Below are 127481 nucleotides of genomic sequence, written 5' to 3'. Positions count from 1 at the left end.
CTGAAGTAGTTTTTGGGTGTATCTGTACTTTATTTTACTATTTATATTTTTGACAACTTTTACTTTTACTTCACTACATTCTAAAAGAAAATGTACTTTTTACTTCATACATTTTCCCTGACACCCAAATGTACTCGTTACATTTTGAATGCATAGCAGGACAGGAAAATTGTCTAATTCACACACTTATCAAGAGAACATCCCTGGTCATCCCTACTGCCTCTGATCTGGCGAACTCACTAAGCACATGCTTCATTTGTAAATGATATCTTAGTGTTGGAGCGTGCCCCTGGCTATCCGTACATTTAAAAAAATAATAATAATAATGCCGTTTGGTTTGCATTATATAAGAAATTTTAGCAATTACATTTACTTTTGATACTTCACTATTTTTAAAGCAAATACTTTTAGACTTTTACTCAAGTAGTATTTTCCTGGGTGACATTTTCCATTAAGGTATCTTTACTTTTACCTAAGTATGAAAATTGGGTACTTTTTCCACCACTGTCTGTCAGAGAACTGGCAATCACAAGAGGTCCAACTCATTGCCCAGAGATTTCTCTCTCCCACATGGTGTTTGGGGGCCTTTTAAAGTAATCTGTAGCTGAACACATGCAGCTTGTTTTAGGCTGATTATGCCTGCCTGCCCAACAGTGTGCATCATAACATACTGTACTGGTGGAAGCTGGGGGTGAGTATTTCATGTGAGAGAAGGCCACGCAGCTGCAAATCAGGTTGCCAGTCTCTATATTTACCCATAAGCAGAGACACACAGGGGTGTTGTCAGTCAAAATGGAAGTAACTTAATGTATGTTCCTCTGAATGACTCTGTCAATCCGACAGTTATTGTCAGCAGTAATCATGCGCCTACGAACCTGAGTTACACTGTTAGCACTGAGACGGTTTTCCCTAGCAGGAACCCCACTGTGAACAGTTCACCCTGGACTATCAGATCAAACACAAACATCACTGTCATGTATACCTCCGATAAGCCTCCCAGTTAAGCAATTAAAAACAATCAAGCAACCAGAAAATTGTAAAAATAGGTCGCATTAACATACAGTGCCTTCAGAAAGTACTCTGACCCCTTGATTTTTCCCACATTTTGTTAAGTTACTGCCTTATTCAACAATGGTTAAAGAAAAGAAATCCTCAGCAATCTACATAACAGAATACGTGGACAACTACAAATACCTGGGTGTCTGGTTAGACTGTAAACTCTCCTTCCAGACTCACATTAAGCATTTCCAATCCAAAATTAAATCTAGAATCGGCTTCCTATATCGCGACAAAGCCTCCTTCACCCATGCTGCCAAACATACCCTCTTAAAACTGACCAGCCTACCGATCCTCGACTTCGGTGATGTCATCTATAAAATAGCCTCCAACACTTTACTCAACATACTGGATGCAGTCTATCACAGTGCCATCTGTTTTGTCACCAAAGCCCCATACACTACCCACCATTGCAACCTGTACGCTCTCGTTGGTTGGCCCTCGCTTCATTCTCGTCGCCAAACCCACTGGCTACAGGTTATCTACAAGTCTCTGCTAGGTAAAGCCCCGCCTTATCTCAGCTCACTGGTCACCATAGCAGCACCCACTCGTAGCACGCGCTCCAGCAGGTATATCTCACTGGTCACCCCCAAAGCCAATTCCTCCTTTGGTCGTCTTTCCTTCCAGTTCTCTGCTGCCCATGACTGGAACAAATTGCAAAATTCTCTGAAGCTGGAGACTCACATCTCCCTCACTAGCTTTAAGCACCAGCTGTCAGAGCAGTTTACAGATCACTGCACCTTTACATAGCCCATCTGTAAACAGCCCATCTATTTTGTTCTACTGTATTATTGACTGTATGTTTTGTTTATTCCATGTGTAACTCTGTGTTGTTGTATGTGTGGAATTGCTATGCTTTATCTTGGCTAGGTCGCAGTTGCAAATGAGAACTTGTTCTCAGCTAGCCTACCTGGTTAAATAAAGGTGTTCTCAACTAGCCTACCTGGTTAAATAAAGGTGTTCTCAACTAGCCTACCTGGTTAAATAAAGGTGTTCTCAACTAGCCTACCTGGTTAAATAAAGGTGTTCTCAACTAGCCTACCTGGTTAAATAAAGGTGTTCTCAACTAGCCTACCTGGTTAAATAAAGGTGTTCTCAACTAGCCTACCTGGTTAAATAAAGGTGAAATAAAAATATAGAAAAATAAAAATACATACAACACCCCAAATAAAATATAAATATAATATCTTATTTACATGAGTATTCAGACCCTTCCCTAAGAGAATTGAGCTCAGATGCATTCTGTTTCCATTTTCCATCCTTGAGATGTTTCTACGACTTGATTGGAGTCCACCTGTGGTGAATTCAATTGGACATGATTTGGAAAGGCACACACCTGTCTATATAAGGTCCCAAAGTTGACAGTGCATGTCAGATCACAAACCAAGCCACAAGGTCCAAGGAGTTGTCTGTAGACCTCTGAGACAGGATTGTGTCGAGGCACAGATCTAGGGAAGAGTTCCAAAAAATGGATGCAGTACTGAAGGTCCCCAAGAGCACCCTGGCCTTCATCATTCTTACATGGAAGAAGTTTGGAACCACCAAGACTCTTCCTAGAGCTGGCTGTCCAGCCAAACTGAGCAATCAGGGTAGAAGAGCCTTGATCAGGAAGGTGACCAAGAACCCTAGAGTTCCTCTGTGGAGATGGGAGAATCATCTCTGCAGCACTACACCACTCAGGCCTTTATGATAGAGTGGCCAGACAGAAGCCACTCCTCAGTAATAGGCATATGACAGCCCACTTGGAGTTTTCCTAAATCAAATCAAATTTAGTTATATAGCTCTTCTTACATCAGCTGATATAGTGCTGTACAGAAACCCAGCCTAAAACCCCAAACAGCAAACAATGCAGGTGTAGAAGCACGGTGGCTAGGAAAAACTCCCTAGAAAGGCCTAAACCTAGGAAGAAACCTAGAGAGGAACCAGGCTATGAGGGGTGGCCAGTCCTCTTCTGGCTGTGTCGGGTGGAGATTATAACAGAACATGGCCAAGATGTTCAAATGTTCATAAATGACCAGCCTGGTCAAATAATAATAATCACAGTAGTTGTCAAGGGTGCAAATGTCTGTTGGCTTTTTATAGCCGATCATTGAGAGTATCTCTACCGCTCCTGCTGTCTCTAGAGAGTTGAAAACAGCAGGTCTGGGACAGGTAGCACGGTCAGGTCAGGGTTCCATAGCCGCAGGCAGAACAGTTGAAACTGGAGCAGCAGCACGGCTAGGTGGACTGGAGCAGCAGCCTCTAAGGTGCAGGGTGCAGTATCCAGGTGGTAGCCGGGTGCAGTAACCAGGTGGTAGCCGGCTAGTGACAGTGACGAAATTCAGGGCAGGGTACTGAGTGGATGGCTATTTAACAGTCTGATGGCCTTGAAATAAAAGCTGTTTTCAGTCTCTCTGTCTAGCTTTGTTGCACCTGTACTGACCTTGCCTTCTGGATGATAGCGAGGAGAACAGGCCTTGATGATCTTATCTTTTTGGCCTTCCTGTGACATCAGGTGCTTAAGATGGCCTGGAGGGTAGGCAGCGTGCCCCCAGTGACGCGTTGGGCAGAGTGCACCACCCTCTGGAGAGTCCTGCGGTTGCGGACGGTGCAGTTGCCGTACCAGGCGGTGATACAGCCCAACAGGATGCTCTCAGTGGTGTACCTGTAAAGGTTTGTGAGGGTCTTAGGGGCCAAGCCAAATTTCTTCAGTATACTCTCTCTGTGGGTGGACCATTTTAGATTGTCAGTGCTGTGGACCCCTAGGAACTAGAAGCTTTTCACCTTCTCCACTACATTCTTGTCAATGTGGATTCGGGTATGCTCCCTCTGCTGTCTCCTGAAGTCCATGATCATCTCCTTTGTTTTGTTGAGTTTATTTTGCTGGCACCACTCTGCCTGGGCCCTCACCTCCTCCCTGTAGGCTGTCTCGTCGTTGATGGAAATCAGGCCTACCACTGTTGTGTCATCTGCAAATTTGCTGATCATAGTAAAACGAGTCCTATATCGACATAACCTGAAAGGCCACTCAGTAAGGAAGAAGCCACTGCTCCAAAACCACCATAAAAAAGCCAGACTACGGTTTGCAACTTCACATGAGTTTCAGACTCAAGCTGCACTTCAATTGCAAAGAAAACGACTTATGACTTGACTTGGACTCGTGATCAATTGACTTGAGTAGTACTGTACTGGGATATGTTTTTGATGTGCATTCTGTCAGATAACATGGAAGAGGCAGAATTGTAACACGGAGAACGTAATTTAATACAGAGGGCTGAAAAGCGTTCTAGAACATCTGTGTTCTGCAAAAAATATGCAGACAAGGACGTATCTATTTCAATGGAGGGATAATGGTTACTCATATTTACACTTTGTCCTTATTTGATTGAGCGGACATTGTGTATGCTATTGCTATAGATCGGAACATTAAAACACAAGCAAAAGCTATCGTTTATCTTAAGTTAAGCTTGTTAAGATAAGCAAACGTTAGCTATTGTTTATCATAGTATGTGAAATCGTGCCATAAATAATATGCTGTAAATTATATAATTATGACAGTGTTTGGCAACTAACTTTAAATTTATGAAATTGCTCCAAAAAAGAACAGACATTTCTGTTAAGTTTTTTAAGCAGACATGGTTTCACATTGACTGTTGACCTAATGAACAGTCTTAGTAAACTTAAAGAGCATAAAGAACTATTAAGTGTTAATTTTAAAAATAGGTTATTGGACTGGTCTAGGTGGCATTATTAAAAAGGAAAGAATATTTATCAAATGTTTCTGCCCACTATGCTGTGCCTGCCACCAGTGCCCCAGTGGAGAGTAGTCATGGAGGCCTCATGCGCCCTCATCGTGCCAGGCTCAGTGCAAGAACACTGACAAACTTGATCTTTCTGAAAAGTAACCTGTCTGCAATAGACATGTTCTCCATCTTAGGGTACAGGACATAAATTGTTTCTTGTTACAGGAAATGTATTTCTGTTAAGTGTCCAGGTCAGTAAGTATATTTTAGGTATTCGGTTTGATTCAGATGCATCTCTGATGAGAGCCAATAAGGTTGGAATAAAACACATCCATCCAGCCATCGTCCAAGTGTCAGGGGTCTGGTTGCTTTCACCATGCCTACTGGATGATAACTAAGTTTGATATATAGGACACTTTAGTAGTGCAGTTATTGAACAGTTGTTTTCAGTCATTTTGGTTTAGATTCATACTAGTCATATATCTTCCCTCACCTACAGATTTTCAGTTTGTGTGACAGAATGAAGTGAAATATAGACAATGTCTTCCACAAAATACCATACACTTTAAAATGTTGTTTTTCATTTTTCATATTACTTTTAATGTAAACTGTCTACATTTGAAAAGGAAATGTATTTTGATTTAAATAGCGCCTGATGTGCTTCCTTTCATACAAGTATGGACTAATGAACAAGGGAGTCTCTTCAAATAATTTACAAGGTTTACAAGACCTAACCCACACCAGGCAGAAAGCCATTGCCAAAAGGGACTTGAGAATTGACTTGGACTCTACCTCAAAGACTAGTGACCATCTTTGATGTACAGAGAGCCAACATCAATAACATGCATGTCAATATCTCAAGCTCGAAGCTGGAGAGGTTGACAGTATCACTACTTATCTTTGTGAGAAGTATTGACAAGAAGCAGCAGCAAATGGGGATCCTTAATAAATTCATATACAGACTTAAAAAAGCAGCACCTCCACAGTTGTCATAGCAGGAGGGTTTTGCCCCTCTGCATAGTAAAATACCATGGGCCGTGTAGCAAGCCATTGCAATTACGTACTGGTACTTGCAAAGACATTGGAGTCTTAAGAGACATTAGTAAATGCATCACCTTCACTGTTGCGACATGTTAAAAGCTTCAACGTGAAAACAGACTAAATTAGCTGATAGCATCAACGTTAAATAAAATGGCCACGGGTTACATGATTCCATATCTCTGTACATCATTTTATTTACATGATACCATTTTGCAGTAATGTTGTGTAACAAGATTAAATGCTCAGTACATAAATAATGGGTTTGTACAAACTTGCATAACTAAAAAAAGAGGGTTAAAAATATTAAACCAGATATTAAAGTGAAATCTCACAGCCCTACAGCGTGAACAGCAGGACCAAATAAAACTGAAAAACTAAAAGAATCTAAATCAAGAGTGAGTCCACTGGACCAGTTCTGACTACTGAGGAACACAAGCACTTACTTGCATACATACAAACATACACAATACTCATCCACCATCCATCCAAGTCTACTGCACTACACTTGTGTTTAATACATAGCATGTGACACGCACTCCACAATATATCAAACATATCAGCACACATACATTAAAAAGAATAATAAAATTAACAAAACAGAAGTGAAACATTCATCAAAAGATTAGTGGACCTAACCCTTCCAACCTCAGCAATCTGATTCGTTTAGGCTTTTTGTCATTGATACAACAACCCATGCAAAACACTCCATATCCTCATAAAAACATGGACACGAGAAGGGAGAAAACAAGAACACAGAATGGGCATCAACACTGTCACATGACCCGAGTGGCTGGATGAGTGAGGTCAAATGACCTGACCTTGACCTCATTGCAGGAAGTCTTCCTCCAATTTCCCATCCACCCGGTCAGAGGCAGCGCCAAGTATCCCCTGCAAATGAGCATCACAGCATCGAACCTAAATACTTCTTTAGGAAATTATCTTTAACAGATACAAGTAAACTTAAGCAATGTTTTTTTTTAGTGCAGCACACATTGCCAGAAGAATGAACCAGTGGAGCAGGCTTGTATGACACAATGATATTCGGTTTGATTCAGATGAATCTCTGATGAGAGCCAATAAGGTTGGAATAAAACACATCCATCCAGCCATCGTCCAAGTGTCAGGGGTCTGGTTGCTTTCACCATGCCTACTGGATGATAACTTCATAAGATCCTCCAAGATGTTCTTTAGTTGACTTAATAAATCAAGCTTTTTTTTAATGTCACTACTTCACATCTTATCTCACAATAGGGAAATGTGCTTGAGGACCTCCCCTGAACTGAGGCCCCATGCAGCACAGAAACAAACATGTCTGGTAGTACATATAAAACAGACTCCATGGAGGACACCATGACACATTATGAGAAGTTGAGCAAAAACAGCCATTCCCAACATAAGCCAGCTGTGACCTGCCACTGCGGGGGGAGTGATCCGGTCAGGGCTGTAACAGTCTCATAGGCTAGTGTCCCCCAATATCCTCAGAAAAATCTCAACAACACACAGATAGCCAGTCACAAAAGTAGTTAACACATCAGCTCGCCTACTTGACAACAATCAGACTCCCCATAAACAGTGAGAATTAAGCCAGGTCCAGGCATCACCGGAAAAGCAACATTTCTAGTCTGTAGTATTCTAAAAAAAACATTTTTGATCTTTCTCTTTTTTCTTTAAATCATAAGCACAGACACCAACAGAAAACAAAATAAAAAATGTGATCGTTCATGCATTGCAGGAAACTGGACCCCCCCATACTGTAATTTAAAAAACTAGTCCTTTAGAACGCAGGTCAGCACGAGTCCTTTTTTAAATCCAATCACTCAGTGTTCAAGGTCAAAAGTGAGAAAAGGTCTTATATTCTCTGGATCTTATCGGCCACCACGACAGGGTTCTCCTTGCGGATCTTGGCGGCGGCCTCTGCTTTGTAGTCGTATGGGCAGTTGTGCTTGTCTGAGTAACGGTGGAGTCCACAGAACAGGTTCCCACAGCGGCAGTCAAAACCTGGCAGATTAAAAAGGGTACAGTGAGTCACACTAATAGACCTGGCTCATACCAACTCTGTACAGTGTATCACACTCAAATCATAGAAGCACATAAGCCACAGCCTTCTTGAGGTGTAACTGACTGAATAAGCAGTAATGGAATGTTTGTCCTCACCTGTAAGGCCAACCTTCTTGCGGCACATGAAGCACCTGTTCTTCTTCGGTTTGGCGGGTTCAGGTAATTTGGATTCGTCACTCCCGGCAGCACTGGGAGGGGAAGCGGAGGCGATGGGCTGAGTGACCACTGGAAAAATAGGGGAACGCAAAATAAGACCTCAAAACAGCACCAGAGAATATTCACAACCACCACCCATCACAGGCGTGTAACCACTCACAAGTGTGCCCCCTCCCCCCCCCATGAGGCTCTGAACACCCATAAGAGTCAGACACCCACCAGGTTCTGCAAGCTCTGCTTTAGGCGATGCTCCTTCCTCCTCACAGGAAATGCTCATCTCAGTCATCTGTTGGGTAACAGGAAGAGCAGCTGCTGCCCCACTACAGTGAGAGAAAGAGAAGCTACAAAGTTTTACTCCAAATCGTCCACTGCACACTAGCCATCTCATTCAGATGTAATGATAACAAACGTGGTGCAAGATAAGCGACAGTCATTTGGTGTGGATTGGTCTTAAAGAATTGTTTCCATGGTCATTTCTAAGTAGCAACTGACACTCACCTGGCAGCTTCCGCATCAGCTTCAGCAGCAGCCGCCGCCGCAGCATTATTCAATGTGGCCTCAATTCTCTGGATGGCAGAGGCCTCCATTGTGGGGCTACTGGAGACACTGCCACCTAAATGATACAAATTATTGGATTTACTAGGAGAAAAGGTCACGACCGCAAACCTGAGTCTTAAGGCATCTACTTCTCGGATAAAAATGAACAAAAACAATTAACAGCTTATTGAGGAATGGCAGATCTTACCCATTGCACTCAGGGGGCTCACTCCTCCATTGTTCTGTCTGGTCAGGTGGTCCTTATAGCAGACAGAGCACATGCCACTGGTCCTGGGGTTTCCAAAGAAACCACAGCCGGTAGCACAAAGCATGGGCGCTTGACTCTGATTGGTCTCCTGTGCCATCTCTGCTGGGTAAATTGCCCTGGACAGAATTAAACAGGCATGCTCATTAGAGAGTGAGACGTGTGGGCTACAAACAGTCAGGCAGAATTTCATGTGTCAAAAACAGGCAGACAATGGTTCTCTTATGGGGGGGGGGGGGGGGGGGGGGGGGCTTATGACATATGGCGAGCCCCTTCTAATATGATTCTAGTACAGTTATTAGCCTATCATTTGCCAAATGTCTAAACATAATCAATTGTTAGTGAGACAAAGCTGTTTACAGTATTGGTCCAGCCACGCATCAGACAACATTCAGTACCAATAGAAGAAAATGAACCCTTAACAAAGAAGCAATATTATATTCCAGCATTTTAATCTCGTTGGGCTGTCCTGGCATCTGTGGCCTTGAACTGCTTGCCACCATTCTAAAAGCAGTGCCACTTCAACAGTTGAACCTGAATGAGGTCACTCACCCTGTATATCAAGGTCAGAGTGGGTCATCAGGAGGAATCAGACAATTATACTTGTGCGCAAACATTCAATAAGTGTAGGAGGCAGTAAATCGGCATCATTGGCTTCATACCAGTTTAAACAACACACTAGGATGACAGTATGCACCCTTTCAGTTTGTTTACTTCAAAATTGATATGTTTTCAACGGTGCTGCTGGTGTGTTCAGACGCAATAATGGAACACAATATCTATGTTTACCACATACGACTGGGAAAAATCTACTTGAACGGCCCCCCAACTGGTAATTATTAGGGCTGTGAAGGAATTCTTTGACACGAAAAAAACAAAAAGGTTTGGTTCTGGTCCAATGCTCTAACCACTAGGCTACCTGGCAAGTAAAGCCATGTGTGTGTGTGGCCATGTTCGCGGTATTCCTGCCAAATCGGGCTCCTTTGAATAGGATGCCGTGGACAAAAATCTATTGGTCATGGGTTGTAGGTTTTTGGGCTATTTAAGTATTTCTCTTAAAATATATAAATTTCACTGTGACCTGCTCCAGACTGTCAGGTAGTTCCTGAGTGAGTGGTGGGGAGGGCCAGAGGGGTGCATGTGGGTTGAAAGACCACTACAGTTATTGGCTGAATCACATGAGCGAGAGGAGAAGAGAGCAGCAGCACACACACACATTGTGACATCTTTTTACCAGTTGTGGTTAGGCTATTTAGATTGTCATTACGGAGACACCTATTTCCAACCCTTTTTTACAGAAAACATTAAAACTCTAGAACTGATGCACATCAAGAAATAATGGAGACAAAGCACTGGAAAATGATTTTGGGCACATGACATAAATCCACTCAGAGGTTTAAAATGCATTCTAATGTTGACTGCTGTCAAGCGCAGTGATTTATGCATGCTCAATTCTTGGAGGTTGCCAAGTGGAGTGGAAATCTGAAATGGAAGTTGTGGAACTCCCTCGCGTGGTTCTTTTTTATTGGGGGGGGGAATTTGAAATTGAATACCACTGGAGTCAAAATCAATTTCTGCCACCTGTATAGCCTACCTGGAGCTGGCAAAACAATTTAATAAACTGGTCTATAAATTCAGTTTATTGTTGTTGTAGCCTGGTGATCTTATGAACGCATTAGGTTGATGGTAACAGTAGTCAGACTAGGCTACAGAACCTTGGCTGTTGACAAGCATATTGAGTTAGTCTGTTCATTTTAACTAAGTAAGCTGCTAAATCGTTCAGTTTACATCTAGTCTAGGCTACTGTAGACTGAAATGAGATGTGGGCCTATAGGCTACCTGACTTTATCTAAGCAAACTATGGCATTGAATTAGAATCATAAACCCAGATTTTAGTCTGTGTCCTACGCCTATTGAAATAAGTAAATCTCGCAAATGGAGCCATTTATAACATTTTAGTCTTAACACCTAACGCATAAGAGAACAATTGCCAGAAAATAGCCTAACATTAGTTTATGTTCATTCAAATGTTTCTTGCTCAGAGATTGAGATTCTCTGTCCAACTTTCATATCTCAAACTCCTGACAGATTTACCTATAGTTATGCACATGCTCAAGGGGGATTTATATACAAATAAACCTGGTTTGAGCCCTGAATGCAGATTGGCTGAAAAATGTGGCATATCAGACCATATACCACAAGTATATCAAAAACAGCACTTATTACTGTTGGTAACCAGTTCATAATAGCAATAAGGCACCCTGGGGGTTTGTGGTATATGGCCAGTATAACAAAGCTAAATGGCTGTATCCAGGCACTCTGTGTTGCGCTTAAGAACAGTCCTTAAAAACTTCTTGCGACTAGGGGGCGAAATTTAAATTTTTGGATGAAAACGTTCCCGTTTTAAACTAGATATTTTGTCACGAAAAGATGCTCGACTGCGCATATAATTGACAGCTTTGGATAGAAAACACGGACGTTTCCAAAACTGCAAAGATAGTTCTGTTGCACACAGACTGATGTTACAGGCGAAACCCAGATAAAAATCCAACCAGGAAGTGCCGCATTTTTTAAAAGCGCCTCATGCCAATGACTCCTTATATGGCTGTGAATGAGCTACGAATGAGCTTACGTTTTCTACGTATTCCCCAAGGTGTCGACAGCATTGTGACATCTTTTTACGCATTTCCGTTGAAGAATAGACGTAAGGGACCATATTTAGCAAGTGGTCACATGAGGTCTCTGCAGAAAATCTTGCGTAAAATACTGAGGTAGCCATTTTTCCAATCGCTTCTTATGAGAAACCAATTGCCTCGACGGATATATTATCGAATATATATGTTAAAAACACCTTCTGAGGATGGATCCTAAACAACGTTTGCCGTGTTTGTCGATATTATGGAGCTAATTTGGAAAAAAGTTTGGCGTTGTAGTGGTAGCATTTTCCGGTCGATTTCTCAGCCAAGCATGATGAACAAACGGGAGCTATTTCATTTTGGAAAAAAGGAACATTTGCTATCTATCATTTACCTATCTAAAAGGTAAATGATTTAATTTGGTTGCTTTTCTTATTTTCGTGAAAATGTTGCCTGCTGCCAGCAGAGCCTAGCATAGCATTATGCCATGATAACAGTACACAAATGCTTGTCTAGCGTTGGCTGTAACGGATATTTTGAAAATCTGAGATGACAGTGTGATTAACAAAAGGCTAAGCTTGTGTTTGAATATATTTATTTAATTTCATTTGCGATGTTCATGAATAGGAAAAGTTTAGGGGTATTTATGTCTGCTGCGTTATGCTAATTTGTTTGAGGCTATGATTACGCTCCCGGATCCGGGATTGCTAGTCGCAAAAGGATAACCGAGGTATATTGGCAATATACCATACCTCCTTGTGCCTTATTGATTAATCACAACAATCAAGCGAGTTAGTAAATCGACATCCATTAATGGAAAATGATCTGGCAAGTTTAATAAGGGCAAATTCTTTGCTTGTCACATTCAAATTCCTTTATTACGTCATGTCACAGCTTGCACTAATTATTTTGAGAAACCCTGAATTTTGCTTCTAATTTCTTTAAAAGTTAATATTCCTTCTTAATTACCTTGATAACGGTATGAAAAAATTGCTCATTGTATAGATATGGCAACTTGCTGTAAAAACAAATAAAATAGGCTTAGTTCTCAGGTCATTTGGGCAGGTTTTGATTGGTCATTGGACAAAAAACATTTGCTTGAACTGGCAACCCTGGATGTGACGAAGGGCGTCTCTTCGCTATCAGTTGAAGCAGCAGACTCAAACTAAAAAAACTGAGTTGTTACCTACTGGAAAGTTCAACGTTTAGTTTTGATTTAAGTGAAATTACGATAAAATTCCCGTACATTGATGCAAATCCAATAATATTCCCATCATAGATTTTTGTTGTAGTAGAATGACGTGGAAACGAAGTTGATTCAAACAGTTAGTGTAACAGTGGTGTTACTCGTCTACACGTTCAACGAAAATATAGTACAAAAATAAAGTATTACCTACACCAATTAAAAGTGTTGCAGGGTGGGCCCCATTGAAACTATGCATCAACAAATTCCATGACAGGTTTTTAAATATCTTAATTGGTATCGGTATTGGGCACAATCTGTCATTGGCATCAAACCAACACTAAGATGATAGGTGTCTGTTAACGTTACACATGGTAGCTCTTTAGAATACTTTGGTTTAAGCAATTATTTGCGCTCGTCCTCTTACAATAATGCTGTTACACAAGTTCTCTGAACATTTAAATGAGGCATATCACCACCTCTGTGACAGATCTTTCAACATCTCATAAATGTCTGTCTTTTCAGTCCAGCGCTCACAAACACAGCCTGATTAAACACATACACACTCAATGAATTAGTCATTGTGATTACTAAGCTGTAGTTTCTTGTGTTGTACCTCACCAGACTGATCAAACAACTCTAAAGTGCCTGCTTGTCATCTGTGTAACCCTTTCAAAATACAGTACCAGTCAAAGGGTGACACCTACTTATTCAACGTGTTCTAAAACACGTTGACGAACTGTACTTTGAAAACAGCCACCGCAGCATTTTTCTAATAGAAATCGCAACTCGCACTTACTCATACTCAGTACCACTCATAGAAAAAGTCAAGGGGTGTGAGTACATGTCCCATTGTGGCATCTGAGCACACAGGCAGTGACATTGAGGCCATCTCCAGATTGAAGAAGTCAATTTTCTTTCTACTACTTCTTAGTTGGCAAACAAACTGAAAGGGTGCACACTGCCAGTTAGAGTGTTTGAACAGGTATAAAGCAAAGGTTGGCAATTGACTGCCACCTATAGTAATGGAATGTTTGCTCACAAGTATAATTCCTTGACTGCACTCCTGATGACCCATGTGGAATCCTGTAATCCCTCTTCACCCATAGGAAGGCCCACCCAGTTGGCTACTTTAAAATTGTGTGGAAGCCCTCAATGGCAATGCCAAAACAGGTTTTATCCATCTAGAGTCCTCTAGCTCCCACCACACTGACTCACATGGACAGGGGTATTCACGTACGCCTGTTACAAGCAAGGTTGACACACTGATCTCAAACAACCTCGCTAGCTAACAGCACGGCTGACTATATTTAGGCAACCCTGGAAGCCCCACCAAGGTTTGGTTACATCACAAAAAGCCGGTTGGCACAGCAAGACTGTGCATTGGTTGTTTATTTATACAGGAACGAATGTAGGGCGCTTAAAGTTTGACTGAGCAATAGATTACAATCTTCAGCTACATTACCAGCCGATTAAACTCAACTATTTTTTTAAAACCTTTATTTTACTAGGCAAGTCAGTTAAGAACAATTTCTTATTTTCAATTACGGCCTAGGAACAGTGGGTTAACTGCCTGTTCAGGGGCAGAACGACAGACGTGTACCTTGTCAGCTCGGGGATTCGAACGTGCAACCTTTCGGTTACTAGTCCAACGCTCTAACCACTAGGCTACCCTGCCGCCCCAACATACTGTATAATGCCGCGTTCAAAAGAAAACTTTTGAACGGTCATCCAACTCCAGACCTGAAGCTCATCGGCGTCATGAACACGGAATAATTGGGTGTTATTCCGTGCGCTGAAAATCAGTCGTTTGATAGAATGTCGCTCAACTCCATTGTAAATCTTGGAGTTGGTTAGCTGCAAAGCCACATGCATATGTCTTGCATTGATAGGAAATGTGTGTTGCTAGCTAACTGATAAACCAACAGTCATATGATGTTTAGCTATAAATAATATATTACATGAAAATCAACATGTAGGAATATGTACTGCCTACCTACTGCCACGACCACCATCCCCCCACGTTAGGGTCCAAGGACAAGTTTACTTTATATCGAAATAACGTTAGCCAACTGACAACGTTATATAGACAATAAAACTATAATGCATCTCAACATAAATCCACCCAAGCAGACTGGCGAACAAGCTGGAACGAAAGCTCAGGCCAACGAGTCAGACATTGCAGCCAGTGGAGGCCTCGACTGCTCTGTAAATCCACTGAGTCATGCTAGCTAACGTTAGCTAGATGTCGGAATGGCAAACGTTAGGTAGCTAACGTTCTGTACTAGATATAGCAATAAAGCTACGGTGTTGCTTCCTACCTATACATGACATGATCATATTGCAGTAGCTAACTACTCAATGATCAATAATATATGATTCAACAATATATCCAACGTTAGCTAGCGAAATGTGGTTATTCGCAAATCCCCACTATATCTTACTAGCTAGCTAACGTTAGCACTTTGTCATGTCTTTGTTCCTAACACTCTTCCTGTTTTGGCAGTTCAAGATGAACAAATACTTTCGGTACACCAATAACTAGTTACCTACATCTAACGTAGGTTAAATAAAAATGGATGCCCATTTTGACAGACGTTGTTTGCTAGCTACGTTACCATATAAGATATTCGAGGTTGCCTCGAGATGATCCGCACATCCCTCTCGTCAACCATCATCGACCACGCTGATCGAACTCCGATGGTTGCCGGGTCAGGTAGTAACGTTAGTTAGCCGGTTCTGTCGTGGTTACAGTAACTCCAATGTTCCCTAACGGTTGTTTTCCGCGGTGAAACTGTTCTGACCCCCCCGTGGAAAAAACTAGATATACGGGACGCTAACTAGCCATTTTCACTTCCTGAACAAAAATAGTAAGTTATCTAGCTAACGACGTTAGGTAGCCAGCAGTTTGCCCTTAATAATTCACCATACGTTAAACTGGATAACAATTGCTTAGACCTGTATAGTTAAGACATTTTACCTTAACTAGTAAAAGTAAAAACTAGCTGGTTGTAACGTTCGCTAGCTAATACATTTTCGATATCCTTTCACACTCACAGTAAACAACTGTCAGCTAAATGACAGTAACTAACATAGGCTGGCAAATATTTTTTTTAAAGTAATTTCACTTACCTTATTATCGGTGTAGTTTTATAGTAGCTTAATTGAATAAACGGGTTCTTGCTCCGTGGGTCGTTCGGTGTTAGAAAAGCCCTGGCAGACTCTCCGTTCCCCCTTTCTGCGATACTAAGGACTCCGTCGGAGTTGAATCCCTCCAGCTGGTTAGCCTCGCTACTGTTGTCCACCGGTTTTGCGTTTGTTGCCTTAGGAGGAGTGGCAATACACGTCATGGAAGATAGCGACCCGATGGTTGGAGGAGAGGAAAGTAGGGGCATGCACCCCTTTTGGTCGTCGCTAATAGTTTAACACATACAGAACAAGTGTTAGCTACAATGTAACCATTGTGAAGACCGTCAGTGGATGTTTTGGAAATCAGTGAATTTGAGCAGTCAACGCCCCCAAAAAGCATCTGTAATCATTCGTCATCGTTTTTACATCATTCGTGGCTTGGACACGGTGTAACAACAAAACAACGGAGTAAACAATGACTGTATATTAGGTAAGTAAATCATGTCGAACTTGAGTAATACCTTGTTTGCGTTACACAATATCATACTAACGTTAGCACTGACTCTAGTAAACAAAATAATATTGGGTAGAGTTTAATTTCGGTAATGGCATTGAACAATCATTTTAAACTACACGTGGAACAATATAAGAACACAAGAAAATAAAATGCACAGAACAAGACAATATAAAATATGAGGGTTATCAGGGCCCTAGCCTTTGAGGACTTAAGCGAGAGAACATTTTTGCAGTATTACAGCTCATCCTGTAATTCTACCCATTCTGCCACAGGTGGAAATAAGTTAAGCAAATTTCCTGCAAATCTACACATTTTGACTGGTAAATTAGTGTGCAGCTCTCCACACTGCCAAAACGGACACTCTCCTCTGTTCTCATCCTGCTAGATCTATCCGCTACCGTGAACCATCAGATTCTCCACCCTTTTAGGACTGGGTGTCTCAGGCTCTGCTAACTCTTGGACTGCATCCTACCTGGTGATGTGGAGAGGATCTGTGTCTGCATCAAGTACTCGCACTACTGGTGTCCCCGAGGGCTCGGTTCTAGGCCCCCTCCCTCTGTCAATACACCAAGTCACTCAGGCTCTGTCATATCCTCACATCAGGGATGGGCAACTTTGATGGGGGTGGGGGCCACAAACAAATCTGAACTCATCACGAGGGGCTGCAATTGCGCACGGGTGTCTGCGTACCCAGATCCATACTCCCAACATTGCAAGCAAAACATGTGGCCCCACTCTTGACAGCAAATAAATAAATACATTTTTTGCAATCTACACATTTTGACATGGGGTGGAGACAATGTTACAGTTTTAAAGCAAGTTTGCTGCCATTCTACATAGTTTGCCATAGGGTGGAGAGAAATGTTTTCAATATATATCTGAGTGAGACAGACTAACAGAATCAATGGGGGCCCCCCGGCAGGCAATTTGACCATAAGTTTAGATAGTTGAGCGGCCAGCTAATTGAACAATAAAAAAAATGCAAAGAACCTTGACGTGACCTTGGACAACACCTTGTCATTCTCTGCAAAGATCAAAGCAGTGGCTCCTGCAGGGTCATGCTCTACAACATCCATAGAGTATGACCCTAACTCTCACAGGTCCTAATCCAGGCACTTGTCATCTCCCGTCTGGACTACTGCAACTCGCTGCTGGCTGGGCTCCCTGCTTGTGCCATCAAAGCCCTGCAACTTATCCAGAATGCTGCAGCACGCCTGGTGTTCAACCTTAAGTTCTCCCATGTCACCCCGCTCTTCCGAAAAGCGTGTTGTGTGTTATACACTTTTCGGTTTAATGCATCGTTGTGCAACTGACTAGGTATCCCCTTCCCCACTTGCATCTAAACAATTGACAATTAACTTTTCTTAGTCCTACAAATCTGAAAGAAAACATTTATTTGAACAGTGTTTCGAACAGTATATACAAAATATTTAATTATTTTGACGAGAGTATATAAAAACAAACAAATAAGTTGAGCAAATGTGTAAGGGGAGCAATGCCAAAATAAACTGTGCACACTTTTTTTCTGTCAAACCCCAAATTAGGGCACGAGATGGCAGAGAGCATTAACTGGTAATCTGCTCTACCAGTTGCTTAAGAGGGTTCAGCCAGCACTTAAGAGGGTTCAGCCAGCATGTCAACAGAGAGGGCGAAGGCCTCAGGAAGGAAACATTACTCTCTGTAAGACAACACACTTGAACATGCACTTTGAGGCAAGTATACTAGCACACACAGATTTTCTAGATTGTGTATTTTCAGAGACCAATTTTGCACCTGCTTTTTTATGACGCATTGAAATAACAAAACATATGAAGGAAAAAGATAACGCAGGTTCAAATCAGGTATGGAACTATTTAAAGGCAATTTCACATTTAAGCTTTGTTTTTGTAATCCTCACAACAACAAAAAAACAGGTCAATCTTGCACAGGTGCAAAAGCCTAGTAAATCTGACCAATCCAAACACTGAAGTACCTCTGATATGTTCTGTCTGTAGGTGCAAGGGCATTGCTCTTGTCATCCAGCTCTTTCTCTAGGTTCTTGATCTCCTGCTCTCTTCTGTTGTACTCATCCACCATCTGGGGAAGAGGGGGGGGGGGGGGGGGGTAAATAGTGAGGTAGAATCTATGATCTCAGACACACACACACACCAGTGGGGCATACTGCAAAAAAAAATACTTCCTACAATTCCACACATTGCCATGGGGCAGAGAGGAAAAAGTGCAGTTTTATAGCTAATCTCATGATATTTTACACATTTTCCATGAGGCTGAGGGAAAATGTTGCTGTTTTAAAGCTAATTTCCTGCTATTCTACACATTTTGCCCTGAGGCTGAGAACATTTTTGCGGTTTTACCCCCCTGCGGGGGTGTGTGGTATGCTTGACGCGCGAGCACACTGCATGCTTTGAGGAGCCTTCCAACTTACATTTTCACGGAGGCCAGTGAAGCACTCTGCCCTGGACCTCTCCTCATTCAACATGGCATCCATCTCATCCAGAGTGTTTGGCATCTGACTGAAGGCCTACACAACACACAAAGAAATACACAAATGAATGAATAGAGGAATGAATTTAACCTGGTAGAATGAACGGACGACTCCGTTTTGAGTTGTGCCAAGGTTACTGTACTGACCGTGTGTAGGTCTCGGGGTACAACACTCTTCCCAGGATCCATGTTACAGATCTCCCTGGCCCTCCTCAGCATGCCCTTACATTTCTCCAATAGACAGGCCTTACGCTGCTCCAGCATGGCACACGCTTGCTGCGAGGGGGAGAAGAGGAAACACACACGGTTAGCACTCAGCAAAATATACATTAAATATTGTGTTGTGTAATAGTTTAGTGTGTGTGCGTGTGTGACCTCTAGGACCCTGAGCTCAGCCGAGCCCTCCTTGCAGTCAGTCTCCAGCTTGGTCTTCTCTGCTGTCATGCCCACGGTCTCTAGAGCCATGTACACCTTCTCCATACTCAACCTAGCCCTCAGCTGGAGAAGGGAAAAGAGAAGGAGAGAGTTGAATAAAAATAAAGGGTTTTAGTATACAAATCTCATGTAACATAGAATCTGTGTATATAGAGCCTTCAGTATTAACCAGTGACAGTACCTTCATGTGGGCCATGAACTCAGCCACAATGGACACCTTCTGGGAGTTGACTGCAGAGATCTGGGCCTTAGTCTCTTCCTCAGCCCCCTGCGCCATCTGCCAAAGACTACACACAGAAGAGTAAATGGTATGTGAGAACAAATACGAAGCTGATTGTCTAAACGTATACACTGTGTGTGTCTGCCACCCACCTGTCCTGCTTGGTGCTGATCTTCTGTTCCAGCTGTCACTTTTTGCCCTTCAGCTCAGAGAGCGCCTTCTTCTGGGCCCGCAGCTCGATCCTGTTTGGCAGCACGTTCCTGCATGTCTATCATCTGTGCATCGATGGCCTGCATGCTCTTCTCAGCTGCCTGGGCATGGCCAAAGGTTACACTTCACTTTCAAGGTGTAATGCTATGCTAAGCATCTGGTTATTACTACATTACTGCAAGTTATCTATGCCAACTAGCATCAGTGTGTCTATGATATAAATGTATTACTATGGCAGGTGTCAAGTCAATCTTTAGAAAGTTCCTTTCCTATGCGAAATGACAAAAGTATACGGACTGCTAATGGACAGTTTACAGCATGTGTTATTTCAAATTCATATTTTTCATGTCCTCACACTGATCTGCTCCTCCAGATGGCGTTTGTCCTCGGCGTCCACGGCCATGGTGAGGTACTGGGAGGGCCGCACAGCAGAGTTACTGGTGCTGGTCTTGCCTGAGTAGAAGGACTTCTTTAGGGAGTACTTCTCCTCAGCCGTGTAGAGCACCTTCAGATAAGGCTCCTCAATCACCTGACAAACCTATATGGTCGAATGATTGAGGTGAAAGTAGGGATGTGACAAACTGACCAACATTTTTTTATTAAATCGGTTTTCCGTTATAAAACGATAACCAAAACCCCCCCCCCCCAAAAAAAAATCATACAATTCCACGTCAATTAACAATGCAGAATAATTTCCCTATTATGCATGCATGACTGCTAGGGCTATATTATATCTACCAGATATAGGACGCAGCTACAGTAACGTGTCAATAGCAACAATTGATAACTTTTCAGACAAAAATACATAAAAAAAGCTGCATTCAAAAATCAGAAGCGTCTAACTTCTCAGAATTTTGCTCCGGCATAGAATGTTCTGTATTGTTTCCCTGACGACAAACATTGGGGATTGATGTGCTGCTGTGTTTTTTAATGGTAGGGTAGCTAGATGTGGTTTTTTCTACTAAATGTCTTTGTATGTCACAGTATTTAAATGTCTGCGTGCAGGCAGTTTGAGATTATTTGATTGACAGTTCTGGTCGCCTAGTGATGAATGTTAGTCCCGCTTCGTGGCATTCCTTTACAGGCACGTAAAATGCTGGTTCATATGTCTAGAGGTTTCGTGCCGATATTTAAAAAGCCTACCCTAAACAGACAAACATGCCAGTAGCCTAATGTAATTTCATATGAGACAAAAGCACCCCCACCCACTCAGTAACGAAGAGTAGGCTATCCTATGCTTGTTAGACTGGCCTGAAGATACCTCTGTATCCCGGCAACATCGGTGTCATGAAAAGGCTAGGATATTCTACACGCAACAGACCAAAGAACACACACACTTGCATCATTAGTGAAGAGAAAAAGCAGGCAGGCCAACACGAGGGAGAAAGAATGGAGCAGGGAGAACCATGAGCATACAGTGGGGCAAAAAAGTATTTAGTCAGCCAGCATTTGTGCAAGTTCTCCCACTTAAAAAGATGAGGCCTGTAATTTATCATAGGTACACTTCAACTATGACAGACAAAATGAGAAGGAAAAAAAATCCTGAAAATCACATTGTAGGATTTTTAATTAATATATTTGTAAATTATGGTGGAAAATAAGTATTTGGTCACCTACAAACAAGATTTCTGGCTCTCACAGACCTGTAACTTCTTCTTTAAGAGGCTCCTCTGTCCTCCACTCGTTACCTGTATTAATGGCACCTGTTTGAACTTGTTATCAGTATAAAAGACACCTGTCCACAACCTCAAACAGTCACACTCCAAACTCCACTATGGCCAAGACCAAAGAGCTGTCAAAGGACACCAGAAACAAAATTGTAGACCTGCACCAGGCTGGGAAGACTGAATCTGCAATAGGTAAGCAGCTTGGTTTGAAGAAATCAACTGTGGGAGCAATTATTAGGAAATGGAAGACATACAAGACCACTGATAATCTCCCTCGATCTGGGGCACCACGCAAGATCTCACCCCGTGGGGTCAAAATGATCACAAGTACGGTGAGCAAAAATCCCAGAACCACACGGGGGTACATAGTGAATGACCTGCAGAGAGCTGGGACCAAAGTAACAAAGCCCACCATCAGTAACACACTACGCCGCCAGGGACTCAAATCCTGCATTGCCAGACGTCGTGTTTGGAGGACAAAGAATGCTGAGTTGCATCCAAAGAAACCCATACCTACTGTGAAGCATGGGGGTGGAAACATCATGCTTTGGGGCTGTTTTTCTGCAAAGGGACCAGGACGACTGATCCGTGTAAAGGAAATAATTAATGGGGCCATGTAGGGTTAGGGTGAAAACCTCCTTCCATCAGCAAGGGCATTGAAGATGAAACGTGGCTGGGTCTTTCAGTATGACATTGATCTCAAACACACCGCGAAGGAGTGGCTTCGTAAGAAGCATTTCAAGGTCCCGGAGTGGCCTAGCCAGTCTCCAGATCTCAACCCCATAGAAAATCTTTGGAGGGAGTTGAAAGTCCGTGTTGCCCAGCAACAGCCCCAAAACATCCCTGCTCTAGAGAGCTGCATGGAGGAATGGGCCAAAATACCAGCAACAGTGTGTGAAAACCTTGTGTAGACTTACAGAAAATGTGTAGTGGCTTCCTTTCGTCTTTACCATAGCCACTGCCCAAGCCTGAAGCGGGGTTGTTTGGTACGCATACAGTCCACACTCAAGGTTTCCAAACGGCCAAACATTCAATGACATCCAGGGATATGGTGCAACAAAAATGTTTATTCTTCTTATATCTAACAAATAAATGATTCTCCAATCAACTTAAAGCATAGAATACTTGATATGGAAAATACATATTATGACCTGTCTGTATGTCTGTATGGTCAAAAAACTATACTGCTCCCGCATCTAGCAAGGACTCCCTCTCCCGAAGGCCCAACTTCCTGCCTTTATCCTCACACACTTCCCACAATACAATGAATAGGCAAGAGGGGAGGCCAAAAACTGAGTTACACTAACAACAAATGAATATATCTCAATCAGATAAATAAATCATAAGGTACGTACCTAATATTTCATCATATACATTAATATATTTACACAAATATACATGGAGCTCCGTATGTTCAGTCTTTTATACAAATATGTCCAAATCGGCTCTAACATACCGGCCCCTAATTGTTGACTGCACTGAATGCCCAACAATGACTTAATATTCAAACGTAGAGCAAATACACAAAACATTCTATACCAGAGCACTATTACAGTCCATAGCTATATACAGATATACAAGGTGCCATATAGGAAAAAGTCCATAGATCTCAGACTGAGTTGAAGTGTAAAGGTGTTCAACTTCCAAAAATGTATGACTATGACATCAAAGAATGTAAGAGTACGACATCAACGAATCAGAGGTGCACATGATTCTAAGATGGAGCACTGTGTGTGTGTGTGTGTGTGTTTCACTCTGTCGCCTCAAGGAGCAGACAGAGTTTATTGATAGGTCTCTGTAAAATATTGGTCTTAGTCTTAACCATGACGCTCCGAACAAGACCTTTGGCCCCTGGCAAAGCCTCCACCACACGCCCCATTAGCCAAGAGTTCCTTGGGGCGGTGTCATCGACGATGACCACAAGGTCACCAGGACTGAAGTTTCTCTTAGTTTTGTTCAACTTGTTCTGCTCCTGCATAAGTGGAAGATACTCCCTGATCCATCTCTTCCAGAAGAGGTCAGTGATATATTGTACTTGCTTCCATCTCCTTCGTGAGTATAGGTCGCTTCTCTGGAATAGTCCCGGTGGCAGGACTGGCTTAGCTTTCAGATGAAGCAGATGGTTCGGAGTCAGGGGTTCTAGGTCATTAGGGTCATTTGTTACAGTAGTGATTGGTCTGTCGTTCATAATCGCCTCAACTTCACACAAGGCTGTCTGCAAAGCCTCATCATCCAGTACTTGCTTTTTATAGACTGAATAGAGGATCTTTTTCACCAGTCGGATCAACCTCTCCCATACCCCCCCATGGTGGGCTCCAGAGGGAGGGTTGAATGACCGAGTCACTCCTTCCTTCAGTAATTCATTTTGAATCTTGTTGTGATCCAGCTCTTTCATAGCTCTGTCATTGCCAACAAAGGGTATATAACAAAGTATTGAGATAAACTTTTGTTATTGACCAAATACTTATTTTCCACCATAATTTGCAAATAAATTCATAAAAAAATCCTACAATGTCATTTTCTGGATTTATTTCTCTCATTTTGTCTGTCATAGTTGAAGTGTACCTATGATTAAAATGACAGGCCTCATCTTTTTAAGTGGGAGAACTTGCAATTGGTGGCTGACTGTTACTTCCGGCGTCGGCAGAGATGGCCTAGGAGTTCCTAGGAAACTTTGCAGTTTTTTGTTTTTTTACGTGTTATTTCTTACATTAGTACCCCAGGTCATCTTAGGTTTCATTACATACAGTCGAGAAGAACTACTGAACATAAGAGCAGCGTCAACTCACCATCAGTACGACCAAGAATATGACTTTCGCAAAGCGGATCCTGTGTTCTGCCTGTCACCCAGGACAACGGAATGGATCCCAGCCGGCGACCCAAAAAACGACTTCGTAAAAGAGGGAAACGTAGCGGTCTTCTGGTCAGACTCCGGAGACGGGCACATCGTGCACCACTCCCCAGTATACTTCTCGCCAATGTCCAGTCTCTTGACAGCAAGGTTGATGAAATCCGAGCATTGGTAGCATTCCAGAGGGACATCAGAGACTGTAACGTTCTTTGCTTCACGGAAACATGGCTCACTGGAGAGACACTATCGGAGTCGGTGCAGCCAGCTGGTTTCTCCACGCATCGCGCCGACAGAAACAAACATCTTTCTGGTAAGAAGAGGGGTGGGGGCGTATGCCTTATGGCTAACGAGACGTGGTGTGGTCACAAAAGCATACAGGAACTCAAGTCCTTCTGTTCACCTGATTTAGAATTCCTCACAATCAAATGTCAACTGCATTATCTACCAAGGGAATTCTCTTCGATTATAATCACAGCCGTATATATTCCCCCCCAAGCAGACACATCGATGGCTCTGAACGAACTTTATTTGACTCTTTGCAAACTGGAATCAATACATCCTGAGGCTGCATTCATTGTAGCTGGGGATTTTAACAAGGCTAATCTGAAAACAAGACTCCCTAAATTGTATCAGCATATCGATTGCGCAACCAGGGCTGGCAAAACCTTGGATCACTGCTATTCTAACTTCCGCGACGCATATAAGGCCCTGCCCCGCCCTCCTTTCGGAGAAGCTGACCACGACTCCATTTTGTTGATCCCTGCCTACAGACAGAAACTAAAACAAGAAGCTCCCACGCTGAGGTCTGTCCAACGCTGGTCCGACCAATCTGATTCCACACTCCAAGACTGCTTCCATCACGTGGACTGGGATATGTTTCGTATTGCGTCAGACAACAACATTGACGAATACGCTGATTCGGTGTGCGAGTTCAGTAGAACGTGCGTTGACGATGTCGTTCCCATAGCAACGATTAAAACATTCCCAAACCAGAAACCGTGGATGGCAGCATTCGCGTGAAACTGAAAGCGCGAACCACTGCTTTTAATCAGGGCAAGGTGACAGGAAACATGACCGAATACAAACAGGATCAGCGGGGTGGAGATGTTGTTGCCTACCCTCACAACCTGGGGGCGGCCCGTCAGGAAGTCCAGTACCCAGTTGCACAGGGCAAGTACCAGGGTCCAGTACCCCTCCGCAAGGCAATCAAACAAGCTAAGCGTCAGTATAGAGACAAAGTAGAATCTCAATTCAACGGCTCAGACACAAGAGGTATGTGGCAGGGTCTACAGTCAATCACGAATTACAAAAAGGAAACCAGCCCCGTCACGGACCAGGATGTCTTGCTCCCAGGCAGACTAAATAACTTTTTTTGTCCGCTTTGAGGACAACACAGTGCCACTGACACGGCCTGCTACCAAAACATGCGGCCTCTCCTTCACTGCAGCCGAGGTGAGTAAAACATTTAAACGTGTTAACCCTCGCAAGGCTGCAGGCCCAGACGGCATCCCCAGCCGCACCCTCAGAGCATGCGCAGACCAGCTGGCTGGTGTGTTTACGGGCATATTCAATCAATCCCTATCCCAGTCTGCTGTTCCCACATGCTTCAAGAGGGCCACCATTGTTCCTGTTCCCAAGAAAGCTAAGGTAACTGAGCTAAACGACTACCGCCCCGTAGCACTCACTTCCGTCATCATGAAGTGCTTTGAGAGACTAGTCAAGGACCATATCACCTCCACCCTACCTGACACCCTAGACCCACTCCAATTTGCTTACCGCCCAAATAGGTCCACAGACGATGCAATCTCAACCACACTGCACACTGCCCTAACCCATCTGGACAAGAGGAATACCTATGTGAGAATGCTGTTCATCGACTACAGCTCGGCATTTAACACCATAGTACCCTCCAAGCTCGTCATCAAGCTCGAGACCCTGGGTCTCGACCCCGCCCTGTGCAACTGGGTACTGGACTTCCTGACGGGCCGCCCCCAGGTTGTGAGGGTAGGCAACATCATCTCCACCCCGCTGATCCTCAACACTGGGGCCCCACAAGGGTGCATTCTGAGCCCTCTCCTGTACTCCCTGTTCACCCACGACTGCGTGGCCACGCACGCCTCCAACTCAATCATCAAGTTTGCGGACGACACAACAGTGGTAGGCTTGATTACCAACAACGACGAGACGGCCTACAGGGAGGAGGTGAGGGCCCTCGGAGTGTGGTGTCAGGAAAATAACCTCACACTCAATGTCAACAAAACTAAGGAGATGATTGTGGACTTCAGGAAACAGCAGAGGGAACACCCCCCTATCCACATCGATGGAACAGTAGTGGAGAGGGTAGCAAGTTTTAAGTTCCTCGGCATACACATCACAGACAAACTGAATTGGTCCACCCACACAGACAGCATCGTGAAGAAGGCGCAGCAGCACCTCTTCAACCTCAGGAGGCTGAAGAAATTTGGCTTGTCACCAAAAGCACTCAAACTTCTACAGATGCACAATCGAGAGCATCCTGGCGGGCTGTATCACCGCCTGGTACGGCAACTGCTCCGCCCACAACCGTAAGGCTCTCCAGAGGGTAGTGAGGTCTGCACAACGCATCACCGGGGGCAAACTACCTACCCTCCAGGACACCTACACCACCCGATGTTACAGGAAGGCCATAAAGATCATCAAGGACAACAAGCACCCGAGCCACTGCCTGTTCACCCCGCTATCATCCAGAAGGCGAGGTCAGTACAGGTGCATCAAAGCTGGGACCGAGAGACTGAAAAACAGCTTCTATCTTAAGGCCATCAGACTGTTAAACAGCCACCACTAACATTGAGTGGCTGCTGCCAACACACTGACTCAACTCCAGCCACTTTAATAATGGGAATTGATGGGAAATGTAAAATATATCACTAGCCACTTTAAACAATGCTACCTAATATGTTTACATACCCTACATTATTCATATCATATGTATACGTATATACTGTACTCTATATCATCGACTGCATCCTTATGTAATACATGTATCACTAGCCACTTTAACTATGCCACTTTGTTTACATACTCATCTCATATGTATATACTGTACTCGATACCATCTACTGTATCTTGCCTATGCCACTCTGTACCATCACTCATTCATATATCTTTATGTACATATTCTTTATCCCCTTACACTTGTGTCTATAAGGTAGTAGTTTTGGAATTGTTAGCTAGATTACTTGTTGGTTATTACTGTATTGTCGGAACTAGAAGCACAAGCATTTCGCTACACTCGCATTAACATCTGCTAACCATGTGTATGTGACAAATAAAATTTGATTTGATTTGACTAAGTACTTTTTTGCCCCACTGTACATCTTGGTAATCTGCGTCTCACAATGTCTTAGCTCTCATGCTTTGCAGTAGCCTAAAGTTCACCTCTTCCTCTCTGGTTTTACTTACATTACACAACTTTCCCCAGGCCTTTATAGCCTAAAAAATATATTTTGTTAGGGATTTTCTTATCCCAATTTAACAGTCACACTCCTAGTTTGGAGCATCTTATATTCCAGTCTGTTCAGAAATAAAATAAAATATGAAAGTGACATTTGTTGAAATTCAAAATAACTCTCCATCCTCCCAGCCACTCTGGGGTATGGAACGTACCGTCTTGATCATGGCTTTGGTTTGGTCCGTTCCCACGGGAACATTGTGCACTTTGTACTGGTTGCAGAGGTAGCTCATAACCTCTTCTGGAGCATCGAAGAGGTACGCAAAGAACCCGAAACGCCTACAGACAGGAAAAATAAAAAATGCATCTTTATTATTATTTCTTAAATTCACCTTTATTTAACCAGGTAGGCTAGTTGAGAACACCTTTATTTAACCAGGTAGGCTAGTTGAGAACACCTTTATTTAACCAGGTAGGCTAGTTGAGAACACCTTTATTTAACCAGGTAGGCTAGTTGAGAACACCTTTATTTAACCAGGTAGGCTAGTTGAGAACACCTTTATTTAACCAGGTAGGCTAGTTGAGAACACCTTTATTTAACCAGGTAGGCTAGTTGAGAACACCTTTATTTAACCAGGTAGGCTAGTTGAGAACACCTTTATTTAACCAGGTAGGCTAGTTGAGAACACCTTTATTTAACCAGGTAGGCTAGTTGAGAACACCTTTATTTAACCAGGTAGGCTAGTTGAGAACACCTTTATTTAACCAGGTAGGCTAGTTGAGAACACCTTTATTTAACCAGGTAGGCTAGTTGAGAACACCTTTATTTAACCAGGTAGGCTAGTTGAGAACACCTTTATTTAACCAGGTAGGCTAGTTGAGAACACCTTTATTTAACCAGGTAGGCTAGTTGAGAACACCTTTATTTAACCAGGTAGGCTAGTTGAGAACACCTTTATTTAACCAGGTAGGCTAGTTGAGAACACCTTTATTTAACCAGGTAGGCTAGTTGAGAACACCTTTATTTAACCAGGTAGGCTAGTTGAGAACACCTTTATTTAACCAGGTATGAGAACCTCGTAGTTGAGAACACCTTTATTTAACCAGGTAGGCTAGTTGAGAACACCTTTATTTAACCAGGTAGGCTAGTTGAGAACACCTTTATTTAACCAGGTAGGCTAGTTGAGAACACCTTTATTTAACCAGGTAGGCTAGTTGAGAACACCTTTATTTAACCAGGTAGGCTAGTTGAGAACACCTTTATTTAACCAGGTAGGCTAGTTGAGAACACCTTTATTTAACCAGGTAGGCTAGTTGAGAACACCTTTATTTAACCAGGTAGGCTAGTTGAGAACACCTTTATTTAACCAGGTAGGCTAGTTGAGAACACCTTTATTTAACCAGGTAGGCTAGTTGAGAACACCTTTATTTAACCAGGTAGGCTAGTTGAACAAGTTCTCATTTGCAACTGCGACCTAGCCAAGATAAAGCGTAGCAATTCGACACATACAACAACAGAGTTACACATGGAATAAACAAAACACACAGTCAATAATACAGTAGAACAAAAGAAAACAAAAAGTCTATATACAGTGAGTGCAAATGAGGTAAGTTAAGGAAATAAATAGGTCATGGTGGCGAAGTCATTACAATATTATTATTAAATTATCTTACACATACAAATGGAAGGGTTAGGATTACGGTTGAGGTTAGGTATAGGCTTGATACATTTACAATCCATATTGGGACAGTATGAGAGGACCACTCACTTCAGGGACTCAATGGGTCGGGAAGGGGGGTGTGTGGCACAGGACTCCTCAGGAGCAAAGACTGAATTCACCCTCAGGTTCTGGCTGTCACTTACCTGAGGCCAAGGACAAATCCATTATAACTTTGCCCACTGTATATAGTTCCTTTAACTAGAGCCTATAAGGGCCTGGGCAGGTGGGTCACATGGTCAGTAAACTTTTGACTTCACCAAATTTCCATGACCAACAATTGTATATGTATAAACATATGTATGTATAACAAAGTAAGCGTAATGTGGTACCGACTCTGGGAGGACGCTCTCTGATCCCATGTACCATCACCTGTCGCTGTGCAAGGCACTTAAGCCCCCACAATGCAGAACACCTGTTAGGTAACTACATAAAACACGTGGTCAACCCTCAGTGAGCTACTGGGTGTCAAGGCTTTTGATCAAGCTCTGCTCAAACACAGAGCCAGTCTATCAAGGTCCGGTTGAGCAGCTCATTTCTAAAAATGTTGTTCATTAGAGGGGGACTAGAATAAAAGCCCTGCACACCCAGTAGCTCTCCTGGAGGATGGTTGACCACCCTTGATGTAGAACATTGGAACATTATAACCACATAGTTTATGCCTTTTGAAAGAATTAGCTCACTCAATATATCAAAGATCAAATGGCTATTGTAGGTTACAAATATTTTTATTCAGCTGAAGCAAACGCACAAATTTTTTCCAGGAAATATACCTTTTCGATTTGAGTCATATTTATATATCTTAGCTACCTTAGTCGTGTTTACTTTGCAGGCTAACTAGCATCTATTGAGTTGCAATGTCACATACATTGGATGCCCAACCTAACTGGAAGTATCCACATAATTCAAAAAGCTACATCAAATATTTTTTCCTAAAATTACTATTCGCAAAATATAATTATTATTCACATGATTAGAGTCACCACAATTGAACCGAATCCCAACTAATGGCAAAGTGAATAGTTTGTTTTGTCAAAAAGAATCGTTTCAATTAATCATACGAATTGTTCAAAAAAGTTAATCAACTTCATATGGCCTTTTTTGTGATTGTCAGTGAAAAGTTCTGGGATATGACAAACTTTAATACACGCTAACAGCTAAACAGTTAACAGTTTTGAATTGGCTACCTAGTTATTAGTCTGTTCTCTATAATATTTTACAGGCTAGGCCTATCTGCTGCTACAATGTCTGACTGTCCCGCTTCTCCTTGAGAAACAGCCCAATTGTCTCGAACCCCTACGAGTGACGCGCGCAACCACAGACATGTCAGCCAGGATTGGAATGACACTGACGTGTTATCAATTAAATAAAAATAAACATATTTCAAAACTGTGCCTAAATAAATTACATTCACAGAAATTAATTTAATAGTATGTTACTTTTCCAAACCTTTTAGAATTTCATCATTTTCCAAAACTTTTCCAGGCCTGGAAAACACAATTGACATTTTTTCCTGGATTTTCATGAATGTACAAACCTTGCCTTATATCATTGTAGACAGAGCATTGTGATTTTGTTGTATTGGCAGTTTAATTTCTTTCTGAATCTATTGCTGACCCTTCTCACCTCTGTCATGAAATTGTCCATGTCCTCTCTCTTCTGGAAGGTGAAGGCCCGCAGGTCATTGAAAGGAATGTGGTTCTCCACTTACTTGGCATTTTTGGGGCTGCGGACACTGATCTGATAGAACAGAACGTTTAATTCAACAAAATGAACCAAGTAGTCTTAATTGAAAAAAGACTTCCGTGCTACAGCAAACAAACAAAAGTATGAGGGGTACTCAACAACGACAATGATACTTCAAAGTATTAGGACAGGGCCAGGACAAATAGTATGCTCTCACCACTAGCATCATTGGTTCATAGACGTTGCCATTAAAGAGGTGTTTGTTCTGCCTCAGCCACTTGAGAGCAGTGTAGGTGTCCTTGGAGCGCCCTCTCAGCTTCTCCTCCTTGATCTTCATCATGTCATCCAGACTTCTCAGCCTGTTCTTCAACACTACAGGATGTTTAGCATCAAGTCAAATGGTATGTGTAACACTTCACCATGGTTAAAATGGTGCAGTAAGGCACTGTGCCAAAACTCCTTAGAGCCTGTGCCTCTCCTACGTCTACACACTCCGTTCAGGTTGTCCTTCTCCCTGCGTAGGTCGGCCTTCAACTCGGCGTTCCCCACGCCGAGCCGCGGCGTCACGTCCGATCGGTCGCCCAGGTTAGCCACCTCTGCCCGCAGGTCGTCAATCATCCATCGGGTGTTGCTGATTCGCTTCTGCCGGTCCGCCTCCTCAGTCTGCTTCAGGCTGAATGCCTGCTTGATGTCCTTAATCTAGAGGGATAAGGGAGGATCAAGCATTTGTACATGTATTTTTATGTCATATGTTCTCATTGGTATCAAGAGAGTATAAAAATAAGGCAGAAAGAAAGAAAACAGGGCCAGACCTCTCTGTGCTTACTGTCCAGGTGGTCCCGTTTCCGTTTACACTTCTGAGAGGCCTCCCTGACGCTGGCCGTCTGGAACACAACAAGGATACATCACCACCAGTCCACGGGCTACACAACACACTGGTTCACAAATGTCTTTGCAGTATCACCCACCAAGTAAATATAACCCATGCTTCTACCCAGGGCCCCGTTTCAAAAATTAATCGACCCTGGAACTAAGTGGAATAAATGGACATCCCCATCCAGCCCAGCTACACAGCCCAGGGAGCCTGTCTGACCTCGTCTTTCATTTGGTTCTCGATGGGCCTCAGCTGGCTGTCGATGTGCTGGATCTTCTTCAGCATGGGGGCCTGGGACTCACTCACGGTTTTTAGCTGCTTCTTGGCATCCTCCCTCTCCTTCTTCACCCCCTCCAGCTCATTACAGGCGGTCTCATATTCCTGGAGAGGACAGAAAGGGTTGACAAAGATGAACATATTCACATCAAATCAAATTTATTTATATAGCCCTTCGTACATCAGCTGATATCTCAAAGTGCTGTACAGAAACCCAGCCTAAAACCCCAAACAGCAAGCAATGCAGGTGTAGAAGCACAGTGGCTAGGAAAAACTCCCTAGAAAGGCCAATACCTAGGAAGAAACCTAGAGAGGAACCAGGCTATGTGGGGTGGCCAGTCCTCTTCTGGCTGTGCCGGGTGGAGATTATAACAGAACATGGCCAAGATGTTCAATGTTCATAAATGACCAGCATGGTCGAATAATAATAAGGCAGAACAGTTGAAACTAGAGCAGCAGCACAGTCAGGTGGAAGTTGAAACTGGAGCAGCAGCATGGCCAGGTAGACTGGGGACAGCAAGGAGTCATCATGTCAGGTAGTCCTGGGGCATGGTCCTAGGGCTCAGGTCCTCCGAGAGAGAGAAAGAAAGAGAGAAGGAGAGAATTAGAGAACGCACACTTAGATTCACACAGGACACCGAATAGGACAGGAGAAGTACTCCAGATATAACAAACTGACCCCAGCCCCCCGACACATAAACTACTGCAGCATAAATACTGGAGGCTGAGACAGGAGGGGTCAGGAGACACTGTGGCCCCATCCTAGGACACCCCCGGACAGGGCCAAACAGGAAGGATATAACCCCACCCACTTTGCCAAAGCACAGCCCCCACACCACTAGAGGGATATCTTCAACCACCAACTTACCATCCTGAGACAAGGCTGAGTATAGCCCACAAAGATCTCCGCCACGGCACAACCCAAGGGGGGGGGCGCCAACCCAGACAGGATGACCACAACAGTGAATCAACCCACTCAGGTGACGCACCCCCTCCAGGGACGGCATGAGAGAGCCCCAGCAAGCCAGTGACTCAGCCCCTGTAATAGGGTTAGAGGCAGAGAATCCCAGTGGAAAGAGGGGAACCGGCCAGGCAGAGACAGCAAGGGCGGTTCGTTGCTCCAGAGCCTTTCCGTTCACCTTCCCACTCCTGGGCCAGACTACACTCAATCATATGACCCACTGAAGAGATGAGTCTTCAGTAAAGACTTAAAGGTTGAGACCGAGTTTGCGTCTCTGACATGGGTAGGCAGACCGTTCCATAAAAATGGAGCTCTATAGGAGAAAGCCCTGCCTCCAGCTGTTTGCTTAGAAATTCTAGGGACAATTAGGAGGCCTGCGTCTTGTGACCGTAGCGTACGTATAGGTATGTACGGCAGGACCAAATCAGAGAGATAGGTAGGAGCAAGCCCATGTAATGCTTTGTAGGTTAGCAGTAAAACCTTGAAATCAGCCCTTGCTTTGACAGGAAGCCAGTGTAGAGAGGCTAGCACTGGAGTAATATGATCAAATTTTTTGGTTCTAGTCAGGATTCTAGCAGCCGTATTTAGCACTAACTGAAGTTTATTTAGTGCTTTATCCGGGTAGCCGGAAAATAGAGCATTGCAGTAGTCTAACCTAGAAGTGACAAAAGCATGGATTAATTTTTCTGCATCATTTTTGGACAGAAAGTTTCTGATTTTTGCAATGTTACGTAGATGGAAAAAAGCTGTCCTCGAAATGGTCTTGATATGTTCTTCAAAAGAGAGATCAGGGTCCAGAGTAACGCCGAGGTCCTTCACAGTTTTATTTGAGACGACTGTACAACCATTAAGATTAATTGTCAGATTCAACAGAAGATCTCTTTGTTTCATATAAACACACACATGCTATTTGTTTTTACATGGAGGATAATCTACCCATGTCCAGTGTCTTATTGCAAGCTATGAATGACTACAGGGTTGTATTCATTAGTGCACAACATAGCAAAATGTTTTGCAACAGAAACAGTTTACATCACGTTGTAGTGTCTGGAGTAAACGGTTTACGTTGGTGTGCATAATAAATACGTGTGTCAGATGATCTTGCTATTGAAACTCACCACCCAGGGTTTCTTCTTATCCAGCATCTTAATCATGTCCAGGTGCCTCTTCTTCTCATAGTAGCGCTCCACGCCATGCTTGTTCCGTTCCTTCCTCTGCTTGAACTTCTCCAGGGCGCTGGCCTTCTTCCTTGCACACATTCTACCAAAAAACAATACCAGCACACCATTGAACTTGCTCTCCCCTGAGCGGCCAACACCGCAGCAAAAACGTCTTTATAAAAGAAGAAGCAATGAGTCCCCGTTCATCTATAGAGCTAGAGTTAAAACTGTGCTCACCTCCAGTTCCCTCTCTTTGGTGCGGAAGATCTTGAGCTTGCAGTGGAACTCTTACATCTCTGGAGGCCCCACTGACTTCTCTGTGGCCTCTAGCAGCTCAATCTTGGTCATCTTGGCAAACTCACCCACCTTCTCCTGCAAAGTCACAGGGCAGGAGGCAAAGGGTGGTCAGAAAATGTCAAAGGAGTAGGACGTTAGCATTCAAGTTTTTTAAAAAGTGTTCTCTCGAAGTTTACACTCACCTGTGACAGGAACTGGCAGAGGTTGCTTACTTGGATCTGTAGAGCCTTCACCTCCTCCACAGCCTTCTGGCTGGAGTGTCTCCCATTCAGCAGCCACACTGACTGGTTATTCTCCACGTGCATCTCTCTGTTGATCACCAGGTTCCCCCCGGCCTTGTACCTGAAAACACAGGTGGGGTTCCATCCATGTTATTATACCCACTATTGGAGACATAGGGGAATCAGTGTGATGGCATTTCTGATTTAATCAATAACAGACTTACAATTTAATCTCAACCGATCCTTTGTTGCACCCACGCTTCACGTACAGCCCAACCTAGTCAGAATAATACAAGTTATCAATTCAATTCTGTACAATCAAATACAAAACCTCAAACAAACTGAAATTAAGTACAATATAGAGTGCCATACATGCAACAATCCAAAAATAATGCTACGGAAAGTTTGAAGCTCTTGAAGTTAAATAAAAGTTGACAACATATTCCAGTTGTAGCTAGCTAACGTCAGTAATGTTACACTTGTTAATAAATAGCCAACTACCTTGTCCCCTCTGCCCAGATTGGTAGTCTTTCCTGCTAGACCCAGACATATGGCACAGACAATACTGGACTTCCCAGTTCCATTGGCCCCCACAATCATGTTCGGGTTTGGTCCAGGGTGAACTATGGAGTGGTCGTAGGTTGTGTGTGAATTGTGTCAGCTTAACTTAATGCAGCAACTTTATCTAATAGTTAGCATATTCAGTTAGTTAACGTTAGGTTGTTGTATTGTAGCCGAGGCTACCTATGTCGGACACAAGCACATTCAGCAACTTTGACGCTTGCTAGCACATTTAGTTAGCTACAAGACTTGGTCATACATAGAATTACCATAATCTTTGACTCGGTTGTTCATGCCAAGTAGGTCTGCAAAACAGCAACATCTCACAGCTAGCTAAATTACCTAACTAGCTAGATTAGCTTACTTCAAACATTTCACAAGGGTAACGTATGCTAGCACACAAGAGACGTAGCTAACGTTAGGTAAATCGCCATCACGTCATTGTGGTTACCTAGCTTGTTTGTTTGTGAGCATTTCAAGGGGGAGTTGACTCACAGGAAGTTCTGCATTGATGCAAAGTATGGATCCTTCGACAAAACCAGCCATTTTACCATCTCCAACGGGACGTGGGTCAGTTTCAGTACCAGAGGACGACCTTCATTATTTGATGTTTGTGTGTTCGTTACGTTACTTACTCCTTTCGCCCACAGAAGCCATGTTGTTCTTGAAAATTATAAGACACCATAGCAGTCTGTTACTGCGATTCGAGCGCCCAGTGTGAAAGGTTTTGATTGATGATTGGACAAAGTGGATCTCGTGTAGTTCATCAACAAAACAACATGCAACACATTCTTCTTCTGTGGGTTTTATGGCGGACTACACCCCAAAAATGTGTATTGCCGACACCAACTAGACAAGTTGAAACCAAAACAAGGTAAAAAAAAAAAAATCCATACGTGATAGGGAAACTAACTTACTTCACCCAAATAAAAATAGTACATTTACAAAACAAAATTCCTACTTCTCTCTTCTTTCAATACTCCATATCTCCCTTCTCAGGCTCTAGGACCTAAGAGGGTGGTACGGCTTGTGATAATATTCCATGTTACTCCTTCACCGAGAAGTTTTTCAGCCCCAGGAGCCGCTCCTCCTCTTCCACAATGATTTCTATCTTCCTTGCTTTCCACCTTGGCAGTGCTATTTATCACCATAGCTATAAAGGCCACAAATTCCACCTTCTTAACCTTTGAAATGGCAGGATCCTGCTGGTGAAAGGCAACCCCTGCAGCCTGCAGTGAAGGCATATCCACCACCATGGAGTCTTCATGTGCACCATTCCAACAGTCAACCCTTTTAACAGCTGTGTTATGAGCATATGATATGCTCTGGATATCCCTGACTTTGGCCACCTCATTCTCTTTCACCCTTGTGGGGCAATCGAAAGCTTCATGGTTCGCACCACAATTGCAACATGTCACATTTATCACTTTTATAACACATAATATGATTTTTTCCACAACCTGGACCTCTCGGCCTCTCTCTTCTGCAAACACTTGAAACATGACCAAAATCTTTACAATGATCACACTGTATTGGTCTTGGGATAAATGATCTAACTTTGTAGTTAATATACCCTAAATGCACTTGAGTAGGGAGAGACTCCATATCAAAAAACACTTTCTTCACACAATTAATCTGATGTGCATCAATCACTCCAAGAAGAGTTTATTTGTATTTTTTATTTAACTAGGTAAGTTGACTGAGAACACATTCTCATTTACAGCAACAACATGGGGAATAGTTACAGGGGAGAGGAGGGATGAATGAGCCAATTGTAAGCTGGGGATGATTAGGTGACCACGATGGCCAGGACACCGGGGTTAACACCCCTACTCTTACAATAAGTGCCATGGGATCTTTAGTGACCACAGAGAGTCAGGACACGCATTTAACATCCCATCCAAAAGACAGCACCCTACACAGGGCAATGTCTCCAATCCCTGCCCTGGGGGTATTGGGATATTTTTTGTAGACCAGAGGGAAGGGTGCCTCCTACTGGCCCTCCAACACCACTTCCAACAGCATCTGGTCTCCCATTCAGGGACCAACTAGGACCAACCCTGTTTAGCTTCAGAAGCAAGCCAGCAATGGGATGCAGGGTGCTTCATCTCTTCAACATCTACTTCCCACAAGATATAACCCCCTTGAGGGGTGCCCTGTTCCTAAGAGACACACACAACACTTCAAACTTATTAAATCGGGAAAGACGAAATACACCAAAGCCCCATATACTACCCACCACTACTGCCTGTATGCTCTTGTTGGCTGGCCCTTGCTTCATATTCGTCACCAAACCCACTGGCTCCAGGACATCTATAAGTCTTTGCTAGGTAAAACCCCGCCTTATCTCAGCTCACTGGTCACCATAGCAGCACCCACCCGTAGCACGCGCTCCAGCAGGTATATCTCACTGGTCACCCCCAAAGCCAATTCCTTCTTTAGCCGCTTTTCCTTCCAGTTCTCTGCTGCCAATGACTGGAACGAACTGCAAAAAAATAAAAATACACCAGCTGTCAGAGCAGATCACTGCACCTGTACATAGACCATCTGTAAATAGCCCATCCAACTACCTCATCCCCCATACTGTTATTTATTTGATTTATTTTGCTCCTTTGCACCCCAGTACCTCTACTTGCACACTCATCTTCTGCACAACTATCACTCCAGTGTTTAATTGCTATATTGTAATTACTTCGCCACTATGGCCTATTTATTGCCTTACTTCCCTTATCCTACCTAATTTGCACACACTGTATATAGACTTTTTTCTATTGTATTATTGACTGCATGTTTGTTTATTGCATGTGTAAATCTGTGTTGTTGTTTGTGTCACACTGCTTTGCTTTATCTTGGCCAGGTCGCAGTTGTAAATGGTTAATAAATAAAGGTGAAATAAAAATAAAATATGTGCAAAACGAGTTGGTGCCATCAGTAAAACAGAAAATGAGTTGGTGCCATCAGTAAAACAGAAAATGTTTGTCCACATGTGCAAGTTTCAACTCAGTTTTGATGCATGCATCATATTCTGCACCATTCCCCTCTGCTGCTCCTTCACTCAATGTCATTTGCATTTCCAGGGGAATGGGTCATTTTTACTTCAATATCTGTGGACAAAAAAAAAAAAAAAAAAAAACTGGAGTAATGAGTTCCATGAAAGACAATCTCGTCCCCAGCCAGATCTCGAACTGAGCCTGGGGACAAGGTTATGCAAGACAACATGAAAGAAAAACAATACATTTTTAGAGAGGTTGTATGACCCTTATCGGGCAACAGATACAATACCTGGGCATAGTCCACTTTCAAACACAATGCTGTCAATGGCTATATCACTTCTTATTGAGGAACCCCTGATGGCCTCAAATACGATCTAGAACAATAGGAGAAAAAGAACAAGTGATGACTCAGTAAAAAAGTATTTGGCCAGAGCACATTGTGAATAAGACTGGGTGCAGTAGTAGTGTAATTCTTCAAACTCTTCCCTCAATATCTTTTTGTAATTTGGAGATGGTGTTATCAAAGTAAATGAATATATACGGAACAAAAATATAAATGTAACATGCAATAATTTGAAATATTTTACAGAGTTACAGTTTATATAATGAGATCAGTCAATTTAAATAAATAAATGATGCCCTAATCTATGGATTTCACATGACCAGGCATGGACGGGCCTGGGAGGGCATAGGCCCACTCACTCCTGACTGTCCCCAGTCCACCTGGTCGTGCTGCTGCTCCAGTTGAAACTGTTCTGCCTGCGGCTATGGAACCCTGACCTGTTCACTGGACTTGCTACTTTGTCCCTGACCTGCGTCCCTGACCTGTTTTCTCTCTATTCTCTCTGCTGTCTCCTTCTGTCTCGACCGCTGAATGCTTGGTTATGAAAAGCCAACTGACATTTACTCCTGAGATGCTGACCTGTTGCACCCTCTACAACCACTGTGATTATTATTTGACACTGCTGGTCATCTATGAACGTTTGAATGTCTTATAGAGCAATCTGGCCTTAAATGGCCATGTACTCTTATAATCTCCACCCGGTACAGCCAGAAGAGGACTGGCCACCCCTCAGAGCCTGATTCCTCTAGGTTTCTTCCTGGGTTCCTGCCTTTCTAGGACATTTTTCCTAGCCACCGTGCTTCTATATCTGCATTGCTTGCTGTTTGGGGTTTTCGGCTGGGTTTCTGTATAGCACTTTGCGACATCTGCTGATGTAAAAAGGGATTTATAAATACATTTGATTGATTGACTTGGGAGCCATCAGCTGTCTGGGTGGTTGGTCTCAGACAATCCCACAGGTGAAGAAGTCAGATGTGGCGGTCCTGGGCTGGTGTGGTTACACGTGGTCTACGGTTGTGAGGCCAGTTGGACGTACTGCCAAACTCTCTAAAACGACATTGGGGGCAGCTTATGGTAGAGAAATCAACATTTAATGGCAACAGCTTGGGTGGACATTCCTGCAATCAGAATGCCAATTGCATTTTCCCTCAACTTGAGACATCTGTAGCATTGTGTTGTGTGACAAAACTGCACATTTTAGAGTGGCCTTTATTGTCCCCTTCAAATGGTGCACCTGTGTAATCAGCTTCTTGATATGCCACACCTGTCAGGTGGATGAATTATCTTGGAAAAGGATGAAAAAGCATCTGCTAAATGGCATACATAAAGGAGAAATGCTCACTAACAGGGATGTAAACACATTTGTGCACAAAATTGGAGAGAAATAAGCTTTTTGTGCGTATGGAACATTTCTGGGATAATGTATTTCAGCTCATGAAACATGGGACGAACACTTTACATGCTGTGTTTATATTTTTGTTCAGTATAGTTCACTGACGCCGTTTACCATTGGGGAAAAAAAGGTAAGTTCCGGTTTACTTAACTGGGTGTATCTCTCATAGATATGAATGCAATAGCAGTTACTTAGTTCATTGAACCAGAAAACCCCCCCAGAATAAAACAGCGAGTGGGGTGTTTCTTTTCCTCTTACGTCTCAGGTGTTATTGTACAGAGGAGGAGAGGGATTATGGGTAGTGATACCTAATGCTGTTGGTCACTTTGGTGATGCTCTGCTCTCCAGTGCATTTCCATAGCAATTCGTCCTTTCCATTCTTGCTCAGATGGACACTGAGCTCACCTATGCCCGAGCCATACATGTGGTAGAAGAAACGCAGGCACAGAAAACCCCTGGACCTCCTCAGAGGACTGGAGAATAGTCTGGCATTTTGACCAAGCAGCATGTTAGAGGCCTCAATGTGCATGTAGTACCCTGACAAACAGAGTTTCACAGGGTTAAACTCTAACTATCATGGTATAACATGGAAACAGACTACAATGATGTCACATTTACACTCCTTCAGTGAATGCTAGAGGGAGTTGGATACTCACCGACTCCTGTGGTGTGATCCACCCTCGGCCCGGTGTAAGAAGTGGGGGTAGGCCCTCTCACCAGTACCCAGTCACCCTTATCACCCTCTTTGTCCTGAATGTACCCACAGTGACCCGTCTCAAAGTTACAGAGCCCAGGGACAGACAGGAGAAGACCTGTAGATGGACACCCAAAATGACTCAAGGAGCTAAATTATGTTTATCACGGAGGCACTACTTCCGGAGATCTCCCAGAGGCCCTGTGGGCATCAGGGATCAGTGAAGGTAAAGTTACCTGCTGTAAGATCACAATCCCCGAGGCTCACACTGATGTCATCCAGAGCGACTGACCCACAGACAGAAGTTCGTACATGTGCTGACAAACACCACCTGGACAGCAGGGGCAGAGTGGGTGACATCATCAACCACAGACATTCTCAGAGGATATAGCTTCTGGACAATGTAACTGCATAATACATTTCCAGACAGTTACATCTATGTAATATATTGTGATATGGTATGATCCATGTTTTAACAGGGCAAAAGCTGTTTAAAAAGAAAAACCAACGAGGAGAATCGCTGACTACGGACTTCGGCATTCCTGTTTCATTTTTAAACTGCTACTCCTTATGAAGCTGGTGCCAAACCAAAGGATAAAAAAAAACGATGTCAAAGGTACAATGTAAGGCCAAATAAACACAAGGGGTTCCGTCACAAACATTATGAAACACTATAGGCAAGGCATGCACAAGACAGTTGTTGTGACTGAGGAATGAAAATAACTGACTAACTAAAAAGGAAAAGAATACATGTTAAGCCATTTTACATTGGCAACATGTGGACTCTGGATGGTGACCTCTGTCGCTATCCAGACACCTTGTCGTTCTGGGTCCATATCCTCTCCTGTGTGATTCCGCTCTGATCCTGAATGTAAACGGTGAGAGCCTGGTCTGTCTGGATGAATTCACAGAGAGAGTAGTGGAACCTCAGACAGTACTTCATGTTGCCGGGCAGAAGAGGCCCGAGCAGGTGGCTAATATAGCCAGCGCGTGGATTCAGCCGGGAGTGGGCCAGAAGGAAGGATCCTGTGTTAAGAGAAAGAACTGTTATTATTGTCTTGAGCAACATTGTTTTCTGTCAATTGGTTTGCCGTGGAATATTTCCACTTCACACACATTGGTTAAGTCTCAAAATACACCATTGTTTAAGTGTCTTTCTGACACTTGAAATACTTCAGGTTTTTACCAAAGCCAAACGTAACGCAGTGCAAATTGTAAGCAGGAGAAGATAGAGAAGCCATCTCTCGTTCACTAATTACGCCTCTAGCATCTCTTAGAGATCAAAATCATATCATCTCTTACCTGCCCCTGTTGTGTGGTCCCCAATCCTGTAGATGTTGGGCTTGACTGACACCCTCTTCCATGGGGATCCTTCCATTTGATCCTGGGTGTGTCAGCAGAAACCACCCTCAAAGTCACAGTTGGCGATGGAGGGATCAAAGGTTGGCTCTGCGGCACACATGGGAGACATTAGGAGGCTGCATTCCAATACTCTTTAATAGCATGCTTTTCTCCTCTCTTACCTTTCAACTAATCTGTAAAAGTAATGAGAGGTAGGAGAAGAGGAAAGGGACACTCTGAATCTACTGTGTGATCAGGTGGACTGGGATATGTTCCGGGTCGCCACTGGAAATAACATTGACGATTACACTTACTCTGTCACTGGGTTCATCAGGAAGTGCTTAGAGGATGTTGTTCCTACAGTGATGTTCAGAACATATCCAAACCAAAAACCGTGGATAGATGGTAGCATTCGCACAAAACTGAAAGCGTGAAACACTGCATTTAACCACGGCAAATTGACCAGGAACATGGACATATACAAACAGACCAGCCATGACCTCCATAAGGTAATCAAAGAGTTGACAAAGTGGAGTCGCAATTCAACAGCTCGGACATGTGACGCATGTGGCAGGGACTTCAGACAATTGGATTATAAAGGGGAAACCAGCCACACCGCTTACATCAACACCTCACTCCCAGATAAGCCGAACGCCTTCTTCACCCCCTTTGAGGAGAATAACACAGAGCCGCCGACGAGGGCCCACTCTGCTCACGAGGACTGTGATCTCTAGATCTCTGTGGCCGATGTGACTTTCAAGAGTGTTAACCCTCGCAAGGCTGCTGGCCTGGATGGCATCCCTAGCCGCATCCTCAGAACATGTGCAGACTAGCTGGCTGGAGTGTTTATGGACATATTCAATCTATCCATATCCCAGTTTGTCGTCCCCACTTTCTTTAAGATGTCTACCATTGTTCTTGTACCCAAGCAAGCAAAGGTAACTGAACTAAATGAATATCACAATATAGTACTCACTTCTGTCATCATGAAGTGCTTTGAGAGGATTATCAAGGACCATATCACCTCCACTTTACCAGACACCCTCAACCCACTACAATTTGCACACCACCCTAATAGTCACTGCTCTGCACACCGCCCTATCCCACTTAGGTATTCCTCTTGCCTAAGTGAGAATACTGTTATTCGACTACAGCTCAGATTTTAACACCCAGCAACTGGGTCCTAGACATCCTTACGGGTCGCCCCAGGCTGTGTAGGTAGGCAATAACACCTCCGCCACGCTGATCCTCAACAAGGGGCCCCCCAGGGATGCGTGCTCAGCCTGCTCCTCTCTGTTCAGCCATGACTGCGTGGTTATGCATGACTCCATCAAGTTTTCTGATGACATAACAGCAACAGTGCCTGATCACCAATAACAACGAGCCAGCCGACAGGGAGGTTGTTAGTGCCCTGATGGAGTGGTGCCAGGGAAATAACTTCTTCCTCAACAAAACGAAAGAGCTGATCGTGGACTACAGTAGACAGCAGAGAGAGCACGCCCCCATCCACATCAACGGGCCGCAGTGAAGAGGGTCAAAAGCTTCAAGTTCCTTGGCGTGCACATCACGTAGGACCTGAAATGGGCCCACCATACCAACACCGTAGTGAAGAAGGCACGACAAAGCCTCTTCAAACTCAGGAGGCTGAATAAATTCAGCATGGCCCCTAAGACCCTCATGAACTTCTACAGATGCACCATCGGGAGCATTCTGTCATGCTGCATCACTGCCTGCTACGGCATCTGCACTGCCCACAACCGCATTGCTGTCCAGAGGGTAGTGCGGTCGGTCCAATAGGGACACACCGCCAGCCCTCCAGGACATCTACAGCACCCTGTGTCATAGGAACTTTGTCTGGTCTGTCCCTTCATGTTTGCCTTTCCCTCTTTCCTGAAGGTGCAGTGAAATGCTACATGGGAAAACAGGTCAGTTCTACGTGAAATATTACAGTATACACACTTTATTATGTGAAGAAGGACTTCAGCAATCAATGGATCTCTTTTGCTAAGAGAGAAGAGTGGGGTCATTTACAGTGTTAGACCAAGTATTGAGAGAACTGAACCAGCAAGATACACAGAAACCAAATAGTGCAGAAACTACCACAATCATCATAAAATGACAATCAACAAAAACTGTAAAATAACACGTCCTTTCTCAAGCACCTTGTAAACACTGTGAGGATGTTTTCATAAACACCTAAGTGTGCTTGAAGAATATGATATCTGTAGCCATCTGGGTTGACACAGTGCTGTTGTGTGTTAGCTGATACCCTGACGGGTTCTGTGCAGAATGTGGCAAGGGACCAGAGGACTCTATGCGTCAGGTCTTTTTGGGTGTCTAGGCCAGCATTGTGTGTAGTTTCCAGGCCATCATTGTAAATAAGAATTTGTTCTTAATGACCTGGGGAAATTATTTAAAGTCCCTGTTTTTGAACAGCACCAAAGATCCTCTGAGTAAAAATATTATTATTAACATTATAATGCAAGAGGTAGGACACAACCTTTGAATATATTCAAACAATGTCCCACTCTTATTATGGGAGTGTCATGGATTGTTATGAGAGTGGTTTGAGCCTTGCAATGATGTACAAATTCTGTAAGCACAAACGATTGATAGGACTACCATATGGTTGGTCAGCTCATATCAAAAGATTAAGAACAGTTCAGCCATTGGACAGCACCACCTGCAGCCCAGCACAATGACAAGTACTGGGAAGATAGGAGAAGAAGAGACAATACTACACCATCCAACCCTTTTGCTTTCTTCAGTGCAGTCTAAGCCAGTCATACTGGGAGGTCTTGCATGTGGGCCATGGGTTTTGCGTGACAACACTACAATGGCTCTGATCAAACATTTATGAATGATCATTTCAAAGATGGGTTTTAAACATGCTCTCAAAGCCTGTCATGTTCCTAAAATAACTTAAGACAGAATATATACCTTCATCAATGAATGAAAAGAAAGGACCAGAAATGATTGATGCCCAGTTTTAAAATAGAACAACAAATGTGTGAATGAGAGCAGGAAATGCTGGGTGGCACCAATAAGAAGGGGGTATATGATAAAGGCTACTTTATGAATCCAACATGGATGAATCCACACTTGCCAAACAAATCACTCCCTTACTGTTAATCAAGAATGAGCTGAAATGATGGATGTGCGAGAAAGAGAGGGAGATGGTACAATTAGGCCCCTCTAAGGTTTAAATGCTGACACAGATTGGATACCATGGTGACTACTCACATTTATTGCAATCCGGGAATCCTTGAGACGTTCCTGCCTAACGCTAAATTGAACCCCTAACCTTAATTTAACCATAAATCTTACCCCAGCATTAACCGTTTTACACTTCAACAGGTTGACATCAGAGATGGGACGTCCCGATGATCTCGTTTAGACTGTAGAGAAGATAGCAATAGAGGTGTGAGTGCGTTCTCCTGAATATTTTCCTATTAGATAATGTAGGCTAGTCTACATCCATAGGCTATTCTGATCAAATGCTGTGAGCGAGGGTCCTTGAATAGTTTGCGTTGTGTGCTTGACACCGTGGTGTCGATATTTTGCTTACACCGGTGTTTCTTAGCCCTAGGGGATGCATTGTGCGCAAGGGAAGAATTTGCGGGCTCTAATATCTCACTGCGCGTGGGAAAAAGTGGTGCAGACCAGAGCAGTGTAGGCTACGTAGAACACGATCGTTGCAGCGCCATCATGTTGAAACACAGCAGTCTAAAGTCGCTTTGTGCATCGGTAATCCGCTCAAATGTCACGATGCAGCAGGAGTTGACCGATCGGGCCTAATCCATGCAAATTGTTTGAAGGTATCGAGCAGAGGGACCAGTTGGATAAAGATGGTGAAGCGGAATGTTACACGATCTACCAGTTCCTAGTCATGAACAGGTAAGCGCCTATTTATGATCCAGGAGATAGGGCAAAGAGCCTACATTATGACGAATCGGATAACACCACCGAATCGATGAAGGTACCAGTGGCGCCGATGTTTTGACCATGAAAGGCACCCGGCGGATCATTTAATTAGAGACGTGTCACATCGTTTTGGCTTTCATCGTCGTCGGACATTCAGACAGGTGCCTGTTTGTTAAATAGGATAATAGCCCGTTCGTTGAGCAGTTGTCAATAAGTAAACATGTATTAGGATATTTCATCACAGGAGCGCCTACTCGTTTTGCTTTTCTTTTGGGTTTACGTCCCACTCCATACACGGTGACAGAATCGGAAGAGCGTTTTCTGCACAAGCTACCTGCTGTCCTTACCCTTTTAATTTCCTCACGTTCAGGCAAAAACAAAGTCCTCCCAGCGGCCATTCAACGTGGGACTTGAATAGTCTACAAGCTTTTGCCAGTCGTCACACCACTTTACTTAGTCTATGCATTAATCCTGTCCTGCTGAAACCACAAATATATCAACAAAATATAACCAATAGGCCTATTTATACTAGGGGAGAGTGGGGTATATTGAGCCAAAGGGTTAGTTGAGCCACTCCTTGTTTCTAAGAAACCATGCACAAAATTAATCATGTGACCAAATATTTAGGAATAGGTCATAGAGGTCAGAAGAGGTCATAATTTCATGTCTGTGAAGGAAGAAACCACATGGAAAAAGTGGTAAGCAAGTTCGGTCCCAAAAAATTGATTTTCACGAAGTCAAATGAATTTATGTTGTAAGTTTCATGGTGCTTGTATCTAAACCAAATATTGTTTTATACATCAATTTGGGTCTTTATAAACTACAAATGAGGTCCTTTAATCTAGCATGAAAGTGCATCCTTATAGCTGTGTGAGCTAATACAGTCCAAATGTTTGCCTTGGGGTAAGTTGAGCCAATGTCCACCATACTCTATACAAATTATGATAACATTTTGTCAGTTTTATGCATAGTATTTTTGCAATGTGTCATGCAAATGAGCTCAAGTGCATTTTGTCGTTGTTGTTACAGAGCTGACATCATTGAGGTTCTTGAGAGAGCAGACAAGGAAGTGAGAGAAGAGAAGAAGCCCATTTGAGCAGTAGCAAGGGATGAAAAATTAGACTGAATGACACTGAAGAGATACATTGATAAAAAAGGAATATGTACCTGTGTGAAAGAGTAGCAGATGCTCATGAGGTCTCATCTGATGACATGGAGTCTGAGCTTGCTAAACATATTAACAATCTCGCGGACCAGTTTCATGGGCTTAGTATCCTCAAATGCAGAGAACTTGCCTACGAGTTGGCACGTTGAAACAACATCCTTGTCCCAGACAATTGCTCAAGAAATGGAAGGGTAAGTGAGATCTATATCTGAATGTAGGCATACATTTCATATATACGATATACCACACCCCCATTCCATGACTTCAACTTTGACCTACCAGCACCATCACCTGCTGTCACAAGACACTATCACCCACTTACCCTCAAGGCGGCTCAATTTACCCTGTACCATGTGCTCAACAAACCCCCTTACCCCGGGGAAGTTGTGCCAAGAGACAACTTTGTTTTGGACAAGCTATGTTTTGAAAACTGTTAAGTTTACATTTAATTCTGGTTATTTCCAGGGACACACAATATCAATAACCATTATGATCACCTGCTCTTTCCATGGCATAGACTGACCAGGGGGATTCATGGGAAAGCTACAGTGTGATCACCTGCTCTTTCCATGGCATAGACTGACCAGGGGGATCCATGGGAAAGCTACAGTATGATCACCTGCTCTTTCCATGGCATAGACTGACCAGGGGGATCCATGGGAAAGCTACAGTATGATCACCTGCTCTTTCCATGGCATAGACTGACCAGGGGGATCCATGGGAAAGCTACAGTATGATCCCTTATTGATGTCACCTTGAATCCACTTCAATCAATGTAGATGAAAGGGAGGAGACCGGTATAGAAGGATTTTAAGCCTCGAGACAATTGAGACATGGATTGTGTATGTGTGCCATTCAGAGGGTGAATGAACAAGACAACATATTTAAGTGCCTTTGAACAGGGTGGTAGTAGGTGCCAGGCACACCACGTTGAGTGGGTCAAGAACTGCAATGCTGCAGGTTTTTCACGCTCAACAGTTTCCCATGTGTATCAAGAATTGTCCACAACTCAAAGAACATCCAGCCAACTTGACACAAGTGTGAGAAGCATTGGAGTCAACATGGGCCAGCATCCCTGTGGAATGCTTTAGACACCTTGTAGAGTCCATGCCCTGACAAATGTAATTTGTTCCTCATGTTTTGTACATTCAGTGTAGATATCTTTTAGACATAATACTATATTTCCCTTGATGTAGCGATGCTGAATGTAGAAAATGGCTCAACATACTCTCCCCTACATGTAAACACTGTTTTAGCATTGGCCTGTGTGTGTTAGGCTAGCGTAAGATCAGTGAGTCAATGACTTGGTACTGTAAATCCCCTCCCTGTGGCTTTCACTTGGGCCCCCAACAGATGGAGGAGCTGCTCACAGCTCCCTCCGCCTGCCGCCTGACCATCTGTGACCTGGGCACTGCCCCCCAGGGGCCCACCCAGTCAGCAGCACCAATCACCGGGGAAAGGGCATATTTCTAGCATAATATAATCTATACTCTTTGTCCTCCTACATGTCTCCTCTTTGTCGGTTCTCACCTGCACTCAGATTCCTTTTCATTCTGAGGTTCTGCATTAACCTCTGCCCCTAGTCTCCAGATATCCAGCCTTTATTAAATCTGTACACTCTCTGCTTTCTGTATCCATAAAATTTGAATTTCAGCCACAAATTCATACAGTACAATGGGCTATAGCTCTTAAAGCTACAAAATACTTTACCTGCAATACTGTGCACAATTTTGAAAACTGATCCTATACGATACTGTGAAGTCAGTCTACTGATAGACTGTGTAGTATACTCAGCTTCAATCTAGAGTTCAGACATCAATATTCTGTACACTGAGCGTAAAGTTTGGTATTCAGCCTGACCTCCTCTCTCTCAGGTCAGTGACGTCAGGGCTTTGTCCCTCCTCCTGCTCCTCCTCCTCACGCCATCTGCCAGCTGCTTTGGTGTGGCGTGGTGCCGCTGCTGGTGCAGGGAGAATATGCCTGAGATTAAACACACCCAGATGAATCCCATGGGATTTAGGTTTTACCCTGGAGTATAGGGAGCCCCTGCGGCTCTGCTTATCTATCAGGATCTTGTGCGTGTGTGCTTTGTAGATGTGTGGGGGATTGGCAGATCTCTGAAATTGAGGATAGAATTGATGTTAAAATGGATATTGGGAGAGTGATACATAGATCTACTTCATAACCACAGGGGGGCTCGCTCATAAACACAATGTCCTGTTTGTAGACATGCCTTCCTGATCCTTCTGTTTCACCCCTGAACCATAACCCCTGAACTATCTGTTCACATTCATTTCCTGTCTCCCTGCAGGCAGTGCTGTGAGTGGTGTCTCCTAGGAGACGGAAGGACCATGTTCTAAAGGTAAACAGACCACAGCAGAGTGATGAGCTACAAGCAGCAGGGGGAGGGGCTAGGTGATGCTATCTTGGAGGAGCATAAGGCTTCACCTGCTTCCAGAAACCGGCAGCCCAATAGCACAGGGGGAGAAGGAGAAGGGGTCCCTGTCCGGAGAAGTTGGAGACCCTGCCAAATGCTCGGTCAGGATGGGCAGGAACATCACCACCACCATCATCCTCCTATTCCGCACCAAGGCACGGGCCGCGGCCCTGCACGGCACCGTAGACAAACTCCCTCAGGGCAGGGCCCATCCAGACAGTGGGAGGGAGCAGACATGGAGCCTCCTCGCCACACCCAGCCGCCTCGCCCTGGCGTGGCCCGCTACCGCCGCCAGGGAGAGCCCAGGGTCAGAGTTCACAGACAGAGACCGCCGCCGAGAGATGGCCAAGACACCCACGCCCTGCCGTTTCAACAGCAACGGTCATCTGGCGCTCCCCTGACTGAACAGAGGGACATGACTGGTCCCGCAACAATGAAGCAGCAACACCCCCCACACTCCTGTCCACCCCACCACACACAGAACAGTAGAGCACCTGACCTTACTGCTGGTACCTCTCCTACCCCCACACACCACACACCATGTCCTACTGCCCCTGATCCCCCTTCCCAAGACCTGCATCAAACCCTTCCCAACATAGAGTCTCCCCAACCTCAGGAGGAAGAGGAGGAAGGGTACAGCTCATCCATAACGCAGTCTGTTAGTACTCAAAGTGGATTTGACAACCAGACAGACTTAGAGAACCAGAGGGAGGGGGGCCATGGAGAGGGGGAGCTAAAAGAGACCGGTCTGGGAGAAGAAGACAGAAGCAAGAGGGATCTGGTAGAGGATGATCAGGAAGATGGAACTAATGAGTACTGTTCTGACACTGAGAGTGCTGCCTCACTAAGCATGGAGGCTCCGCCCCTGAGGTCACCTCCTCACCAATCACCATTCTTGCCCCCTCCAGTTCAGTCTGAGAACTCGGACCAATGTAGTGACGAGTTTAGCCCAAGTCCCACCTATGAAAATGACATAATGCCTGATGATGATAGCTACACTGATTCTCCACTGTCCCACCCCAAATCCTTCACCTTCAGAGACTCGTATCCTAAGACCTATGCGGAATTCTATAATGAGTCCTACCCACAGTCAGAATCTATCACAGAATCCAACACAGAGCCCTACGCAAAATCCTACCCTCAGTCTTTCCCTGCACCCTTGAAATTGATTAATTATCCAGACAGGAGATCTGAGGCTGATCCTGATGAGCCATATTCAGAACCTCACCCAGGGCCCTGCAGTCGTAGACAGAGCGAGCATGTTTATAAGCGAGCTACAGACACTGAACCCCAACCCCGTGACTCCTGGCCAGGTAGGGATGTGGGGTTACCACAGACCAGCCCCCATTGGCAGGGACGCTCAGTCGGCTCAAGGCTACACCACTACAATGACACTACGTCTGATGGGGAGGACGACAGCCTCAAAGAAAGCCCCAGATCCCAAAGCCTGGGGCCACCTCCCTGGAACGTGCAAGGTGAAGCCCAGTCAGAGCAGCCCAGCTCTGGACAGCCTGGTTCAGGTGAGTTCCAGGATGAGCAGGCCGGGATAGAGCTCCGACCTCCAGCGGAAGGCCTTTCAGAGGACAGTGTCACAGGCTCAGGGGATGCTATCTCTCTGGCCATCAGGGACATCCGAGAGGCCATAGAGGAGGTGAAGACAAAGACGGTGCGCTCGCCCTACACTCCTGACCAGCCCATAGAGCCTGTGTGGGTGATGAGACCGGAGGTCAGTCCTAATGAGGTCGAATCCTCCCCAGAGCAGCCACCAGGTGGCGACGTGAGTATGAGCCAGCCCTGGATCACTACAGAAATCACATTTTTGAAATGTTTACATAGTGGAGAGAATGGATGTTTATCCATTCATTGCATCAGTGATAAGAGTGATTTCTGAGGTAATAATGTTATCTACTCCTGTTTAAATGTGCCACCAGAAATCAATTGAGGTTTTCTCTCATGTATCTCTTAATCTGTCCTACAGCCTGTCTCTCAGTCTCCTTCACACTATAACCCAGCCCCATCCCGAGTTCCATCCCGAGTTCCATCCCCTGTCCATGTTCCAGTACCAGCTCCAGCCCCATCCCGAGTTCCATCCCGAGTTCCGGTGCCAGTCCCAGAGCATGTCTGTCCTGTGAGGGTAGAGTCCTCCAGAACACACCAGGTTCAGCAGAGGGAGCATAGAGAACAGAGGGAGCCGCCTAGACCACCATCCATTGAGGAGGTAAGTGACTGCTCTGCACTGTGTCACACGCACCACTGTGGAAAGAGAAGTGCTATTCTACTGTTACTGTCACCATTACTGATGTATAATAGTAATATTCTGTTTTCATTTCAGATCCAGAGGCATATGCCGTCCTTCCCTACATACGTGGAAGGTGAGTGGTTGGGGGGGTCATTAGTGAGATAAGCAGAATGTTTTTGTAGATTAAGCTTTGCTGTGGTATAAAATGCACTTCAATTACTTGATGGAAAAGTTTAGGCATCAGTGGCATGTTGTCACTCACTTTTGATTTTGTTTTCACTCAAATCAAAAGTGATGACCATTGATTGTCGCCAACCTCAATGACCGTCTTGTCCACAGTCCCAGGGCCATGTGACCCAGAGGACCTGATTGATGGCATCATTTTTGCGGCCAGCTACCTGGGCTCCACCCACCTGCTGTCAGAGAGGACTCCCACTAAGAGTGCCCGCATGCAGCAGGCCCAGGAGGCTATGAGCCGTGTCAGGGTGAGCCACACGGGGGTCACATCAGCTAGGACCGAATACTCTTCCCTTTCTCCTTCCTTCACTCTTCCATCTTTTAAGTGACAGGCAGTAACCTTTCTCATGTCCATAGTTCCATATAATTATGTGCATTATATTGTGCATTACATTTTTACTAAATAGCTATTGACACATCTGCCAAATAACATTGTTTCATGTCCATAAAGAAGTATTGGGGAATGCCCATGGCATCTGTCAGTCTATGTTGTTATCACATGCAGTCTGTTTGTTTCTTGAGGGGTGCTAATGTCACATTGATAAAGGGGAAACTTTTGAGGATGTTTGCTTCATAACCTCTGGGCCAGTAACTTTTGTGAGATGTGGTAGACAGCTTAAATCACCACCTGCCCACACAAGACACGTGTGTACACACATACACACACACACACACACACACACACACACACACACACAGCCCTAATACACCAAATGGGATGGTCAATCTTCTGTGAGCCAATCCAGTGTCGTCCATACCCTAGCCCCATCTTACTATTCTTGGCGGAGCACTGTCTTGAACGCACTCGCTCTCTCTCTCTCTTGCTATTCTATACGGCAGACCGCACAAAAGCAAGCTAAAAACAGAAAGAAGGTACAGTGACAGTATTACGGCTGTAACATATATATTTTTCTGTCCTGTGTCTTAAGTCATATTTTCTGTTTGTCTGTAATGGTTGTTTGAATGTCTTCTGTTGTTGAAGTGATGCTCTCCTCTCCCTAAATGTGCAGACTGGGGGTGAGATTCCTTCTTCCACTGAAGTGGATCTCTTCATGTCTACACAGAGGATCAAAGTGCTGAATGCAGACACTCAGGTAAATACTGTATAATATTGACCTTAGCATGGACTCACTCAAGGATAGCGGCTGCTATGTTACATGTACCAAACAATTGCTATAGTGTTAGTAATCCCGGTGTTAATTTGGTCGTTCCATGAAATGAGTGCCTGTTGCGTGCCACCCTTTTGATATTTTAAGTAGAAATTGTGCACCAATATTGGATATTAAAGCCTGTTATATTAAATTAAGTTTAGTATAGACCACATGGAGAATTCAATAAATGCTAGTGCCAAAATTCAACATATTGATATTTCCCTCCGTACACCCTCTGTGACTTCTAGAACGATTTTAAACTTCTTAGTTAGGCCCCTTTTCTTCCTCAATTTCCGCATGAATGACGTGCCCAAAGTAAACTGCCTGTTGCTCAGGCCCTGAAGCCAGGATATGCATTTCATTGGTACCATTGAAAAGAAAACACTTTGACATTTGTAGAAATGTTAAAATAATGTAGGAGAATATAACAAAAAAAGATATGGTAGGAGAAAATCCAACCGGAATGGTATTTTTTTGAGAGACCATCGTCTTAGAATGGCAAGCATAAGGTCATACTGAAAATTTGTTCCCTGGATGCAATTCCTATGGCTTCTACAGGGTGTCAGCAGTCTATGTTCAAGGTTTCAGGCTTTTAATTTAAAAAAAAGAATAAGAAATATCAGTTTTAATACAGGGACACAGTCTTGGAAATTCGTGTCTGTGCGCCATGAAGACAGGATGCACCTGCTAAAAATTTCCTATTGAACATACTTCTTTCCGTACTAAATATTATAGTTTGATCACATTTTAGGGTATCTGAGGAGTAAATAGAAACGTATTTTGACTTGTTGAAACAAAGTTTAGGGGTAGATTTTCGGATTCCTTTCTCTGCATGTTGGGACGGCAGATAGCCGTTGGACTAGTAACCGAAAGGTTGCAAGATCGAATCCCCGAGCTGACGAGGTAAAAGATCTGTCGTTTTCCCCCTGAACAAGGCAGTTAACCCAAAGTTCCTAGGCCGTCATTGAAGATAAGAATTTGTTCTTAACTGACTTGCCTAGTTAAATGAAGGTAAAAAAAATGTTGAAGGAGTGGATTACTCAAATCGATGGCGCCAACTAAACAGACTTTTTGGGATATAAAGAAGGATTTTATCTAACAAAATGACACTACATGCTATAGCTGGGACACTTTGGATGACAAATCAGAGGATGATTTTCAAAAAGTAAGTGAATATTTAGTCGCTATCTGTGAATTTATGAAACCTGTGCCGGCAGTAAATTTTTTTGATGTGTTGTGCCGTCCTCAAACAATCTCATGGCATGTTTTCGCTGTACTAGCTACTGTAAATCTGACAATGCAGTTAGATTAACAATAATTTAAGCTTTCAACTGATATGTACCTAAATGTTTAATAGCCATCATTTTTATGATTATTTGTTTTGATTGCGCGCCCTCCAGTTTCACCGGGATGCCTAGCCCAAACAGGTTTTAACCCACTTAAACCCAAAATGTCTCCCAAGTATTCACCATCATTGTAAATAAAGATTATTATGTGATTAGTGATTCATTTACATCTGTCCCTCATTTTAAGGTTAACCCTGTTACGTGAACTGAACTCTCATTTTTAATATGGTGAAACTATTCCTTTTTAAATATTTTTTCAAAAGAAACAAACAGCCAAATTATAGTGATAAAGAAGGGGAGCTGGTTCTACCCTCTGTCCATTTTGTGGTGGAAAACTGAGTGGGTCAAGCATAACACGTCAACCCTATTACCCATAGATAGGCAGGCTAGAAATGTTTTCATTTCATTTTTTTTTTGCATTAAATTGCCCCTCCCTGTTGTACACAACAAGCTTCCATTCCCCCTGTCACCAGGGGATTTATGGCTGGTTTAAGATGAAATTGTCAACACTGTTACTTTATTTGACACTTACTAGTCATTTAAAAAAAATTCGCCTCTTGAGATGGGAAAAAAAGATTTTTTTATGAAGTTGAATGACCATGTTACAATTAGGTGAACATTACATTTTTATTTGCCACCTAATTGGTGGAACGGCGCAGTTATCAAACTTACCTCTCCACACACACACAAACTATAGCCACATAACCATGTCCTTATCCTGTGTTCCTATCAGGCGTCCATGATGGACCTGCCACTGAGAACCATCTCCTACATCGCTGACATAGGCAACATGGTGGTGCTGATGGCCAGGGGGAAGATGGTACGCTCCAGGAGCGCTCAGGAACATCTGAACCATACAACTGACCACACCAACAGCCCTGCCCGTGACGACCTCCCCCAGTACAGGATGGTCTGCCACGTGTTTGAGTCGGAGGATGTAAGTGTGTGTTTACAAATGATTTGTTTAACTCGGACACAAGTGTGTGTATGAAGGAACTTTATGACATACAACGTAATATGTGCGTTTCTGTGTTGCCACTCTTACCCTCTGTCCAGGCCCAGCTCATAGCCCAGTCTATTGGCCAGGCCTTCAGTGTGGCGTACCAGGAGTTCCTGCGGGCCAATGGCATCGACCCAGAGGACCTGAGTCAGAGGGAGTACAGCGACCTGCTCAACACTCAGGACATGTACAACGATGACCTCATCCACTTCTCCAAGTCAGAGAACTGCAGAGATGTGAGTCAACCACCAGGGGGCAGGCCAGTGTTGGGTGCTTAGAATTTTGATATGGGATTTTAGACCTTAGTGGCTTTGCCAATTAGTTCTAAAACAGTTAGCTATACCTGTAATACACATAGCATTAACAAGAAGGGCTAACTGAAAGACATGAAGACATTCAAGTGAACAATTGCCTTGACCTTATTGGTGTAAGTAGTGGCATTTGTTCTATGTGTATCCTATTGCAGGTTTACATAGAGAAGCAGAAGGGAGAGATGCTGGGCGTGGTCATAGTGGAGTCAGGCTGGGGCTCTATTCTGCCCACCGTCATCATTGCTAGCATGATGCATTTTGGGCCTGCGGAGAAGTCTGGTCGACTCAACATTGGTGACCAGATCATGACCATCAATGGAACCAGTCTGGTTGGACTGCCCCTCTCCACTTGCCAGAGTATCATCAAGGTTTGCCTTTCTCTTGTCTCTGTGTTCTTTCAGCCTCTTTCCCCCATCTCCCTGCCTTCACCTTTTCTCTTTTTGTGTCACTGTAGCCCAACTGTGTATTTCTGCTGAAAATGCACGTGTGGTCAGGCAGACAGTCTGTTTTAAATCTAAATAGTCTACCCCTCTCCAAGCTGGCACACACTGAAAACAATTGACTTTGACTGCTTGACCAGGCGGTGCTGTAAGTGCATTTTTTCCCCCTCTTCTCTTGGCTGTCTCCTCCTGTTATAATCTGTCCCCCCAGGGTCTGAAGGCCCAGTCCAAGATTAAGTTGAACATCGTCAGGTGTCCCCCCGTCACTATGGTGCTGATCCGCAGACCAGACCTCCGATATCAGCTGGGCTTCAGCGTACAGAATGGCATTGTGGGTATCATGACAATTGGGGGGGGGGGGGGGGAAGAGAAGAGATGACCCTTAGCTTTGAGTGCTTGATTAGATTTATTGCTGTTTGTGTCCCTCTGTCTTGTAAAGATCTGCAGCCTGATGAGGGGGGGCATTGCTGAGAGAGGAGGGGTCCGTGTCGGTCATCGCATCATTGATATCAACGGTCAGAGTGTGGTGGCTACACCTCATGAGAAGATTGTTCAAGTCCTGTCTAATGCAGTGGGAGAGGTACAAGAACACACGCAACAGTAACATGTAATAGTCCAGTGTTTGAGGTCAAGAACTTAATTAGTCATGAGTTGAAATAATCCTAATTGAATCTGTAAATTGCATTACAATTCATTTATGGAGTGGAGATAGAATTGACAGTCAATTCAAAACGTCAGGAAAACTCTATGCTCGGCTGTGTTTTGATCACGCAACCTGTGTGTTACTTCTTTGTGCTGCAGATCCACATGAAGACGATGCCTGCAGCCATGTACCGTCTATTGACTGCCCAGGAACAGCCAGTCTACATCTGAGACTTGCTCTCTCTCCCTGGACAAAACTCTCCATTCCAGTTCACATCAAGGGGATTTTACTTCGGTTTTTCTTTAATTACATTCATCAGCCACGCATTTGATTTTCACATCACTGTTTGCTTAAAATCAATGTATTTTCATGCCACTCCGCACTGATTTGCCTTAATCTGAACCTGTTAAACAAGTGCATCTCTGAAGTAAAACGGCACAGAGTAGTTTACCAGGCAGATTAATGAATTTAAATATGCGTATTGAGGAGAAACAACTTTGGTCTTTCAGGATCCTATGAATGTACTGTAAACTGTCTCCATGGGGGCATGGTAACCCAAATGTGAGCTTTTCATTGGACCAAAACCACTTCTACAGCCTTGCATGTAAAAAAATGTAACTGCGATGTTGCAGCTGTGCTATAATTTGCACCTGGTTGAATGAACTCTCAGAAACCATCCTGCCTGAGGCTGCATTAGAAACAAAACAGTCACCACGACACAAATGAAAGTTTAAAATAGATTTATTTGAGAAAGTTAACGACTCACTAGTTGATTTCAGCCGCATGAGGAGGACCATGAATCAAATAGTAGATGCATATACAGATGGTTGATACACCCTGGTGAAACAAGAATGGCGCATCTATACTGTATATGCCATAAATGTGATTGTCTCAGGTTGTATGTAAACTGCCATGTTTTGTCCATCACCTCAGAGCCTAGTGCTGACTGCTTCTTTCAGTGGTCTGACACTGCTACACTATAAAAAGGCACTTTGTATGCACTGATCTCTAGTATTAAAATACACAAAAATGACAGAGTACAGTAAATCAAAGGGTATGCAATGAGAGATTTACCCACCACTCACTAACAGGCCAGCTGGAGACAGAGTACCCCCATGTCTGTCCAGATGTGTTACATTGAAATAAACAAGATTTAAAACATGTAAAAAGATCATATATATACATACACGGTTATAAAAAGTGTATTCGAACCCTATTGGTTTGGATAAATATGACTGCGGGGTTGGGAGGTTAAAAGGCATATACGCCATCCCGCACAGTGAGGCAAACAGTCAATGTCAGGACACACCTGAATGGGATATATCGTCCTGCCACTAGGTGGGGCCACAGGACAGGGTGTTCGAGTAACCACAGTGAGAACAATAAGGTGGATCTGTCTGTCCTACATCTCAGTGTCTTTGTACTTCTGGGGGTTGCTGTAGTAGCCTCGTCTGGTCTGGTTGGCCAGCTGTCTGCGGTACTCTTCTTCATCGTCGTCGTGACCCCTGCTCTCAGAGTACGGTGGCCTGGAGGACGGGGTCTGGGGTTCTGGGTAGGAGCTGGAGCTGGACACACAGGAGAGCGGGAGAGACATTTTTGTTCATTCAGATTGTTTGGCATTGAGTCTGTAAAAAAAAAAAAAAGGTATTGAACCCAACCTGACAGGCAGTGGAAAGTTAAGTAAAAATGCTAATTTGTGTGGTGATCGACAAGGTTAAAAAGACGAACTTACCCTATTGGCTGTGGGCGGTTGTGGTTGGGCTTTGGTAGTTTCACTGGGACTGCATAGATGTCTGGGTGCTTCTGGGCTATTTCCAACTACAGTCAAGAGAGCAGGAGGAGTTTGACAGTTGTGTCAACGCACATGCTGTACATTAAACATAAAGCAACATACAGTTGAAGTTGGAAGTTTACATACACCTTAGCCAAATACATTTAAACTCAGTTTTAGATTACCACTTAATTTTGATGTGAAAAGTCAGAAAAAAATAGAGAGAATTATTTATTTCATCACATTCCCAGTGGGTCAGAAGTTTATATACTAAATTATTTGGTAGCATTGCCTTTAAATAGTTTTAATGACTCCAACCTAAGTGTATGTAAACTTCTGATTTCAACTGCATGCACTTGAATATACCTTTTGGTACTTGAAATCAAACATTTAATCAGAATATATGAAATGATCACTTTCCCGTATAGATCCATTTGGTTCTTTTATGGGCATTACATCTTACTGCTAGGGGCGTTAGTGTCTGTTTTCCACCAGTAGTACTGACCCGTGCTTGCTCGGCCTCCTGGAGCTCCAGCATCCTCTGGGCTCTGGCCAGGTGGTCCATCTTTTCGAAGGCCTTCACCTTGCCAATGAATGAGCGGTTAGCCGGGTCCTCTCCCCCCTGGACACTGTGGTCCTCAGATGACTGGCCGGGGGCCTTTAGGGTGGGCTTGAGGGCCACGGGGGGCGGGGCGGGCTTGGACCCTCCGGCCGCGTCACTGCTAATGGTGCTGCTGGAATGGGAGTCATAGCCCCCCCGAGACTGCACCCTCACCTGGTGCAATAGAAGAGGATATCTGGTCTTAAAAGCAAGCACAAAATGTGGTACAGGGTTTGAGAGCTGAGGGTGGGGTTCAAGGGGGTCTCACCTTGGGGGGCTCAGGGACGAAGGTAGGGGGCGGGCTGGGGTCTCTCAGCACCTCTCTGCTCCCTGATCTCCTCATACGAGGTATGGGGGCAGGATGGCGTCTCTACAGGTGGGAATGGAGGGATGTACGTATGTCAACAAACACAGACTAGGTCAATACAACAAGTCAAGATTGTTGACTGGCAATGAGAGATTAATGGAGTACACTTGAGAGAGACAGATGCCAGTCTTCATCTCTGACACTGGATGAGTGGTTGACAATGAGGGCTAGTGATTGACAGTAGTAAACACACCCACCTCCTCTGGCAGTACTGGCTCTGAGGAGCGGCTGATGGCCGACACCGGCTGATGGGGCTCGTCCATTGGCTCGTCCAGCTCGTTGTCGGTGTAAGCCCCACCCTCGTCGGCCGTGTCGTCGAAGTCGCTGGTCAGTCGGCTGTCCATGCTCAGGTAATCGGCGCTCATCGCTGACAGGTATGACATGTGGTCATCATGGATATCCAGTTCCTCTTCAGAGCCGTCCAACTGAAAGAAAGACGCAAGTTGGTATGAAAGACACTACATACAGTACATATTCAAGTAAATAAATATGTTAGAAATTGTTGCGGTTGATATTTTTGTTCTCTCTCTCTCTGTGTGTGTGTGTGTGTGTGTGTGTGTGTGTGTGTGTACACACACCAAAAATATAAAAAACGCAACATGCAACAATTTCAAAGATTTTACTGAGTTACAGTTCATATAAGGAAATCAGCCAATTGAAATAAATTCATTAGGCCCTAATGTATGGATTTCATATGACTGGTCACATTAAAAAAAAAGTAGCGGCGTTGATCAGAAAACCAGTCAGTATCTGGTGTGACTCATGCATCTCATTTGCCTCATGCAGCGTGACACAGCTCCTTCACATAGAGTTGATCAGACTGTTGTTTGTGGCCTGTGGAATGTTGCCTAACTCCTCTTCAATGGCTGTGTGAAGTTGCTGGATATTTTGGCGGGAACTGGAACATGCTGTCATACGTCAATCCAGAGCATCCCAAACCTGCTCAATGGGTGACGTACTACCAAATTCTCTAAAATAACATTGAGGCAGCTTATGGTAGAGAAATTAACATTACATTATCTGGCAATGCTTTTGTGCACAGGCCTGCAGTGCACATTTTAGAGTGGCCTTTTATTGTCCCCAGCACAAGGTGCACCTGTGTAATGATCATGCTGTTTCATCAGCTTCTTGATATGCCACACCTATCAGGCGGATGGATTATTTTGGTAAATTAGAAATGCTCACTAACAGGTATCTAAACAAATTGGTGCACAACATTTGAGAGAAATAAGCTTTGTGTGTGTGAAACATTTCAGGAACACTTCAAATGTTGCATCTATATTTTTGTTCAGTGTATATGTATTAAATAAAAACAGAGCTTACCTTGCCCTCACAGATCCACACAGCCCGCTCCTGCTGTGCCCGGATAGAGTCTTTCACACTCCCATACCACCCGTCATTGGCCGAGTTCAGGTCAACAGTTGCTGTCCAGAGAAACAAACCAGAATGATTGGCACAACAGAAACAGAAGAAATACAGCGTAATCATAGTTTATTACTGAAACAATGTGGCCTCAATAGACCAACCCTAGTGTTTGGGCTTCATAATACTAGGGATTCACCTGGGGACTTGCATCAGTGACATGTACAATGCCATGTGTATGTGACAAATAAAATTTGATTTGATACAGGGGAGCTGCTGTGTGTGACTGACCAGTGAAGAGGTGGGAAAAGGTCTTCCTCATTTTGACCGCCTGCTCGTATAGTTTGCGGGCGCTGCGACTGGAGCCGGGCACAAGGCGGTTCCTCATGGTCTTGATGCCCCCCTTGCTGTCCGGGTTGAGGAACACCACAATGGGGTACCACTGGGTGTAGTTCAGGGTGTCCACTGCCTTGGGAGTCACGTCCAGCAGGGCATGGCGGTCCTGGGGAGACAGGGTCAATGTGAGAGGGAAGCTAGTGAAGAGGAAGAGTAAGGTGGAGGATGATGACTACGGTGATGAAGGTAAGGGGTGGATGAAGATGGTAATGATTAAAATGGGGAGGATGAAGACGCTGGTGGTGGTCGCGTTTACCTGTTCGATGATCTGACGAATGGTATTGAGTCTCACCACACCGGAGGACTTGTCAGCGCCTGCGTCCTTGGGCTCGGTCTCTGTGTGGTCAAACAAAAACATCAGCTTCTCACCAATACTACATAAACACACATGATCATAGAAGCCATAAGGAAATGCTCAATTTAGAATGCCCGGTCAGCGCAGGGTGAACAAATTGCGAACTATTCCATTGAAATTAAAAATACTAAATTGAGCGCACCTAACGTAAATACATGATGCACCTTCGTTTACAAGCAGAAGTTAGGAGCACCATACTCACTGGCTATGACAAACTCCTCAGGCAGGTCGTTGGCCAGTTTCTCATTGACTGCATCTGCAATGGGCCCAAACACAACCACTGGTCTCCTGAAGCCAGCTGAGGATCAAAACAGACACACGGTTAGTATTGCACATCTGTAATATACAGCGGAAGTCAGAAGTTTACATACACCTTAGCCAAATACATTTTAACTCAGTTTCACAATTCCTGACATTTAATCCTAGTAAAGATTCACTGTCTTAGGTCAGTTAAAATTAAGTGGGGATCCTAAGAATGTGAAATGTCAAAATAAGATGGAAGGATTTATTTCAGCTTTTGTTTCTTTCATCAAATTCCCATTGGGTCAGAAGTTTACATATACACTCAATTAGTATTTGGTAGCATTGCCTTTAAATTGTTTAACTGGGGTCAAACGTGTCAAGATAGCCCTCCACAATCTTCCCACAAGTTGAGTGAAATTTGGCCCATTTCTCCTGACAGAGCTGGTGTAACTGAGTCAGGTTTGTAGGCCTCCTTGCTCGCACAAGCGTTTTCAGTTCTGTCCACACATTTTCTATAGGTTTGAAGTCAGGGTTTTGTGATGGCCACTCCAATACCTTGACTTTGTTGTCCTTAAGCCATTTTGCCACAACTTTGTAAGTATGCTTGTGGTCATTGTCCATTTGGAAGACCCATTTGCGACCAAGCTTTAACTTCCTGACTGATGTCTTGAGATGTTGCTTCAATATATCCACATTATTTTGTGAAGTGCACCAGTCCCTCCTGCAGCAAAGCACCCCCACAACATGATGCTGCCACCCCCGTGTTTCACAGCTTGCAATCCTCCCCCTTTTTCCTCCACACATAACCATGGTCATTATGGCCAAACAGTTCTATTTTTGTTTCATCAGACCAGAGGATATTTCTCTAAAATGTGTGATTTTTGTCCCCATGTGCAGTTGCAGTGGCTTCTTCCTTGCTGATTGGCCTTTTAGGTTGTCAATACAGGACTCATTTTACTGTGGATATAGATACTTTTGTACCGGTTTCATCCAGCATCTTTACAAGGTCCTTTGTTGTTTTTCTGGGATTGATTTGCACTTTTCGCACCCAAGTACATTCATCTCTAGGAGACAGAACGCGTCTCCTTCCTGAGCGGTATGACGGATTTGTGGTCCCATGGTGTTTATACTTGCGTACTATTGTTTGTACAGATGAACGTTGTACCTTCAGGCATTTGGAAATTGCTCCCAAGGATGAACCAGACTTGTGGGGGTCTACAATTTTCTTGGCTGATTTCTTTTGATTTTCCCATGATGTCAAGCAAAGAGGCAATGAGTTTGAAGGTAGGCCTTGAACTACATCCACAGGTACACCACCAATTGACTCAAATTATGTCAATTAGCCTATCAGAAGCTTCTAAAGCCATGACATCATTTTCTGGAATTTTCCAAGCTGTTTAAAGGCACAGTCAACTTAGTGTATGTAAACTTGTGACCCATTTGGAATTGTGATACAGTGAATTAATCTGTCCGTAAACAATTGTTGGAAAAATGTGTCAGGCACAAAGTAGATGTACTAACCGACTTGCCAAAACTATAGTTTGTTAACAAGAAACTTGTGGAGTGGTTGAAAAACGAGTTAATGTCTCCAAGCTAAGTGTATGTAAACTTCCAACTTCAACTGTAGCTCTGGTTAGACATGCTATATAGTTTGTCTGTGCATTCCATTATGAGAAAGTTCCTAATAATTCAGTTGATAGTGAAGTTCAATCGAAAGTTTAGAACTTGTTCTGTTCTATCCAGTCAAGTGGCTCTTAGACCACACCCCAACAGGAGATAAGAGTCTTTTGCGTTGGGAGACGTACCTTCTCGTAAGACCACCCTCTCGTAGGCAGAGAAGCGAGTGGTGACAGGGGTGGCAGTCAGATCATCTCTGCTCTTACGGAGGTCCTTCTTCTTTGCCGCCCTTTGACCCCTCAACCTCCAGAAGTCTCCTCTGTCATTGGCTGTTCCTCTCTGGGCATTCTGCACATTCGACATTTGTTCCGCCCTGAGAAGCAGAGAACACCAGGAATCATAAAGTACTTAGTCTCAATCACACCACACACACACACACACACAAACACTTGGGTGAAAACTTGGTAATTCCATCAGACATGGTTAAAACTACTGTCAAGGTAGAGAACATCACTTCTAAAATTGAGATCATATGAATTACTACATACGGTGCCAACTGAATACAAAGCCAAATTAAACAAATATCTCCCAACATTGTTATAGGCTACATACAGTATGATAATAGATAGGATTATTACACCTACATATTAACATGATCCAAATATAGTCTGCTATAAGCACAGCACTAATTCATTAATAACATTATGAGTTCCTATTTTACCATGATGAGTTCTTAAATAACCTAAGTTAATTATTTATTCAGGCTGCCATTGGCTGCAGATGGAATAGGAGTCTTATGACTGTGTAATTATGTATAAATAGCCTCAATCATTGTTATAATTTTAACTATAAGTCAAAGTGCCTTAAAATCATGTAACACGTAGCCTACCGATTGCAAGGTGCAGCCGGTGTCCAAATATTGAAGTCTGGTCCGCTCATTCAACATGTTTCAACGTCTGCCTTAAAATGTGTCATACAGTGTTGGGATGGTGACTTGGGAGAACTATGTGCGAGATGGGATCTTGCAACCTCCTGTCCAGCTTGTTAATCATCTCTTGAAGCCGTCTTTGCGGACTGTACAAATAGCAACCATGTCTTTGGCTATGTGATAACCTCTGTGATTTCTGTTCTATAGGACGTTTCTTCGTAGGCCTTACACTTGAAAACGCGTCGGCAGTCAATGCCTGTTTAACTGCACACTCTAAGCGGGGATGATTGTGATTGGCCAGCATGTGCAAGCCATGCAGAGAGTGAGAGACCCTGCGTGTGATTGGTCAGCATCCTCTGTGCAAGTAGAGAGTGAATGAACAGTCTAGTGCATCTCATTGGAGGAGGTACCGTAGTCTAGTTTTTGTAGTATTAATAGTGTCAAAAAAAGAGAAAAAAATCATGGCCTCTTGCGATATGGATATTGCACATGTCAATAGCTCAATTTAAATCTGAATTTGATTCCACGTGCAGCCCTAACTCAAAACACTACAAGTTCTCCTGCAACAGAGTGATCAAATTAAGATCTTACATCTGTATGCGCACACACACACCTGCTCTTGTTGGGGATGATGCCCTTCTCCAGCAGCTGGTTGTCTTTGTCAGTGCGGATGGCTAGCCAGTTGCCCAGCTTGCCGTCATAGAGTGTGTCAGTCACATTGAAGATCTCCCCTCGGGAGAAGGGCAGGCTCTGGGGAACCTCTTTCTCATACTCAAAGTGGGTCCTGATGAAGAACGAGTCCCCCCTGCCCGATGCCAGGATGTCCTTATAGACTGGAACAGAGGACAGACACCACAAACATCAAACCACTTCACCTGCGACATGAGTTGAAATAAAATGACAGATGTGTCTTTATCTACAGAGTGAAGGCGTGACTCACCATCAGGTTTGCTCTGAGCCAGGATGGTGACATCCTCTCCCTTTGGAATCTCCAGCAGGTATAGGACAGCATCCTCACGCACCATGCCCCTGAAGTCCATGTTGTTCACCTGACAGACACAAAGACATCAGAAGACATAACATTAGCGATCATATGTAAAGCACTCATGAACAGACATGAGGAATTTCACAAACATGACAAACATTAAAACCTCTTAAGGATCTGCACGTTTTTCTTTTTCTTCGCCTAAAATGACATACCCAAATCTAACTGCCTGTAGCTCAGGCCTTGAATTAAGGATATGCAAATTCTTGGTACCATTTGAAAGGAAACACTTTGAAATTTGAAAGAAATGTGAAATGAATGTAGGAGAATATAAAATAATAGATCTGGTAAAAGATAATACAAAGGGGGGGAAAATCCATTCTAGCTACTGTAAATTGGACAGTGCAGTTAGATTAACAAGAAGTTAAGCTTTCTGCCAATATCAGATGTCTATGTCCTGGGAAATGTTCTTGTTACTTACAACCTAATGCTAATCGCATTAGCCTACGTTAGCTCAACCGTCCCACGGAAGGGACACCGATCCCAAAGAAGACTAAGACTAAGAGTTAACAATTTCCCTACCTTCATGATCTGGTCCCCAGTGTGAAGACCCTCCTGTTCAGCAGGACTGTCCTCCTGAACGCCTGCGATGAAGATTCCCACATCGTTTCCTCCCGCCAGCCTCAGCCCCACGCTCTCCCCCTTCTGGAAACGCACCATCACAGTGTTGGGCCTGGGCAACACACAATCCATTTAAGACAACAGGCAAGTTAATTGTACATTTCTATTCATAATCTACATTAGAGTACACAACTCTGTTGAGTTAATAGTGAGTCTGTGCCCTAGACCCATTCGCTGTAGATGTGTTTGTGGAACCAACACTTACCCGTATATCTCCTGATCCTCTATGCTTGGTGTCAGTGGTACCTTTGGGGCAGCGTGGACTTTTGGGGCAACAGTTATTACCGGTGCTGTAAAAACAAAATGGAAATCCTCATTGGTGAGCATTGCTACGATGGATGGGTAAGTTAACTGATGCACTGCTTATATAACAGATAAATGTGATAACGGCAAATAAAAAAATTCCCATATTCAGTTATTCAAAGTCATTGTGCTTACCTGGGGGTGTTTCTGGGCGGGGCTCCACCCTCTCTACCGGCAGAAGGGGCGTGTCCTCCACAACTCTATCCTTTTTTCGCGCCGGCATGGCGAACGGTGTCGGCATAGCGCCCATTTTAGCCAGCCTGCTGGGAGGTTCCTCCCTGATCGTAAAACACACATAATCCCATTGGTTCTCAAACAGTACACAACACAGCTACAGTAGGCTTTCATCTTCTCCGAAATGCCATAGTGATGGTGTACAGATACTCAATGTAAATATCATCTCAACAATATTATATGGTACAGTACATAAGAGTGATCCATACAGCAGGTGGGAGCAGAGGGTGACTGTTTACCTGGGTTTGTCTCGGAGCCTCTCATTGGAGGAGTGGGAGGACAGGTCTGAGTGGGGGGCTCGTCGGTCATCCTGTGGCGAGTAGGAGCGGTAAGACTCGATCTCCGAGATATCTGGAACACAAAATATTACCAACATCTAGTTCATCTTCAAGCCAGATAACCCAAGTCGACTTTTCCCATAAGAAATGTTACATTTGGTATTAGTGGAGTGGAGAGAAACAGACAAACACAGCAAACCACAGACAGATACATTTCTTGCAGATACCCGTCACACAGACAAGCACCCCTGTTCTCAATACAGAAGCTGCAGTTCCAATCTTAGATCGCACATTTATTTGCTACATTTCAGACCATAACATAATGAAATTCTGTCATATTCAATAAGTGGATTATCGGGGGGGGATTATGTTCCCCTGCCAAGCGCTCACACACCACGTCCCTGAATGGACCAAAGTGGGTCAGAAGTCCCCGGGTGTGTGACAACGCCCCCCTCAAACGCTTTGGGTTAGCGCATCACCCCACCCTCCCATTTAATTACACAACCCAATCATAACCTGCACTTTGATCACGTGACAAATATACCGAAATAGAGCCAGTAGCCATAGAGACGGCCAGGTGACACTGAAGAGAACGCGGTTCTCTTTTTCATGCATTATTTCTATAGAAATGTGAAATGTTATTGATGGAATAGACTAAATGTCATAAACAAGGTGTCTGTTTGGCTGACATGCATGGGTCTACCGTTTCATAATCTCTCTATACCAATGACAGGTCGGGTGGAAGGTGAGTAAAGTTGAAACAAAACTTTATTATCCCTAAGGGGAACTTTTTGTTGTTGCCAGAATCAAACAAAAAGAAAACAGACAATTCAATAAAACCAAATATGGACAGGACAATACAACCGAAAACATACATTTTCATATCAGTAGACAATACAGTAGGTTAAAACACTCTCAATTAATAACTTCTACAAAGCACTGGGACCATTCTGAATCTGTCCACATAAAAAGGTATTTTTCCTCAAAAAGGAAAGGAGCTGCTGCCACAGAGACTGAGAGTGGAGGGTCTCTCACCATCGAGCTCAGAGTCGCTGTCTGCCAGGGGAGGAATCCTGACCAGGACCTGTCTCCTGTCTCTCTGCACCACCAGCTGCAGCTTTCCTCGAGACTTCTCGATCAGCTTCCCTGCATCGCTTAGAGACAGGTTCTCGGTCACTGTACCATTGATCTGACACAGAGTGAGAGAGAGAGTCAAATCACATTCATAGTGTATCGTAGCAAACACACATAATATCTGTAGCCCACTGTCTGAGACAGATCATTCTTAAGTAATATGTGGATAAATCCCATTATAGGCCAACATAACATGCAACTTTTAACGAGGCAGCAGTGAAACAACGCTTCCCCCAGGGAAGAGATGAAACAGTGGTCTGTATGTGAGGCCCTTCCTACCTTAAGTATGATGTCTCCCTCCTGTAGGTTGCCATCCCTGCAGGCCAGACCTGTGCTGGTCATCTCCTTAATAAACAGCTGACTGCCCAGACGCAGACCATACTCTAAAACACACACAAAACACATGGTGTAAACATAAAAACATGGTTTAACTGATAGTAAACATTTAGCATAGGCTGTCTTAGAGGAATGAGCATAGTAGAGATATATCACTGTAAATATGGAGTGTTAGTACAGTATGTGTATGTGCATGTATGCATGTATGTATGCATGTATGCGTGTGTGCGTATGCATGTATGTAGACCTTCATTGGGCCTGTTCTTCAGCAGCAGCACGTTGAGGGGTTTCTCCAGGGGCTCCTGCTCCCGAGGGGGGCGGGCCATGGGGACTGGCATGGCGGAGGGGGAGGGTGAGCGGTCCAGACGCTCCCTGCTCCCGCTCCTCTTCATCTGCTCTTTCCTGTGGTCGCGGTCACTGGGATCACGTTCACGGTTACGCTCAAAGCTGTGGTCGCGACCATGGCTGCGGGCGGGACTGTGACCAGCCCTGTACCGTCGGTCGGGGCTGTTAGCGCGGTCCAGAGTGCGTTCACTACGGAAACGCCTGTCGGGGCTGGGGTCGCGGTCAAGGGCCCGTTCGCTGCGGTAACGCCGATCGGGGCTGTGGTCGCGGTCAAGAGTGAGGTCGCTTTTGTAGCGGCGGTCAGGGCTACGTTCACGGTCCAGAGTGCGACCCATGCTCCCGTCTCGTCTGTACTGCCTGTCTGGATGGAGGTCCCTCTCCACACTTCTGCCCCGGTCATCTCGACCGTAATCACGGTCAAAGCCCCGTCCCTGATAGCCAGCGTCTGTGTAACCACCCCTCTCCTGGCTGTGGTCTCGGTCTTGATGACTGCTGCGTCCGCTGTACACACTGCGGCGGTCCTGGTCGTAGTCATAGTCATCGTTGTAGTCGTTACTGAAGACGCGGTCATCGGGGGAAGGGGCGCGTTTCAGCAGGTTCACCGGAACCTTCCTGGGCCTCTTGACCGTCTGTCAAAAACAAAGACCACATCAGGCACTGACTGAACCATCAGGAATCATTAACAACTGTTATTTATTCAATTTGTATTTAAAAATATATATATTTTTTTTTAAATCAGGGGAATCCATTGAGACCAGGGTCTCATTGTCAATGGTGCCCCGAGGACAACAAATTCAACATGATTCATGAACATCATGCAGCCCATATATGTTTTGATTTAAAAGGTTTGTATCATTCTTAACGATAAGGTGCCAAATAACTCTAAATCTGTTTCAAATGATCACTTTTATGCTCAACATAGCCACTTCATATTCGCACTCTCATGCCGGAATGGGAAAATATCCTTTCTATTTTATTCAGCTAAGTTAAATTAAATTCTTCTTACTATAAAAATGATATATAAAATAAGGGCATGGGACTTATAAGAATATATTGTCTGCTAATTGAACTAGCCTACGGCATGGCCGACTCAAATTCTGTTCTTTTAAAATTGACTACATTTTATTCATGTTTCTTTAGACCTGCCCAAAATAAATAATGGATTTATTGTGAGTGTACATTAAAATAGATTTATTGACTTTTTAAAATGTAGATGCTCCCAATACCGAACCCCAGCGGTACAGCTTCTGTAACATCCAGGAAACAAGACTTAACACCATCAGAAATCAGACAGTGTGTCCTGTCTGACAGTTCATTCTCAAACCACTTGCAAGACGCCCGATCCAGACCTATTTCAGTCAACCTCTGAATGAGAATGTGACGGCCAACAGTGTCGAAGGCAGCACAATGATGATTTTTAGGACCTAAGCAATTTAGCACATCTAAAACAAGTGTAGCAGCTGAAACGGTGCTATGTCCGGGTCTACCCTCAGATCCCAAACAGATCTAATTGGGAATCTTTTGCCACCATAATCAAACATTTTTTTAAATAATTATACAGTGCATTTGGAAAGTACTCAGACCCCTTCCCCTTTTCCACATTTTGTTACCTTACAGCCTTCCTCTAAAATGGATGAAATTATGTTGTTTTCTCTCTCAATCAAATCGACACACAATACCCCGTAATGACAAACCAAGCCATGAGGTCGACAGAATTGTCCGTAGAGCTCTGAGACAGTACTGTGTCAAGGCACAGATCTGGGGAAGGTTACCAAAATGAAGGTCCAAGAACACAGTGGCTTCCATCATTCTTAAATTGAAGAAATTTGGAACCACCAAGACTCTTCCTAGAGCTGGCGGCCCAGCCAAACTGAGCAATAGGGGGAGAAGGGCCGTGGTCAGGGAGGTGACCAAGAACCCAATGGTGACTGACAGAGCTCCAGAGTTCCTCTGTGGAGAATGGAGAAACTTCCAGAAGGACAACCATCTGTGGCCAGACAGATGCCACTCCTCAGTACAAGTCACGACAGCCCACTTGCAGCTTGCCAAAAGGAACCGAAAGGACTCTGACCATGAGAAACAAGATTCTCTGTTCTGATGAAACCAAGTTTGAACTCTTAGGCCTGAATACCAAGTGTCACATCTGGAAGAAAGCTACGGTGAAGAATGGTGGTGGCAGCATCATGCTGTGGGGATTTTTTTCAGCGGCAGGGACTGGGAGACTAGTCAGGATCGAAGCAAAGATGAATGGAGCAAAGTACAGAGAGATCTTTGATGAAAACCTGCTCCAGAGCACTCAGGACCTCAGGCTGGGTTAAAGGTTCACCTTCCAACAGGACAACAACCCTAAGCATACAGCCAAGGCAACGCAGGAGTGGCTTTGAGACAAGTCTCTGAATGTTCTTGAGTGGCCCAGCCAGAGCCCAGACTTGAACCTGATCGAAAATCTCTGGAGAGACCCGAAAATAGCTCTGCAGCGACACTCCCCATTCAGCCTGACAGAGCTGGAAAGGATCTGCAGAGAAGAATGGAAGAAACTCCAAATACAGGTGTGCCAAGCTTGTAGTGTCATACCCAAGACTCGAGGCTGTGATCGCTGGCAACGGTGCTTCCACTAAGTACTGAGTAAAGGGTCTGAATACTTATGTAAAATTAAAGTTTTTAAATTTGTTTTAAAAAAAAGGGCAATTTCTAAAAGCCTGTTTTTGATTTGTCCTTATTGGGGTAGTGTTTAGATTGATGGGGGGGGAAACAAATATTTAATCTATTTTAAAATAAGGCTGTAACGTAACAAAATGTGGAAAAAGTCAAGGGTCTGAACACTTTCCGAAAGGACTGTATGTCAAACACTCACAATTTTGGCTACTTTTCCACACTTTCTGAGGGTCTGTACAGCGAAGGAGTGTGGCACGCTGTCCATGGGAATGGCGTTCACCTGCACCACCCGGTCATTCTCACTACAAAACAATTTACATATGATTATTAACATATGAGGATATACAAACTGTACACACATTAGCTCCTCAAAATGACAGAACACTTGATTTCTCATGATGACTGATTGACAAGAAGTACGTACAATAACAGGCCATCGGCGGGCCCTCCCTGAAGTACGTCAGATACCACTATGGACATCTCCCCGCTTTCCTCGTTGGGGTTGTCCCGCCCCCCGGACACTGCAATACCAAAACCCATCTTGGGGTCCTGCAGTGAAGAGGACATGTATTAGAGATGTGTTTGTATGGGTGTGCGAGTGCCTGTGTGACCTTGTCTGTTCAGGTTAGTGTGTGAGTAAATGTATCTGTCTGTCTAAGTTTGTGATGAAGTCTTTATGTAAGATAAGCCATACATCCTACCTAGTGTTTAGGTGTGTGTGTGTGTCTCTCTCTCTCTCCTTGTTGTCTGTGTGATGTACCTGCCCCCGTGCTGACCAGATGAGATTAGAGCAGAGATTTAAACACCCCCATCTGTACTAAAAACATTCCCTGCTCCGCCTGCGAGAGTTTGGCCGACAGCGTCGGCATGTGAAGGTCAGTCGAAAACTCTCTATGCTATGCCCAACAGTACCTATCCTGTAACGGCTAAAGGAGCATCACATTAGCCCGTTACACTCTCTCTCTATCCTCGCTAGCAGATTGTATGACAGCTGGATGTGGAAGGGTCAGTGATGTGCTGGTTTAAAAAAGCAGCTTTATAGCCAGAGCAGAGTGAGTGGAGGAGACAATGAGCACGAGCGCCACACGATTAACTGTCCTGGGCAGATGTGATTGCATGCATGGCATTATTCCAGTCTGTGTGCTGTAGATGGGTGAACATGTACTAGAGTGCGTCAGATGTTCTGAAACACATCTTAAAAAAGGACCCACGGTGTATTGCATTGTAATCTGGTGGTGTAGCTGCGCATGACAATTACAATTCAATTCTGTTTTGGTTATAAAGGTACACATTGAAATGTGATAGTCGCAGTGAAGAGTGTTGTAGTGTGTTATGGTTGCAGTACTTAAAACGGGTTGTATTGTGTAGTAATCCAGTGTGGTGCTGTATGTGTGTTGTTGTAAAGCTGGACTCACCCTCTGCAGCGTCACTGTGTACTGCTCCCACACGGTTTCCTCCATGACTGGGCTCTATGGGAGAAGGACACGTTCCACAATGAACAGGAGATAACCATGTGTCTCTCTCAGTTCAACAGGACATACTGAGGTGCACACTATTAGCTCAATCATGAGGGACCATGCCAAACATCATGCTCAAAATCTCACATACCCAACAGAAAGGTCACATAAGATAACCCTCCGCTATACCCGGCACAAACAAATTCCATGTTCCCAACCAATACCCTTCTGAGCACATGGTACAGTACACACCAAATAATCAGCAGAATCACACATGGACTACTGCTTCCGCACACCCTCAGCCTTACACGAACCATCCAATACAGTACACATACCAGCTGAAAACAGAGAACTTGACCAAAGTACCCACCCACATTTTAACCAACTGCTGATCGGTCTACCTTTCCACCCAGAGACCACCTGTCTAACTAGAGCCAAGCTGGAGTCACTCACGAGCCCCTGGAGGATACGGATGGCCTTGTAGGTGTGGATCCACTTCCTGTGCAGGTGTAGGACAGTCTTCATGGTTCCTTCTCAGCTCTATCTACCTCCACTGACTATTTGCTCTGGCTGCCTGAGCTGCTACGCCACGACCTCATCCATTCCCACAGCGGCCACACCCTGCATTTATCTGCCTGCCTAGCTTTGACGTAAGCTCTATTTTGCTGGCCTACATTCAGCGCAAATCCCACCGTCCACAGAATGTAAACACACAATTGCAAACGCGGCGATGATTAAATACACATGCACACAAAATAACGTGCATAGATGCACCGAGATAATCGCACACCGACATATACGAATGAGTATATGCAGATGTACGTGTGAACGCATTTAACTCCAATAGGGTAAATCCATTTGAATACAATCACTTTTTGACAGTATCCCTTTTGATTTAAACAGAACCTAAACTTCTCATTGTAGAAGTGGTCAGAAAGTGACTTTTTGGACCCGAATGGCAAAATATTCCAAGAGATAAAAGGTGCTCAAAATTGACCCATTTTGCATACCCTATCATACCATGTTTTCATCACTGAAAAAGATAAAACGGTTGAAATTTATGTAATTTAAAAAGCTTACAAAACAGGGTTGTCAAACTATTTTATAATGTATGTAAAACTATATGACAAACATTCATTTTTGAATAATTCAAATGTAATTTCACAATGTTTCAACTTCATATTCATAATCTCAAGCACCACCCCAATATCAACATGTGAAAATGGCACGTTTATGTAGTAAAAACAATATCCTTTCTCTAAGTGTTTCCAATGACATAATCAACCAATTCGTAGACAATTAGTAGGCAATGCCTAGTCACAATTGGTCAAAAATCACACGATGAAAACCGACGAGGTCACTGGAAGCACGTATCTTTGTGTGTGTTTTTTAGTTCTTTATTTTTTAAACTACAAAACTTAGACACACGCCATTTTCAAATATGCGGAAGTGGTGCTGGAGTTGATGAATATGAAGTTGAAAAATGGTTTAGTTCCCCTTTAACGTCAACTATCTAAAAACACAAACTCTGATTGTTTACATAGTCACGTACATTGTAGCGTAGACCCTATTTTACATTAGCTAACGTGTTCTGCCTGCCATTGGTTGAGACACAACATGCTCTTGAATACAGGGTAAGTGTCATGTTTTGGCTGATAAATGCACTACTATGGGAATAAAATTGACATTTAAACTTTCAAAATGATACCAAGAAGGATGGTTGGATGTCCACACGTCAGAGAATGTTGACATGAATATATGCTGTTTTGAATTATACTGTCAACCCTCCATAGGAAATCTATTGAAATCGTCGAAATATAATTGAATAGACATCAAGACCTATCATTTAAAAAGATTCTCTGGTACTTTTGTATACTTTAGAGTCAGTAGCTCTGACCAGCCAAAAGTAGTCCCCAAAAATTGGGTACTATATCACATACAGTACCAGGCAAAAGTTTGGACACAACTTTTGCTACTCATTCAAGGGCTTTTCTTTATTTTTGACTATTTTCTACATTGTAGAATAATTCTGAAGACATCAAAATTATGAAATAGCACATACAGAATCATGTAGTAATCAAAGTTTTAAAAAAAATTTGATTCTTCAAAGTAGCCACCCTTTGCCTTGATGACAGCTTTGCACACTCTTGGCATTCTCTCAACTAGCTTCACCTGGAATACTTTTCCAAACTTCTTGAAGGAGTTCCCACATATGCTGAGCACTTGTTGGCTGCTTTTCCTTCACTCTGTGGTCCAACTCATCCCAAACCATCTCAATTGGGATGAGGTCGGGTGATTGTGGAGGCCAGGTCATCTGATGTAGCACTTGGTCTTATACCAAATATGGTAATCTTCTGTATACTACCCCTACGTTGTCACAATACAACTGATTGGCTCAAACTCATTAAGGAAAGAAATTCCAGAAACTAACAACGCACACCTGTTAATTGAAATGCATTCCAGGGGACTCCCACATGAAGCTGGTTGAGAGAATGCCAAGAGTGTGCAAAGCTGTCATCAAGGCATAGGGTGGCTACTTTGAAGAATCTCAAATATAAAATCTATTTTGAACACTTTTTTGGTTACTACATGATTCCATGTGTTATTTCATAGTTTTAATATCTTCACTAATTATTCTACAATGTAGATAATAGTAAAAATAAAGAAAAGCCCTTGAATGATTAGCTGTGTCCAAACTTTTGCCCGGTACTGTATGTGCACCACCTCATTGCACTCTCCCTCTGTTGTGTTGACAGAGACGTTGGGCCTGCCCTGCAACCCTTATTGGATATCGCTGGGCAGGCCTCTTGCTAGCTGTCACTCAAATGCCAGGGGCTGAAACACATTGGCTATAATTCAAATTGCTAGGGGGCTTTCCCACGTGGGGAAAATTGCACATCATAGCCTCAAGAGAACAGTTGCTTTCAAATGAGGTATTTCTTGGCTAATTGAGGTACAGTTATTATGCATATATGAACTACACATTGACACATCCAGCACAAAGCGGGAGGTTAAAAAAATGCTTTCTTAGTCACCAAAGTACCAGAGCAAGTTTTTAAGTTAACATTCGCTTGGTGGGTGGACCAGCAGTCATCTTTGTTTTTGGTAGTAATTAAAAGTTACAATTTCTATTAAATTAAAATGTCAAATGGTCTACCAGCTAACTTGCAGTGGTTTGAAGGGATAGGTCCAGTCTATGAATGATATTTTTATGCTTGAAATGACACCCACCCTCTATTCAAGAGAATGTTGTGTCTCAACCGATGGCAGGCACAACACAAAAATCTCAGATGCGAAATGAGGTCTAAGCTACAACATATGCGAATATGAAAAATATATGAGTTTCTGCGTTTAGATAAATTGACATTATGAAAAGGATTGTTTTGTACAACAAAACAATTGTTTGTAATCATTTAAATGATATATGTGTTTGTCATTCAGTTCCAAAAACTCCCTTCTTCCATGGGAAAACATGTATGAAAGGTTTAAAATCAAGAGATGTCAAAAGATTATTGATTTTAAATGGATATACCCAATATGCACACACAAAAGCAAACGCTTTAACCACATGCTATATTCTTGTTCAGACAAAACAACAAATGTCATGCACGCATGCACACACACACTATAATAAGACAACACAAACAAGCATACAAATCCACTACAAAGCCTTACACAAAACACATGCCAGGTTTGCCTATAACTCCAGCACTGCAATTCTAAACAGTTCTCGTTATGGTGTGTTTTTATCTACAGGGCAGCCATCAGACTAGTCCACTCTAGAATGTCTTCTAGTAGCAGTACGCCCTCTACTTGCAGAACAGCTAGCTACACTACACGGGGTGCCCAAATGCACTCTATCAAAGACACTAACAGATTTCAAGGGATAACATTTACCTACACTACTGGGTTAAAACCACTAGTAGGCTCGGACTTTAGAGTGATTTCCAACCTGTCAGAAATGTCCAGATCAACTAATCCATGTCAGCTAACATTGTATTGTAATGTTTGACTCACGCAAATATCACAAAAACACATGGCAAAATGCGTAGAATTGCAAATGTTCTATCTGCCAACGAGGGGGGTGAACAGTTTGTGTCATGAACAGTGCTTGTGCCCATAGAAATAGACGTGGGGGATGTTGTTACCCAATGCTGGAAGAAGGGTCCGAGTTAAAACGTTTTTTAAAGACTCTGTAAAACAACTCAGTATGTTGAGTGTGTCCGAGTGCCGAAAGAGACAGTATTAGGATGTACCAATTCAAGATGGAGGTAAGTGTCTCGATATTTTATCTCAACAAATACGTAGACCTATAAAACGCAGTCCATTACCACAACCAAATCATTTATATAAAAACACCCAACTAATGTTCAAACCAATGAAATACAACACGCATTCATTATTGTTTGGAATTCTGTCAATTTTATTTTGACAAAATGGATCCTTCCAGATTACTTTAATATATTTTTCACCCCTGGGTGTCCCAAGACTAACAGAGGCAAGTCAGTCGGTTCCAAAATGGACAGAATGATTGTTAGTTGTAGAGTTTCAGTGTTGTAAAAAAGACAGGTTTTTCAATCTAACAATGAAAGATTAATAAAAATATGAATATGCTGGTGTGTCGTTCCAATATCAGATTCAGAGCTGTCAAGTTATGTAGCCATCAAGCGTAGCTCCATATCATTGCATCAAAGTAAAGTAGATAACAGTGCTACTAGTAGCCTCAAGATCAAACAGCATTTCCGGTTGCACATGCTTTTAGCGCAATAATCTGTTGTGATGGGTGGCCTGAATCTTTTCCGCTGAGTTCTCTTTCAACTGCTTTTATGGAAGACTCCTGGTTAAATATGCATTGGGTTAGGTGCGTGGGCCAGCAACTTCCAAATAGTGCTAAGGGACATAGGCCTTGGATACATTGTGAATGAGGAACATGAATAACCGAAGGATGATCCAAGGTAATAGATATCCAGCAGAGATTTTCAGACGGACTTTTAAACCATATCCTACTGCCAAAACCACTCTTGATTTCCTGTTTACAGAGTAGATCACAAAATGGCAATGTATAAATCATATGTCCAACCACACACACTCACGGTCTTAGGGCAGATTAGGATGGGTAAAGAATACACGTACAAAGTTTGCAGAAATGATGACGTACCTTCAGAATAGCAGAGTAGCTGGGTGAAGAGAGTCGACGGAGACACAGGTACTGGGCTTCTTTGGTCCAGTAGAACCTATCCCAGGAGCAGCTAGATCGGTACAGGTCAGTGTTGGACTGGTCAGTACTGGATGTGTCCCTGTGGGGAGAGACAAAAGGGTTTTCGATAACCATTACAATCAGAGTTCAACTTTGTATAAGGAGTTTTAATTGTCAACCTATGTAAAATGTAGCTCGGAAGAAAAAAGTTGAAACTAATTAAGACAAATATTTGATCTTGTTATGGTGGAATCAATTAGCATACCATGTACTGTTAATTGGTATGTCTGTGCATGTGTAAGAGTTGCTTCCATCCCTCTCCTTGCCCCAACCTGGGCTCGACCCAGGGATCCTCTGAAAACAACAACTGCCTCCCACGAAGCATCAGTACCGATTTCTGCAAAAAAGCCATGGCCCTTGCAGAGCAAGTCTCAGAGCATGTGTGACGTCACAAAATGAAACGCTACTAGCGCGCAACGCTAACTAGCTAGGCATTTCACACCGGTTACACATGTACTATAAAAACCTTTATTGATTAACATCTGTATTATTGAATGTCATGTGATATGGACACGCAGCGATAAAGCATTTGTCTAATGCTATTTATTCTGCCCGTCGAATACAAAAATCATTAAAAAATAAACACACAAAAAAATGTTAAAAAATGGATTTGATTGGTAAGAGGGCAGAGGAGGGGGGAGGGGACAACAAGGAGAGCCAGTGTAGCTGTAATCTGTTTGCATTTGAGCCAAACATATGCTCTGCTATTTGGCCTTGTGTCAGAAGAGGAATAAATACACCTTACATGTTGTGTTTTTATATTTTTGTAAGGTGTAGGTCCCATGTTTCATGAGCTGAATTAAAAAAATCCCACAAAACCCAAATGCACAAAAATAAGATTTTCTGCACAAACTGTCAGAAACCGTCTCAGGGAAGCTCATCTGCATGCTTGTCGTCCTCACCAGGGTCTTGACTTGACTGACTGCAGTTCGACGTTGTAACCAGCTTCAGTGGGCAAATGCTCACCTTCGATATCCACTGACACGCTGGAGAAGTGTGCTCTTCAAGGATTAATCCTGGTTTCAACAGTACCCAGCAGATGGCCGACAGCGTGTATGGCATAGTGTTGGCGAGTGGTTTGCTGATGTCAACGTTGTAAACAGAGTGGCGGTGCGTTTATGTGAACACAATTGCATGATAATGCACAGCCCCATGTCGCAAGGATCTGCACACAATTCCTGAAAGCTGAAAATGTTCAAGTTCTTCCATGGCCCGCATACCAAGAAGACCTGTCACTCATTGAGCATGTTTGGGATGCTCTGGATTGACGTATACGACAGTGTGTTTCAGTTCCCGACAATATCCGGTAACTTCACACAGCCATTGAAGAGTGGACAACATTCCACAATCAACAGCCTGATCAACTCTCTATGCGAAGGAAATGTGTCACACTGCATGAGGCAAATGGTGGTCACACCAGATACTGACAGGTGTTCTGATCCATGCCCCCACCTTTAAAAAAAAGGCATCTGTGACCAACAGATGCATATCTGTATTCCCAGTCATGTGAAATACATAGATTACTGCCTAATAAATGTATTACAATTTACTGATATGAACTGTAACTTAGTAAAATCTTTGAAATTGTTGCGTTGATATTTTGGTTTTGACTAAATGCTCAGCTCGCGTTGTTTGCCTTTTCCTTTTCAACTGTCTCCCCAATACCCTGACCCTAGCAGTGTTAAGATGTGCAGGGAAACTACAGGCAAGCTTCTATCAGCATATATTTATTTCAATTTTATTTGACTTGAGTTTGAGTTAATTTTTTATTTTTACAGGGACAGTGCACATTAATCAACGTTTCAGTAAAAGTGCCGGTTTTAGCCAGCCGGCTAATTTTCAACCGCAGTCCCTGGGTAGGTTATTAAAAACAATTACAATATAGACAATAGCAACATAGGACAAGCAAGACATAGCATACAGACAGAGCAACATAGGACAAGCAAGACGTAGCATACAGACAGAGAAGCATAGAACAAAAAGCATCAAGTCAAAATTCATAAAAGCAACAATGTGTTTCCACACCTCACAAGCTACAGACAACAGACAACATGGAGAGCGGCAACACACAGCTAGGGACCATGTTCACAGATCTGATTGACCTTTAGCCATGTCTTCAAGCATTTTGTGAAAGTGTGATATGTGGTGCAGTTGTGTGTCCGATGGCAGTGTATTCCAGACATGGGAAGCTCTCACAGAGAATGCAGATTTACTAAAGGTGCTTTTCCTTAGGGGAACTATACAGTCACCTCTCATGGCAGACCTTGTAGATCTGCTGCCATATGTCTGGGTTTTCTTTTTAACAAAAATATTGAGTGGAGGGGGAGCCAGGCCATTAAGGATCTTGAATACAAGACATGCGTCGGTGTATTGCACAAGATTTTCCCAACTCAAGAGCTCATGCTTTCTAAGGATGTGACAATGATGATGGCTATTGGGCTTCCTATCAAGCACTTTGAGAGCCTGTTTGTAGACAGACTGAATAGGTTTTAATGTTGTACAGCAAGCTTGGGCCCAACTAGTCAAGCAGTATGTTAAGTGGGGGAGTATCATAGATTTGAAGTACAGTTTTGCTACCTCTGTAGTCAAACAATTTCGTATAAATCGGAAATTAGCTAGGTTGAATTTGGTTATTTGAATTACCTTTTTCACATGCTTTTTAAAAGAGAGGTTGGAATCAAGTATGATGCCAAGGTACTTAAAATCGGATACCACCTGGAGCTTCTCCCCTGACACATAGACATCTGGCTCAGTAGCATCTGTTGCCCTCTTTGTGAAGAACATGCAAACAGTTTTTTTCACATTGAGATGCAAACACGAGTCACTGAGCCACTTTGTGACCTGGACCATTACAGTAGTGAGTTCTTGTGCAGCTTGTTGTTTGCTCTTTGCATGCACATATATCACTGTATCATCTGCATACATTTGAACTTCAGACCCAGTACAGACAGAAGGCAGATCATTAATGTACAGGCTGAACAGGAGGGGCCCCAGTATTGACCCTTGGGGCACGCCCACATCATAGCTACGAGTGGGCGACAGCTCATTGCTGACTTTGAGGCAAGTCCGTTAAGAACACATTTGTATTTACAATAACGACCTACCCTGGCCAAAACCTAACCCGGACGATGCTGGGCCAAATGTGCGCCGCCCTATACGACTCCCAATCACGGCCGGTTGTGGTACAGCCTGGAATGAGACTACATAATTAGGAAATCTCCAAACTAAGAATACTGCAATCTATGTATTTTAGGAGAATGATTGACCAATGTTGTGTAAAGTGAATTACTGATCTACAATGTCCGCAAAAGTGGTCGAAGGATCACACACACAAAACCTCAGTGGGTGAGGGGTCATATAGCACTTTGTGACATGCTGATGTAAAAAGGGCTTTATAAATACATTTGATTGATTGATAAATAAATCAAAACACACACACAAACTAAAGAAAGGTTCCATAATGGATCCAGTGAGTGACTGGACTGGGTCAGCTCAGGAGAGCCATGCGACTCACAGGATCTCTGCTACATTCATCTGCTGTGCATCTATAGTCACACTCAAAGCTCTATGACCTGAGCGGGAACTAATGACAACACACATGCTCATGCTGTAGCATGTAGGCTAGAACCATCTTGTCTGAAACATCTATACATTCTGGCACACACACACACAACTGATTATTTGTAGTGCAAATGATTCAACTACGTTAGAGGTTCAGTAAATGCATGTACTTGAATCCACCACAGTTAAGCTACATGCTATCGACACTAGACCCACATTAATTTCACACCAACACGCTCATCCACCACACCTCAGCTTCACTCACCCTGGGAGTTTCCATCGCTTCCTCCCAGGTGGTAGGAGCTCTCTTTTGTTGAGGGGGACGATCCCCATGTCCGCCTCCATGATGGTAATGAACTTCTTAAACTTCATCTTTGAGCCCTCAGCTGTTTCTTCACTTACACCCCATGCTACTCACAACGGTTCCACTAACATACCTCACTTCCCTCCGCAATACTCTAAACCCCTGACTAACCACCTCTCTCTCCCACCACTGTGCTCACTGCCATCACACATACACTGAAGCCTGCCCACTAGCTACTACATTTGCGATAATGAGCCCTGTGTCCCCTACCATCAGCTCTGACAGATGTATTTCCCTCCCCCAGAGAAAGAAAATGGACAATTACAGCCACATTACAGGCGGTGGGCAGGCCCAGAGGGGATGACAGCAAGTCACTCTTATACAATTCTGGAGATCTCTAAACATTGCACTAATGAAAACGCTGCTGCTGCCGGGATAATTCCGGTACTAAGCCCTAATAGATCATGTTTACACCCCGCCCCATTTTATCATAATCCCCACAGAGGCTTAGTCCTCTGGCCATTAACACCCAGAGCCCCCCATCATTACCATCCTCACACCATACCCACTCCATCCCCCAACAGATCATTCATCTAGCATGTAACAAACACAACAGGTGTAGTAGACCTTATAGTGAAATGCTTACTTACAAGCCCTTAACAATGCAGTTAAGAAAATACCTTTTTTTTTAAGAGATAAGAAAAACAAATAATTAAAGAGCAGCAGTGAAATAACAATAGCAAGATTATATACCGGTCCAGAGTCAATTACCGGTGTCAAGGTAATATGTACATGTAAGTAGTTATTAAAGTGACTATGCATAGATAATACCAGAGCGTAGCAGCAGCATAGAAGAGGGGTGGGGGGATGAAAATAGTCTGGGTAGGCATTTGATTAGCTGTTCAGGAGTCTTATGGCTTGGGATAGAAGCTGTTTAGAAGCCCCTTGGACCTAGACTTGCTTCTCCGGTACCGCTTGCCGTGCGGTAGCAGAGAGAACAGTCTATAACTAGGGTGGCTGGAATCTTTTAAAATTTTTAGGGCCTTTCTGACACAGCCTGGTATAGAGGTCCTGGATGTCAGGAAGCTTGGCCCTGGTGATGTACTGGGCCGTACGCATTACCCTCTGTAGTGCCTTGCGGTCAGAGCCCGAGCAGTTGCCATACCAGGCAGTGATGCAACCCTTCAGGACGCTTTCGATGGTGCAGCTGTAGAACCTTTTGAGGATCTGAGGACCCATGCAAAATCTTTTCAGTCTCCTGAGAGGGAATACGTTTTGTCGTGCCCTCTTCACGACTGTCTTTGTGTGTTTGGACAAGGGTTGCACATTTTGGGGAATATTCAGAGGAGGAAACTTTCTGTGGGAATTAACGGGAATATATGCAAATTAATATTAATACCATTTTAAAAAGTACATGTTTTTTGCATTGCATATATTTACCATATCACATGGAGACAGAAACAGAAACCTTTTACCTTATCAGTAGACATAATTGCAAATGATTAAATCCTTCCAATAGAATTGTTTTTTAAAATAATAATATTTTACAAATTGAACTTTAAATGAGTTGACTCTTCACATGGGATGATTTCACTGAACAACAAAAGATAATATTGAATGACATCTCCCAAAAATGTTTTTAACATACATCTGTAAAATGATAGTCTGGAAACTAAAGCTATGGTTGTCTTCCTCTCAGGATTCCATGTCTTCTACTTGGACCTCCTCAATGTCCACCTCTTGAACATCAGACTCTGAGGCCTCATCTTCACTGTCACTTACCAACCTTGTTGAGGATGGCTTGTTCCATGTTTGAGGATGGCTTGTTTCTTGTGTGTTCCAAAACAAGGAGCTGTTGTGCTCGGAAGCAGCTGATGTTGGTGGGATTTGGAGGATGATGGAGGCAACAGGGGAAAGAGCCTCAGATCCACAAAGTCCCTTCCACCAGGTGGCTGATGAGATATGTTGGCACGACTGCCATATTGCATCTCCATCCCAAAGCCCTTGCTTGGAAGTGTACATCGCCAGACTGCCAAGAACCTTGCCCTCATTCAGGCCAAGGTGGCGAGACACAGTAGTGATGACACCATGGGCCTTGTTGATCTCTGCACCAGACAGGATGCTCTTGCCAGCATACTTGGCATCCAACACGTACGCTGCGGCATGTATGGGCTTCAGGCAGAAATCTTCACGCTTTTTGATGTATTTCAGCACTAGTGAAGTGGGCAGGAGCAACAGTGAAGTGGGCAGGGCAGTACAGATTTCTTCTCTTACATCTGCAAACAGAGTCTGAACATCAGACAGGATGGCATTGTCCACCTCAATCCAAGCAATGGCTACTGCTATAGGTTCCAGGAGTTTGAGGCTGCTTACCACGCTCTCTCAAAATACACTGCTCAAAAAAATAAAGGGAACACTAAAATAACACATCCTAGATCTGAATGAATGAAATATTTTTATGAAATACTTTTTTCTTTACATAGTTGAATGTGCTGACAACAAAATCACACAAAAATTATCAATGGAAATCAAATGTATCAACCCATGGAGGTCTGGATTTGGAGTCACACTCAAAATTAAAGTGGAAAACCACCCTACAGGCTGATCCAACTTTGATGTAATGTCCTTTAGACAAGTCAAAATGAGGCTGAGTAGTGTGTGTGGCCTCCACGTGCCTGTATGACCTCCCTACAACGCCTGGGCATGCTCCTGATGAGGTGGCGGATGGTCTCCTGAGGGATCTCCTCCCAGACCTGGACTAAAGCATCCGCCAACTCCTGGACAGTCTGTGGTGCAATGTGGCGTTGGTGGATGGAGCGAGACATAATGTCCCAGATGTGCTCAATTGGATTCAGGTCTGGGGAATGGGCGGGCCAGTCCATAGCATCAATGCCTTCCTCTTGCAGGAACTGCTGACACACTCCAGCCACATGATGTCTAGCATTGTCTTGCATTAGGAGGGACCCAGGGCCAACCGCACCAGCATATGGTCTCACAAGAGGTCTGAGGATCTCATCTCGGTACCTAATGGCAGTCAGGCTACCTCTGGCGAGCACATGGAGGGCTGTGCGGCCCCCCAATGAAATGCCACCCGACACCATGTCTGACCCACCGCAAAACCGGTCATGCTGGAGGATGTTGCAGGCAGCAGAACGTTCTCTACGGCGTCTCCAGACTCTGTCACGTGCTCAGTGTGAACCTGCTTTCATCTGTGAAGAGCACAGGGCACCAGTGGCGAATTTGCCAATCTTGGTGTTCTCTGGCAAATGCCAAACCTCCTGCACGGTGTTGGGCTGTAAGCACAAACCCCACCTGTGGACGTCGGGCCCTCATACCACCCTCATGGAGTCTGTTTCTGACCGTTTGAGCAGACACATGCACATTTGTGGCCTGCTGGAGGTCATTTTGCAGGGCTCTGGCAGTGCTCCTCCTGCTCCTCTTTGAACAAAGGCGGAGGTAGCGGTCCTGCTGCTGGGTTGTTGCCCTCCCACGGCCTCCTCCACATCCTGATGTACTGGTCTGTCTCCTGGTAGCGCCTCCATGCTCTGGACACTACGCTGACAGACACAGCAAACCTTCTTGACACAGCTCGCATTGATGTGCCATCCTGGATGAGCTGCACTACCTGAGCCACTTGTGTGGGTTGTAGAATCCGTCTCATGCTACCACTAGAGTGAAAGCACCACCAGCATTCAAAAGTGACCAAAACATCAGCCAGGAAGCATAGGAACTGAGAAGTGGTCTGTGGTCACCCCCTGCAGAACCACTCCTTTATTGGGGGTGTCTTGCTAATTGCCTATAATTTCCACATGTTGTCTATTCCTTTTGCACAACAGCATGTGAAATTTATTGTCAATCAGTGTTGCTTCCTAAGTGGACAGTTTGATTTCACAGAAGTGTGATTGACTTAGAGTTACATTGTGTTGTTTAAGTGTTCCCTTTATTTTTTTGAGCAGTGTACATCATCCAGGAGGATCCTCTTGATGTGGCTGTCCATATCGGCAGACTGTGATATGGCCATTTCTTGGGGATTCCTTCTCCTCCAGGAGACTGTCAAACATGATGACAACATCACCCCAATGGGTGTTGCTGGGCAGCTTCAATGTGATGCTCTTATTCTTCTCACTTTGCTTGGTGAGGTAAATTGCTGCTATAACTTGATGACCCTTCACATACCTAACCATTTCCTTGGCTCTCTTGTAGTGTATCCATTGTTTTCAGTGCCATGATGTCCTTGGGGAGCAGATCCAATGCATGAGCAGCACAGCCAATGGGTGTGATGTGAGGGTTGGACTCCTCCACTTTAGACCAAGAAGCCTTCATGTTCGTAGAATTGTCTGTCATTGCGAATACCTTGTGGTCCAAGGTCATTGATAACTGCCTTCAGCTCATCTGCAACGTAGAGACGGGTGTGTCTGTTGTCCCTTGTCAGTGCTCCTGTAGAATACTGGTTGAGGGGTGGAGATGATGTAGTTATTTATTCCTTGCCCAAACATTCAACCACCCATCAGAGATGATTGCAATACAGTCTGCTTTCTCTATGATTTGCTTGACCTTCACTTGAACTCTGTTGAACTCTGCATCCAGCAAATGAGTAGATAAATCATGTCTGGTTGGAGGGGTGTATGCTGGGCGAAGAACATTCGGAAATCTCTTCCAATACACATTGCCTGTGAGCATCAGAGGTGAGCCAGTTGCATACACAGCTCGAGCAAGACATTCATCAGCATTTCTCTGACCACGTTCCTCCATTGGGTCAAAACAAAAAAACATTGAATTCCAGGAGGACCATGAGCTGTTGCTATCGATAAGGTGTCCGATTCATCATTTCCACCTCGAATAGAAGTAGAAGGACTTTTGTCAGAGGTTGCTTGTTGTGAGCACTGAGGAAACTTTATGCACTTGGTCAGATAATTCTGCATCTTTATTGCATTTTTCACATATGATTTGGCACAGTATTTGCAAATGTACACAGCTTTTCCTTCTAAATTAGCTGCAGTGAAATGTCTCCATCTATCAGATAGTGCTCGTGGCATTTTCCTGTAAAGATTACAAAAAAAGTTTTACAAAAATAAACAATTCCATGTACAGATAAATTAATTGAACTTCCCATGGGACATTTCCCAGACCTTTGCAACCCTAGTTTCCTGTAGTCCACAATCCTCTCCTTTGTCTTGATCACGTTGAGGGAGAGGTTGTTGTCCTTGCACCACACGGTCAGGTCTCTGACCTCCCTACAGTCTGTCTCATAGTTGTCAGCGATCAGGCCTACCACTTTTGTGTCATCGGCAAATGTAATGATGTGTTAGAGTCGTGCCTGGCCGTGCAGTCATGAGTGAACAGGGAGTACAAGAGGGGACTGAGCACGCACCCGAGGGGCCCCTGTGTTGAGGATCAGTGTGGAGGATGTTTTATTACCTACCCTCACCACCTGGGGGCAGCCTGTCAGAAAGTCCAGGATCCAGTTGCAGAGGGAGGTGTTTAGTCCCAGGGTCCTTTAGTTTAGTGATGAGCTTTGAGGGCACTATGGTGTTGAACGCTGAGCTATACTTAATGAACAGCATTCTCACGTGTTCCATTTGTCCAGGCGGGAAAGGGCGGTGTGGAGTGCAATAGAGATTGCATCATCTGTGGATCTGTTGGTGCGGTATGCAAATTGGATTGGGTCTAGGGTTTCTGGGATAATGGTGTTGATGTGAGCCATGACCAGCCTTTCAAAGCACTTCATGGCTACAGACATGAGTGCTACGGGTCGGTAGTCATTTAGGCAGGCTACCTTAGTGTTCTTGGACACAGGGACTATGGTGGCCTGCTTGAAACATGTTTTTATTACAGACTCAGACAGTGAACACCGCTAGGCCAGACGGATTTCCAGGACATGTACGAGCATGCCCTGACAAACTGGCAAGTGTCTTCACTTTTTCATTCACATGCATGTATGCCCTGTCACCCGCTGACAGTACACAGCCATGTCCCACAAGGGGAAATAAATGCATCCGGCGAGCTGCCAGCCAATGCAAACCTCCGGGCAGGAATGATATTCCAACAGTTTGCATGTCTGGATTACCGCTCTCTGTATGGCTGGTCAATGACAGCAGAAGATTTCACTGCCAGTGAAATCCCTGCGCACTCCATGGGCCCCAAACAAGCAGCAAGCCTATAAATAACAGTCTCTTTTATACCCAGTTAGGTAACAAACACATAGAATTAAGCACTTTTAAATTGCTTTGCATTGTGCATCATCCAGACAGCAGGCACAGTCTAAGGGATAAAGAGCATGAATGATGCTACCACTGTGCTGACTGATGACTAGAATTCTAATCTAAAACCTTTACTTTTTCCAAAACAGCTTAATATATAGAATCAAGTTCTTTATAGTAATCTCATGAAATATATTCCTAATATGAATTCATGTAGTCAGTGGCACATGCACAAGTTTAAAGACAGTCTTAATGGACGTGCTCAATACAAAATTATAACCAACTCGTCGCTATTCTGCCACAAAATTGGAAGAGACAATTAGTCTGCCTGCCTAAAAATAAATATCATAAATGGCTTAAAATTTTTAGTATAAATAAATTAAAAAAATTACCGTTTCACTTCAAGTCAAAAGGTATGACAGCAATACTGTATAAGATTTAAATCAATTAGGGACAGTTTTTTGATGTCCCAATACCTTGGCATCGGGTCTATAAACGGACATAACACAGAGACATAAAAATTGTATCCACAAGTTCCTCTGACTCTGGGCAAGTAGATTAAGGGCCTCATTGCCAAAATCCCAAAGTATCCCTTTAACTGAGTTAATTCTGCTGTACTTAGTGATTTCTAAATAGGTAGCCATTGAATGTCTACTTGCGAGTTGTTTTATCCCAGTCGGCTTTCACTGTGACCCTGCCATCACCACGTGCAGTATTACTGTAGTATTTTGGTTGATCTACTTTCACATTATACAATGTCCATATGTACAGTGAGCTCCAAAAGTATTGGGACAGTGACATCTTGTTTGTTTTGGGTGTATACTCCAGCACATTGGATTTTAAATGATAAAATGACTATGAGGTTCAAGTACAAACTGTCAGCATTATGAATTCTAGCTAGGTGGCTAACGTTAGATAGGTTAAATAGTTAAGGTTGGCTAAAAGGGTTAGGTGAAGGGTTAATGATAATGCACGGCCCCATGTCGTAAGGATCTGTACACAATTCCTTGAAGCTGAAAATGTCCCAGTTCTTTCATGGCCTGAATACTCACCAGACATGTCACCCATTGAGCATATTTGGGATACTCTGGATTGACAGCATGTTCCAGTTCCCAACAATATCCAGCAACTTCGACCAGCCATTTAAGAGGAGTGGGACAACATTCCACATGCTACAATCAACAGCCTGATCAACTCTATGTGAAGGAGATGTGTCGTGTTGCATGAGGCAAATGGTGGTCACACCAGATACTGACTGGTTCTGACCCTATTTATTTTCAAGGCATCTGTGACCAACAGATGGATATCGGTATTCCCAGTGATGGGAAATCCATAGATTAGGGCCTAAAGAATTTATTAGAATTGATGGATTTCTTTATTTATATATTTCTGTACCTTTATTTAACCAGGCAGGTCAGTTAAGAACAAATTCTTATTTTCAATGATGGCCTAGGGGCAGGGAGACAGATTTTTTACCTTGTCAGCTCAAGATTCGATCTTGCAACCTTTCGGTTATTAGTCCAACGCTCTTTTTTTTTTACTCCTTTATTTAACTAGGCAAGTCAGTTAAGAACAAATTCTTATTTTCAATGACGGCCTAGGAACAGTGGGTTAACTGCCTGTTCAGGGGCAGAACAACAGATTTGTACCTTGTCAGCTCGGGGATTTGAACTTGCAACCTTCCGGTTACTAGTCCAACGCTCTAACCACTAGGCTACCTGCCACCCCATGAACTGTAACTCAGTAAAAATGCTGAAATTGTTGCATTTATATTTTTGTTCAGGATAAATGGAGTGACTCTGGATTTACGTACAGAATAATACAATATGCTTTGAGACCAGTTTACATAATGATGTCCCTGAGTAATCACTGAGACAGTCAACATCCCACAGTTGAGAACTAATCTAAGATAAGCGTGCAGTGATTTTAGGAAATGAATGCACACAGATAAAAAAAGCTGAAGCTATCACGATGAATGGTGATGAATCTCATTGTAAAACAAATGCCTAAACCTGCAGCATTCAGAACTGGTCACAACTCCGATCAAAGAAGGCCTCACATTAAAACATACATTCAGTTCTTACAAACATAGTCTGGGCATGCTGACTGAAATAAAGAAATGGAGTAAAAGGAGATGATATATCTCAATATCTCTCTTCTCCACATGGTGTGTAGTGAACCTTATCTCAAATAGATGTTTGGGATCTGCTATTCTGAATAAGGTCTCAGTGCTTTGGGTTAGACATACCCATAGCCCAATAAATGGACTAAATGAGTCTAACATTACTCCTTATAGTCCAAGGACCTTACATGTTCAACGGTAAGGTCTACACTTGTTTTATTCGGCGCATGTGACGAATACAGTTTGATTTGATGTTCTGTTAAAAAGGGGAATTGGCTCTGGAAGTCAAAACAGCCAAATACTCTAGAGCTGGGCGGTATACCGTATTTTACGATATACCAGTATTGATGCACGAACCGTTTTGGGTTTTTACTTTACCCTCTATAACACTATTTTTAATATTAATCCACCAGTGTTCTATAAATGACACTATTCATTTGTGTTTCTTACATCTGCAAACAGCTAGTTTGTATTTTCTTAGCAAGTTGGGCCTCAATCTTGTTAGCCGCTAATGCTAATCGCCAGCTAGCTATTAAATGTACTGAATGCAAGTGTAATTAGCTATACAGCCTGATAATACCAGTAATGCCAGTAACCAGTGTAGACCTAAATCAGCGTGTTGTTTGTGCAACAATATCTTCTAAATCAAAGCCAAATACGCAAAGAAAGAATGTTAGCTACTTCATGTAGCTAAGTGAAATCATTAAATGTGGCCAAAGATGATAAGAGTTTCCTAGGGGAACCAATCAACACTGTTTCCTACCCTATCACAATAACTCCTCCCTGGCATTTTCAATCATTGTCATGTCAAACACTATGCAAAGTGCCCACGATTATATTGTAACTAAAAAATTCGAAAAATCATTCTAATTTCATGATCCCAACAGTTCACCTATGTGTTAAATAATAAGGCCTAGATTGTTTTGCCTATATCATGCAGCCCTACGTGGCAGTGTGGAAATGATCTCAAATGAGTGCAGGAAATTGATGAAAATTTATTTTTGGTTGAAGTTGAATTGAACAGTATAAAACAATCAGAATGGAGAAAGACCCACTACTCATAAAGCTATTTATTTAGAGGCTATATTTAGAGGCCTGTGAGCTAGGGCCTCTTTTTAAGAGGAGGCCAATAAAAACAGTTATAAAACATTAATAGTTCAAATTACTCTGCAAGACACCAGTACCCAAAAGGATAGCCTAAATTGCAATGCCTACAAGTTGAAGTCCTATTTTATTTGGATATGCCAAAATGAAATATCAAATTGTTAAAATGATAGGCTAAAGACCTTCGAGGAATTTAGAATACACACATGGATTTCAATAAACAAATGGATAAGACTGTTCTATTCTCTTTGATTTAGTTCATATTGCAACTCAGGCAAATGACAGAATTAATGACATACTGAATACTGGAGGATGAACTAAATGTTAAAATGTTGGAATATGAGATGCAGCATTATGCATGCTCTGCACTTTTTCTGGCTAGTAGGTCTACATTAGGGTATAATGACTATGGCTGCATGCCTCTAGAAGGGCAAGTTCTGAGGCTGAGGGGTGCTTTTCCAAAGGCGCTGCTGCAAGCAGATAACAAGCTCTTCAACTGGGCAGCAGTGTCGCGATGGAGGGAATAGCCTATACAGAGACTACCTAAGACCACTGCAACAGAGTTATTGTAAAGTGGGGAATACGTTTATGCCAGACATAGCCTCTGTTTAACCTCTCCCTAGTTCATTGCAAACGCCATATGTCCATGGCCCGATTCATACAAATCATGTAAAATGATTTTAAATTCATTTAAACCCCTCCTACAGAATATGCTTTGGCAAGATTGAGTGATGAAATATATATTTTAATTTAATTTTGACTGGCAAAGACTCCAGTGTTCATACATAATTGATATATTCACCAAATATCTATTATATTCAGTTTCGTTATTCCTGGTATATACTGCTGGTTATGATTGCAGACAGAGCCCAGAGAATGGGATGGTGCCATATTGAATTAGTCCTATTTTGATTAGTCATATGCATGCATGGGGATGTCCACGTCTGTAGAGATACACCTAGCGGATTGAAAAGTCACTGTTGTAAGCATAATACAGCTAGTGCCATCTAGACTTGGCCAACAAATCCATTACATTAGCAACCTAAATGTGAAGTTAACTCAACTGAGGGGTAATAGAGACTTAACTTTTAAACTTTCCTGACCATTTATTTTTTATTTTGTAATTTATTTTGTTTTCTACTTGTTCGCGTAGCAGTCCTCACAGGCCGTTTTGTGTACATTTTTTTGTTGGTGAGATGAAACTGCCAAAACTCAAGATTTGTTCAAGACTAAAATGTAAGTCCGTAATCGTAACATGGTGTTTGTATGTTCACTGATTCAATTTCACATTGACGATTCATGCATGGCTTTTCTTACTAAAGATAGCTGCCAAAAGGTTGAACGTACTATCTATCTGGTTCAATACTTATGCTTCCAAAACGTAACGCAAGCAATGCGCGTTAATGTGCATCGGCAAACTCCCCCATACAGAGGAAGCTTTCATCCAAAGACTTGTGTGTGTAACATAACGGCACTGAGTCATGATCAAAGGCTAGAAACACCCATAGCCACACTCAAAGACACCAGTTAATATTTACAAAATTATAAATCAGTATAAAATAGGTTTTGGTTACCCCAAAAAGCAAGATTGGATGAATAGTTGAATAGGTCAACTACTAGACATGAACAAATGGAAATGGTTCAGTAGTAACATTGAGTTGAGGCCTCCTCAGAAAGTAGGCCAAATCGTGACGTTTCTGTAAAATAATAGCCCTCATGAATGGGCTACAAAGGACAAACACTGAGGCCGCCCAAGCCTGATCAGTTATAATTGTACTATATTTTCAGAAGTTTGATGTTTTACTTTAGAAATAAAGCGCATGTTATATGGCTACTGTGAACAATGGTCAATACCCAAATAAGGCAAGAGAAGCAAACTGAGAGATTATACACTACGTTACGAAAGGCAGTTTCGAAGTTTGACTTACCTAATGAAAATTCTGGATATTTGGTAGTTTGCGATGGAAAACCACAATTAAAAACCGAATATGATAGTACACCAGCAGAAGGTGTGTTTTGAAGTAAGAAAAAAGCTGTTCGTTTTGCGGCAATGCTTTGCGTTTCCTGGTTTTTGCAGGTATGGTCGTGGAAGTTGAAACTGCAGGTGAGTCACGCACGGTGCTGTAGACTACCACGTGACCATACGTAGGTGAGTTCAGTTCCGCATGAGTCCGGTCAAATGTACACTTATATAGCCCACTTTCCGTTCGGATGTCCACACTCCCCAGTGAATTGTACAGAAACTGAATGTCAGCTCATTAATATGTAAGGTGAGACAAAGCCGACTCACTCCTGCCAATCACACACTCCTTATATTTCAAAGTAGGGCCTAATCCACACCGAAACTATGAATCATACCTGGGAAGTGAAACATAAACTCATCATCCACTCAACCATTTTTATCTCAACCATTACCATCCCTACCGACATGTTATCAATAGGCTACAATTTTGATTCAGTGCTTCTACTTCTGGATTGATTGCTGTTTGGGGTTTAAATACATTTTTCCCCCTCAATCTACACACAATACCCCATAATGACAAAGCGAAAACAGGTTTTTAGAAATATTTGCAAATGTATTAAAAATAAAAAACACATATCTTATTTACGTAAGTATTCAGTCCCTTTGCTATGAGACTCGAAATTGAGCTTAGGTGCATCCTGTTTCCATTGATGGTCCTTGAGATGTTTCGACATCTTGATTGGATTCCACCTGTGCTTAAATTCAATTGATTTGGTGCTTCAACACATGACTGAGTAAAGGGTCTGAATACTTAAGTAAATACGATCAGATGTGTATTTTTAATACAAATGCAAAAATGTTGTTGTTTTTTAAACATTTTGCTCTGTCATTATGTGATATTGTGTGTAGACTGATGAGGTGTAAAAAAACGAATACATTTTAGAATAAGGCTGTAATATAACAAAATGTGGAAAAAGTCAAGAGGTCTGAATACTTTCCGAATGCACTGTATGTTGATAGCCTGTTGTATGTTTCCGTGATGTCAGCTGTTGCGTTTCTGCATTTGAAAATCATGGATGGGTTCATTGTTTTCAAACAGGGTATATTGATAGCATTGGCCTGCAATGTCCATAGAAGATTGTAGTAGTGAGAGTCCTTGATGTGTATAAATGTAGTGGTCTCCAAACTGTGATCGATGGAAGCCTTTTGAATTTTCCTGTGCATCTCCAGATAATGAAAACAACGTTTGAAGCCACAACAGCCCATTCTTAAGGCGTGACCCGGGAGGACTTGGCTGTGAATCACCAGGGCCCAGTTTTTCTAAGATTATCTGAATTTCCGTTATCGGATAGAATAAAAAATGACACAGGTATGTTGATAGCCTTGATAGAATTAATAGAACGGGAGTCCCCATTCAAACCCATGTTTTTTAAACTCACATGAACAGATAAAATGTATATATTTTCTATGTTTAGTTTTCACTGAAAAAGCTTCTATATGGAATATTGATAGCGTTTGCATCTATCATAACATAATCCTCGATAAGGAAAGAGACAGATATCAGTAATTCTATACACATTGTGCCCCCTATTGATCATGTATGGGCATGGCAATGATAGAGACTTTAGAGACGGAAACATACAATGCTACGGCATAAAATCTGATTTTATTTGACAGACAAATATTTATAGAAGACTAATTATTTTAAAATACAATATACATATTATGCCAACTGTACATTTAAAAAAAAAAAGATCTTGAAATACATCATTTTAAAACAAATAAAATGTGCAATCATGCCTGATCATTAATGGGCCTACACCTATATGAAATGCATTATAAAATGTGTGATCATGAAAGGAAGACACTTCGTGATATGGCATAATCACATGTCTTTAGCTACATAACATAGGCCTTCGAAGGTATTCTTTCACCATGGCACTGTTTTACAATCTTGACTAATTCAATGCATGGAACATTGATTGGCAACTAAGGGCTCAGACACACCGATAGCATTTGCTGGCCAAGAGTAGGACTATTTAGCACGTCTGAATATACTTTGCAAAACAACTGCGAATCAATTTTACATGTAGAATCGCCAGAAATATTTTGGCAGTCAGACATGTACAGCGGGTGGTCCCTAAAACACAGCGTGCTGAACGATTGGCAGACAAATGCTAGAACCACATTCGGTGCTATGTGTGCAAGCCTTAAATTCCCACTACATTGTGTGCTCCCTGGTGTCCAAGGTCTACTGCACTGATTGTGATATGACTTAATGGGTTGATTTTGGGAGTCTCAAAAGTATGTCATGTAACAGTATAACTTTAGACCGTCCTCTCGCCCATACCTGGGCGCGAACCAGGGACCCTCTGCACACATCAACAACTGTTACCCATCGCTCCACAAAAGCCGCGGCTACTACTTCAAGGTCTCAGAGCAAGTGACGTCACTGATCGAAACGCTATTTAGCGCGCACCGCTAGCTAAGCTAGCCGTTTCACATCCGTTACATAAAGCATTTGCTCAATACAGTATTTTCTTGTACTATTCTAGATTTATTTTCATTAAATTCTGTATCTTTATGCATGTATATACATTTTTTTTAATGCTTCCTATTTAATCAAATAACATTTACAGATCACATTTTTCAGGAATCCAGCCTCAGAGATTTGAACATTGTCATTAGTGATATTTCAACATTAAAATCCATAATCAATCACATGGATGTGCATACAAATAGAGCTTTGCTAGAGAAGCATTGAATAGAAGTGATTTGGCATGTTCCACAAGGTGACTGTTGCTAGTAATCTCCATTCGAAAACTTTAGGATTGTCCCTGATTTTAAAGTAGCAGCAAAGTGTACGGTAGCAGGAGAAAGGTGCTTTACAGTGCAGGTCATGACTTCAAAAGGCAGGACAGTCTGTATTGGAGCACTGTCATAATAGCGTTTTTATGTGCAGTTGATGCTTAAAGAGATCATTATCTATTTAGTGATGCTGTGGGAAGGGACTTTTCATCTTCTTCCACACGTCTTCACTAGAACATAAGAGGTTGAAAATCAGAGATGTAACAGAGAGGAGATGTTGGAGATGTCATAGATTGCCAAACAAACAGGGATTTCACAGAGAGGATTGGTAAAAGAGAAGAACAAAAAACGATGCTGATGATGTCAGAGACAGACATTGAAAAGGACATATGGGAAATGTCTAAATACATCTTAGTGATGTCATACATAGGAGCTAAGTTAGCGATGATGTCACAGAGCGACACAATCAGTGACCTTACAAAGGGCATGGAATATTTATGATATCATAGAGACAAGCAGAAGTTATGATGTCATAGACACTATTAAACAGATAATGACTCCTAACTAAATGCATAGTGTATCTTGTACACCCACCAAGTAGACATTGCGTAGAGTCTGGGCTGCCCTGGGTATGGGGAGAGGGGACTGTGTCATCCAGGGCCACATTTGCACTGGAGTCACAATGGTTATCACTGAGGAGACAGTGGGAAGAGTTACAATGGACAACAGAGATAAATAACTCCATCACTGTCTAACAGAACAACCAGTTGGTTCCATCAAGGGGTGAGCCTTGAAAGGTATAAGGGTGCTAAGGTGGATAAGGAGTGGGTGAGGTCTGGTGTTTATGAAGTGGTGCGGTGTACAATCAGGATGAGGACCCACTGGGCACACCGCATCATTTCAACATGGAAATTTGGGTATTATTTGGTTGAGACATTGACCATTGAGATTTCAACCTGTATTCAGCAACTCAAAAAGACAGCCAGATGTTTGTTAAATTCCCAATGAGTTATCACTATGCTTTCAACCATTTAAAACTACAAAATTCAAATGGGAATACAATGTCAGATATTGTTTATTTATACAACAACTTAATGTGTGATCACTGTGTTTAATCTAGTAGCACAACCAAATGACCTGGATTGCAGTTGAGATTACATTAAAAGTACATAGTGCAAGTGATCAATGATGTTTGAGATTCTGTACAGATTATTATAGCAATTGTGAAGATCTCCACAGACCTGCTGTCACATGCGTCGTTTTGAAAATGACCGGACCAAGGTGCAGCGTTGTGAGCGTACATTTTTCTTTATTTTTTAAATGTCGCCAACAAAACAACAAAAACTAGCGTGAAGCTCCGTAAGGCTATACATGCATTAAACGAAGACAACAACCCACAAATGAGAAAAGGAAAAAAAGTCTGCCTAAGTATGATTCCCAATCAGAGACAACGATAGACAGCTGTCCCTGTTTGAGAATCATACCCGGCCAAAAACAAAGAACCAGAAAGCATAGACTTTCACACCCGAGTCACACCCTGACCAAACAAACATAGAGAATAAAAGGATCTCTACGGTCAGGGCGTGACACCTTAGACCTTTGCATGCCACCTTGAACATGCATGCTTTCTATGATTACATAAGACAATTATAGTTACACTAGACTAACCTCAAAATGGATGTGTTACTCATTTTAAAGTTGATTAAATACTGTTACATTAGTTTGTAAGATAGCTTTAAATTTAGGCTATTGACTATTAGAAAAATATTATTGAATTGTGTTTGGTTGACAACACAGCCAAATATCAACATTTAAAGGATATCTAATCATCTTAGGTTTCATTACATACAGTCGAGAAGAACTACTGAATATAAGAGCAGCGTCAACTCACCATCAGTACGACCAAGAATATGACTTTCGCGAAGCGGATCCTGTGTTCTGCCTTTCACCCAGGACAACGGAATGCATCCCAGCCGTCGGCCCAAAAAAACGACTTCGTAAAAGAGGGAAACGAAGCGGTCTTCTGGTCAGACTCCGGAGACGGGCACATCGTGCACCACTCCCTAGTATACTTCTCGCCAATGTCCAGTCTCTTGACAACAAGGTTGATGAAATCCGAGCAAGGGTAGCATTCCAGAGGGACATCAGAGACCGTAACGTTCTTTGCTTCACGGAAACATGGCTCACTGGAGAGACGCTATCGGAGTCGGTGCAGCCAGCTGGTTTCTCCACGCATCGAGCCGACAGAAACAAACATCTTTCTGGTAAGAAGAGGGGCGGGGGTGTATGCCTTATGGCTAACGAGACGTGGTGTGGTCACAAAAACATACAGGAACTCAAGTCCTTCTGTTCACCTGATTTAGAATTCCTCACAATCAAATGTCGACCGCATTATCTACCAAGGGAATTCTCTTCGATTATAATCACAGCCGTATATATTCCCCCCCAAGCAGACACATCGATGGCTCTGAACGAACTTTATTTGACTCTTTGCAAACTGGAATCCATACATCCTGAGGCTGCATTCATTGTAGCTGGGGATTTTAACAAGGCTAATCTGAAAACAAGACTCCCTAAATTGTATCAGCATATCAATAGCGCAACCAGGGCTGGCAAAACCTTGGATCATTGCTATTCTAACTTTCGCGACGCATATAAGGCCCTGCCCCGCCCTCCTTTCGGAAAAGCTGACCACGACTCCATTTTGTTGTTCCCTGCCTACAGACAGTAACTAAAACAAGAAGCTCCCATGCTGAGGTCTGTCCAACGCTGGTCCGACCAACCTGATTCCACACTCCAAGACTGCTTCCATCACGTGGACTGGGATATGTTTCGTATTGTGTCAGACAACAACATTGACGAATACGCTGATTTGCTGTGCGAGTTCATTAGAACATGCGTTGAAGATGTCGTTCCCATAGCAACGATTAAAACATTCCCAAACCAGAAACCGTGGATTGATGGCAGCATTCGCGTGAAACTGAAAGCGCGAACCACTGCTTTTAATCAGGGCAAGGTGACCGGAAACATGACCGAATACAAACAGTGTAGCTATTCCCTCCGCAAGGCAATCAAACAAGCTAAGCGTCAGTATAGAGACAAAGTAGAATCTCAATTCAACGGCTCAGACACAAGAGGTATGTGGCAGGGTCTACAGTCAATCACGGATTACAAAAAGAAAACCAGCCCCGTCACGGACCAGGATGTCTTGCTCTCAGGCAGACTAAATCACTTTTTTGCCTGACGCGGCCCGCAACTAAAACATGCGGACTCTCCTTCACTGCAGCCGACGTGAGGAAAACATTTAAACGTGTCAACCCTTGCAAGGCTGCAGGCCCAGACGGCATCCCCAGCCGCGCCCTCAGAGCATGCGCAGACCAGCTGGCTGGTGTGTTTACGGACATATTCAATCAATCCCTATCCCAGTCTGCTGTTACCACATGCTTCAAGAGGGCCACCATTGTTCCTGTTTCCAAGAAAGCTAAGGTAACTGAGCTAAACGACTACCGCCCCGTAGCACTCACTTCCGTCATCATGAAGTGCTTTGAGAGACTAGTCGAGGACCATATCACCTCCACCCTACCTGACACCCTAGACCCACTCCAATTTGCTTACCGCCCAAATAGGTCCACAGACGATGCAATCTCAACCACACTGCACACTGCCCTAACCCATCTGGACAAGAGGAATACCTATGTGAGAATGCTGTTCATCGACTACAGCTCGGCATTCAACACCATAGTGCCCTCCAAGCTCGTCATCAACGTCTCGACCCCGCCCTGTGCAACTGGGTACTGGACTTCCTGACGGGCCGCCCCCAGGTGGTGATGGTAGGCAACAACAACTCCACCCCGCTGATTCTCAACACTGGGGCCCCACAAGGGTGCGTTCTGAGCCCTCTCCTGTACTCCTTGTTCACCCACGACTGCGTGGCCACGCACGCCTCCAACTCAATCATCAAGTTTGCGGACGACACAACAGTGGTAGGCTTGATTACCAACAACGACGAGACGGCCTACAGGGAGGAGGTGAGGGCCCTCGGAGTGTGGTGTCAGGAAAATAACCTCACACTCAACGTCAACAAAACTAAGGAGATGATTGTGGACTTCAGGAAACAGCAGAGGGAACACCCCCCTATCCACATCGATGGAACAGTAGTGGAGAGGGTAGTAAGTTTTAAGTTCTTCGGCATACACATCACAGACAAACTGAATTGGTCCACCCACACAGACAGCATCGTGAAGAAGGCGCAGCAGCGCCTCTTCAACCTCAGGAGGCTGAAGAAATTTGGCTTGTCACGAAAAGCACTCACAAACTTCTACAGATGCACAATCGAGAGCATCCTGGCGGGCTGTATCACCGCCTGGTACGGCAACTGCTCCGCCCACAACCGTAAGGCTCTCCAGAGGGTAGTGAGGTCTGCACAACGCATCACCGGGGGCAAACTACCTGCCCTCCAGGACACCTACACCACCCGATGTTACAGGAAGGCCATAAAGGTCATCAAGGACAACAACCACCCGAGCCACTGCCTGTTCACCCCGCTATCATCAAGAAGGCGAGGTCAGTACAGGTGCATCAAAGCTGGGCCCGAGAGACTGAAAAACAGCTTCTATCTCAAGGCCATCAGACTGTTAAACAGCCACCACTAACATTGAGTGGCTGCTGCCAACACACTGACTCAACTCCAGCCACTTTAATAATGGGAATTGATGGGAAATGATGTAAAATATATCACTAGCCACTTTAAACAATGCTACCTAATATAATGTTTACATACCCTACATTATTCATCTCATATGTATACGTATATACTGTACTCTATATCATCTACTGCATCCTTATGTAATACATGTATCACTAGCTACTTTAACTATGCCACTTTGTTTACATACTCATCTCATGTGTATATACTGTACTCGATACCATCTACTGTATCTTGCCTATGCCGCTCTGTACCATCACTCATTCATATATCTTTATGTACATATTCTTTATCCCCCTACACTTGTGTGTATAAGACAGTAGTTTTGGAATTGTTAGTTAGATTACTTGTTGGTTATTACTGCATTGTCGGAACTAGAAGCACAAGCATTTCGCTACACTCGCATTAACATCTGCTAACCATGTGTATGTGACAAATAAAATTGGATTTGATTTGATTTTATCCTTGGAGACATTAATCTGAGCAACTGGCATAATCCTATTCTTAAATGTTTATTTTTGGTTCAGCTGGAGACGTGAATCCAATTTATAATTTGTTAACTTGTCGACAAGTTAATAGGCTATTTGTGTTTCGTTGTCAACACAACCAAATAAACATTTGAAGGAGATGTATCTTTGTGCCAATGACCCAGTCTGGCTTTATTCCCAGTTTGTTAACAAATGAATGATATGTTGGATTGACGTCTCCATCTCAACCAAGAATCAAAGTTAAAGAATAGGACTAAATCAAACTTTTTTTTTAAGTGCTTAAACTTAGATTTTTGGTTGAGATGGAGATGTTAATCCAACATATTAATTTGTAGACAAACTAGATTTTAAGCCAGACTAAGTCAGTGGCACAGATGGAACTATCCAAGCAGAAGATCTCCTTCAAAATGTTGATATTTGGTTGTGTTGTAATTAATTTCCAGTTTGTCTACAAATTGATATGTTGGATTCACGTCTCCATCTCAAAAAAAGAACCCTGGGTTAAAATGAAACAATAACTTGATGAATTTGCAAATGCTTTGTAGGCCTAAATAGTATAATTGATGATATGACTTATTGCCTTCAGAAAGTATTCACACCCCCCAACTGTGTTACAGCCTGAATTTAAAATGGATTACATTTTGTTTTTTTTGTCGCTGACCTACACACAATAACGGCAAAGTTGAATTATGTACTCAACCCCTATGTTATGGCAAACCTAAATAAGTTCAGCAGTAAACATGTGCTTAACAAGTCACATAATAAGTTGCATGGACTCACAATTGTGCTTTAACATGATACCTTCTCTGTACCCCACACATACTGTACAATATCTGTAAGGTCCCTCAGTCGAGCAGTGAATTACAAAGACAGATACAACCACAAAGACCAGGGAGGTTTTCCATTGCCTCGCAAAGGGCACCTATTGTAAAAAAATAAAAATAATTAACTGACATTGAATATCCCTTTGAGCATGGTGAAGATATTAATTACACTTTGGATGGTGTATCAATACACCCAGTCACTACAAAGATACTGGTGTCCTTCCTAACTAAGTTGCCGGAGAGGAAGGAACCCTTTATGGATTTCCTCATGAGGCCAATGGTGACTTTAAAAACAGAGTTTAATGGCTGTGATAGGAGAAAACTGAAGATGGATCAACAATGTTGTAGTTTCTCCACAACACTAAACTCATTTACAGAGTGAAAAGAAGGAAGCTTGTACATAATACAAATATTCCAAAACATGCATCCAGTTTGCAAAAAGGCACTAAAGTAATACTGCGAAAAAATGTGGCAAAGCAATTCACTTTTTGTCCTGAATACAAAGTATTATGTTTGGGGCAAATCAAATACAAAGCATTACTGAGGACCACTCTCCATATTTTTAAGTATAGTGGTGGCTGCATCATGCTATGGATATGCTTGTAATTGTTAAGGACGGGGGAGTTCTTCAGGATCAAAAAGAAAGGGAATGGAGCTAAGCACAGGTAAAAACGTAAGCAGCTTTCTTTCTACAAAGTATTGACTCAGGGGTGTGAATACCCCTGAGTCAATGAGATATTTCTGTATTTAATTTTCAATACATTTGAAAACATTTCTAAAAACATGTTTTCACTGTCATTCTGGGGTATTGTTTGTAGATCGGTGAGAAAACAAATCTATTTAATCCATTATGAATTCAGGCTGTAACAAAATGTGATAGGAATATTTTCTGAAGGCACCGTATAGTTACATTTGATTTACTCTGTTAAACCTACGCTTTGGAATGACTTCGATAGAAACAGTGAATATAGAGAAGAGATCTCTCAATAATTGTTCTCATGATAACACATTGGTAGTAATCAGTGATAAATATCAAATTTAGGCTGGGCTTGGTTAAAACCCTGGATGGGAGACCAAATCAATAGTTGTAGATCAATTCTCCAGTAGGAAGTGCTGCCCAGCCTATTTTTTTCTTTTTCTGACAGTGGATATTACATTGGAGATCTGACATTGTGTCAAATGTACAAATTCAACATATTTTATACACAGTTTGTCTATGTTGAAAATTGGTTATAAATATGATATACGTATTCTGGTGGTTGAAATTTCACCCTCAAAACAACAGTTGACTTTTTTTCAAATCCAATGTATTTTCCATGTAGATTCCATGTCACAATAAGTTGACAAAAGACACTGAAACAATGTTGACTCAACCAGTTTGTGCTAAGTGGTGAAGGTGTAAAGATTTAATGTGCAGTCGACACTGTACCTATTCTCCAGATGCTCCTCAAGGTGTTCCTCAAGGTCTTTCTTGATCTTCTCAAGAGTGGAGAAGGATGAGGAAACAGCCTGATTTAAACATTTCGGAAGTAGGACTAGGTCAGGGTGCTTGGAGGAACTCATTACTGTTGAACAAAACAGAGAAATACAAAAAAACGTCAAAGGATAAAGCAGAGAGTGCATGAGAGTGCATGAGAGAGTGCATGAGAGTGCATGTCATGTGTACAGGCCCAATAGATTGTGGGTTGTGTCTTTTTTTTAAAATAAAGGGTGACTACATTGTCCGCCCAGGCTCTCCATGCTTTGGGCCTTTCTCTCGTCCTTCTTCTCCTCCTTTTGGGGGGACAGTACCTCCTGGGAGGCTGACCTCATCGCATGGATGGAGCTCCTCTTCCTCTTGGAGGATGCTCCTCTTAGAGCTGAGAGAGAGTGGGAGAGAGATAAACAGAGAGCATTAGTGAAATTACGAAGAAAAGGAATGGGGAAATATATAAGGTCATATTGAGGATGTTTAAGTGAAAGAAGTCACTTACGACGGATATTTTTGAATACAGTGCCGCCCATGAACTTCAAAAATCTGTCTGCATAGAAACCGGGCCTGTGAACTGACACTGTATCCTGAAACACAAAGATACACAGGTGTCCGGCCGCTATGAGAGCAAAATGGAATATGAATACAATCACACACACACACTGTAGCCTACCCCATCGTGTACGAGGGCTTTCCAGGAGTGCTCCACCTTCTTGATGAACCTTAAAAAGAAACACAGGTGTTACAAAGATCATTTATGTTTTGTGTAACATTGATACGTTTGTCTTGATGGAAATGACGACAGTGGTTCCACAAAAAGTCCTCACCGGTAGGACTGGAGGATGTCAATGATCCCTAAGAAGATCAGCAGCTTCTCATCTTTGTGTTTAGCTGGAATTCCACCCATTCTAATGGATAAAAAAAAGGAATTTACATCTCACACAGCTGCTATGCAGTGTGTGACTGAATTATGGTGTGAATAATACAATGCACTAATGTTTGCAATGACTCACTGTGAAGTCAGTGATATGTCATTGGTGAAGGTGAATGTTCTCTCACGTGTCATCGTCGGCCACTGGCTCTGCAACCTTGCCGTCCCCATCCCCTTGGATGGACTCCAGGGCGGTGGAGTAGAGGACCCTCTGGCCATTGAGGCGCTTACTGTCCGCCCTGGCCCCCCTGTCCAGACATTTCTTGTCCTGCACATGCACCCCCAGCAGGAGGCTGTAGTCCATGATCTTAAAGCTCTCCAGGACCTAACCGTCACATGACCACACAATCCACACACACACATTAAGATGACAGGAACATAAAAGGCCACATGACCAAAGCAAACATGACCACATTTTGTTCCCACTTAAATTCTCAACAATCCTCTTAACTGACCACTCCACGTGACCTTCAACAACCACCCATGCTGAAAGTCCTGTCAAACTAGCCACCAAAGGTGGATTAGCAAACCAAACACATTTAAACCTCTAGCCTTCTGACCAATGTTCCCTCTATTTTTTTCGCCACTGAGCACATTTCTGGTCTGCTGAGCGCAAACTTGAACGTAGTGAAAATTCTGAGCAACTTCCGGCACGTGTTTCCTGTGAACTCCGAGGCTGTACCCACTATTAAAGTTACAGTTTCAACAGTTGCCAAGTAGGTTACTGTGGCTACTTGATCATAATGTAGGCCTATCAGAGTGGCCTACCATCAAAAAGAATGGAGAATAAAAGCACAAAATGATAGAACAGGTATTTCCATGTTAAAATGTTAACATGGAAATACCTGTTCTATCATTCAGCCTACAGTAGCAGCCAACATGTGGTGTTCAATGCCTACATTCCATGAGACTTTTGAAAAGAAACATGCAGGGCTTGACATTTACCTGTTAATCCACTTGTCCTTCAGTCAAGGTGACTGAAAATGTTGTGTGATGCAAGAAACCACTTTACAAAATAAAATGTATTATTATTATCATGCCATTATTACAGAGAATCAGACAAATTATGCTACGCTCTGCCTATTGGCTACTTAGCTTATTCAAGACCGTCTTAAAATACAGAACTTCCCCTTTAAGACATTTAAAAAAAACTCTTTTCAAAGATGGCTAGAAACGCACACATTTTGTGCTCGTTGGAAGCAGCCACTCCCCTATTGTTTACTAGAAATGAGCTATAACTTGGCTAATAACTCACCAACTAGCAAAGAATATGAACAAATCTGCACACCTGGCTACATGCAGCTGTCACTGTTCTCAAAACAAGAAAATCTACTCGCAACTGCTCATACTGTAGTCTAAACAAAGTCCAGTTCAAAGTGAATAGTACATATCCATATATGGCAATGGCTATTTGCATATAGGCCTACTGCAGCTCTGATTGGTTATGGTGGGAAGGACCTAGATGGTTAGGTGGGGAAATGGAGACTGTGCTTGAATCTGAAAGTGCGGGATAATGAATGGAAAATAGTGAAATCAAAGAATGGAACAAAACGAGCAAAAGCTATAGTAGAAGACCGGGCCAATAATTAATTTCTTATTGGACTGCATTTTTTGGACAAGGAGTTTCATTTGGGAAATCCATTTGTAATATCGAGGACTGTGAAGAAAGCAGTGGGAAAGGTGGATTCAATCAAGGTAACTTGTTTTGGTTAATTGTGTCGAAGAACAGAAGCGTGCACTGCATCTGGCAAAATTGCTCACGTCAGCCCACGTATTGCTCTTCGGAGCAGGGCGCCAGCCAAAGGAGTTATAGCTGGAGTCTCGTTGGATATAGAAGACGAGTAACTTAGTCAGATAATCCCAGGAGTGGTCAGTGCACATCACCTGACCCCTACGGTAAATGGAAGGAAGGAGATAAACCTATTATTGTTGTTTAAGGGGACTACCTGAACATGTGAAGCTATGTACAGTATGTGGTGAGAGATATGTACGATATGCGGTGAGAGCATTTGTGTCCAAACCATTACAGTGTGGGAATTGTAAAGGATATGGGCACGTGTGAAATGTTTGCAGACGGGAGAAGTATGCTCTTGAAGAATCGGGGAATGGAAAATGTTGCAACTGTGGTGGGGATCATACTCTGGACTTTCTTGAGTGCCCTGTTAGGGTGAAGGAGGTTCGAGGTGTCAAGGATCAGAGCTGTGTACCGGTTCTCCTATGTGGAGGCGTGAAGAGAGTCAAAGGTCAAGAGGCAACAGTGTTGAAGATATGGCGGTGGATGCATCGCAACCAGTTGTTAGTGTTTTAAGTAAATCGAGTGATCTGGATACACTCATTGTAAAGAATATGGATTTTGTGGCATTTATAGCCACAGTGATTAATTGTACAGCACAATTGTCATTTTATCTGCAGCCGATATGTTTTTGGAGTGCTGAAGCACTGCAAGGACTAATGTCTCTAGGAAATGTCCCGCCCTCACAGGAGTCTTCTGAACCTGTGTAAGGACCTGATTAGAATGAGTGTTTTACAGAAAAGCTGGTTGATTTTGTTAATTTATTTTTGGATAGTTTGTACGATATTTGATTTATTTTTACCCACATTATTTCCTTTTTTGGGATCCTTATTATGCACCTGCACAGTAGGTGGCGGAATGCACATGTAATTGTTGAGAATGCCATCATACCATAGAAGAAGATTGGTTATGGCGCCCCAGTCTGTGTACGTGGCTAATATTGCATTGATTCAATCACAATTCCCACAGTAGAGCGAAATGTTGATAGTGCTAACTAAAGGGGAAAACTGTAGAAAATTGAGTGAAGTTCAATCTCGTGCACAGTTTAGAGGGAACATTGCTTCTGACCATCACTGATGTGACACTATAACTCCTCTAAACAAAGGCCTTAACAATGCCTGAGTTAGCTTACTGTGCTGCTGCCTACCTACCACATGTCCAGTTCCTCTGTTGAGTAATAATGCAGTCATTCAGAAGGGCTCAATGTGATGGAGAAGAGGCCAGTCATCCTTATGTAACATGATTTCCAATGAGGGTTCAAAGTTCAATGAGAAATATCCAACCAAATGCTATTGAAGGAACTAAAATGTCCCTCTAACAACACACATTTGACTAGCCTTCATGTTTTGAATATGCAATACCAATAAGTAAGTGAATCTACTGCGAGTGGCCTCACCCTGCAGTCCCTCTGCAGTGTCTTCATTAAGGCACTGTACGTGTCGCCATCAAAGTGCAGGCCCTCAAGCATCTCCTGGAAGTCCAGGTCTTTGAAGGTCGGTGAGAACTTGGCGCGTTCCTTGCACGAGGCGTGGCGTTTGTAGGTGGAGCCCTTCAGGTCGTATTTGTAGTGCATCTGGAGGGCCCTGGGCAACACGTTGTTCATCACCACCAGACGGATGTTGACCCCGGCACACTGGATGCAGTACAGGCCGTAGAACTTAGGTAGCAGTGTCCTCGGGTTCTGATTCAGATTCTGAAAAAAACAAGATGGAAAAAGAGATACATCTGAGAATAGTTCACACGTTGCCAACATTTAAATTAAACTTTACAATCTTTGAATAAGAATATCCTGAATGCACTAGAACTGATAGGAGTTGCCCTATATATTATGCGAGGAATGGTGTTTGTGTTAAGGGAGGGGCTCACCATGTAGTAACCAGGAAGGAGTTTCTGCAGGAACTCAGCCTCTTTATGCTCCACTGTCTTAATGATGAACTCATCGTCGCTGGTCAGGTAGAACCAGGAACTGCTGGCCCCAGGGTTGGACAGCTCGATCAGAGGCTCATTACAGATGGAGTACTGGCATTCATATAGACAGGACAGCAACATGGCAGTTTTCAAATAACAAAACAAACCCAATGGGCAAAAACTGTTTGAATCAACATTGTTTCGAAGTAATTTCAACCCAAAAATGTAAATGTGATGACGTTGAATTAACATAGAAATTGGATTTGGATTGGATTTGAAAAAAGGCATCAACGTAAGGGAATTGTAATTTTTTCACCCAACTTTTAAACTAAATCCAATGACATGGTGAAATATTTTGTTGATTTCACATTGAATTCACATTAGTTGACAACTCAAATGTAAATCCAAACTAGACAATGAAATGACATCTGTGCCCAGTGTGAACACTGTGCTCTTACAACTCTAATGGGGTGTATTACTACATGATTGTATGTTGTATTATAAGAGAAGCACATGGTGTGTAGGAGTGTTTTCTGTAAAGGGCTTTCCACACTAACCAGGTAGTCATCTGCTTTGATGCCAAAGAGCTCCCTAAAGTAGCGGAAGGCGAGAGGGGTTTTGAGGCGGAAGTCTGGGAAGTGGTGCGCTGGGGTCATGTTGCTCCCCTCACTGACAAAACAAGCGTTATCACACAAACAGATCAGTGTTATCAGTGTACAACAGCAGCCCTATTCATCCATATACAAACACTAATTTACCACTGAAAATACGTACATTTGCATCCCAATAGAACAGGGTACAGTACACAAATGTATCAGTTAGAGCAGCAGTTCCCAAACGTTTCCACTCGGGGCCCCCCTTCCATCATTGGGGAACAAAAAAATGGGTTCAAAAACCTAGATAAAAAAACATTAGCTGACATGGGCTAGTAAGTTGGTTCTGGTCATTTCTAAAACATTATAAGGGATACCTAGTCAGTTCCACAACGGAGTGCATTCAACCTAAATGTGTTTTCTGCATTTAACCCAACACCTCTGAATCAGAGCGATGCGGGGGGCTGCCTTTATCGAAGTCCGCGGCACAGTGTAACTGCCTTGCTCAAGGGCAGAACGGCAGATTTTTCCACCTTGCCGGCTCAGGCATTCAAACTAGCGACCTTTCGGTTACTGGCCCATCGCTCTTAACCGCTAGGCTACCTAAATAGCTCTCTGAGGGAGTAATGACAAGAGGAAAACTGCTGATGCACTACCTCATTTTGAAGTATTCTACTATTACAGCTTTCAAGAGTAAGTTGGCCCCAGAGTTTGGGAACCACTGAGCAAACAGAGAATATTGTGACTGAGTGATGGACCACTACAAGGAAAGTATTGAAGTATACAAGAAGCATCAGCTGTGCGATAAGATGTGCCAAACAGATGTCACAACAGATGTGCATCTTTCAGTGAAGCTTCGAAGGTCACGCATGTCTGGGTCAAGTGTCTTCACTGACATTTTCATCCTCTCCCTGACCGAGTCTGTAATACCTACATGCTTCTACATCTGCATTGCTTGCTGTTTGGTGTTTTAGGCTGGGTTTCTGTGTAGCACTTTGTGACATCTGCTGATGTAAAAAAGGCTTTATAAATACATTTGATTGATTGATTTCAAGCAGACCACCATAGAAAAGCAATACCAAAAGCGAAGGTAACATGCCTAAAGGACTACCGCCCAGTAGCACTCACGTCGGTAGCCATGAAGTGCTTTGAAAGGCTGGTCATGGCTCACATCAACACCATCATCCCAGAAACCCTAGACCCACTCCAATTCGCATAACCGCCCCAACAGATCCACAGATGACGCAATCTCAATCTCACTTCACACTGCCCTTTCCCACCTGGACAAAAGGAACACCTATGTGAGAATGCTGTTCATTGACTACAGCTCAGCGTTCAACACCATAGTGCCCACAAAGCTCATCACTAAGGACCCTGGGACTAAACAACTGGATCCTGGACTTCCTGACGGGCCGCCCCAGGTGGTAAGGGTAGGCAACAACACATTGCCATGCTGATCTTCAACACGGGGGTCCCCTCAGGGGTGCGTGCTTAGTCTCCTCTTGTTCTTAAGACAGCCTATAGGGAGGTGGTCAGAAACCTGGCAGTGTGGTGCCAGGACAACAACCTCTCCCTCTACATGAGCAAGACAAAGGAGCTGATCGTGGACTACAGGAAAAGGAGGGCCGAACACGACCCCATTCACATCAACGGGGCTGTGGGGAGCGGGTAGAGAGTTTCAAGTTCCTTCATGTCCACATCACCAACAAACTATCATGGTCCAAACAAACCAAGACAGTTGTGAAGAGGGCACGACAATGCCTTTTCCCCCTCAGGAGACTTAAAATAATTGGCATGGGTCCCCGATCCTCAAAAAGTTATACAGCTGCACCATCGAGAGCATCCTAACCGGTTGCGTCACCGCCTGGTATGGCAATTGCTTGGCATCCGATCGTGAGACGCTACAGAGGGTAGTGGGTACCCCCCAGTACATCACTGGGGCCAAGCTTCCTGCCATCCAGGACCTCTATTACAGTACATTATATATATACAGTTGAAGTCGGAAGTTTACATACACCTAGGTTGGAGTCATTAAAACTTGTTTTTCAACCACTCCACAAATTTCTTGTTCACAAACTATAGTTTTGGCAAGTCGGTTAGGATATCTACTTTGTGCATGACACAAGTTGACTGTGCCTTTAAACAGCTTGTAAACAGCTTGTAAAATTCCAGAAAATGATATCATGGCTTTAGAAGCTTCTGATAGGCACATTTTCTGGAATTTTCCAAGCTGTTTAGAGGCACAGTCAACTTAGTGTATGTAAACTTCTGACCCACTGGAATTGTGATACAGTGAATTATAAGTGAAATAATCTGTCTGTAAACAATTGTTGGAACAATGCCTTGTGTAAAACGGATTCCAATTTTCCTGCATTAAAATCACCAGCCACTAGGAGTGCCGCCTCTGGATTGGCATTTTTTTGTTTGCTTATGGCTATATGAAGCTTGTTGAGTGCAGTCTTAGTGCCAGCATCGGTTTGTGGTGGTAAATAAACAGCTACGAAAAATATAGATGAAAACTCTCTTGGTAAATAGTATGGTCTACAGCTTATCATGAGGTATTCTAACTCAGGCGAGCAGAACCTTTAGAATGAGCACCAGTCTTTGTTGACAAAGAGAGACACCCCACCCCCACGGATTTGACCGGATACAGCTGTTCTGCCGATGCATGGAAAACCCAGCTAACTGTATATTATCCATGTCCTTGTTCAGCCATGACCCCGAAAAGCAGTGTATTACAGTTCTTAATGTTCCGTTAATAGGATAGTCTCAAACTGAGCTCGTCTAGTTTGTTCTCCAGCGATTGCACATTCACCAATAGAACAATCAATCAATCAAATGTATTTATAAAGCCCTTCTTACATCAGCTGATGTCACAAAGTGCTCTACAGAAACCCAACCTAAAACCACAAACAGCAAGCAATAGAAGCATGGTGTCTTGGAAAAACTCACTAGAAAGGCCAGAACCTAGGAAGAAACCTAGAGAGGAACCAGGCTATGAGGGGTGGCCAGTCCTCTTCTGGCTGTGCCGGGTGGAGATTCAAATGTTCATAGATGACCAGCAGGGTCAAATAATAATAATCACAGTGGTTGTCGAGGGTGCAACAGGTCAGCACCTCAGGAGTAAATGTCAGTTGGCTTTTCATAGCCAATCATTAAGAGTATCTCAGAACAGAGGGTAGGAGCAGTTTATTCACTCGTCACTGTAGCCTCATCAATGTACCCGCACTGCGACCTCTATAGCTATGTTTTTTCCTCTTCCGGGGAATAGGGCCTGGTTCGAGATGGGCAGTATGTCCTGTGGCGTAGACTCATTGAAGTAGATGTCTTCGTCCAGATCGAGGTGTGTGATTGCTGTTCTGATGTCTAGAAGCTTTTTCAGTCATAAGACACAATGGAGGAAACATTATGTTAAAAAAAAGTTACAGTGCTATCTGTGGGAGAGATAGCTTCCCTTTTCATGGTTGTTTGATCAATAGGACTGTAAAGTCTGCAAATGTAAGAGGACACCCGTGGTACTTTATTTATTTGCAGAAATTCATTCAGGTGTATTTTGGTGGCTTTTGCCGAATGCGTTCTAATGATCTAAAGTCGTGCTGTTGCTACTGTCTGTAAACACACAGTCCAGTTCAAAGTGAGTGATGGCAGGCCGGTGTGGCAGATAGCTCATTTGCATATAGGCCTACTGTAGCTCTGATTGGCTATGTAGTACCAGTCTGTGTAGAGTCCAGTCCGGGACAAGACAGATTTTTTTTAATTAGGTTTTATTCACTGCAGTGGTTATTAATTGTCCAAACGCACCGCCACTTTCCCTCTATATTGTCAGCGAAGTTTCACATATGCTTTACTCTACGTCATTCCCAAACATTCTATGAATGTATGAAAACGTGGAAATGAGCAGGTGTTAAATGAGGTGAGGAGACTGGAGTTGGACTTTTGTAGTGAATGGGACTTCTGTGTCATTGGGAAACTCTGTCAGATTTGCTTCTTTAACAGGGTTTGTGCTGTATTCATGACACTAGGGTGAATAGGGTGTATAAGCCTGCTGAGTGATGCCAGTGCTGTGTACTGTACCTGGGTAGAAAGACACTCTCCACCATGTAGAAATCCTGCATGAGCACATCTCTGTCAGGCTTGGATATCAGGTTCCCCACAGCATACCCAATGCCCAGCTGGATGGCTCCTTTCAGTGCAGCAGCAGTTGGCTGGGACCACACAAACATAATATTCTCAATCAATACAACACTGATCATAATGTGTAGGGATTTCAGATCAAACCATACCATTTTTGTACATCTGAAAGGTGTCAGTCAGCACGTTCATGGATACCAGGACCACCTGTAGCTTTGTAACTGATTTTGGCATTTCCGCTCTGAACTCGTGTGGCTAAACACAGTGGCTGATCTACCTAATCACGTTATCCGCCGCTGCGGCCCCTCCATCAGCAAACAAACAGACACACTGAGCCCCATTATGTAACGCTCAACCACAACACCATCTCCAGTCCAGGGAGGGCAAAGCATTGCCCAATATTAAAGAGGAATGGCAGTAATCCTTCTTGAAGCTCAGTTCACCAATGGGACCTTGTTCACACTCAGAAGGACATTATACAGGATTTGTAGATGTGTGCCATAAATTAGAAACAAATTACCGGGGCCCAAAGAATCCATACCTTTTTGTAATCTTTTGACCCACTGGTTCCTCCACCTCCATTCTCAGTGGTTGTTGTTTCCATCTTTTGGACAGAAAGAATATAGATTAATCTAACACAAGATGAATTATATACCCTTTCACCCTGTTTAACATGACATAATAATAATAGATTTATTATCATCTAAATCATGGTTGTGATATTTCATTATTAACCAAATATTCACATTTATTTCATAAAGCCCTCTTTACGTCAGCAATTATTAGAGTGATTTAGGTATATCCAGCCTAAACCCCCAAAGAGTAAGCAATGCAGAGGCAGAACCACAGTGGCGAAGAACAACTCCCTAAAAGGCCATCCTTCTGGTTCTTTTGTTAAGCATAAACAGGGAACAGGTGAGTTCCTATTCCACAACACAATAAATGGTGTGATATGAGGGCTGATTTGACATATTAAAGCAAATATTTAGCAATTACTGTCAATTCCAGTTTCACACTTCCTAGAGGAGATGGAAAGAGAGGGCCAAGTCCAAAAATTGTATATCATTATAGAGAACACACAAAACATCTGTATCCCATTATCCACATCAAGTTCCCCATCTACAAAACGGAGACGTTTTTGCAATCAGCTTGCTGAAAATACATTATACTATAGCAACTATGACAATTTAAGTCAAGAGAGCACGCAGGGGAACAACATCAACAATCTTCCATTTCCAGCCGCGTAGTAATGTCGTCTACGTCTGTCCGATCAGTTCTGCCAGAGCACATACCTAGGGCATCTTGTAGTCTAGATTCTAGAATGAGAGAGAGAGACATACATACCTCTCCGGCCGGGACTATGCTGTGAGAAACCTTTGGTCCAAAAAGAAACCTCACCTCTGCTGATTGAAACCCCTGGGAACAACTCTTGGTCCCAATAAAGGGAGGATTGAGAAACCTGTTCAGGCTAAATCTCCCCCAGGGACATTCCAAGAGGAAGTCTGAAATTCAAGCCTCTTTCAATTAGGCTACATCTCCCAAAGAAACAAAACAAATCAACAAGTAGCACTGAGGTAAAGCTGCTGGGTGAAGTGGACACGAGACCCATTGTTACAAGGGCTTATTCATGATTCATTCATTCATTCATGATTTATAGTCTCTATAGTTTACCATAGCTCACATTCCCTGACTTTTTTGGTACTGTCCTGGACTCTTGTACTGTACATTTTGTGTGGTGGTCTTTCATTGTGGGGGGTTCAGTTCATACTGGTTAACTTGGGTGGGAAATGAATGTGTATTTCTATGGGCACAAGCACTGTTCTAGACACAAACTGTTCACACCCCTCTTGTTGGCGGAGAGAGAATGGTCTTGCAATTCTATACTTTTTTGCAATGTCTAATGTGTATTCATGTGATATTTCAGTGACTCATTACTATGGGCACAACATTTTTTAGCTGATCTAGGAATTTCTGACAAGTTACATACTGAACAAAAATATAAACGCAACATGCAACAATTTCAAAGATTTTACTGAGTTCTAGTTCTTAAAAGGAAATCAGTCAATTAAAATATTCATTAGGCCCTAATCTATGGGTTTCACATGACTGGGCAGGGTTGCAGCCATGGGTAGGCCTGGGATGGCATTGGCCCACCCACTTGGGAGCCAGGCCCAGCCAACCAGAATTAGTTTTTCCCCACAAAAGAGCTTTATTACAGACTGACATACTCCTCAGCAAATATTTGTGCAGCAACTTTCAAGAGTAAGTTGAAAGCCAGACTGAGTTCGTTCCTTAAAAAAAATGTAAAAGTAGACGTCAAAAATGTAGAGTAAAATCATTCCAATCCTGATTAAAATGCAATGTTTAGCGTTTTGAATAGCTGGCTTTAGGACCATGTGGAGCATCGCTTGGAGAGAAGCTACCAGCCTGCATGCCTTTCATTTTAAGCAGAGACACTGCCAGACAATTGCTTTGAATTTGATGTCTGCATTTGAACTCGGCCTTGTAAGCCTCAGGGCCAGCTGTTTTATGCAGTGGTTGCTTTTACATTGATGTTGGCATAAGCGGTGCGTCCAATAGGCTAGGGAAAGATAAGCTTCCCATAAAGGTAATTGAATTAAATTACCCAAATTAGCTATAATTACTTCTACAGAAATAAATACAATCATTCAAAATACTAAACCAAAGAGCATGATTTGGCCACAGAGGATCATTCGTTTCTTTTAAAGAATGAGCTGTGAATTGTTTTAAGTGCACAAATTGGGTAGCGCGCAGCAAATAGCCTACCAAATCAAATCAAAGTTTATTTGCCACATGCGCCGAATACAATGCATAGTCTGTGTAGCCATTTGATTAGCTGTTCAGGAGTCTTATGGCTTGGGGGTAAAAGCTGTTGAGAAGTCTTTTGGTTCTAGAATTGGCGCTCCGGTACCGCTTGCCATGCGGTAGCAGAGTGGCTGGAGTCTTTGACAGTTTTTAGGGCCTTCCTCTGACACCGCCTGGTATAGACGTCCTGGATGTCAGGCAACTTAGCTCCAGTGATGTACTGGGCCGTACGAGCTACCCTCTGTAGTGCATTGCGGTCAGAGGCTGAGCAGTTGCTGTACCAGGCAGTGAAGCAACCAGTTAGGATGATCTCGATGGTGCAACTGTAGAACCTTTTGAGGACCTGAGGACACATGAAAAATCCTATCAGTGTCAGTGATCAGGCCTAGCACTGTTGTGCTAGGCCTATTCCTGAGGGGGAATAGGCTTTGTTGTGCCCTCTTCACGACTGTCTTGGTGTTTGGACCATTCTAGTCTGTTGGTGATGTGGACACCAAGGAACTTGAAGCTCTCAACTTGCTCCACTACAGCCCCGTCGATGAGAATGGGGACGTGATTGGTCCTCCTTTTCCTGTAGTCCACAATCATCTCCTTTGTCTTGATTACGTTGAGGGATAGGTTGTTATTCTGGCACCACCCGGCCAGATCTCTGACCTCCTCCCTATAGGCTGTCTCTTTGTTGTCAGTGATCAGGCCTAGCACTGTTGTGTCGTCTGCAAACTTAATGATGGTGTTGGAGTCGTGCCTGGCCATGCAGTTGTGGATGAACAGGTAGTAGGTGGGAAAGGGCAGTGTGGAGTGCAATAGAGATTGCATCATCTGTGGATCTGTTGGTGTGGTATGCAAATTGGAGTGGGTCTAGGGTTTCTGGAATAATGGTGTTAATGTGAGCCATGTCCAGCCTTTCAAAGCATTTCATGGCTACAGACGTAGGTGCTACGGGTCGGTAGTCATTTAGGCAGGTTACCTTAGTGTTCTTGGGCACAGGGACTATGGTGGTCTGCTTTAAACATGTTGGTATTACAGACTCAATCAGGGACATGTTGTAAATGTCAGTGAAGACACCTGCCAGTTGGTCAGCACATGCCTGGAGCACCTGTCCTGGTAATCCGTCTGGCCCAGCGGCCTTGTGAATGTTGACGTCGGCTACGGAGAGTGTAATCACACAGTCGTCCAGAACAGCTGATGCTCTCATGCATGCCTCACTGTTGCTTGCCTCAAAGCGAGCATAGAAGTGATCTAGCTCGTCTGGTAGGCCCGTGTCACTGGGCAGCTCGCGGCCATGCTTCCCTTTGCAGTCTGTAAGAGTTTGCAGGCCCTGCCACATCCAACAAGCATCGGAGCCGGTGTAGTACGATTCAATCTTAGTCCTGTATTGGCGCTTTGCCTGTTTGATGGTTCGTCTGAGGGCGAAGCAGGATTTATTATAAGCGTCCGGGTTAGAGTCCCGCTCCATGAAGGCGGCAGCTCTACCCTTTAGCTCAGTACGGATGTTGCCTGTAATCCATGGTTTCTGGTTGGGTTATGTACGTACAGTCACTGTGGGGACGACGTCATCGATGCACTTATTGATGAAACCAGTGACAGATGTGGTGTACTCCTCAATGCCGTTGGAGGAATCCGGGAAAATATTCCTGCCTGTGCTAGCAAAACAGTCCCGTAGCGTAGCATCTGCGTCATCGGACCACTTCTTTATTGACCAAGTCACTGGTGCTTCCTGCTTTAGATTTTGCTTGTAAGCAGGAATCAGGTGAATGGAATTATGGTCAGATTTGCCAAATGGGGGGCGAGCGAGAGCTTTGTATGTGTCTCTGTGTGTGGAGTAAAGGTGGAGTAAAGATTTTTTCCCTCTAGTTGCACATTTAACATGCTGATAGAAATGAGGTAAGACTGATTTCAGTTTTCCTGCATTAAAGTCCCTGGCCACTAGGAGTGCCACCTCTGGATGGGCGTTTTCCTGTTTGCTTATTTCCATATACAGCTGACTGAGTGCGGTCTTAGCGCCAGCATTCTTTTCTGGTGGTAAATAGACAGCCACGAAAAATATAGATGAAAACTCTCTTGACAAATAGTGAGGTCTACAGCTCATCATTTTGGTGTCCCGTTGGTAGGATATTTGTGATTATACCTCGTCTAATTTATTGTCCAATGATTGTATGATGGCAAGTAATATTGATGGTAAAGGCAGATTTCCCACTCGCTGTCGGCGGATCCTTACAAGGTACCCCGCCCTGTGTCCCCTATGCCTGGGTCTCTTTCTCCTGCCAATGACGGGGATATTGGCCTTGTCTGGTGTCTGAAGTACATCCTGTGCATCCTGCTTATTGGAGAAAAAGGTGAGTGATCTCTGTTCTGATATCCAGAAGCTCTTTTTTGCCGTAAAATACAGTGGCAGAAACACATAATGGCACAATTGGTTAGGCGCCCGTAAAACGGCTGCCATTTCTTCCGGCGCCATCATAGCTGATTGTTGAATTGCTGCAGTCAGTGAAAAGCAGTTAAATTGGCCTAGGCCTTTCGCAATATTTCAAAAATTCAAATCGTAGGAAAAACATAGTTTAGAAAGCAAATGACTATTGCTGAAAAGAGAAGACAAGAATATACTCATCTGTCTCTAGTTATCAACATTCTCAACTCCCAATTGAGCGAACAGTAGCATATCTTATTGTGCATATTCACTGTCTTTATCACTGGATCAGTTCCACAGGAAACATTTTTGTGGATAACAATGTCCTTTTCCAGGCTAGATGTGCATCATATTGTTGAATTTGTGTTTCCCCTTTTCGTAGGTCTAGATTAGATGGTTTCATTCAAGACAAGGTCATTTTTACTGATCTGTTTGTCAGTGTCAGCAGAATAGGCTACTAATGTGTCATATTAAAAAATATGTTGCATATGTCTCCAGTCATATAAGGTGTAGTAGAATTGCATGACGTGTTTATAAAAGGCTATATTTTTCCTGTGCAAAGAAAGGAGAAGAAATGTCTCTGATTAGAGGCCTACTGTCACTACACGTACAGGTTTGCATTGTTCATAACTGCAGGTTTTGCTAACTGTGATTATTAGCCTAAATTGTCACGTTGCACTGTATGCACAGTTCCACAAGTAAATTAGTACATTTATGATGAGGTTGAGTCGTGGTTGACATTGTATATGCCGTTCACCTGTAAACCTAACATTGCGATGATAATTAATGGCTGGAGTCATTTTTGTTAGTTTTTGCTGTTCTCCAAATAGCATTTTAGAGTTTTTAAATTGTGTAGAAATGCCCCACTTTGCCATACCCTAGGTTTAGCTAAACTGAACTGATGCCACTAAGGGAAACCTTTAATGTCAATCACTGATGACCCAATCAATGGATTACATAATATTACGTACAGCACAACGTGAGTAAAAACATGGAACTTCTGAGCAGTCACTGCTATTCTACTTAGAATAATTGAAGAGTGTTAAGAGATTACCAGTCGTGAAAGGCTCTCCCCATCAAAAACAATGATGCAAATAAAAGTTGTGCCTGGTCAGACTTTAGATTGAATAGCATTCACTTAACCTTAAGATCAAAAAGGGTTGATGTGTGATGCTATCATACTGGGGAACTGTGAAATCTGAGCTGAAGATTTGTTGATCAGCCATAGTCAAATATGGTCCACACACACACCCACTCACACACACTACACATACTGTTTCATAAGATAGGGGAAGTAATAAAATAATGGAATAACCAAATGTGAACAAAGAAATCCCTGAATGCAATCCTATAACGGTCTGTCCATAGGGACTATTCTAGTAGAAGTTCGTATAAATATCTGGTTTATATCTGATGCCTGAATACAGTCACACAGCTAGAATAGTGTACGCATAATATCCTGTGACCTACATAATTTCATATGCAGGTCAACAACTCCAGTTACTAGTTTACTGAATTGTGTATACTTTTATCACAGGCCAATCGTATTCATAGATTCCATAATTATGCATATAAACAATAATGGGGAGCCTACATTATTTTACAAAGTGAAGTTCTTACTCTGTCCAGTTATGGGGAAGTGACAACCCACTGGGCCAATCTGTTTGAATCAACGTTTCAACATCATTTGTCTATGTATTGTGATGTGGAATCTACATGGAAAATACAGTGGATTTGAAAAAAGTAATCAACTGTTGTTTTGAGGGTGAAATTTCAATGCCAACATTATGTCATCATGGTAACCAAATTTCAACATAACCTAATCTTGTTTAAATATGTTGAATTCGTACCTTTAAAACAATGTTATATCAACTATAATTATTTTCCTATAGGCTTGGCAGCACCTCCTACTGGAGAAGTCATCTATTTACAGCTACCCTTTGGTATCCCATCCAGGATTTTAACTAAGCCCGGCCCTGCTTAGTTATTTGTCACTGACTATTACTAATGTTTACTAATTACTACTGCGAATTATTGTTGAGAGATCTCCACTTAAAAACGAAATAGATTCACTGCTGCTCATTCCAAAGGGTTTAATATAGCAAATTAAATGTGACCATACTGTATCACTCATATCTTTAATGGTGCTATTTAGGCCTATATACAAAGTAATCAACAGCTATTGTTTCAATTCAACACAGAATTCAACTAAAAATAGACAATACAATAGGCCCACGGTTTCAAGATCTGGTTTATTTCAAATGTAATGATATTTAGAGATATTGGATTGTGTTAAGTTGTCAATGCAACCAAATATCAACATTTGGATAGTTCCGTCTGTGCCACTGACTTAGACCGGTTTTAATTCCAGTTTGTCTACAAATGAATCATTGATATGTTGGATTCACCTCTCCATCTCAACCAAACATATGTTAATTAAAGAATATGAATAAATCTAATCAAACTTTATTTAAAATGGTGATTTAATTTGATGTAATCCTTATATTAGTTGGATGCCAGTATTTCCTCCTGTGGTTAAGCAAATCAACTTCGTATCATCATCAATAGCCTTCATTGTAATGATCAAATGCAATCGTACCAAATTGCTTGAATTGAATATGTTAAGAACAGTAAAAAAGTTATTTGCAGTGAGAACTTAAGACTGTCAATAACAGAACAGTTAATTATGTTATGAAACAAAAAAGTGGTAACCAAAACGTCGACAGGTGGCATCAACAATGACCGACATATTCAGGCGGTGTCAAGTTTGCTAACAATTGGTGACAAGAAGACAACATATTATTTTTCGTATGTCAAATGTATGTGCGTCCTTACCTTAAATATTATCGTCGTTGTAAAATGAAAAGAAAAAAAACAACAAAGAAGAGTAACTTTTCCAACCAGGTTTCATCGTTTCTAACTCCTCTGAAGGCTTTTGATAATGATGTCAGTGACGCGCTAGCATCCTCGGTACTTCGAGCCATCCTCCGCTTACTGTCATGTCACGCACCTTTGTGTAAAACCCTGAGGTATAGTGTCCGCATATTCGCACAAAGCTGTTGTGGGCGACTATGGGCTGGCTACTTAAATGATAAGATACATTGAAAAAGCGTATGCTATAGTTGAATGCATTCCAGTACTCCTATTGAATTGAGTCTGAAAACCCTAGAGGTAGCCTAGAGGTACTATACTCTGAAGCTCATCATCATACTCTACACAATATGACAGATCATACCTGACAATGAAATTGCCCACTCAATATGCTTTGATCTTCCATGTTCAATAGGCATGTCTGGTAACGTAGGTTGGCTGGAAAATTAAATTAATTCAAGAGTAAAGACCTGTTGGAGTATGTCAGTGGGGTGTCTGGTAGCTAGCGGGTAAGAGTGTTGTACAGAAAAGTCGATGGTTCGAATCCCCGAGCCAACTAGGTGAAACAAATCAGTCGATGTGGCCTTGAGCAAAGTACCTAACCCTAATTGCTCCTGTAGGTTGCTCTGGATAAGAGCATCTGCTAAATGGCTAAAATGTCCATGTCAAATGAAGAACTGTAGGCACATTTCAAATAGATTTTCAGGAACATTACTGTATATTCTCTTTGTCATGTTGGGTCAGAGTTTGTTGCTCTGGCAGTTTTTTTTTTGGGAACACCAGTCGGACAGCATTCGTGCATCAGATAGGACCTTAGTCCTCAAAGCTTTCACACACAACCTTTGCCACATTTGGTTGTCGGACAGCTGAGAAGATGAGAATCTCCTGATTTTGGCGGTAGGAGGTCTCCTGTACCTCTAGAATACAGCCACAGAGCCTTAAAAAATAAAAAAAAATGACGTTCAAGGAGAATTAGCCAATCAGCCAAAGTTGACAGGAATCATTTTTTTCCAGGCAGTCTGATCCAGTCCATTACCTTGAATCTGTTTATTTGATTGTGGTTGCATTTATTTAAAAAGGGTTTGCCTTTATTTAAAGATGCACTATGCAGAAATATACTGGTTGCTAAAATTCTAATAGTTTGCCTAATTTCAGTTTATGTGGCAAAACAAGCAATATAGTGTAGCGAATCATTGTACCATCTAAACCACTGTAAAATATATGGTCCATAACCCAAAATATTGTATTTTCAGTTGTTTGAAGTTGGTGTACAAAAGCTAAAAGTAAAAGATGCAAAAACAAAACTTAAGCATGGGTAGCATAGAAGTAGTGCACATAGAACAGATCTACCGCTTCTTAGACTTGCTTTCAATGCGAATGACAGATCTATAACACAAATGTCTATGTCAATTTGGTGGAGTTTCCCAAAAAGTTACATATTGCAGTTTTAAGCATTGAGTCATGCTGAGACCAAGGTCTCTTTTGTAGATGAGCCCTGCATGAACACATCAATAAACAACCCTTACACTAGTATGGATATCTATACACATCAATTACACAATGCATGAAAAGAAAAGAAAACAACAAAAGCAAAACAAAATTGTATGAAACAAACACATGCTTCAGTAAAAGGGCCCTCTAACATCTGCCTGAATTGCCCTAGAGGCACCAGCTGACAAGGGATTGCAATACAAAGCTTCCAAATATGAACCTTGAACATTAACACAGAGCCACACCACTTTGGAGATTACCCAACAAGGATGTCTACCTTTTAAAAATCCAATCAGATCATCTCATAGTATCTGGATGAAGAAATGAAGCTTGAATATGGTATGAATAATGTTATGTGTCTTTCTTTCTCAGATTTCCACTATAACTATGTTGTTTTCTTATAGTTTTGAATGGAGTGTTTATATTGATGCAGCTGTGGTTGTTGCCCAGACAAGGGCCAGAGCCATCATCAGAATCTGCCCTCAGCGCTGGTGGGAGGCCTCTCCCCTCTGATACGAGATGCCTGGAACACACACAAACACAGAGGAGGAACAGCAATGTTCCATTCCTTTACGCTCCTAAAACATATGGTGCTTCACAGAGAAAAACACACTACATCAGTAGCACACAGAGCAGGGAAAAAACATGGATATCACCCCAAATAGTTGTTCTCTAAAGACTCAATCAAACGTGTAGCCTATACTTTCCATACCCATTGCTGTCTCTGATTGTAAGACAGGATGTTTTATGTACAGTTTGTGCTGGTCTTTATATGCTCTTTGGTCGTGTACATTAGTTTTATGAGAACAAGGGTTTCTATCTAGTTATGTCTCAATTTGTATTTTGTCGGTGTATAACCGTGGCGCCATTGCACTATACCTGTTCCTCCAGGTCAACAATGTGCTGCAGATGCTTATCAATCAATCTGTCTCGGGTCATAACTTCCAAGGCTAGGTCAGCCAGACGTCTGGACTGAGTGTCCACTATCACCTAAAGCACACACGTATTGATAGACAGATGTAAGTTCGGACCAAATACAGAACAGTGGAAATACAGGCATGAAGGTGATTATACACCTGGAGGTGATTATCAATTGAAAGGCATAATATTCAAATGTTCTTCTTTTAGACTAATTAGCTGAAAAAAACTGAGAAGTGGTGACTAGGGAGGAGAGAAGGAGCAGGTTATATAGTTAGAAATGTGTAATAGCTCACCTTCATCAGGTTCATATTAAGCTGCTTTTCCATCCTTAGAACTGGCTTGGTTATGCTCTGCACCCTCTCCAGGACACGGCTCATCCTGAGCTCCAAGGCACCTTGCTCGGCCAATACAGTCTCCAGTCCCAGCTGCACATCCTGGGCTGCATTCTCCAGCCTGTCGCTCTGTGCTGTCATCATCTGGAGGTTCTTCGTCACCTGCCTGTGGGTCCTTCCTACCTGCACACCTTGCTCTCGTAGCCTCTCCACAACCTGGGTGTCTCCCATCAGCTCCTCTGACACTTGGTCGCCCTGCCTCTCCATCCTCCATCCTCCAGGCACTCTCCTGCACCCCCTGGAGCAGTTGGAGCAGCCCCACAGAGAGCACCTGTATCTGGCCCACAGGAACCTGGCTACCCCCCTCTATGGAGGGTTTGCTTGGTGGTGGGGAGCGCCATGCCAGGCTGAGGCCCACCAGGCAGATGGACAGCTGTAACACCCGGCTCACCCTCATGGCCTGGTATGGAGAGATCCCCTTCAACTCAGTCTAGAACGAGAAAGTATCTTATTTTAGATAAATGTGGTTGTGGATCCAGTAAGCTGATGTGATGAGCCTTTATACCCAGAACCTGTTGGATCTTGATCAGATGGCAATGAGGAAAATTCAGGTCTGTCCTGAGGAGATGTGGAGCTCAGACTGATGTTGAATAGAGAGATGAGGAGAGGGAGGGGCTGGAAAGAGACAGTGGGTGTTCCCAGACTGACACCAGCCTTGCAGCCAAACAGCCCCATTGACTCAAATAGTTTATAATTCACTGGAATGATCAGTTCCATTAATAACCATTGCCACTACTAAAGATAAGTCATACAGTCCCTCCCTTCAGAGGAGTGCGAAACTGTTAAATACATCTGCTTTGAATTTACATTTAAAAAATGTGGCTACTTATTCCATTTGAATCGGACATTTACAGACTCTAATAATCAAAACCGTAGGTGCAATTTGGGAAACATTTGAGAAATTACAAAATCTTTCTTGGCCTTAGTTTTATTGATGGAAGTGAAGCAAGGGTTATATCTGCTGGCCGTCTGTGGTGGTGCAGACACATACAGAATGCTTAAGGTGTTACCATTATTCGTGTGTGTGGTGTGGACTTCTGGCAAAGCCTGTGTAATCTAACAAGTGTGTCAGTGGCTAGGTGTGTTTGCATCACATTTACTTTTTCGTCCGTGATGACGTAATGCACAGAACAAATAATTTTGCTGTCAAATTCCCATATACCGAATAAAAAATACAATGATATTGGTTTCCATCGCATTTTCAAATCTACTGATCGTTTTCTGACAAAACATGTTGGGTTATAGCGAATGTGCCCACTCGCGTCTTTGCACGTGCGCTCTAGCCAACAGCTCGCAGATACAGTAGATGTAGGTAGGCTACATACATAATGATATTCATATTATGGACAAAAGGGCGAAAGCATGAAGTTTATTAGGCTACAGATTAAATAAATAAATAAACTTCACAGGTTGGTGAAAGTGCACGTGATCTTGATGCTGCTTTCCAGTAAATATCGATGGTCTGATTCTAGTGATATGATGATCGATGTTTGACTGCCGTTTGACAAACACAAATATTCTCACTTTTATTCACAATAATCGCATCATGTAGTTTAGTCTACCCTCACAGCCTAGTTTCTGCGAGCTGTTGGCTAGAACGCACATTCAAACACCTGAGTAGGCACATTCACTATTTAACGCAAAAACAGTTATTTTTTTTGGTCATAGTGTTTTGTGTTTTCGTTATATATTTTGGTCAGGCCAGGGTGTGACATGGGTTTATGTGTTGTGTTTCGTATTGGGGTTTTATAGGATTTGGGATTGCTAATGATTAGGGGTGTGTCTAGTTAGGTTTGGCTGCCTGAGGCGGTTCTCAATCTGAGTCAGGTGATTCTCGTTGTCTCGGATTGGGAACCGTATTTAGGTAGCCTGGGTTTCGCTTTGTATTTCGTGGGTGATTGTTCCTGTCTTTGTGTAGTGTTCACCAGATAGGCTGTATTAGGTTTCACGTTCTGTTTGTTGTTTTCGTATTTAATAGTTATTTCATGTATCGTCATTCATTCATTAAAGAACATGAGTAACCACCACGCTGCATTTCGGTCCTCTCTTTCAACAAACGAAGAACGCCGTTACAGTTGTGACATAACTATAGAAACACATTGAAAAATACATTTTGTGTGCACTACGTCTCTACACACTGATTTTTAGCCACAATCCACATGTTCATATTTTCTTTATGCGGAAATTTTAATATCCTAGCTACTAACATAAAAATATCAACTCGTAATCTAAAAAAACTCTTAATCAGCTCCCATTCAGCCAGCGGATAAAACCGCTTTGCCAGGCCACATTCCTTTTATGACACGTTAATATATTTCCGCCTATTGAGACATGGGCTTCATACTTTACTCCTAACATTACTGTTCTTTACTTTAGTTGAAAAATATCCTCAAACATTCGTTTATCAGAATGTCCTTGATTTGCTGGTAGGGAAGAATGAGGGGAATTATTTTAAAGTTATGTACTCACTATTAGTAAGGGGAAACCTGGGGAAGTTGTAAAATATTTTGTCTTTTTATCTATTATAGATCTGTTTGAATTGGTGATAATATGTAGTGGCTGTTTATTTGCCCTCAGCATGCATTTTTTCACCATTCTGAATGTCTACTGCAGGGATCCTCAACTAGATTCAGCTGCAGGCTATTTTTTCTTGAGCAGATGGTCAGGGCCAGAAAACAATAAAAAACATATTTTTACATTTCAAATTGACCACAAGAAGCCTAAACAGATATAATATTTGACTATAAACATAATCATTTCAAACCTTAATTAAATTGGAGGACATTGCCCCGCGTAGGGTGCCGTCTTTCGGATGGGACGTTAAAATGGGTGTCATGACTCTGTGGTCATTCAAAATCCCATGGCACTTATTGTAAGAGTAGTGGTGTTCACCCCAGTCATGGCTAAATTCCCAATCTGGTCACATTCCATCATGGCCACCTAATCATCCCCCTCATTCCTAATTGGCATATATTACACCTCACCTCTCCACCTGATAGCTGATGTGTGGTTCTGGCACAAAAATGGTTGCCGTGTATCACTGAGGTGGGTGCTACACATTGAGGTGAGTTTCCCCCTACTATGTAAAGCACTTTGTGTACCTCAGTTGGTAGAAAAGCGCTATGTAAATCTAACCAATAATTATTTATTATTATTAGTATACCATCACATATGGTCACTCTGTGTGGGAATACTTCAGAACAGATATCCAAAATTAAAATCACTTGGCGCTGATTTCCTGGTGTTTTTTGTTGTTGTTGTCTTTTTATGTCCAACAATAAAACATTTAAATGATACATTATTTTTTATTTTTTTGCTCAGCATACTTGGGGTGGGGGGGGGGAAATAAAAACCA

At 43.0% G+C, this 127481-nt stretch overlaps 4 protein-coding genes and 1 pseudogene across 6 annotated transcripts; 1 reads left to right on the top strand and 4 right to left on the bottom strand.

Moving 5' to 3' along the window:
• Positions 1-5988: 5988 nt before the first annotated feature.
• Positions 5989-36392, bottom strand: LOC109873700 (structural maintenance of chromosomes protein 5). Its single transcript, XM_031809549.1, is given in 27 exon segments — positions 5989-7817; positions 7974-8102; positions 8253-8353; positions 8532-8646; positions 8779-8954; positions 15787-16068; positions 18273-18376; positions 18726-18821; positions 18932-19060; positions 19160-19282; positions 19401-19506; positions 19592-19678; positions 19680-19750; positions 20005-20187; positions 27813-27936; positions 29367-29461; positions 30942-31055; positions 31219-31700; positions 31814-31885; positions 32095-32256; positions 32446-32720; positions 34231-34372; positions 34510-34644; positions 34752-34911; positions 35015-35067; positions 35292-35413; positions 35803-36392. Coding segments are annotated over 17 exon segments (2091 nt in total). The 5' UTR covers positions 30963-31055; positions 31219-31700; positions 31814-31885; positions 32095-32256; positions 32446-32720; positions 34231-34372; positions 34510-34644; positions 34752-34911; positions 35015-35067; positions 35292-35413; positions 35803-36392; the 3' UTR covers positions 5989-7668.
• A 2218-nt stretch (positions 36393-38610) lies between these two features.
• Positions 38611-43100, bottom strand: LOC109873588 (MAM domain-containing protein 2-like; annotated as a pseudogene).
• A 2345-nt stretch (positions 43101-45445) lies between these two features.
• On the top strand, positions 45446-59347 carry LOC109873699 (amyloid-beta A4 precursor protein-binding family A member 1). Of its 2 annotated transcripts, XM_020465368.2 has the most exons (13): positions 45446-46012; positions 47069-47395; positions 49516-51418; positions 51620-51859; positions 51974-52013; positions 52220-52365; positions 53128-53211; positions 55348-55551; positions 55671-55850; positions 56081-56293; positions 56577-56696; positions 56805-56945; positions 57167-59347. In XM_020465368.2, the coding sequence occupies exons 3-13, from the start codon at positions 49589-49591 to the stop codon at positions 57236-57238; spliced, it is 3270 nt and encodes a 1089-aa protein (XP_020320957.2). In that variant the 5' UTR covers positions 45446-46012; positions 47069-47395; positions 49516-49588; the 3' UTR covers positions 57239-59347. The 2 variants fall into 2 exon arrangements, with proteins under 2 accessions (XP_020320957.2, XP_031665408.1); XM_031809548.1 differs by lacking the exon at positions 47069-47395.
• Positions 57732-93834, bottom strand: LOC109873698 (tight junction protein ZO-2). 2 transcript variants are annotated; one of them, XM_020465367.2, is made up of 24 exons: positions 93533-93834; positions 78215-78353; positions 73015-73068; positions 72024-72148; positions 71799-71901; positions 68847-69573; positions 68543-68646; positions 68165-68318; positions 67091-67202; positions 66753-66895; positions 66520-66604; positions 66216-66366; positions 65589-65697; positions 65262-65481; positions 63909-64093; positions 62063-62158; positions 61762-61841; positions 61401-61611; positions 61071-61171; positions 59945-60172; positions 59649-59750; positions 59285-59554; positions 58741-58826; positions 57732-58633 (listed from the first exon to the last, which is right to left on the bottom strand). In XM_020465367.2, exons 3-24 carry the CDS (start codon positions 73057-73059, stop codon positions 58609-58611), a joined length of 3462 nt encoding a protein of 1153 aa, XP_020320956.1. In that variant the 5' UTR covers positions 73060-73068; positions 78215-78353; positions 93533-93834; the 3' UTR covers positions 57732-58608. The 2 variants fall into 2 exon arrangements, with proteins under 2 accessions (XP_020320956.1, XP_020320955.1); XM_020465366.2 differs by having other exon boundaries at positions 57732-58573; positions 93533-93832.
• Positions 93835-95217: 1383 nt separating this feature from the next.
• Positions 95218-113822, bottom strand: LOC109874389 (phosphatidylinositol 4-phosphate 5-kinase type-1 beta-like). Its single transcript, XM_031808750.1, has 13 exons — positions 113760-113822; positions 113162-113292; positions 109052-109163; positions 108453-108605; positions 107983-108279; positions 104923-105119; positions 104691-104771; positions 104537-104585; positions 104366-104450; positions 104111-104251; positions 103822-103957; positions 96970-97067; positions 95218-96605 (listed from the first exon to the last, which is right to left on the bottom strand). The coding sequence occupies exons 1-13, from the start codon at positions 113820-113822 to the stop codon at positions 96583-96585; spliced, it is 1566 nt and encodes a 521-aa protein (XP_031664610.1). The 3' UTR covers positions 95218-96582.
• Between the last annotated feature and the right edge of the window lie 13659 nt (positions 113823-127481).

This window comes from Oncorhynchus kisutch, linkage group LG29 (assembly GCF_002021735.2).
Source record: "Oncorhynchus kisutch isolate 150728-3 linkage group LG29, Okis_V2, whole genome shotgun sequence".
Taxonomy (NCBI): domain Eukaryota; kingdom Metazoa; phylum Chordata; class Actinopteri; order Salmoniformes; family Salmonidae; genus Oncorhynchus; species Oncorhynchus kisutch.
Note: the sequence above shows the minus strand (reverse complement) of the source record. Positions and strands in the feature narration are given on the sequence as shown.

Excerpts from the sequence above, each read along its gene's own strand:
- LOC109873699 (XM_031809548.1), top strand. The coding sequence starts at position 49,589 with ATGAGCTACAAGCAGCAGGGGGAGGGGCTAGGTGATGCTATCTTGGAG. Across the intron at positions 55,552-55,670 it reads ACGTGTTTGAGTCGGAGGAT|GCCCAGCTCATAGCCCAGTC; the intron begins GTAAGTGTGTGT and ends CCCTCTGTCCAG. Across the intron at positions 56,946-57,166 it reads TGTCTAATGCAGTGGGAGAG|ATCCACATGAAGACGATGCC; the intron begins GTACAAGAACAC and ends TTTGTGCTGCAG.
- LOC109873698 (XM_020465366.2), bottom strand. The coding sequence starts at position 73,059 with ATGGAGGAAACCGTGTGGGAGCAGTACACAGTGACGCTGCAGAGG. Across the intron at positions 69,574-71,798 it reads GTGGAAAAGTAGCCAAAATT|ACGGTCAAGAGGCCCAGGAA; the intron begins GTGAGTGTTTGA and ends TGTTTTTGACAG. Across the intron at positions 68,647-68,846 it reads GAAGAACAGGCCCAATGAAG|AGTATGGTCTGCGTCTGGGC; the intron begins GTCTACATACAT and ends TGTGTGTTTTAG.
- LOC109874389 (XM_031808750.1), bottom strand. The coding sequence starts at position 113,822 with ATGGAAACAACAACCACTGAGAATGGAGGTGGAGGAACCAGTGGGTCA. Across the intron at positions 109,164-113,161 it reads GAGAGTGTCTTTCTACCCAG|TGAGGGGAGCAACATGACCC; the intron begins GTACAGTACACA and ends TTGTTTTGTCAG. Across the intron at positions 108,280-108,452 it reads TCCTTCCTGGTTACTACATG|AATCTGAATCAGAACCCGAG; the intron begins GTGAGCCCCTCC and ends TGTTTTTTTCAG.